Below are 144179 nucleotides of genomic sequence, written 5' to 3'. Positions count from 1 at the left end.
CTTGGCGTGCATCCGTGCATCGCTGCGGTCCGGTCCCAGGTCGACGGGCACGTGCACCTTCCGCCGACCACTGGCGACAACATCGATGTACTGTGGAGACCTCACGCCCCACGTGTTGAGCAATTCGGCGGTACGTCCACCCGGCCACCCGCATGCCCACTATACGCCCTCGCTCAAAGTCCGTCAACTGCACATACGGTTCACGTCCACGCTGTCGCGGCATGCTACCAGTGTTAAAGACTGCGATGGAGCTCCGTATTCCACGGCAAACTGGCTGACACTGACGGCGGCGGTGCACAAATGCTGCGCAGCAAGCGCCATTCGACGGCCAACACCGCGGTTGCTGGTGTGTCCACTGTGCCGTGCGTGCGATCATTGCTTGTACAGCCCTCTCGCAGTGTCCGGAGCAAGTATGGCGGGTCTGACACATCGGTGTCAATGTGTTCTTTTTTCCATTTCCAGGAGTGTATATACCAGTGTAGAACCGGACATGTGTCGCGATAATGCCGATTAGGTACAGCACGGAATTGAGTCGTTACTTTATGCATTACACGGCACAATGAGAGATGTGCAAGTGAGCGAGCTGCAGCGCCGAGGCAGCGATGAGTGGCTGAGATGTGGGTTTAATATCCCAGGACGCGGTGCGGCGCAGCGCCGCGTAATGGCGGGCTGACGCAAGAGGCGGGGATCCTCCGGTGCGGTGCGGTCGCCTTGACCCGCGGCTGGCTCTCCGGCTTTCTCTCGCGGCTGGGCCGTCGGACACGGCCCCCGGGCGTCCCCTTCCGGCAGCGCTGCAAGTACGGGCCTGTGTGCCCGCCTGCCTTTCGTGGCTGCCGACGTACCTGCCGCGACTCACAACCAGTCGCCGAGCTGCCATCTCTCTTCCACACCAGCCAGCGTAGCGCGCCGATCCGAAAGCACGTTCTGCAGTTTCTAGTACTACGGGACAGGCAAGCTGTGGGCCCTTGACTACACAAGTAAAGTTGTATGGCACGAATGGCTGGGAGACCCCTAAGGCAGGTTCAGCCGAGTAATTCAAATCCTACGCGCCCGTAGGCACCTTTCCTTCGAGAAATATGAGAGCTGTGTACGTAAGTGCATAGTTACATGTAGATGACTGTGATGGTTGTGTGAGCAGAGAAGTGTCATGTTCGTGTTGGAGAGGAGGCAGAGGTTGAAACCAGGTACCGCCACACAGCCTACTCCTTTCGAAGAGCACTAATGAGGCTAGCATTCCCACCCCACGAACGGAACACCATCAGCATTGTCGCATGCACTCACTTCACGAGATATTGCAGAGAGGTTCGGAACTGACTCCAGGACATTTGACGCAAGGAATATTGATCAGAGACTTAATGCCACCACCCCTACTGTCTCCTCCACCGTAAAGCAAAGGAGGACAATGTGAACAGTGCAGCAGTACTTGGACGGTCACCCATCCAAGTAATGGCCACGCTCGACGGTGCTTAATTTGGGTGGTCTGACAGGAATCACTGTATGCGAGTCGGCATGATCAAGTGGTTCAAATGGCTCTGACTCAACTGCTGAGGTCATCAGTCCCCTAGAACTCAGAACTACTTAAACCTAACTAACCGCCCGCATCTCGTAGTCGTGTGGTAGCGTTCTCGCTTCCCACGCCCGGGTTCCCGGGTTCGATTCCCGGCGGTGTCAGGGATTTTCTCTGCCTCGTGATGGCTGGGTGTTGTGTGCTGTCCTTATGTTAGTTATGTTTAAGTAGTTCTAAGTTCTAGGGGACTGATGACCATAGATGTTAAGTCCCATAGTGCTCAGAGCCATTTTGAACCTAACTAACCTAAGGACATCACACACATCCATGCCCGAGGCAGGATTCGAGCCTGCGACTGTAGCGGTCGCGTGGTTCCATTCTGTAGAGCTTAGAACCGCTCGGCCACCACGGCCAGCTTTCGATGAAAGGCAAAGGTCTTGTTTCTTCCCCATCTTTCTCCAGTACTAGCTCGTGATCCTGAGAGGTGGCAGAAGCCCCCTCTCATATTTCTATCTTACTCTGAGTAATTAGATTTTCCTCTCTAATTGCATGCGGTGAAAAGTCGCTATTCCTTAACATACGGTCTTCCCACGCAGCATCTCTCGTCACCTGGGTTGTCCGGTGACAGGTGGGCTCTGCTGATCTTGAAAGGGTTAAGCCGACGGGTGTGAGGGAGCCGAGTGAATGCTTTCCAGACGCCGACATTGTCAATAGCGGCGGAGACTGGCCCGCAGGGGCGTGAAGGAGCGGCTGGGCTAGAGATTCAGTTACTTCGCAGAAACTTAGCGAAAACACTTTCTGGAGGGCTACCAGCGAGGCGTGGGAATGACTTGTGTTCTCATGCAGTCTTGGCGGGCAAATTCCGGCGTTTTCTGCAAAATCGTAACTGTGATTAGCTTGCTCAGGGCACAGCTCCGTGACGTAGCAAAATCGGCGCAGAAATTGGCGCCAAGAATCTCCATTGGTGGAATGGTAGTTCTTCGGCAATAGAGTGGAATTTTCCGCCGGTTTTCGAGTTGCTGATTGGAACGTTTAACCACGACCACTGTCGTGGGGGCGGGAATGTTGTGTGTTCGGTTTGTACAGGTGCTCTTGTGGTAGTCGGCTCTCGCCTTTCGGTGGGAGTAGGTTACAAGACTGAGCTCTCGCTGCTCTGGATAGCCTGCCTTCCGTTGGCTGTCTAATACACTTTTATTTAACTGTAACTGTTTCACGACGTTGCTGAAGTTTCGACTTCAACGTAACTTTCCGAGTACAGTTGGCAATTGAGCGTTCTGCTTACAAGCGGCCTATGTTGTCTGTCTTGAGCAGTTTTGGCTAAAGTTGACTGTATCGGAGTTACTGTGTGACTTCGCTTGTTAAAATCAATCACTGCACTGTCAGTGATTATGTGGCGAGCCTTCTTCGTCTCCCTCAGAGGCGCATTTGTATTGTTAGGACGTCTTTAGCCTGGAACAACCAGACACGGATAATTTGTTTTGGGCTATACTCGCGACATTATCATCACCACGACAGGACGTCGAAGCAACCAGCCATCGTCTCCGGTACGCCAGATCGTGTTCTTGCAGTTAAGAAGACAGTTTGGTAATGTATGTGCGCAGCACTGGCAGACTAGGGAATTTGCACTGTGATAATCAGAGCTCAGCAGAGCGCGCCTGTTCGTCATTTTCTAACTTTTTTCTGTATCGGGTGTTCATTGTCTGAGTTCTCACTACCGTAGCAGGAATTAATGTTGGGTTGGCTGTGTGTTTCTCTAAGGATTTGAGTTGCAAGGTTTTGGCTCCACATACCACTTCGTCATAAATGTCACAATCTAGTTTAGGGACAACTTCACCTTCACAGCATTTATTTGAGTATCCAATTTGAGCCAATTTGATGTATTGTAAATGTTTCATGTATTTTGATTTTAGTCACAATAAATCATGTTGTTACTTTGGACAGAAATTTCATTCAGTTAATCGGTAGAGCAACCCTTTCATTTCTCACTACGTTAATGAAACTTTCCTTTATTTAACTTATTTATCAAATTAAATTATTGCAGGTGCTAAACTCTTTTCTACTCCACTTGCAGGGTCGATTACAGTCAGTTCGCGCTTCTTTTTAATCCATGTGCAACAGCAGAAGTCGGAGTCAGAATAGGGGGGGGGGGGGGGGCTTAGAGCATCATTTATATGTGAAGATTCTAGAAGAATTTAGTGTTAAATACACTGCTAGCCCTGGCACCTCGCAATCCGTCTCTAATGAAATCGCCATCGACGGGACGTTAAAACTTGATCTTCCTCCCTTTCTATTTTTGATGCATCTATCTACTATAGTCTACCAGTGAAAGCCTTGTCATCCAAGCATATAGAGGTTTTCAGAAGAAGACTACATGAAAACCAAGAAACATACAAAAAATGGCATGTATCAATGGATGAAGCGTCTATCCAAGTTCCGATTCGCGAACACGCCATTGTGAAGTTGCATAGGGCACAACCACGATCGTGCGTAGCGGACTTCACAAATCAACCGCTGCGTTTGGTCACACCCCATTGGGTCGCGCTTGCACATAGGCAACCCGATGAACAGATACAAAGCGATCTGCTATCGTTGTACCGGTACATCCCTGGGCGCCTTCCCAGCGATTTCAATTAACTCCACCCTCGTATTGACGTTAGGCGCGTCACAAACAGTACCCATCTTGACTGCTTATGATAATAGTTGAACTTTTAAGAGATGCTCCATTCATTGATGCGTGTCTGTTTTCTGTATGTGTAGTAGTTTTCACACAGTCGGCTAAAACCACGGAGGTACTTACGGATAACCCTGAATATTGAACGTACGTCCACTTCAGACTAATTCAGTAGTCAAACTTTGGTGTCCCTCTACAACTTTCACCCTTATCCCCCACATCCTTCCATTACAAAATAGATTATTTGTTGAAGCCTCAGGTTGTGTCCTATCAACCTATCTCTTCTTTTACATATGACTTAACTGCCTAAAAAACGCTAGAGGAAGACAGTGCTATCAACCTTACGGATGGGGTTTAGATCCGAAAAAAAATATCAGTGTAAGACATCAAGCTCATGTGTGAGGTGCAGGTATGACATGTAAAAGTAATTCTAAGCAAACGATGTCGGCGTCGAGCCCACAGCTTATGGGTTCAGTTGGCAAAGTGGTGACAGTTCTGACGACATTTTTCTCCAGGGGCTGAGGTTGGCAGCGACATGCAAGTAATCGATAAACGTGGAACGCTTGGAACATAAATTACAAAAATGTGATTTTACACTCGAGTGAAGCTACAGACCTAAATAACCACTCTTGATAGTTAACTTTAAACTCAGTTAACGTTACTAAAACGTGCTATTATGCACTACCCTCATTAAAAACGTAGTACGTCAATACACTAAGTTTATTTTATCACAATAGAAAGTTGGAATCCTTTCCTATCTAATATCGACTTTAACTACCAGAATGTCGATGGGAAGTTAAAACCTCATCTTCATTCTTTCTTTCCTATCAAATATAGCCCTGGCATAAGACAGTAACCAGGCATCGTCGATCAATTAGCTGGTGTTGTATAATCAAGCAATAGTTTTGAAACTGCTTCTCTCTGTTGTTAAACAAATACACTTAAAGAAATATATCACTCATACTTGGCGTGAAAAGAGAACATTGTGAGTGAAACAACAGAATCTTTTCCAACTAGACGGCTGATAAGCCAGTGCCAAAAAGTATTACTTTGTCACTGTGTTATCGTGATGCTCTTCAGTCCGAAGCACCTCTCCTTGCTAAAGCACGCTATGCAAGCCTTTTCACTCCAGCAGAACTGTTGCAATCTGCATCCGCTTTAATCTGCCTACTGTTGTCAATCCTTGGTCTCACTCTGCAGTCCTTTGTTCTCACTTACCTCCATTAACAAACTAGCGATTTTTTGATGCCTCAGAGCGTGTCCTGTCAATAAATTCCGTCTTAATAGCGTTTGAGCAATGGCAGACGGAACGTTAGACGCAGGAACATGCCTTCCACTTCAGTCTATAAAACAGTAGTCCTCCTGTGTAAATGACACTTCAGTTAGTAGGATACTGTATATTCTTATGTAAAACAATCACCATAGTAAATCTTGCAGTTGCGAAGCTCTTCCTGTGAAGGGTTGTCGTGGCACGTGGTTCTTATATCAGAGAAGGTTGCGAACCTGTCACCAACATGAAAAAAATTTTAGAGTGTCCAAAGGACCTAACGATTTTTGTTGACTTCAATTATAATATAAAAAATAACTTTTTATGTAGATACAGCTAACGAACATGGTGCGAAAACCGTCAAAATGCGCCTCAGTTAGTGACAGTAACAACTGTGTTAAATAATGCAATTTCTCAAGGAAACGCCTCTAGCAAGCAAGGAACTTATTATCACCTGAAAGCCACGACCAATGTTTCGCCCCCATATTTTATGTAACTGTTCGCAGAACTCTCGCCAGGGGGTGCCACTTACATTGCAGTACTGCAGGATGCTATAGCGAGATATTTACGAAATTCGTATGCCTCTACTACAGTCGTTAGAACTGCCAGCACCAGAAACAAAAAAGAATCTTTAATACACTACTGGCCATTAAAATTGCTACACCACGAAGATGACGTCCTACAGACGCGAAATTTAACCGACAGGAAGAAGATGCTCTGATACGCAAATGATCACCTTTTCAGAGCATTCACACAAGGTTGGCGCCGGTGGCGACACCTACAACGTGCTGACACGACGAAAGTTTCCATCCAATTTCTCATACACAAACAGCAGCTGACCGGCGTTGCCTGGTGAAACGTTGTTGTGATGCGTCGTGTAAGGAGGAGAAATGCGTACCATCACTTTTCAGACTTTGGTAAAGGTCGGATTGTAGCCTATCGCGATTGTGGTTTATCGTATCGCGACATTGCTGTTCGCGTTGGTCGATATCCAATGACTGTTAGCAGAATATGGAATTGGTGGTTTCAGGAACGTAATACGGAACGCCGTGCTGGATCCCAACGGCCTCATATCACTAGCAGTAGAGATGACAGGCATCTTATCCGCATGGCAGTAAAGTATCGTGCAGCCACGATTCGATCCCCGAGTCAACAGATAGGAACATTTGCAAGACAACAACCATCTGCACCAACAGTTCGACGACGTTTGCAGCAGCATGGACTATCAGCTCGGAGACCATGGCTGCGATGGTGTACTCAACGACGAACCTGGGTGCACGAATGGCAAAACGTCATTTTTTCGGATTAATCCAGGTTCTGTTTACAGCATCATGATGGTCGCATCCGTGTTTGGCGACATCGCGATGAACGCACATTGGAAGAGTGTATTCGTCATTGAAATACCATCACCCGGCGTGATGGTATGCGGTGCCATTGGTTACACGTCTCGGTCACCTCTTGTTCGCATTGACGGCACTTTGAACAGTGGGCGTTACATTTCAGATGTGTTATGACCCGTGGCTCTACCCTTCATTCGATCCCTGCGAAACCCTACATTTCAGCAGGATAGTGCACGACCGCATGTTGCAGGTCCTGTACGGGCCTTTCTGGATAAAGAAAATGTTCGACTGCTGCCCCGGCCAGCACATTCTCCAGATCTCTCACCAATTGAAAACGTCTGGTTAATGGTGGCCGAGCAACTGGCTCGTCACAATACGGCAGTCACAACTCTCGATGAACTGTGGTATCGTGTTGAAGCTGCGTGGGCAGCTGTCCCTGCACACGCCATCCAAGCTCTGTTTGACTCAATAACCAGACCTATCAAGGCCAGTGGTGGTTGTTCTGGGTACTGATTTCTCAGGATCTATGCACCCAAATTGCTTGAAAATGTAATCACATGTCAACTCTAGTATGATATATTTGTCCAATGAATACCCGTTTATCATCTGCATTTCTTCTTGGTGTAGCAATTTTAATGGCCAGTAGTGTATTATCAAAATATTAATATTCAACGTCGGTTAATGCCGTATCAAAGACTAACAGTGGGAGACGGAGACATGTATTGGAGAATGAGTGTTCAGCCACTCAGTTGATCCCCCTTGTTGTAAGCAGTTAAAGTCTTGTGGACGTTGGTACAGCTCTCTGAGGCTCAGCTCGTTGAGCGTCCTGGAAGACCATGAGAGATGTACTCTGTAGAAGCCACGCCCGGAAGCCACAGTTACAATGGGCTAAACAGCGTTTCAAGTTGCTGCCCTAAGACTAGCTACCACCTATTTGAAAATCATCATTTGATATCAACACTCCAATAAACTTTGATTGTTGTTGCTTAAAACCTTGTTGGTAATATTCTAAATGCTTCCTGTTGATAATTTCAACTCTGTTAAACGTTACTGATAAATATATATATTTTTTAATTTATCACCTCACAGCCTTTAAGTACGAAATGCGCCTGTGAGAGGATAATATTTTTTGGAAGCGGAAAATATCTGCCCTTTGTGAGAGAATGGCTGGGTCTTTCACATGTACTGCTGATTGGCTCACGTTGATGATGATATAAGAAAGACAGTTTGGACGTCAAGCACGAATGATGTCTCTTCAGGCTTTGCACTCTGCTCAAAGCCCTGTGGCCCATCGTCAAAGTAAATGCAGCATGGATTTCGTAACAACGTGCTGAAACAGTTTTACAATTTTTGAGACACGTGCGTCACACATTAAATGGTACCACGAAACTTCTCGTAGCCACCAGACCATTATTTGTCGTAAGGATCTCCGTGATTCATTTGTTTTGAAGCGTTATGCTTTTTTTCGTTCCACAAGGAGAACAACGGTCGTGAGAGACCCACTTGTTTCCAGTTAAACAGTCCATCACATAGCCAGTAATTTGGGGTACTATAGATACTAGAGAGTCTGAGATTAGACACTAGAGCCTTCGCAGAAATGAAAGACCCAAAATGAAAAATTAACCACTTCCAAATTTGGAAAGCATCATGCTTCAAGAACTATTTGAGAGCGTGGTTACAAAGGAGACTTCTTTCAAAGCAATCGTGTGTGCCATTTTTGAATATATGTCACACAGGCGGGACCCATACGGAATAGAACTGACTGGGATACTAACGTAACCGTAGAACTTATTTATGCAGTTCACCGCGAATTTCGTACCTCCACTAATGTGGGACTGAAGAATGAACCTCAGACTTTCAGATTAATAGTCAAGTATTTACTGAGTTTTATCTTCTTCTTTTCGGTTTTTACAGGATTTCCAACCTCCCCTTACAGCTAATACTCCCTCCCTCCCCCCTTTCTCTCTCTCTCTCTCTCTCTCTCTCTCTCTCTCTCTCTCTCTCTCTCTCTCACTCACTACCTTCTCACTTTTCAATATTCTGTTAAGGCTACACTTCCTCTTCTAAACATCAAACAAGACAACTTTTTAAAACTCAAACATATTGGATCTTGCAAAACAAAGAGGCCTCTTCCGATGCAAATAAAACTCCTCTTCTAGAGCAAGTGAGATTCCACTTCTCTAGCAGTAAAACTTCTCTTTTATAACAAAGACGACTTATCTCCTAAAAATAAGCAACACTCGTCTTCTGAAACCAACAGTCCTCCTCGTCTAACACAAATGCTCTTCCAACAATTTTTACAGACCAAGCTTCTCTTCTCCGTCTAGAGCAGATGAAGCTCCTCTTCTAGAACGCCACGACTTCTCCTTCGGGACAACGCTATCTCTCTTTTAAAATAAATTTCCTTCTAGGGAACAAACATACTGACAACCTCCACTTCTTAGGCGAACATTACTGCTTCCTCTAAAACAAACAAGTCACCACTTCTCAGAAAAACAAGGCTTCTCTTGGTGAAAGAGTCTGCTGGCTGTCTCAAAACGCTGTTCATATCGTCCGTTACGTCATTCATAATGATTGGAAACAAACTGTCCGCACTTCTCTTTGTGTCTGAGGCACATAAAAGGCTTTTCTACAACGCAATTCTAGAGGTGTCGGAAATATAAAGCATTTTCATAATGTCACAGTTTTCAGCCCACTGGCAACTTATGATGTTATACATATAGTACAGACTCTACGAAGACTACAAGAGCCTGCCAGCCACAAAGCTGCCGCATGTATCATAAATAATTATAGGGTTCGAATAAGCGTTTGCGTGGCAGCGAGGAGACTGTAAATAGATTCATAAAAATCGGGGTTTACTCACTTTCGATATCCACAGCCGAAGCAATAACCGACACGAGATGTGTTATGTGTGCCTATGTAACACTGTATGCTGTGGCACTTTCTTCCAGTAAGGAGTGAAAGCAAGATGCCCGTGCTACCACAAGAAGCTAACGATAGGACTATTATTACTAACTGAAAGCTATGCCGCGCATCTGAGCGACCTGAAGTGGGCGAGAGACTGTAAGATATTGCCGTAGATGTTTGAGCGTGGAAACAGTAAATGAAGGAGGAATTCTAGCACATTAACCATTCTGGCGTCAATTCTCTTCATATCCTTCGTCATTTAAAGACACTATTATTAACCATCACTAGAGAAAACGTAAAACATTTTTTTGCGTATTTTAGGGAGTGGATGAAATGATCTCAGTTATGTGTACTTCGATTACTCTCCTGTCAAACAATAGTTTTCCGTTTTCAAAAGAAATACGATTATATGCACTCTATTTTTCATCCTTCCAGACTACTTGTTACTGAATTTTTTGTGTTTTCTTTATAAGATTAGCTCGTTTCTCGTATGCATTTCAGAATGGACGCATGACTGTTGTTGCAGACGACGTTTTACATTTGTATCCATACTCTGAAAACCACTGTGAAATGCATGGCAGCGAGTACTTCCAACTACATTAGTTATTAAGACTTTTTCCCAGTCCATTCACGTTTGGATTGCGGGAAGAACGACTGTTTAAACGCCTCTACGCACGCTGTAATTAATCTAATTTTAATATCACGATCGCTACAGGTGCGATGTGTAGGGGATTGCAGTCCTAGGGTCATCTTTTTCAGCTAGTTATACAAAATTTCTAAGTAGTTTTCGTTGGATACTTTCCATCTATTTTCAAGTGTCTGGCAGTTCAGTTTTTTAAAAATCTTTGTGACTCTGTCCCACTGGTCAAAAAACCTGGAACATTCCTGCAGCTCTTCTCTGCATCTGTTCAATGTCCCCTCTTAGTTGTATATGGTATGGGTCCCACATACCTGAGCAATGTTCTAGGATGGGTCGCACAAGCCCCATTTGTAGACTGATGGCATTTCACCAGTATTACACCACTGAACTTACGATTGGTACTGTGTGATCGTTCCATTTTGTGTCCCTCCAAGTTGTCACAGCCAGGTATTAGTATCAGTAGCTCGCTGGAATTGCAAATTGTTTATATTGAGAAGTACACAATTTTACATTTCTAAACACTGAAAGCAGTTTAGCACTTTTGCATCACTTTAAAATCTTATCAAGATTCGAACAAATATTTGTGCATCCGCGAAATTCTCAGGTTACTTTTAATATTTACTGTAACGTTCTTAATATACAACATGAATAGCTAGCGTCCACTATAATTCCCCTTCCCTGTGGTGCACCTAAAGTTACTTCTACATACATCGATGGCTCTGCATCCATAACAACACGCTGCGTCCTTCCTAACAAGACATCCGCAATACAGTCACAAATTTCGCTTCGTACCTTGCCTAATCATAGCTTCGATAATACGCGTAGATGTTCTACCGAGTCAAATGGTTTTCGGGGACCGAGAAACACTACATCTGTCTATCTGTCTTCATCCATGGCTTCCAGGGTGTTATGTGAGAAAAGCGTGAGCTGGGTTTCACATGCCCGATGTTTTCGGGCACGCACGAGGTCATTCTGTTCGAGATAAGTCATCATGGTTTGAGCGCAGAATATTTTCTAAGAATTTAGAACAAATAGATATTACGGATATGAGACGGTAGTTTCGTGGATCACTTATGTTACCCTTCTGTTATGTAACTGTGACCTGTGTTTTCTTCCAGCCACGGGGCACGGTTTTCTATGCGAGGTATCCACAGCAGATTATGGGCAAAAGAGGTGCTAAGTCTATCCCGCACTCGGTTTAGAATCTAACCGGGATTCCATGAGGCCCTGAAGCTTTGTTCAGTTTTAACGACTTCAGCTCTTTCTCAAGCTACTGCCCCTAGCATCTGTATCACTCATCTTTACAATTGTGCGAGACTTAAATTAGGGCAATAATCCTCAAGTTGCTTTTGTAAAGCGACATTTGAAAACTGAATTCAGAATTTTGGTTTTTCCTTTGCTACCCTTACTTTCAATTCCTGACTCGTCCATCAGGTTCTGGACACTAAATTTAGTACTACTGGCAGCTTAACTTATGACTAGGATTTCTTTGGGTTTCGTAACATGTCCTTCAACAATATTGTGCTAAAGTGGGGTTGAAATGCTTAGAGCATTGCCTTCTTGACAACTAAACGCTTTGTTTTGCATCTACTTTACAGCCCATCGAGTGCAAATCAAAGGATTTGACGGTCTGGGAATAGAAAATTTGGCTAACTTTACCGTATCTGTATGTACGTTGAATATTCTAACTCTAACAATAAATACTGGACGAAGACTACATGGCTTCCATGGTTCTGGATTGTACTACATATGGCATTGCAGTAAAATCGGGGAGCAGGTCGTAGGTAATATAGGCTGAGTCGCGAAAGTAGGGAGACAGCTTGAGAAAGTCCGCGGAGTTTGCTAAGCACCTCACGCAGAAAGAGACCAGATTCAAAGCTTTCCCCACATCGTTACCTAGGCGTACAGTGCGATTTATGACCAGAAGTAGACTTTATTTCACACTCGAGAACCTCGCCTTTTTAAAATCTAAAATTGCATAAAAAATGTAGATTGTGGTCTTCTGCTCGTTTCTTTGCATAAAATTCGTTCGACAACGTAAAATGTCACAGGATGTTCGAAATTCTGAGAAAAATAGGAGTAAGCTGTAGGAAAAGACGGATAATATATAATACGTACAAGAACCAAGACTGACAATAACGAAGTGCTCGGATTAAAAAGGGTGTAAGACAGGGATGCAGTATTTCATCCCTACTGTCAATCTACGCACTGAACATGCATTGATGGAAACAAAGCAAAGGTTCAAGAGTGGGATCAAAATTCAGGGTGAAAGAATGTCAATGGTAAGATTCGCTGACAACATTGCTACCGTCAGTGCAGGTGAAGAAGAATTACGGTACCTGACGAGTGGAAGGAGCAGACTAATGAGCACAGAATATGATTCGAGAGTAAACCAGAAAAGACAAGAGTAACGAGAAGTAGTGGAAATGAGAACAGCGATAAACTTATCAAAACTGGAAACAACGATTATGAAGTTAAGGAATTCTGCTACCTAGGCAGCAAAGTAACTCATAACGGACAAAGCAAGGAGAACATGAAAAGGTGGCCAGCAAGGGCAAAATGGCATTCCTGGCTAAGAGAAGTCCACTGGTATCAAACATGGGCCTTAATTTGAGAAAGAAATTTCTGAGAATGTGCGTTTGGAATATTGTAAGGTAGTGAATCAACAACTATGGGAAAACCGAATCAGAAGAGAATCGAAGCGTTTGCGATGTGATGCTACAGAAGGATGTTGAAAACTGGGTGTACTGATAAGAAAATGAATGAGGTGGTTCTCCGCAGAATTGGTGAAGAATCAAAGATATGGAAAACACTGGCAAGAAGAATGGCTGGATGATAGAACATGTGTGAAGACAGCAGAGAATAAATTCCAAGGTACTAGAAGGAACTGTAGATTGTACAAACCGTAAGGGAAGACAGAGATTGGAATACGTACAACACCTTAAAAACTGTAGGGGAAGTCAGGGATTGGAATACATACAACAAATAGCTCTATGAGTTGGAGAACTTGGCACAGGAGAAGAATTCGTGGCAGTCAGCATCAGACTTTTCTCAAATAGTAGAAAATACATTCGTGTTATACAGTGAGTCCCTCATTAACACTAGAGGACATGTGGCGTGGATAAAAGTGTGTTACAGTTTGCTGTTACATTCGATATGAGTATTTCTTCATTAGACAGCTAAATCATAAATAAAATAGCTCTTTCGCTCATTCAAATCTTAAGCAAAATCGGTTTTTATCAGCTGTAAGATACGGGACGATCACGTTATGTTTTGTCTTGCGTTATTAATGTAGTTCTAGTCTGCTGTCCAATGCTGCCTTCCATACTGGTCTATTCTGGGAAGCTTCTTCAACTGTGCATATCTATTGCAAAATTTATCTTTTTAAGCATTCTGACTGTAGTCATGCGTTGGTGTTTGTCTACAATTGGTACCTCCCATTCTTCCTCCCATTACAGAACTGACGCGCCCGTGGTGCCTCAGGGTATGTCCTATCAACCTATTCGTTATTTTGGTCAAGTGGTGCGACAAATTTTCTTTCTACCCAATTAATTTAGTAACTCCTCATTGGTTACTGGGTCTACCCATCTAACCCTCAGTAATCTTTAGTAACTCCAAATGTCAAAACCTTCAATTCTCTTCGTGTGTAAAATGTTTCTCAAAAAGGTGTCACTTACATGCACGGCTACATTTCAGAAAAATACTTTCAGAAAAGAATTCCTTGTTCTTCTTCTTTATCCTGTTCGAGCAGGGTCGGATGTGGCATGTTAGTTTTAGGGGTTGCCAGATACCTTTCCTGGCGCCAGCACGTTACCCCCTGGGACGGAATATGTGCACCCCAACTGTCCGCGTGTAGTGTTATACATGTGAAAATGAGCGAAAATTTTCTGATATCTGTGAATCGTGCAACTGAGGCGGCACTTGAGTACCAGCCCGGTACTCACCTAGTGCGTTGTTGAAAACCGTCTAAAAACCAAATACATGTTGACCAGAACACAGATCCTCGTCTTCAATCAGACGGGCGGATTCGATCTGGGGCAGGAGCGCGTCACAGAAGCGACGCTTCAACACTCGCTGCTATCCGGGCAGGTGTCAAAAGAGACTTTGTAACATTTAAATTTATATTCGACGTTAGGAAATTTCCCCCTACCAAAAACGCTTTTCTTTCGTTGTGTACTTCGTCAGTTAATAAGCTTCCCACATAGTAAAACTAATCTACTGATTTTAGTCTCCCGTTTCAAAATATAGTTTCTTCAGCACCTTCCGATTTAATTCAACTACATTTGCCTTTGTTGATATTTTATTTCAAGGCGTTACCCATTACATCCATCCGATCTTCCAAGTCCTTTTCCATCTCTGATAGAATTACAGTGTCATCTGCAAACCTAAAAGTTTTCACTGTTCCCTTTGAACTTTAAATGCCTTTCCCAATTTCTCTTTGGTTTCCTTTAGAGCTTGATAAAGGTACAGATTCAACAACATTGTATGTTCTTAACGCAGTAAATCTGTGCATGCCATTGTTATATTGTTTCATTCTGTACAAACGTTTCGCTGTGTTTTTAAAACAAACACTTGTGCATAAATAATTATGATTTCGTGTTGGACTGTTGGAATACCGTAATTTAAAACTAAACCTATTTGGCAACATACGCTGATTTGGTTCAGTTTTATGCCGATCACTGATTCTCTGTCGCTTCTTCTTCTCTAAAGAAACAATGAATAGTTATACAAAACAGACACTACAATAAAATTAATAGTAAGACAAGGTTATCATATAGACGAATTTGCTTTGCAGTAGATAATCTGTGATATGGTTTCTTAGTGGCCACTGCTCCAAAAGTGAAACCTGCCCATGATTCCCTTTGAAGATGAAATAAAAACGTAGTCACATTTGATACAGCGATCTCTCTTACACATTAAAATATTAACACTCTTTAAGAACAAAAAAAGATTTCTTGGATATTTTTTGACGTTTTTCACTCCCTACCGATAAGACCTGATCGGGGTGTCTTTGACGTTTCTTCATTTTAACCAAATAAAGGAGTAGGCTGGCAGTTGGTCAGAAGGAGTCCCATTTGGGATTATTTGGGAGAGGAATTTTAGAGGTAAATTTTAGTTAACCGCATTCACCTGGTAACCATTCGGAACGTTACGAAATCTTGGTCGGAAGCGAGGACTGCAACCATTTTAATTTGTGTGTGTGTGTGTAGTGTGTGTGCGTGTGCGTGTGTGTGTGTGTGTGTGTGTGTGTGTGTGTGTGTGTGTAAATTACCATCATCTGGACTTCTGTCAGAACATTAATTTCATTAGAATGAATTCCTGCAAATAATTTTATTTTTCAAGAGTAAATTATTTCAGTGAAAAGCGCATTATTTATGCCTGTTCATCATTCGCTGCCAGTTGTTCACTGTCATATAATAATGGTAATATCGTGTGGCTCCAGGGCCTGGTTCAAGTCTTTCAAGTGAACGACAAGTCGGCGACTTGAGTATCGCTAACCTGCCGTAAAACGCTACCTGTAGAAGGCGACCTACAGCTTAACGTAGCATTTGAACCATGTGCCGCACATGGTGAAGAGGTCAAGGCTATGTGAAAGGCTTACTGAAACATTCCGTGGTCCGACCGGGATTCGATACGGCAACTTTCCGGTTTCCAGGAACGTGCTTTACTACTGATCCATCAGGTTCGACACTGTCGTCTGAAGGCAATCAGTAACACGTTATCGAAGTGCTTTTAGTGTGTCAGAGTTTTGTATCTGCAAACAGGAACTTTAATTAAATGCTTTTCATTAACTGCTTGGAATCGCGCTGATTTGCATAGCCACAGCGTAATTAAAATTGACACTCTTTTACTACTAACAGCAGTAACTGTCACGACGCACTGCACTGCACTCTACTGATTTCCGTTCAAAGTATATTTTCTTGACTAGTTTGATTGTAATATGAAGGTGCTCATTAGTATTTCAGTTTCAGCAGTTTCGGTTTCTATTTGGGACTGTTCAACACTCCATTTGAAAAGCGGCATTTGTTCCCCAACACGATTTATTTTCAGATAATAATTACTGTTACTGGTCAAATGTGCGGACATGTTCTATTGTTGGCAGTGACACAGAAGTGCAACTAGCTCAAGGTAGATTTTGTAATTATACCTATATATTTCTACCTTCGATTTGAAAGTTACGGGGTTACCTATCCTAGGTTAACAAGCATACACGTGGTGTATTCTACTTCGTTTGTAGAGTGTACTCGGGCTACTGTATTACGAGATTTAGCAGCAACAGTGCGATCCTCAACTCAAAATTGTGTTAGCATTCGCATGTTCCAGCTACATTACGGTATTTCATACTATCGCTATTCATGTCCGAGAATCGAGCAGTTCCCTTACAACTGTGTCGATATATTTATGTACAAAAGGCAATGTCCTGACTGACTCACCGACTGACTCCTCAACGCCCAGCCCAAACCGCTAAGGATAGAAACTTGAATATATGGAGAGGTCATGGATCTCATACTGTAGGTATCGTTTAAGAAGGGACTGTCCGAAATGCCACTCCTAAGGGATGAAATAGGCGATGAAAGTCTTTTTGAATGTATGTCGCTATTAAGGAAATTTTGAAGCTAGGACTATGGAAACTGGTATTTGGTTCCTCAGTCAGAAAAAAAAACGTGTTTCAGCATTTTTGGAAATAGTGGATGAAAATTTTTTTGACAATAAAAAATACTACAGGGCTAGTAAAGAATTTTTAAGGCTACATCTATAACAACTGGTATTTGAGTTCTCGGCCAGAAATAAAAAAATACTTGTTTTACTGTTTTTTGTAATTCAACCCCTAAGGCAGTGTAATAGGGGATGAACATTTTTTAAGAAAATTTTTCCTCACCTTTAGAAATTTTTAAACCTAAATTAATGAAAATTGGTATTTTGTTTCTCTGTTAGATATAAAGAAATAATTGTTAGGGGGTGGAAGTTGCTACGGAAATATCTCCACAAGAAAAGATATGATTAACAAAACTTCGGGATTTCAGCTACCAGAATCGCTTTTTGGTCAGAAGTACATTCGGAAAAGGCCATACCTGTAAGGACTTGATTATTCTGAAAAGCTTAGAGGGTGCTGCAATTTGCGAACATAAAAATTAGATTAAATAAAAACAAAAAAATCTCTGTAGGCCGTGTAGTCTACGCGACCTGAGAAGCGGGCGCTAAGCTTGTGGAGATATGAGACAATGATATCAAGTCTCGTATCAATGGCGTTACAATTACACCAAACTAAATGAAGAGTATGTACAACACTGTAGTACTCTGGAGGGAATCGAAACAGCATTGTAACCATGATATCTTCGGTGATAACTATTTCAGCTACTGGGAAGTTTGGACATAAAATAACCATCCGAACGGGTGTTTGTGGAATATGGGAAGTATGAGTTTTTTCTTTTTTTTTTTTTAGTGTGGCTATTTTAGAGGGAGGCGAAAAGCGAGACGACAACTTCTTTTAGAGCTGCAACTGTATCCACTTCGTTTTCCACGATTGTTAGCCTTCCATACAAATGAAACTCTTGGCCATTACATAAACGATAACTTCCGCTTGAGCAGGCTATACTGTTTTCCTATTACTTATTACAGTTGAGCACAAAAGCATCGAAGTGATTATTTAAGATCTCATTGTCCCTCCAGACGCAAAACAGTCCTTTTCTAAAAGCAATGCATACTAAGAAAATTTTGAAGTTGTTTGTGTTGCCTGTGCGTACTGTAATAATAATAAACATTTATTATACTACTGAACAGTCTTTGGTGAAATAGAGATACTCTGACTGGGTGGATATTTCTGAAACAGGAAACTCTTTCAGCACGAGCAAACTGTGTGTCATGGAACGTGACGAGAACTTCCAGCTGCGCTGCCCGAAAACGCAGTGGCATTTTCTTGGTGACCGCCGGCCGAAGTGGCCAAGCGGTTCTAGGCGCTACAGTCTGGAACCGCGCGACCGCTACGGTCGCAGGTTCGAATCCTGCCTCGGGCATGGATGTGTGTGATGTCCTTAGGTTAGTTAGGTTTAAGTAGTTCTAAGTTCTAGGGGACTGATGACCAAAGCAGTAAAGTGCCATAGTGTTCCGAACCATTGGAACCATTTCTTGATGACCGTGACAGACAGCGGAGCTATTACGGACGGATAGCGCTACAATCTGTGGCTAACGAAACCTCCATTATTCTCATACATGTTTCATGTAAGGGCTTCCATTATTCCTATTATTTGTGTTATCAGTCGAAATTTAAGCTACATTCTGAGAGCATTATGGTCGCATAGTTTCGATTAGTTCCTCTCGCGTACTAGGTACTAATCGGTAATTCGTCACCTGTTCTGACACACACATTCTTTGCTTGTATACTGTTACGTTCATTCTTATTTTTCAACGAATTTTTTAAACGTAAATGTTGTAAGAGTTGGCGAGGCTTGCACTTTGGGTGACACGTGGTCACGTATCGTGTGCTTTTAGTATTTCTCCATGTGTCTGCATATTTCATGATCGAAATTCTCGTTGTTTTGCTTGTTTTCCAGTCAATGTAGATTTAATCGAAATTATTGGCTCAAATGTCGCTAAGCACTATGGGACGTAACATCTGAGGTCATCAGTCCCCTTGACGGAGAACTACTTAAACCTAACCAACCTAAGAACATCACACACTTCCATGCCCGAGGTAGGATTCGAACCTGCGACCGTAGCAGCAGCAGCGCGGTTCCGGACTGAAGCGCCTAGAACCGCTCTGCTACAGCGGCCGGCTCGAAATTATTGTCACTGATTTTATATACCCTCTACCTGATATTCCCTGATATTCGCTATATTCCATTTCACTAGTCCAATCTTTCCCATGGCCACAATTCTGCGATTTAGTAACAGAATGAGCCACGTATCTAAAAGTATTCTCAAAGCAATGGGCTAAGTTTGTCCCTGTGTTGGTCTAAGAGATGCAGGACAGTTACACAGCCTGAACCCGTTTCGCAAATTGGTATTGACTGACTGATAGTGTGGATTTTAATTCGGGGATCGTGTCAGTAAATGTTAGTTACGGGCTGTGCTCACTAATAGAGCCACGTATATTTTCAAGAAGATAGATTGCTAATTAACAGCAAGAAATTAAGCATAAAATCACGAAAGTTTCTATACTATTTGACCATCCTCTCTGCATTAAAAATGTTCGTAATATCATTTAGAAAAACCGCTCACATCAAAAGTATGTTGATATTGTACCCATGATGATAATAATCTGTCTTCTTAATGGCTTATTAGTTTTGATTATCACAGTCTATGACTCTACGCGTATTAAGTTAACATAGCTGATTACTTGATTGTTTGAGTTTAAGGTACGAGGCAGTACTGTAGTCACTGAAGACTATTCACTGCTTAGCAGAGGGTACAAGCAAGAGCGCCAAGTTTCTGCTTTGCACTGTATTACTGGAGGGGCCATAATTAATTCTGTGGAGTCCATAACACGAAGACTCGAACATAATTAAAGTTTTGATTAGTTTTCTTCTGCCCGCCTACGCCTTCAGCGCAAGTTGACGTCAGCCTTCATTACTAAACTAAGGTCAAGAAACAGAGATACTCTGACTGGATGGATATTTATGAAACAGGATACCACCACCTGAAAAAAAGATGCAAGAAGATCATGATCTATGATGGTTAATTAAGATTTTTGATTCAGCGTAATTAACAGACGAATACAAAGCGACACCTACGGACACGACTAAACAAGCTTTCGCCATTCTGCACGAAGATTTGCTGCACAGCTTCAGATCAGGAGATTATAAAACAGCGTCTCAAGAACACCATCGGAGAAGTATTTGCCATCGACCGTACTGATAATAACTACACAAACTAAATTGTAATTGTACTTAAAGGTTCGGATATGGTGTCGTTATTCACAGTTCTGGTCAAGCAGAAATCGAAACGATCTTGTTTTATCATCAACATTCACCTTGGAGCATAAATATGTGGCGTCACACTCATGAAATGATATGTAGTCACTTCACCCTAAACGGAGCGTTAGTGGAATAATGGACATGCAGCTCTAAATCCACCTAACTAAATGCTGAAAACTTCCTTAGTTTTAAGTTGCGTACTGAGACATGAAAAAATCTGTTTTAAGTGATCCAACAGCAGCACACAATAGTTAACCGTGATGAATAATTGAGCTTTGCATCCGATACCTGCAGAATTTGATAGGTTTGATAGCTAATTTGATAGCTTAACTGCTGTTCCACATATTTCCTTGCGCCAGAGACGGTCAAGATTAGTCCGCGTGAAAAAGAAACGTGGAGGAAGGTGGGATGGAGGAATAATTAACAGGTAGAGAACATAACAGAGAGAGAGAGAAGGTGAATAGTAGTTTGGTGGCAAGGGACGAAGTAATAAGCACATAGGAAAAATAATAGTGAAAAGGGTGGAGATTGATAGTCAGAGGAGTAAGAAAAAATTGTAGAGAGTAAGTACTAGGCAAAACTGGAAGAGTGGTGGACTCAGTATTCAGAGAGGGGCCCACAGATCCAGATGGGAGAGCACATTAATCAAAGAGGGGAAGAATAAGCATAGAGGTGAAAACAATGCTCAGAGAGATGGAAGTAGTAGACGGAGGGGCAGGTCGAGGAAAACTAGGCAGTGAAAGAGAGGAGTATGTAGAGGGAGGTTAAGGGGGGGGGGGTTGTTTGTGCGAGAGAGAGAGAGAGAGAGAGAGAGAGAGAGAAGTAAGCGCTACACGTCACAGAAGATGATCGTTCACCCTGCAGAAGGGTTTATGCGGTGAGGGCTCATCTTTATTCGAGCGTGAATATGTCTGTTGGGAAGAGGGCTGACCGCCAAAGGAAGGACCCCTGGTTCGAATCACGTTCCGACAAGTTACCATCGGCTAGGAGATTACTAAACAGCGCATACTCCGCTCAAAAGTGGAAGATTAACTCTGTAAATCCGTACCTTTCACTGCTAGTATCCTAAGCGGTACTTCATTTGACAGAAAGTCACTGTTGGGGCCTACAGGCGTTTTCACACTGTATCTTTCGATTACTGTACTCAAACCTGTCCACTTATAACAATATATTTATTTTATTTTATTTATTTAACCTGATCAGATTAGGGCCATCAGGTCCTTTCTTACATCCAGTATGTTCCACACATGCAGCATTTCACACATCAGAGTTACATCATGACAATAGTTTAAATAAGAAAATGAGATTACTCTAGTGACAATATGAATAAAGAGTAATGACTAAGACCTAATAAAGCAAATGTTGGCAGTATTTTTACAACAGGTGCTATACATACAAATTATGATAAAAGCAATAATAATAACAGTAAAAGAAATCAAATAATACTGATAAACACGAGAAAAATTGGCAATAGTAATGAAGATTTGTGCAGATCTACATTAATATCTTGGTGTGTAAAGTAGATGTTTACTAGTATAGCGAGTTTTGGGGAAGGGAGATTTAAGGAGGGGGAAAGAGGGAATTAATGAGGTGAAGTGTATTCATGTACAGAGGAAGGCATTACTGTTGCTTAAGTAGATACGCCATTAACTGTTTTTTGAAACCGGACAGTTTTTAAGTTCTCTAACATAACGAGGGAGGTTATTCCAGAGTCTGGTTCCCACTACTGTAAAGGACTTGGAGAAGGTGACTGAGCGATGCAGTGGAACAGAGAGGATTTTATTATGATGGGAACGTGTGTTTCTGTCATGTTGTTCCGACATAAGCGTTAAGGACGAGGAGAGATATGAGGGACAGTGTACATTTATAAGGCAGTAGATGAGACAGAGTGTATGGAAATTTCTGCGTTTGTTTGCACGCAGCCAGGACAATTTTGCATATGCTGGTGAAATGTGATCAAAAAGTCGAACGTCACACATATTTCGGACGCAGGCATTCATGACCAGTTCCAGACGTCGCGAATTTTCCTGAGAGGGGCGTTGTAGGATAACATCGCTGTAGTCAATGATTGGGAGTATAAGCGTTTGTACTAATTTCTTTTTCAGATCGAAAGGAAAGAGTTTTTTATATTTTTGTAGGACATGAAGGGATGCTGATGCTTTTTTGCACAGTGCAGTTACGTGCTCTGTCCAGTTTAGATTTCATCCATTATTACTCCCAAACTCTTTGCTGAAGGAGAGAAGTTAATATTTGTTCCATTTAGGATAAGAGACGGTACGGATTACCGATGTTTTTGGGCTAATGAGCTTAGAGTGACCAACAAGTACTGCTTGGGTTTTAGATGGGTTTAGTTTTAGTCCTATGTCCTGTGCCCATTTTGATAGTGCATCTAGGTCAGTACTGAAATTTTCAATAGCTTTCTTAAGATTGCTTGGTTTCGCACTTAGATACAACTGAAGGTCATCAGCATACATATGATATTTGCAATTGGTCAGAACCGATGACACATCATTGACATACAGAGAGAAGAGTATAGGACCTAATACTGAGCTTTGGGGAACGCTTGACACTACCTGCCCCCATTGTGATTTTATATTCCCGGACAGGACGCGTTGCTGACTAGACGTCGTGTATGAGCACTTGGTGAGAAATTTAGACCGCTAAGTTCGGCTAGCAAGATGTCGAAGTCGACAGTATCAAATGCTTTGCTGAAATCTAAGATAGCCGCTTCTTGTCTGTCCATGACAAGTTTCAGGTCATCTGTCACCTTTATCAGTGCGGACGTGCTTCGATGTTTAAGGAAACCTGATTGGTATTCGTCAAGTAGGTTGTCAGTAGTTAGGTAGTTGGAGAGATGGTCATGGACTATATGTTCTAAGGCCTTTGATAGTGCATTAAGAAGACAGATGGGGCGGTAGTCAGAGGGTGCTGTGGTATAACACAAAGAGACTGTACTGATTTCGAACGATGCGCACCGTGGAGTGAACGTAGGTTTGTATGTAGCTAAATCTGTCCAGAAGGGATTTTTCGAAGTAGCGACGGCAACGAAGACAACTTTCCCCAAACACTTATCGGTGACACGGGATAAACAAGCCGCGTCCGCCAACAGAAACGCGAGGCGAATGCGGCTTCTCGCCTCCAGCCTGGAGATGCAAACCAGGCGCCAGGTCGCTTCCTGACGCTTTGTTTACGTTCGCCGGTGCCACAGGCACTCGTCCCGATATATTCTTCCTGCTGTCGCTGTCCTCCAGCTGGTATGTTGGTAGCAACCTGGCAGCAGTCTCTTTTGGCTTTGCGGTCTCGTCTTTCTGTGTATACTATACAGGGCATCAACTTCAAGTACTACCTATCTGCTGTTAATAAATAGGGTGTACAACTCAAGCGGACTCATAGACGCTCACCAACCGCTTCGAGCTATCGAAACAGGAAGTTTTCACGTAGTGGAATATTTGAGTTCCGACCCGAAATGTTCCACTGCAGTGAAATAGCTGCTAATGAATGATAAGCAGGAACTCTGTGGTTTTGGTTTATGATAACACGTAACGATGAAGCTTAATACTTCATTGACTGGTGCCTTGTTGTGGGAATGGCAAGTATTTTATCTCTAAACGATAAAGAAGTTTGCTGTCGGTTACGGTTAAATGCAGTAGATGGAAAAAAATTTCTTTCATGCTCAGTCAGCCACGACAGAGAGAATCGAGAATCATTAATACGTGCTGCAACTAGGATTGCAGTGCCTAGATTCCGAACAGGTGGACTGTTCGAAGAGGATCCGTTGTATGGTCTGCCTGATAGCCAGACTTAGATTTTTTTTTCCATTGAGGACATTTAAAATCCTTAGTCTACAACTCCCGGACCCAGTGTCGATGTTCTGAGGGAGTATATCCAAAATGTATTTGATAAAACACGGAACGCACATACGGCAAAATATGGAACGCAGACTCAAGGGATGCATGAAAGTAGCTGGTCACTTCGAAAAAAAAAAAAAAAAAAATGGTTCAAATGGCTCTGAGCACTATGGGACTCAACTGCTGTGGTTATTAGTCCCCTGGAACTTAGAACTACTTAAACCTAACTAACCTAAGGACAGCACACAACACCCAGCCATCACGAGGCAGAGAAAATCCCTGACCCCGCCGGGAATCGAACCCGGGAATCCGGGCGTGGGAAGCGAGAACGCTACCGCACGACCACGAGATGCGGGCGGCTGGTCACTTCGAGAATTTTTGTAAATAAAGATGTGTTTGGTAAATGTAACATATCTCTGTCGTGAATAATAAATCCTTTTGTACCTCCGTAACGAAGGATATTCGGGCCCACGTTCACATGGAGTTTTTGTAATGTTGTGATGCCAGGAATACATCCCATAAGTTCCTGACACATGTTTTATACAAATTGTATGTACCTTACAGATAAGATAGTCAGCAAGATATGTATGTGAGCTTTTGCTAGGTTTCGGAAGTGTTAATGGCGGAACTGAAGCCCTGAGAACTGTCACTAGACCTGTTGGGATATGTTAGTGAAGGCATTGCCAAGGAAAGGCAAGGCCTGTTTTAGTTGCGGTATTGTAAATAGCTTAAATCTTTCAGGATGTTTCAAAATGGAGCTCACTGCACTAGAAAGCGACTCATTCGTTCAAGTAAATACCATTAGAAACGGGTGTCATTTCATTTAGTGTCAATGTAGCTGAGTATGCCGAAAGTATATTCTTCACTGTTTTACTAATTTGACGTATCTAAGGAACTGAAATTGCTGGAAAAGGAACAAATTATTATTTAGCCTGCAAATGATTTTAGAAATTATCCTTAGAAATACGGACTAAGGTACTGGAATAATAGTATATGGAGAACGGGAGTCGTAAAACTGGCAGCGATAAGCACAAGCTGTTGGCTTCTGTACTGTTACCGCCGGTCCCTTGACTGAACGTAACGTGTGAGATGAAAATTTGAAACTAAATCCAGTTTTCGATAAAAGAACAAACAGCAACGTGTCACCATCGATAAAGAGACGTTGGCAGCAGCTGAGGCTAAACCACAACAATAGCACCAAAAAGAGAGTGTAAACACATGCATGGTTAATAATTTCTGTGGTGTCACCGCCAGACACCACACTTGCTAGGTGGTAGCCTTTAAATCGGCCGCGGTCCGCTAGTATACGTCGGACCCGCGTGTCGCCACTGTCAGTGACTGCAGACCGAGCGCCGCCACACGGCAGGTCTAGACAGACGTCCTAGCACTCGCCCCAGTTGTACAGCCGACGTTGCTAGCAATGGTTCACTGACAAATTACGCTCTCATTTGCCGAGACGATAGTTAGCATAGCCTTCAGCTACGTCATTTGCTACGACCTAGCAAGGCGCCATATTCAATTGCTATTCATCTTGTGATGCCTGTACCGTCAGACCGATGTACACCTATTATGGATTATAGTTAAGTATTCCAGAAGACCCGTACTTTGTTACTAGACTAAACTCCTATAACTGTTCCAGACCTCACGCCAGCCTGCGTGAGCTTAGACGCATGTCTTTCGGCTACCGGTCATAGTGGATTGGCTGCTGGCCAGTCCACTACAATTTCACTTTTCATTACATCGAGATAGTTCATTTTAAAGTTGTTACACATTTCTCACGTTATTCGGTAACTCTTGTGGAGAGAGAAAGTGATACAAGGCCCGGCTGTACTGTGTGTGTGCGCTTGGAAGAACAGCGGTGCGATTCCGGAAATAAACTGTGCTTGTTATAGCGCGCTCAGGACACGGATGCTCATCATTCTTAGACATTTCTGCATCGTAGAAGTGAAGAGAGACCGTCAAATGTGGTACTTACTTCTGTATTAACCATTTCATCTGAGCACAGGGTATCAGTCAGTAGCGTACCACCCAGCGCTGCGTTCGTTGTCGAGTACACATTTCTTTTCCACTTTTATAAAAGCCTTATTAATTTTTGCAGTTAAATGTTGCCCCAAAATTAAAGATGAAGTTAAAGACAACACTATAGGCATAGTGGAGTCTCTCGTCGAATGCTAAGCAGCTTTAGTTTAAATGGACGAAAATTATGCAGCGCTCTTGGTCATCGTATTTTGCACATTTACCTCATTTTTAAAAATGATCCTGCGGCTACTTTATCAAGCATATTATACTCTCCTTACCAAGAGCTTTCTAATGCCACCGAATCAGCACACAGACAGACGTAAGTGGGAAGAAATTGCTTCAGTTCCTCGGTAGATAAAAACTGAGCAAAATGATGGTGTGTTTAAAAAACTCGACCCTTATGTGGTTACCTTTAAACTCTTAAGGTAAAAGATTTGGATAGTTCCTTTGAAAAATTATGACCAGTTTCTCTACACATACTCTTCCACCCAGTGAGAAGACTTTGCTATCGGGCTTGGTTTGTTACTGGATTCAGGATTTTCTAGGAGACAGAACTCAACACGTCGTTCTTAGTGGAATGAAATCGGGAGATAGAAAAGTTGCTGCTATGATATCCCAAGAGTGTGTAATATGGCCGTTCCTATTCCGTACGAGTGTGTAAATGGTGTGGAGGGTAGCAATGAAAGCTTCCCGAGTGTCTTCGCGTGCGATGTCTGTAGAAAAGTTACAACGCCAGAAAACAGTGTCGAAATGCAATTCGAGTTGCAGACACTCGACGACTGGGGCTAGTACTGTCATTTGACCGGTAGCGTATATAAATTCAAGGGGTTGTGCATAAATAAGCGAAGAAATCCAATACAGCTCAATTACTCTATTGCCTATAAATCACTTGAGATAGAGAAACGTTCTCCTGTGTGGATATACGGTACTGCCTGCCTCTTACCAAGTAGCGAGTGGCTATAAAATACGTGTACACCACCACGAATGCAGCTGACGTGTGTACCGAGGAAGAGCCATATACTAACAGAATTGCACGTCACGATGTCCAGAATGACTCGTCCTGATGTTCCGGCTGACCAATGCTCAACTGTATCCCAGTCAGTACCGACTCTCAGCGATCGCCAAATGAGCTCACATACTGCAAGTAGTGGCTAATATTGAAGCGAGCCCGTGCTGTCGCGTTGCCACTTATACGTCATGTCCTTGCGATAATTAGCAATCGCTGGCTCACGGTTTTTCAGTGATAACTGGTCATAAGCTGTCCGGAACAAATGAGAAAGCGCGCACAACCCACACTCCCTTTATTACACGGAAGTCAAATGGTTCATATGGCTCTGAGCACTATGGGACTTAACATATGAGGTCATCAGTCCAATACAACTCAGAACTACTTAAACCTAATTAACCTAAGGACATCACACACACCGTAGCGGTCGCGCTGTTCCAGATCGAAGCGCCTAGAACCGCTCGGTCACACAGGCTGGCCCTGAAAGTCACTTAATGCCTAGCTGCTTCATAAATAGTAGGCCTACGTTACCATGTACTCATCGGTTAATATCAGATATTACAAATTGGGTTGTTTTGAAAATCAGCCTTATGCAAACACAATTAATTAAATGAAAACTGGACACATAGGTGTCAAAAATATGTCTGGGTATATATAAAAATAAAAAACTTAACTGTTTTTGCTTAAGGCTGAATTTAAGACAACCCAATTTTTAAATCGCAGCCACGGAAAAACATCAATAGGAACTTCAAACCTTAGTAAAATTACTATCAGAAAATGTTCAAATGTGCGTGAATTCCTAAGGGACCAAACTGCTGAGGTCATCGGTCCCTAACGTACACGCTACTTAAACTGACTTACGCTAAGAACAATACACACAGCCATGCCCGAGGGAGGACTCGAACCTCCGGCGGGAAGAGGCGCGCAATCCGTGACATAGCGCCTCAAACCGCACGGCCACTACGCGCGGCGTGAATATCAAATATTACACCTATTAATTCTCGCACCACTGTCAAAACGAGTGAGATATGTTTTAGTGTCAATGACACTGAGGAAGCGCTGAAATCTCAAAAACTGAACAAAACTTCTTGGAACCACTCTCAAACGCTATAAACAATTTGTGGATGTTGGCCTCTTTTTTAACTACAGTATATCGTAGATCCTTCGAACAAAAAAACGTTCCCAATAGTTGGAAGAGAGCACAAGTCGCAGCTGTCTACAAGAGGGGTAGCAGTAGTGTTGCACGATAGTATCGTCAGCTATTACCGACGCCTCCCTGCTACAAAGTCATGGAACACATTCTCAGCTCAAACTGAATTGTCAACCACAATCAACTCCGGTAACATCGGTCATGGGAATTCAAACTTGCGCATTTCTCACACGAAATCCTCAAAGCCGTGGAAAAGGCAGTCAGGTAGATTCCGTGTTTCTTAGCTTCCAGTATGTCATTTGACTCAGTACCATAACAGCGCTTTTTACTGAAAATAAGATCGTATGAGGTCTCAAGCAAAATTTCTGAGTTAAGTTTTGTTGGCAGGGAGGACACAGAAAGCAATCAGGGATGGGGAGGCGTCGACAAACGTCCAAGTACTTTCAGTTATAGTCGGAAGTGTGCTGGGACACTTGCTGTTCATGAAGTGGTTCAATGACATCCCAGTCAATATCGATTATGTAGTCTCAGACTTTTCACAGATAATGCAGTTATCTATATTGAAGTGTTGTGTTACAGCTAAGTATAGTAACAGGTAAAAAAGTAAAAAAATTATTAAAATCAAGACACGCCAAAGACAGGAAGCGAGCCAGTATGTCACAAGTTGGTCAGGACGTCGACACATTGCGACACTGCCTGCCGAGATGATATACGTATTCAACCGAAAGGAGACTGCGACAAAAAACCAAAGGAAGCGAGACAAGCATTTTCGTTAGCTCATAAGACGTGTTGCAAGGAGCCTTACTACCTCTTTCACAAGAGCACATAGCGGGGAACTGAAACATCAGTTAACAACCTGTTAAATGAATACAGCAAGATAAGGAGAACATAGTCGGGCATTACGAATTGAGCCTTATGTCGTAGCCTCATGCTGGCTCCCTTTAAATACTCCAGCTGTCGTCATGAGTTGATCATAGGCATGGATGGAATTCACAGGAACAGCACTCGATTCCATAGTTACGATACTACAGAGAATCGATGTCCTGCATGTCCAGCACGGGCTAAGAACTAGCCGAAGATGTACTTGATATGATGGCCTTAACGTGATGAACTTCATGCTCACCACCTACTTTCAACTGATGGAGGAACTGACTATCTTCAGACGACACCAAATTGCAGGGTGCTGGCAGCACTGTACTTCAACGCAGAAGGCAGCAACAGGGTTTGTTGGGGTCCATGTTCATCTTCAGCACTCGGGCGCCTTCAGGTGCTGAAGCCTACCAGACATAGGGAGGACATCAACCACCCGGCCGGTGTGGCCGAGCGGTTCTAGGCGCTCCAGTCTGGAACCACGCGACCGCTACGGTCGCCTCGGGCATGTATGTGTGTGATGTCCTTAGGTTAGTTAGGTTTAAGTACAGGGCTATTACAAATGATTGAAGCGATTTCATAAATTCACTGTAGCTCCATTCATTGACATATGATCACGACACACTACAGATACGTAGAAAAACTCGTAAAGTTTTGTTCGGCTGAAGCCGCACTTCAGGTTTCTGCCGTCAGAGCGCTCGAGAGCGCAGTGAGACAAAATGGCGACAGGATCCGAGAAAGCGTATGTCGTGCTTGAAATGCACTCACATCAGTCAGTCATAACAGTGGAACGACACTTCAGGACGAAGTTCAACAGAGATCCACCAACTGCTAACTCCATTCGGCGATGGTATGCGCAGTTCAAAGCTTCTGGATGCCTCTGTAAGGGGAAATCAACGGGTCGGCTTGCAGTGAGCGAAGAAACGGTTGAACGCGCGCGGGTAAGTTTCACGCGCAGCCCGCGGAAAATTGGCTCATGCCACAACTGGAGACCGACAGCGCCGACTTCATCTTTCAACAGGATGGTGTTCCACCGCACTTCCATCATGATGTTCGGCATTTCTTAAACAGGAGATTGGAAAACCGATGGATCGGTCGTGGTGGTGATCATGATCAGCAATTCATGTCATGGCCTCCACGCTCTCTCGACTTAACCCCATGTGATTTCTTTCTGTGGGGTTATGTGAAAGATTCAGTGTTTAAACCTCCTCTACCAAGAAACGTGTCAGAACTGCGAGCTCGCATCAACGATGCTTTCGAACTCATTGATGGGGACATGCTGCGCCGAGTGTGGGAGGAACTTGATTATCGGCCTGATGTCTGCCAAATCACTAAAGGGGCACATATCGAACATTTGTGAATGCCTAAAAAAACTTTATGAGATTTTGAATGTGTGTGCAAAGCATTTTGAAAATATCTCAAATAATAAAGTTATTGTAGAGCTGTGAAATCGCTTCAATCTTTTGTAATAGCCCTGTAGTTATAAGTTCTAGGGGACTGATGACCTCAGATGTTGAGTCCCATAGTGCTCAGAGCCATTTGAACCAATTTGAGGAGATCAACCGACCACTCGACTACCGACACCAGATGTATCGCTGATGGGTCATCAAGGGGGTCATGATATAATTCGGAGTGGGAGCGACGACATTCCAGCAACCAGCTGGAGACCACATCATGTTGGGAATAGGTCGCGCCTGTTCGCCGGCAATCCGCCACGGTGCCCGGACAGCTATCCTGACTTCACACAGTGATGTCTCCGCTCTTCCCTCTTTAACTGTCTAAAAATATCTACATGAATATTTCAAAGTGGTGAAAAAATTGGCAACGTGCTTCAAATGATCAAAAATGTAAAATTGTACACTTCACAAACCGAAAAAGTTTAGTACCCTATGTCTACAATATCAATCAGTGACAACTGGCATCGGTCAAGTTATACAAACACTGTCACAGTTTGTGGAGATATGTAACGGAACTATCACACATGCTCAGCCGTAGGTGAAACAATGGCAGACATCGTTTTATTGGTTGAATACTTGGAAAATTCTATTAGTCTACAAAGGAGATTGACTACGAAATACTCGTGCGACACATCCTAAAATACAGCTCATGTGTGTGGGAGCCGTTCCAGATAGTACCACCAAGGGATACTGAATGTATACGAAGAATGTCGGGCAACAGGATTAGTCATAGGTTTCTCTGACCCTTAGAACAGCGTCACGGAGATGCTGAAAAGACATGATATCCCGTGAAAGCCTGCTAACGAAGTTAGAAGAACCAGCTGCAAATGAAGATTCTAGGAATATACTGGGACCCACACCTTGTCCCTCCCGTATGTATAACAAAGACGAGATTAGACTGCTTGCAGGTAAACAATTATTCGTTTCGCGCTCCATACGTGAATGGAACGGGAAGAATCTGCAGAAACTTCTGCACTGGGAGGCACCCTCTGCCATCCGCTAAACAGTGGTTTGGAAGTACAGTTGAAGATGATGTACGCCCGACGTACGGCGGGAAATGAACAAGAGATATGATAGAGCCAAAGTGAATCTCTAAAAGACTGTGCTTTCCTTATCAGATAGGTTGTTTCTTTCAGAAATCGCTTTACTCAATTCGTTGCCCCGTGTCGCTGTAAACATACTCAGACACACCTTAAAGCTTGTAGTTCTCTGTTCTTTACGCTTTGCTAACCATCGCAAAATAAAAACATAGCTTAAATGAAAAACACAGACGATGGTTTCCGGGCCGGCCGCAGTGGCCGTGCGGTTCTAGGCGCTACAGTCTGGAGCCGAGCGACCGCTACGGTTGCAGGTTCGAATCCTGCCTCGGGCATGGATGTGTGTGATGTCCTGAGGTTAGTTAGGTTTAATTAGCTCTAAGTTCTAGGCGACTGATGACCTCAGAAGTTAAGTCGCATAGTGCTCAGAGCGATTTGAACCATTTGATGGCTTCCGGTAATAAGTTGCCATTCTCAGGAACGAGGCTAGCTCATTTCATTACGCTACAAGCTATCACTGTAAATAATTGTTTAAATACAATTTTTTGTTATTTGTGCAGTTTGGATTACGTCGCCAAACACAACTGTCTCCATCCAAAATAAACTTCACATGGACATAAAAGTGTACTCAGATGTAATACAAGTCGTGGGATATCGATATGCACATATACAGATGGCGGCAGTATCTCATACACGAAGTATAAAAGCGGAGCTGTCATCAGTATTCCGGTAAATGGAAATAAGCGTATGTCATAATTGGCCGGGCGGCCCCTATTCGGGGAAGTTCGGCCGCCATGTGCAAGTCTTATTTCATTCGAGGCCACACGGGGTGACTTGCGCGCCGGTGATGAGGATGGAATGGTGATAAGGACAACACAACACCCTGTCCCTGAGAGGAGAAAATCTCCAACCCAGCCGGCAATCGAACCCGGGCCCGCTTGCATGGGAGACGAGCACGTTACCACCCAGCTAACCAGGCGGACCGTACTCAGGTGAGTCACGTGAAGAGGGTGCGAACGTGATTATAGCCGCGTGACGGCATCATCATCATCATCATCATCATCATTTAAGACTGATTATGCATTTCATCGTTCAGTCTGGAGCATAGCCCCCCTTATAAAATTCCTCCATGATCCCCTATTCAGTGCTAACATTGGTGCCTCTTCTGATGTTAAACCTATTACTTCAAAATCATTCTTAACCGAATCCAGGTACCTTCTCCTTGGTCTGCCCCGACTCCTCCTACCCTCTACTGCTGAATCCATGAGTCTCTTGGGTAACCTTGCTTCTCTCATGCGTGTAACATGACCCCACCATCTAAGCCTGTTCGCCCTGACTGCTACACCTATAGAGTTCATTCCCAGTTTTTCTTTGATTTCCTCATTGTGGACACCCTCCTGCCATTGTTCCCATCTACTAGTACCTGCAATCATCCTAGCTACTTTCATATCCGTAACCTCAACCTTGTTGATAAAGTAACCTGAATCCACCCAGCTTTCGCTCCCATACAACAAAGTTGGTCGAAAGATTGAACGGTGCACAGATAACTTAGTCTTGGTACTGACTTCCTTCTTGCAGAAGAGAGTAGATCGTAGCTGAGCGCTCACTGCATTAGCTTTGCTACACCTCGCTTCCAGTTCTTCCACTATGTTGCCATCCTGTGAGAATATGCATCTTAAGTACTTGAAACCGTCCACCTGTTCTAACTTTGTTCCTCCTATTTGGCACTCAATCCGTTTATATTTCTTTCCCACTGACATTACTTTCGTTTTGGAGATGCTAATCTTCATACCATAGTCCTTACATTTCTGATCTAGCTCTAAAATATTACTTTGCAAACTTTCAATCGAATCTGCCATCACAACTAAGTCATCCGCATATGCAAGACTGCTTATTTTGTGTTCACATATCTTAATCTCACCCAGCCAGTCTATTGTTTTCAACATATGATCCATAAATAATATGAACAACAGTGGAGACAGGTTGCAGCCCTGTCTTACCCCTGAAACTACTCTGAACCATGAACTCAATTTACTGTCAACTCTGCTGCCTGACTATCCATGTAAAGACCTTTAATTGCTTGCAAAAGTTTGCCTCCTATTCCATAATCTTGTAGAACAGACAATAACTTCCTCCTAGGAACCCGGTCATATACCTTTTCTAGATCTATAAAGCATAGATACAATTCCCTGTTCCACTCATAACACTTCTCCATTATTTGTCGTAAGCTAAATATCTGGTCCTGACAACCTCTAAGAGGCCTAAACCCACACTGATTTTCATCCAATTGGTCCTCAACTAATACTCGCACTTTCCTTTCAACAATACCTGAGAAGATTTTACCCACAACGCTGATTAAAGAGATACCTCTGTAGTTGTTACAATCTTTTCTGTTTCCATGTTTAACAGAAAAGCATCATGGCAATGAACAGATTTTGAACCCGAAAATGTAGCTGTAGGTAGATGCAGGGGATGTTCCATTTCAGAAGTCGTTAGGGAGTTCAATACTGTAAGACCCTCAGTGTCGAGTGCGTGCCAAGAACACTAAATTTTAGGCATTCCCAGTCACCACGGTCAATGCAGTGGCCGTCAAGCTTCACGTAATGGCAGAGAGTAGCGGAGTTTGCGTGGAGTTGTCAAGGCTAACACAAAAAAAAAAAACTGCGTGAAATAACCGCGGAAATCAATGAGGGACGTACGACGAATGTTAGGACAGTGCGGCGAAATTTGGTGTTAATGGACAATAGCAGCAGACGACCGATGGCAGTGCCTTTGCTAACAGCACGACATCGCCTGCAGCGCTTTCCTGGCCTGGACTCGTGACAATATTGGTGGGACCCTAGACGACTGGAAAACTCTGGTCTGGTCTGGTCAAATGAGTCCCGATTTCAGTTGGTAAGAGCTCATGGTAGGGTTCGAGGGCGGCGCAGATCCCCAAGTTGTCAACAGGGCACTGTGCAAGCTGGTGGCTCCATAATGGTATGGACTGTGTTTACATGGAATGGACACGGTCCTCTGGTCCAACTGAACCGATCACTGACCGAAAATGTTTATGTTCGGCTACCTGAAGACCATTCGCAGCCATTCACAGACTTGGTGTTCTCAAACAACGATGTAGATCTTATGGATGACTATGCGCCATGTCACTAGGCCACAGTCGTTCGCGATTGGTTTGAAGAACATTCTGCGCAATCAGAGGAAATAATTTGGCCACCCAGGTGGCCCGAATAAATCCCATCGAACATTTATGAGGCACAATCGAGAGGTCAGTTCGTCAACAAAATCGTACACCCGCAACACTTTCTCAATTATGGACGTCTATAGAGGCAGCATGACGCAGTATATGTGGATGACATCGGAAGTTCACTGAGGCTTTTTGCGGATGATGCTGTAGTATATCGAGAGGTTGTAACAATGGAAAATTGTACTGAAATGCAGGAAGATCTGCATCGAATTGACGCATGGTGCAGGGAATGGCAATTGAATCTCAATGTAGACAAGTGTAATGTGCTGCGAATACATAGAAAGAAAGATCCTTTATCATTTAGCTACAATATAGCAGGTCAGCAGCTGGAAGCAGTTAATTCCATAAATTATCTGGGAGTACGCATTAGGAGCGATTTAAAATGGAATGATCATATAATGTTGATCGTCGGTAAAGCAGATGCCAGACTGAGATTCATTGCAAGAATCCTAAGGAAATGCAATCCGAAAACAAAGGAAGTAGGTTACAGTACACTTGTTCGCCCACTGCTTGAATATTGCTCACCAGTGTGGGATCCGTACCAGATAGAGTTGATAGAAGAGATAGAAAAGATACAACGGAGAGCAGCGCGCTTCGTTACAGGATCATTTAGTAATCGCGAAAGCGTTACGGAGATGACAGATAAACTCCAGTGGAAGACTCTGCAGGAGAGACGCTCAGTAGCTCGATACGGGCTTTTGTTGGAGTTTCGAGAACACACCTTCACCGAGGAGTCAAGCAGTATATTGCTCCCTTCTCCGTATATCTCGCGAAGAGACCATGAGGATAAAATCAGAGAGATTAGAGCCCACACAGAGGCGTACCGACAATCTTTCTTTTCACGAACAATACGAGACTGGAATAGAAGGGAGAACCGGTAGAAGTACTCAAAGTACCCTACGCCACACACCGTCAGGTGACTTGCGGAGTATGGATGTACATGTATATCTGTAGGGGCTCCCAACGACTTGTTTAGTCCATGCTACGTCAAGTTACTGCACTAAGTTGCAAAAGGAAGTCCGACACGATATTAGAAGGTAACCCATGACTTTGGTCACCTCAGTGTGCGTAGGTAAGTATTTCGTTAAGCTAACTTGTATTACACGAGAACATTTAATTACGTGCCATAAAAGGGAGTTATATAATGCAATATGTAATGGACATACATTGAAATAAATCTGACATCTCTGCTCGCTTAATGAGATACCGTAGCTCTTCAAAACACATATGAAGCCCAAGAATAGAAGCTTTTCCGGTAGTTTATTTTTATTATCTTTTTTCTTTCTCTCTTTATTATTCTGTAGATCATAAAAGTCCCCAAACAGCGCGCCGGAAGGAAAACAAACAAACAAAATTGTTGGGAGTTACAGTTTCAGAAGTAAGCGAGCGCAAACAAACTAGCTCACTACAGTTTACACAGCATGCTTACACAGCGAGACCAAATATTGAATCCTTGGGGGAACGCCGAGCCGAGATCGTGGCAAGGAAAAAGAAGTTATCAAAGGAGAACGAAATAATTTACTGAAAAATCCGCTTTCATCGGTGTGGGACCACGGCTGATATTTGAACAGTATACGTACTCGTATTACCAAGGCCAAAGGAGAAAGTTATTGAAGATACGTCCAGCGGCTTTTACGAACGATAGAAGGAGTAACCGGCGATGTAATGCTACATTTTGCAGTGTATGAATTCAACTCTTATTTAGTCAGATTCCAGATTAGTCGTTGAGTGCCGCTGGTGTGACATATATAGATCCATAGCAAAAAAATCTCTGACAATTTTGAATAAATCCGTTTGTCAAAGTCTTCTACAGTCTTTTTACTTTTTTATTCATCAAATTTTGACGCTGAATTCCGGCAGTAACATGCTTATAGTACGGAATTGTAATAACACCTGGGATTCGAAGACACAAGTACTTTTGTACAGCTCTTTACTCAATGTGCGTTCTTTCGCTCTCTGTTATACATATGCATGATGAACATTAACACTTTGCCGTCCGCATCCCTCGTACAAATTTATTCGCTTGGCGCCGGCAGCGCTAATTCTGATTACTTGGCTTGTCGCCGGCCGCTAGTCATCTTTCCGTTGACGACAAGCTTCAAACACATTGACTTTTGCGCGATTTAATTTTCCTGGAAATCCTCTGTTTTGCCGTATCGTACCACAAACTCGAATTTTCTTTTAAAGTAACCTCTCTGCAAGTTCTACACTGTTATAATAATTATCCATGCAGCGGTGACGCCACTTTCCATCAGAAGGTGTCAATCGTTCTACCACTGTTTTTGCTAAAGGTTGTCCACCGTCGGAATATATTTTAATGAGGAAATGTATCCCTTACTCGAATCACGCAGCATCCAAATGAGTATGCTGTATTTCGTAATTTTCGAAGGATTGTAAACTTTAAAATTTAACCGTCCACGCCACGGTATCATTCCTTCATCAGTTGAGATGTTTTGACTTGTATTAAACGTTTCTTTAAACTTTTTGGAAAAATAATCAATTACGAATTGCACTTTGACCAGCCGGTCGGTATTATCCGGCTTTTTGTTGCTGTCGGAAAAATTTAAAAATTATGATATCTGTCTGAATTGGTTGCGGGACATCATTTAGCGAAATACGGGTGTGTCTATCAACGGATTCGTTGACCAGTAATCATCGAGCCTTGCTTATTTTCTACATTTCCTATAAGGATAGCAAGACTAAACCATTTTCTAAGTTCAGCTCCCGTAACGTCGACAAATTTGGCATTGTTTTAATCCAGTTTCCTTCTATTGCAATTTTGAATGTCTTATTTGTTGGTTTCGTTGCTAATACAGGGTGTTACAAAAAGGTACGGTCAAACTTTCAGAAAACATTCCTCACACACAAAGAAAGAAAATATGTTATGCGGACATGTGTCCGGAAACGCTTACTTTCCATGTAAGAGCTCATTTTATTACCTCTCTTCAAATCACATTAATCATGGAATGGAAACACACAGCAACAGAACGTACCAGCGTGACTTCAAACACTTTGTTACAGGAAATGTTCAAAATGTCCTCCGTTAGCGAGGATACATGCATCCACCCTCCGTCGTATGGAATCCCAGATGCGCTGATGCAGCCCTGGGGAATGGCGTATTGTATCACAGCCGTACACAATACGGGCACGGAGAGTCTCTACGTTTGGTACCGGGGTTGCGTAGACAAGAGCTTTCAAATGCCCCCATAAATGAAAGTCAAGAGTGTTGAGGTCAGGAGAGCGTGGAGGCCATGGAATTGGTCCGCCTCTACCAACCCATCGGTCACCGAATCTGTTGTTGAGAAGCGTACGAACACTTCGACTGAAATGTGCAGGAGCTCCATCGTGCATGAACCACATGTTGTGTCGTACTTGTAAAGGCACATGTTCTAGCATACAGGTAGAGTATCCCGTATGAAATCATGATAACGTGCTCCATTGAGCATAGGTGGAAGAACATGGGGTCCAATCAAGACATTACCAACAATGCCTGCCCAAACGTTCACAGAAAATCTGTGTTGATGACATGATTGCACAATTGCGTGCGGATTCTCGTCAGCCCACACATGTTGATTGTGAAAATTTACAATTTGATCACGTTGGAATGAAGCGTCATCCGTAAAGAAAACATCTGCACTGAAATGAGGATTGACACATTGTTGGATGAACCATTCGCAGAAGTGTACCCGTGGAGGCCAATCAGCTGCTGATAGTGCTGCACACGCTGTACATGGTACTTCCGTAGCACTCTCCATACAGTGACGTGGTCAACGTTACCTTGTACAGCAGCGACTTCTCTGATGCTGACATTAGGGTTATCGTCACTGCACGAAGAATTGCCTCGTCCATTGCAGGTGCCCTCGTCGTTCTAGGTCTTCCCCACTCGCGAGTCATAGGCTGGAATGTTCCGTGCTCCCTAAGAAGTCGATCAATTGCTTCTAACGTCTTCCTGTCGGGACACCTTCGTTCTGGAAATCTGTCTCGATACAAACGTACCGCGCCACGGCTATTGCCCCGTGCTAATCCATACATCAAATGGGCATCTGCCAACTCCGCATTTGTAAACATTGCACTGACTGCAAAACCACGTTCGTGATGAAAACTAACCTGTTGATGCTACGTACTGATATGCTTGATGCTAGTACTGTAGAGCAATGAGTCCCATGTGAACACAAGCACAGAAGTTAACATTACCTTTCTTCAATTGGGCCAACTGGCGGTGAATCGAGGAAGTACAGTACATACTGACGAAACTAAAATGAGCTCTAACATGAAAATTAAGCGTTTCCGGACACATGTCCACATAACATCTTCTCTTTATTTGTGTGTGAGGAATGTTTCCTGAAAGTTTGGCCGTACCTTTTTGTAATACCCTGTATATTCAAATAGACCGTTCCCCATATAATTCTACGATATCCTCGACGCTCTGTGTATCTTCGGGAAATATGTTTGGACCCGGGGATCCCTCAAATTTATTATTGGCCCTCGTTGAATCGAAGTCTGACCACTTATTCGTCAGATTCAGGCAAATCAGTTGGCAACCGTAGTGTTCGCCATATTTCGCTTTCTTCGTACGATTCTGGTTCACTTTCATTTTTTTGATATCCATTGTCTTCTTCCCAATCGGCCAAGTCGTCCTGAACGTCAGACAAGACGTCCGCGCATTCATCGTAAATAATCCTGTTGTCTCTTTCGTCCGCCATGATGAAAGGGCACAAGTACTTACAAAAACAAAAAACTTGTTGACGTGTGTAACTTAGTGTTACCTAAACAAAACAACAACAGAATGCAAAAGGTACTAAAGTGCTGTCGCCGGCCACTGCGCGATAGTATGCTCACGACAATACTGTGGTGTCGCCGGCCGCTGAGCAATACTATGCAGACGACACCACAGTGGTGTCGTCGGCCGTTGACCGCTATTTCGCGTACGACACCACTGTGGTGCTGCCGGACGGCATAGTGTTAATAAACCCGACAAACTGTAGGGTCGGATTGCTGACCTGACATGGAGGGAAAACAGTTCTATCAACATCTATCAGGAAATGCATCGCTGCCACTGTACGAGGCGCTGACTAATGAAAATTTCTCTGATCACGTGTCGTGTGTTCCTTACGTCTTGCAGGCTGTTGAGTGACGCAGCGTACTGTAAGCGGCAGAATGGTCCGGTGTTCACGTCGGGAACAAGCCGATATGGCGTACAGCCAAGAAGATGGAAACGGTTAAGAGGCAGCACGACTATACCAAAATAATTACAGTAGAGTCCCGTTAATCCGAACTAATTGGTTCAAATGGCTCTGAGCACTATGGGACTTAACTTCTGAGGTCATCAGTCTCCTAGAACTTAGAACTACTTAAACCTAACCAACCTAAGGACATCACACACATCCATGCCCGAGGCAGGATTCGAACCTGCGACCGTTGCTGTCCCGCGGTTCCAGACTGAAGCGCCTAGAACCGCACGGCCACACCAGCCGGCAACTAAGTGGTACCGGACCTTATTCGGATTACCGATTTGTTCGGATCATCCGGAATTACGGTGGCGAGTTTCTAGACTGAAGTATACCAAGCAATTAAGTAGGTACACCATGGTACCAAATGGGAACAATGGCTCACTCTCACTCCCTGCCCTTGTTGTTATGTGTTGCTGAGACCTTTGTAGTGTCTGAGGTCAGTGCACTGCCAGTTGGCTCGCAAAGCGCCTGGTTATCTTAGTTATCGATCGCTGGCACGCATAACAGTTTTATTCATTCTCTTGTAGTGGTGCACGTATTTTCGTCATGAGTAAACGGAAACATACAACGTTAACTCTCAAACAAAAACGGAGCGCTTTGAAAAAATGGTTCAAATGGCTGTAAGCACTATGGGACTTAACATCTGAGGTCATCAGTCGCCTTGACTTAGAACTACTTAAACCTAACTAACCTAAGGACATCACACACATCAATGCCCAAGGCAGGCTTCGAAACTGCGACCATAGCAGCCGCGCGGTTCCTGACTAAAGCGCCTAGAACCGCTAGGCCACAGCGGCCGGCTGAATGCTTTGAAGTGGATAGACAATGGTGAGAATGTATCTAAACTGGCAACGGAAGTGGGTGTTGGTAAAGCAACCATTTGTGATTGGGAGAAGAACTGAGTGAAGCTTCAACAGTCCTGTGCAACGTGTTCGTGAAAAACACTCGAAATTCGGCAGACTTAGAAACAGACTCAGTACAATAAAGTGGATGAAGCTTTTTTCCTTTGGTTAACGCAGGAAAGAGAAAGACGAACTCCTTTGAGTGGAGCACTAGTTCAGGAGTAGGCTGTTTACCTGAACAAGTTAATGAATAATGAGAGTGCTTTAGTGCGAGTACGGTTTGGTTGGACAGATTAAAAAGTCATGGAATCCGTCAAATAACAAGTACTGGAGACAAGCTTTCTTCTGACCGTGATGCAGCGAAGGAATACTTGGATGAGTTTGAAAACATGATAAGAGAGGGAAAGTATTCTCCCAAACAAATTTATAACACTTACGAGACTAGCCTTAATTTTAGGGCTTTGCCAACAAAAAGCCTTACATCAAAAGCAGAAGACCATGCTCCTGGTTTTAAAATGTGCAAAGATCGTGTGACTTCATTAGCGTGCAGAAACGCTGCTGGTAATCACAAGCGGCCTTTAATGCTGATCGGCAAAACTGCTAGGCCCAGAGCTTTTAAAAACTGCAACATGAAGTCGCTGCCCGTATATTACCGCAACCAGAAAAAAGCATGGTTAGATGGTAAGCTGTTCAAAGAAAGGTTTGACGGCCAGTTTGTTCCCTCTGTTCGTCGGTTTTCTAAGGAAAATCACTTGTCTCCCCGTGCAATCCTTTTGACTGATAACACGCCATCTCACCCCAGCACTGAGGAATTGTGTGTGGAGAAATTGTGGCGAAGTTTTTGCCGCCGAATGTGACACCACTTCTACCGCCAAGGGACCAGGGCGTACTGAAGACACTGAAACTGATTTACAGAAAACAATTTTTAAGAATGCTGATCCAAGATGATAGCATTCCTTTAGTGGACAAAATAAAAAAGACCAATGCGATGGATGTTGTTTATTGGACCACCGAGGCACGGCAGAATATTTCAGAAAATACTCTGAGAAAATCGTGGAGAAAACTGTGGACATCTCTTGAATTTCAGGAAAAATTAGTTGAAAATGAAGAGGAAAATCTAGTACAAATGATACAGACAATCACTGGATGTGAAGAAGATAGTGAAGAAGACGTAGATGAGTGGATGGCAGCGAAAGGGGCATGTGTGGAGAGCCTTACTGACGCTGATTTAGTTGGTGCTGTGACTCAAGACCGGGAAGAAGTGGAATGCTGTGACAGAAGTGACAATGAGCCTGAAAGCTGGTGCCACACAGTGTCGCAGCAGAAGCCCTTGACTTCGTGCTACCTTATTTGGAGCAACAGCCCACTGCTACACCTGCTGATTTGATGTTTATGTGACGATTGCCCAATTATGCGTCATGTAACAGACTGTCTTTATTACGTCACAATCAACGAGTTTTTGTCATCTAAAAAGTAGGGATAAAATGTCCGCTCTGTTTTAGTAAGTTTGACAGCTTTTCTTTCATTGTTATGCATTGTTTAAACCTAATGTTTTGGCTCAAATGGCTCTGAGCACTATGCGACTTAACTTCTAAGGTCATCAGTCGCCTAGAACTTACAACTAACTAAACCTAACTAACCTAAAGACATCACACACATCCATGCCCGAGGCAGGATTCGAACCTGCGACCGTTGCGGTCGCTCGGCTCCAGACTGTAGCGCCCAGAACCGCACGGCCACTCCGGCCGGCACCTAATGTTTTCTTGCCATATTTTCTAATACATGTTTACTCTACTGTGTAAATTAAAATAGTGTGTATGTACAGCAGTTTACCGCACAGTTTTCCATACTTAGACTAACATTTTTCATGTCCGGATTAACCGAACGTTCAGATTACTGGGGTTCGAATTCGCGAAACTCTACTGTAGCCTCAGAGACACTAAACATATCACACAATATTTGAAGCCCTTTTTGGTTGTTTGTTTGATCGTGGGTCCTTTCAGACAGACGAACGTGCAAGAAGGCGGCGGACTGTGCGTACATCAGATTTGGAGGACAGGGCTCTACATGATATTGAGACGAACCCTGGTATAAGCTCCAGGCAAGTGTCCGCCAACATGGTGTGAGCCCTACCAATGGAGGTCACTTTGAACATCTGTTGTGACGTGGATGCTATGCAACTCTGTGCAGTATTCCGGCACGATTTGTTGTCGTTGCAGGCACACGTTGTATTTCCGGACACATACTCATACGATCTGTTTTTCTCCAATTCCAGTCAGGAATCCTCCCTATAGTTTGTCGGTTTTTTAATTTTCACCCTGTACAAATGAAAGGTGGTAAAATAAAATTAAGCTGCTACTCCGTTAATTTCATGAGACTGCTTTACGTCGTGCTTCATTTAACCGAGGTATCGTGATTTCGAAAATTCTTTCTGCACTGGGTTAGACCTTCTGTAGATGGCGCCATCGTTACCCACGGAACACTAGCTAAGCAGCACAAGACTAGGATATAAATCATCACGAAACGTCCCCTTTTGAACATTATACATGACTGTGTTTAAACTGACACACAATATTTTTAGCGCAACGCAATCTGACTTTCAAAAATCCCTACAAAAGAATGGCCCTGACTAACATTAACCTATACCTTTCACAAATCACTTACCTCACAAAAAGCTTCATTACTCGACCTACTGCAATACAGCGAGCGCCACTACTGCCACCTAAATAAAAGATTCAAACTACGGAAGGCACTAACTACTGATAGGGATAGTTAGCAAATGAAAGATTTTAATAGAGAACAAACAATGTATTTACCTTAATAGTCATAATATATATAGCAGTTCATGACATCCAGTCTTACAAATTTCAAAACTCCGCCATATCTCTCCCCACATCCACCACTGCTGGCGGCTCACCTCCAACTGCACGGCGCTACGCGCTGTTAACATCCAACTGCCCAACACTACAATGGCAGACAACAATGCAAACTAGCCACAGACTGCACACAGCACAGCCAGTGATTTACATACAGAGCGCTACGTGGCGTTACCTATATAAAAACCTAAACAGCCTACTTACAACACTAGCTAAGCAGCACAAGACTAGGATATAAATCATCACTGACTTGTCAAATTTGCTCCAGATGAAGTCATGGAATGTCTAAATGTGTGAGTGTGTGTAACTACTGATTAAAACCTATGGAAAACGTGGAGTAATTTCAAAATTTGGTTGTCGTATGATTTACTAGCTGAAAAAATGGCTAAAAAGCCTCAAACACTCTTAGAATTCAGCTTGGGAATTCCGGAAGTCCAGAAATGATTTTAAGAACAATTGTGTCACAAAATTTATTAAATTGGAAGATGTATTGTAAAAGTGAGAATTCCGTAGTACCGTCCATGTATGTAGCCTGTATGGTCGCGTTCGATTCGGGGTAGTCGGTTCGAAGCCTGGTGGTGGACGAATGTTCCACCGCCAGTATTTGGCCAGCAAGGGAAAGAGAAGTGGTGAGGAAAGGGGCCTCATCTCTAGCTTCAAAATGATGTCCTGGATTTAATGCCATACCTTTCGGGTGTGTCTCATTATGAGGGCATGTATCACTATCGATGGTAATCCGCCTGTAGGAACGGGACGTTAGTAATTCGGAAATATTACTAACATCTAAACTTGCAATAAGAGAAGAAAAATGACCATCAGTTTGAATGAACTGACTTCGCCTCAAAAACGGTTAAACATGCTTCTATGAAAATATTTGATTGGTTTCCCAGTGATATTAGAAAGCAATGATAAATATAGCAAAGCTAAATTTGAATGTAGGTTGAAAAATTTCCTCCTAGATAACTACTACTATTCCACAAAAGTTTGTTTATTTAGAAACTATTAGCATTATTCTAAAAAAAGTGTTACGTACGTATTTGTGTCACTAATCTAAATACTGTTTTCTGTTAGGTGAACACGTTTGTAAATGGTTTATATGCAGCCTCATTTAAATACCGAACTAAGTAAATTAATTGCTTTTTACGTCATTAATATTTTTCGTGCAAATAAACCTGTAACGCACGTAGCTAACTAACCCCTTGGCTTTAGTTGAGTATTCACACTCTTAAATTTAAATTCTAACCTTTTTTGTAACTGCTGTCCTCCCGTGCCGCGCCACAATTGATAAATAAGCCCGAATTGTAAGACGAGCGCAGACGATATCCTTGAACCCAAAGCGAAGCAAACCCACTCGAAACGATTAATGTGTACGTTTTTCAGCCGAAATAACCGTCCCAATGTTTCAGTTGGTGCCTGCATAAACACAAAAGTTGTTAGATAACAGACACGCCCCCCCCCCCCCCCCCCCAGTTGGCGTCTAATCACGATACGGAGTACCGTTACATTTTTATTTACGAGCTCAAGGAACCGCGGACAAATACTGCTGGAGATTTCAAACTTCTAGAGATTTCAATGACACGTCTATCCAATATTTCATCAAATGGGATGAGACCTGGAGCTGCCAGGTCAACCCGTTCTAGAATTAGTAACCATCACGGGTCAGTGCACATCTATCGCCGTCAAATTCCGATGCATATCCTAAGATGTGGGCCATCAAGGCTTCAATTGATTTCAAAAGACGCCTTCGTTGACACAGCAGCTGACGTGAGCTGTGGCGAATGCCGTTTACATATGAGTAAAGGTATTTCATTTCTGTTTTCGGTTTTCTGTTTTATTACTAGCAACAATTTACTGACATCGTAAACCCAAAATTTCAAACAAGAAGTATTGGTCATCTAGAAAATCAGTAGCGAAGTGAGGAAGTAGGCTACATAATCGTGCCAAATAATAACGCTTATCCCTACGAGAGATTTCCCTTAATGGCGTAGTAGCGAAATGAGGAAGTAGGCTACATAATCGTGCCAAATAATAACGCTTATCCCTACGAAAGATTTCCCTTAATTTCAATATTTGCGTAATACTGCAGTCATGACCGTAGCGAGAGAACTTGACATACACCATCGGTGAAATTGCTGTGTGAAAGTAGTATGTACCAGTAAAGAGGGTCTCGACGAATGAGGAATACAAAATTGGATTCAAAAGTCTCCTTCAAATGAGACAAATGACTCCAAAAGAAATCATTTTTGCTGTTAAATCCCTCTGTAGCACCAGTCAAGAGGGAAAGGTTATTCTTTCTACACGCCTGCATAGGTGGCAGTGATTTCTTGTAAATCTACGTAAATTTTGATTATGCAACACTGCTCAGCAGATTAGGGTATAAGTAAAAGATAATGTCGAACACAATCTCTGACCTCTGAAGTATTTAAAACACCCAAGCAATATATTAATACAGCGACAGGGCCTGTCTCCAGCAATTTGTATGAATTTAACTTTAATCCTATGCAGACATAGAAGCTAGAGCGTAAAACCGCACGGAAACCCGTCTTACCTCTGTTGATCGAATGAGAAGCTAGCAGAGCTGGGCTGTGCTTACCTGAAACAGAAGAGAAACACAGTAAGCTAGAGAGTATCGAAATAGCGAATGCAGAATTAGTTCAATACACATAAACTTAAACGTCAAAATTTTATGCTTTCAATGTTTTTTTATCACTGCACTTATTACAAAGGGTCAGAGACTAAGCCTCGACTTCGTACCACCAGGAGATAATGAACAACAAATTCTGTACAGCTCATCGGTCTAGTGAACGTTGTGTAACCTGTCATGCGCCCCACTTCAGCTGAGATCATTAGGTAACTATGCACTGATGAGCCAAAACGTTATGACCACTGCTCACAGCTGTATGGTGCCTGGTGACGCCGAGGACACCTAACGCGGTAAGGGAAGTAAACTGTTTGATGAAAAGTATCCGGACACCCCCGAAAACATACGTTTTCCATATGAAGTGCATTGTACTGCCACCTACTGCGAGGCACTCCATATCAGCGACGTCAATCGTCGATACACATCGTGAGAGAGCAGAATGGAGCGCTCAGCGGAACTCACGGACTTCGAACGTGGTCAGGTGTTTGGGTTTCACTTGTGTCATACGTCTGTACGTGAGATTTCCACACACCTTAAAATCCCTAGATCCACTGTTTCCGATGTGATAGTGAAGCGGAAACGTGAAGGGACACACACAGTGCTAAAGCGTACAGGCCGACCTCGTCTGTTGACTGACAGAGACCGCCGACAGTTGAAGAGGGTCGTAAGGTGTAATAGGCCGACATCTGTACAGACCACCACACAGGAATTCCAAATTGCACCAGGACCCACTGCAACTACCATGAAAGTGAGGCGGGAGGTGAGAAAACTTGGATTTCAAAGTTGAGCAGCTGCTCATAAGCAACACATCAGGCTGGTAAATACCAAACGACACCTCGCATGGTGTAAGAAGCGGAAACATAGGACGACTGAACAGTGGAAAAAATGTTGTGTGGAGTGATGAATCACGGTACACAATGTGGCAACCAGATGCCAGGATGTGGGTATGGTGACTGCCTGGTGATCATCATCTGCCAGCGTGTGTAGTGCCAACAGTAAAATTCGGAGTCGGTGGTGTTATGGTGTGGTCGTGTTTTTCATGGAGGGGCTTGCACCCCTTGTTATTTTGAATGGCACTATCGCAACACAGGGCTACATTGATGTTTTAAGCACCTTCTTGCTTGCCCCTGTTGAAGAGCAATTCGGCGATGGCGATTGCATCTTTCAAAACTATCGATCACTTGTTCATAATGCACGGCCTATGGCGGAGTGGTTACACGACAATAACATCCCTGTAATTGACTGGCCTGCACAGAGTCCGGAAACGCCAACTTCGTGCCAGGCCTCACCGACCGACATCGATACCTCTCCTCAGTGCAGCACTCAGTGAAGAATGGGCTGCCATTCCCCAAGAAACCTTGCAGCACCTGCTTGAACGTATGTCTGCGAGAGTGGAAGCTGTCATCAAGGCTAAGGGTGGGCCAACACCATATTGAATTCCAGCATTACCGATGGAGGGCGCCACGAGCTCTTAAGTCTTTTTCAGCCAGGTGTTCGGATACTTTTGGTCACATAGTGTATATGAACGGAGCAGAGACGAATGGGAATCATTCTGGCTGTGATAAGTGGCGCAAATGCGGAAATCCGCCGACTTAAGTGACTTTGACAAAAGCCATATTGTTATGGCTCAGTGCCTGGGAGAGAGCACCTCGGAAACGGCGAATCCGGTCGGCTGTTCGCGTGCTACTGTCGTGGGAGTCTGGAAAGTGATTGAAGAGTGCTGAAACCACAAGCAGGAGATAAGAAGTTTGACGTCCATACATCGGAGGCTTTCCCGCTCTCAAAACCAGGATAGGTGGCGATCTGTAACAGATCTGACAACAGAGTACGGTGTTGGCGCAAGCCCAAGTGTTTTGAAGCAAACCGGTCAGCGCACATTGCTGAACAAGGTGTTCCCCAACAGAGGACCCGTACATGTTCCCATGGTGACCCAACAACATCGCTAGTTATGATTACAGGAACATGGGATCATCGAGATTGGACCACGGGTCAATGGAATCGTGCCGCCTGGTCGGATGACGCCAGTTTATTGTCATTCCAAGTCGATAGTCGTGTCCAGATACGCTGTTATCTAGGCGAACGGCTATTCGGAACATGCAGTGCGCTACGAACACTGGCCGGTGGGAGACGTTTTATGTTATGGTGGGCATTCGCCTGTGCTTCTATAGGACCTGCGGCAGTAATCGAAGGTACTATGAAAGCTGTGGACTGCGTGAACGTTATTAGGGGACCACCTGTGACCCCTTATCCAGGCCGCCATGTGCTGTTGCTATTTTTCGGGGTGCACTCAGCCTCGTGATGCCAATTGAGGCGCTACTCGAACGAATAGTAGCGACTTCGGTCAAGAATACCATCATAACGACTGGGAGAGCGGTGTGCTGACCCCACGCCCCTCCCATTCGCATCCTCCGCTGTGGATGACACAGCGGTCGGATGGTCCCCGTAGGCCACTCGTAGCCTGAAGACGGAGTGGTATCGGACAGGAAACCACAAATCCCGTCTCCAGAGAAACGTAGTAAAGGACAATCCTTGTCCAAGGAGCGGGTACGAAACATAGTCATGCACATGGAAGATCATCCACAGCACAGAAAAAAAGAAGAAGAAAAAACATTATGAATAGATTTAGAGTAAGTCCGCAGCAATAAGACCGTGTAGTGCATAAGAAAAACTACCGATACTCAAGGAAGGGCAAGGCGCACTTGTAAAAAAACTGATGTTCACGCGTTTCAGTGATGCTCGATACAATTTACAGAATGTGTATGATAGCTACTATGCTATGCATACTGAATTCCGCGAGACAGAGATTACAATAGTTTCAAGGTAAGCACTGGATGGTTGCATAACTTCCAACAGTGCTACAGACTTAGAACGCGTAAGATAACAAGACGATGCATAGCAAACTGCGGAATCGGTCGAACAATTTATAGATGAGATAAACAATTTTATCCGATCGTTCAGTAAGGAATTTGTTTTCATCTGCGACCAATCGGCATTTGTAGAGGAAATGCGTCTGAAAGGAATCCTAGAAATTAGACTACCCAGAGTGCTGTAACAAGATCAGCTAACATCAGATATGCCGAATGTTGATCTGGATGGTAAATTGGCTGGAAAGTAACTTACTGTGCTACGAGAAGATGGAGATGCTCTGTCCCCTACGATTCTTTCTCGTGTACGAGATCTTGTAAGGGCAGTAAGGAATATTTACGTCACAGCAAGCAGGAGTTGGTTCAAAAATGGTTCAAATGGCTCTGAGAATTATGGGACTTAACATCGGAGGTCATCAGTCCCTTAGAACTTAGAACTACTTAAACCTAACTAACCTAAGGACATCAAACAGATCCATGCCCGAGGCAGGATTCGAACTAGCGACCGTAGCGGTCGCGCGGCTCCAGACTGAAGCGCCGAGAACCGCTCGGCCACTCTGGCCGGCGCAGGAGTTGGAAAACGGACGTAAGAGAACTACAGCTACGGTATGAATTTGACCAATAGCTGGTCATAATAACTTACTTTAACTCGTTTCACGGCCTGCGTATAAAAATTATATTCCTTTGGACCAAATTAACGCACCTAAAAACCACCTGGAACCACTGAGCAAATTGAGCCTGTGGACGTTTGTTTTTCTGTGCCTATAAAACACGGTATCGCACTATCTGCAACTAGGCCGTAAAGGATAGCCAGTTTCACGATAAGACTGTTAGAAATACGTTCCATCAGTTCTCATCACACCGTTACACCAATGTTATTCCATATGCATTCTTTAGGAGTGGATACCTAGCTGAACGTCCTTGGCGGTTTGTAGCTTGCGTGGAGTTTGCCTTCGATGTTTACGGTGCTAACCTTCGTGACCACTGTGGCGTGCCATTTTTCATTCGGTGTTCGTGGTGCAAGTAAATGTTTTGTTATGAACGTTTCTTACATGTCGACAGTGTCCATTTTGTGAAGTGTAATACGTACATCACATAGAAGGTTGATTTCTGTACCTCCCGGACAATCATTTTCCGTCGCCCTTCTGATGCACATGGTGAGTCATTATCAGATAACATTTTTCCTGTCATTATTGTTAACGAAACACTTTCAAATAAGCGTTGCTAAAGATTGAACTTACGACCTCGCACTCAAGGGGTGCACATAGCTTTTATGTATTCTCCTATTTCTCAAGTTTGCAGCAAGGATGCACATAGCTGCGCAGTTTGGCTACCATCAGTGACAGTGATAAACTCAAGCTGTGACTCCGCCAACCACAATACAGGTCCTGAGTGCCATGTAAGATGCATCTGCTCTGCGTAGGCTAATTAGATCTCTCATGAGGTTTACTTTCATGAATAGGCCTACTCCTACAGAAAATTTAGCGGCTCAAAAAGGATTTAATATTAGTTTCCGCCACTAATACAGTGATGTGATGGAGACAGGGGAATGTTAAAAAGTGGGGTGAAATGACTAATTACTCAGTTTAACTTCATATTTGTAGCTATCAGCCGGCCGCGGTGGTCTCGCGGTTAAGGCGCTCAGTCCGGAACCGCGCGACTGCTACGGTCGCAGGTTCGAATCCTGCCTCGGGCATGGATGTGTGTGATGTCCTTAGGTTAGTTAGGTTTAAGTAGTTCTGAGTTCTAGGGGACTGATGACCACAGATGTTAAGTCCCATAGTGCTCAGAGCCATCTGAACTATTTTTGTAGCTATCATCCTCATACGGGTGCAACTAACACTTCACAAGATGAGGCACTAAGAACTCGCACAGCAAACCCTCTGTCGCAATTTCAGTGTACGTACGTTTTGTAACTATCGTGGACATTTCTCTAAGTTACACAATTTTAAAGACTTTTTTATTCTTTGCTATATATGACTATGTTAGATAAATTGCGTTTCACAGTCGCTATTTATTCGTGTCTGATTCTCATCAATCCTACTCCAAAAATCAAAGACTTTTAATTTCGTACCCTGGCCGGTTTCCGACATCGAGATCGTGACGAATGCAGAATTGTTTGGATTCGCGTCCGCAACACATGTATCTCGGACCTCGTTGGCATCGGCTGACAAGACCCTCTAGCCGCGTAAGCTTCGAGGAAGTGTGACCGCGTCCCTCGTCCACTTGCGTTGATGCTTTCAAAACTTTACGATCGCCGACTTTTCCTTCGCACTCAGTTACTCGGTTGCCCTTGGTTTTTCTCTGCATTTCCTACTATGACTTTGTTTGTGCGCTGTTGACGATTCTTGACTTCTACATTTTGGATTATTCTCGGTTTGTCATCCCGGATGTGTGTATGATTTTTTTTTCGTCCACCACTGGGGCCTTTGGCCACTTATTTCATTTTCTTAGAAACCGTCTCGTCACACTCTAGAACGTGAGTGGTGCGTTGCCAAATTTGACATACCCAACTGTGGCGAGTTGATTGGGGCAAGCTGACGACCTCTACTGACGACTGCTTATTTCAATGCAGCTACAGTCGGCAATGCAGTTCATGGGTTCAAAGAATGTGAAATCGTACCGTATTATCGCCTTGTATGTAGTAAACACGTTTTTGCGATAAAGATCACATATCACATTTTTGTTAAGGCCGTAACTGAGAGTACCCCTGCTCAGGTTGCAGCATCTGAAGGCCAACCCACTTAAACTCCTAAATAATCTCCTGGTGAACACTAGGTTTTCCACAATTCAGAACCAAGACCATCAAAAATTGCAGTACAGTACGCTTAGACAGTCTGGGTAATCGGGAGTAATCTAGTAATACTTTATTGATTACCTAAATTTTCTTTCATGTTCGAAGCTCCGACTAAGGTATCAACGTGCCTGACAGAATCTGTAAGCGTTAGCATCACGCCACATTTCCTGTTGTTAGCTGAATAAACCAGCATTAGGCCGCCTCTGTGTTGAATCAACCAGCTACCCGACTCCTTAGTCCGCCAACAGGAGGAGCGAGAATAGGGTCGCGTGGTTGTTGCTGGCTGTGTCTTGGGAAGCAGAAGCCATTCGAGTCTCCCTCTTAAGACTCCAGCTTTCAGTCCGAGCTGCTCCCCTCAAACAACCACCAGCCAGACTTTACGCGAACCACTTTCTCTGCCACTTCCCACTCCCAGACTAATGATCGCCCCCTACGGTCATTTGAGAATATAGTCAAAATTACATTTCATTCTTATATCTAGAAACCGTCCCTTCTGACGCCCCCCCCCCCTCTCCCATCCTGGTCAAGCACTATTACTTTATTCTGTACACTGTTACCCCCTTTAATTCAGCATAATGCCGGAATATTTTGGATTTTAAATCATTGCCAGACTTCTGAACAATATTGAAGTATTGGTCGAACGAGGGATTTGTCAGTTACCTCATTTATGGGTGGCCTACATCTCTCGTGGATTCTTCCAACAAATCTGTCTGGCTTTACCTGCAGTTCGTTTCACGAGGACGTTCCCTTTAAATCGAATCGCTCGATGTGCAGGCTCCTAGCTATTTCATGGTTGTGACTACTTCTAGTTATTTTCGCCTATTTATGAACAATATATTACATTTGACTATGTTGATAGTCAGCTGGCAATCCCTGGACCAAGCGTCGATACTCAGCAGGTTTTCCTGCACGTCGCTACAATCTTCAGCGTTGCGACTTGTCTGTATACAACAGCTTCATCCAGCGAAAGCTTCATGAAACTTCCAACACTATCCACTAGGCTGTTTATAGATATTATGGGAAGTATTGGTCCTTCAATACTCCTTTGGGGTATGACCGAAGTTACCTTTACGTCTGATGACCTCTCTCCGCTGAGAATGGCATGCTGTGTTCAGTTCGCTAGAAACTTTTTAATACAGTCACACAGCTGGTCCAATACTCAAAATGGTTCAAATGGCTTTGAGCACTATGGGACTTAACATCTGAAGTCATCAGTCCCCTAGAACTTAGAACTCCTTAAACCTAACTAACCTAAGGACATCACACACATCCATGCCCGAGGCAGGATTCGAACCTGCGACCGTAGCAGTCGCGCGGTTCCGGACTGAAGCGCCTAGAACCGCTCGACCACACAGGCCAGCCGGTCCAATAATCCGCGTGCTAGCATTTCGTTCATTAGGTGGGAGTCAAGGAACACGGCATCAATCTGTGCGTCAATATATACTACTTTCTGGGTCTCGTGGAGGACCACAGCGAAATGGGTTTCACCTGATCGTTTTTTTCATAACGCTTGCTGATTCCTACAGAAGAGATTTTCGGTATCCAGGATTGTTAGAATACGCGAGCATAAAACATGATCCAAACTTCTCTAACGGCCCCACGCCAGAGATACGGAAGTACACATTTGTGGGTCTGTTCGACGACTCTTCATGAGAAAAGGAATGATCTACATTTTTTCCCAATCTTTAGGAGCGCTTCGCTCCTCCAACGATCTACGGTACACTTATATTCGAGCTACGCAGAATCGAACCGGTATCCCGTCAGGTCCAATGTTCTTTCCTGTGTTGAGCGATTTCAGTTGCTTTTCTATCCCATGGTCACTTCTCATGTGTCTAATTTTGACGTCCATGCGACGAATTAAAGTAGGAACTACAATGCGATCATCATCTGTGTCATCCACCGTTTCGATGCTATTATGACAATTGGCCTGGAAAAATTCGTTTACTGATTTAACGTCCACTTGCTTCGGTACCCCCTAGGAAAACTTTGGAGGATATTGCTGCAACCGAAATTTGTGTGAATCTCTACCTCCAGCTCAAACAAAATCGTATCAAGTTTTGGTACGTTTCGGCAGAGACGATCGCTCACGAAGGACAACTACACATACGAACGTAGAGGAGAAAAAAAAAAAGACACACGCCCACAGTGCTGCCACCCCACGCTCCATACAGCGGCCTTTAATAGGTGTAGGGGAGGGAGTGCCTGGTCCCCGGGAAACCGGATCTCGCGACCCACAGCGCAGCGGCAAATATTTAGCGGGACGCGACGCGCCTGGCAAACAGCGGCGCAGCGTCGCAGCCGGTGCACGGGTCGCTGAACTGATGGACGCACTCTCCAGCCCTCGCTTCCTCATACTCCGGCGTGACCACCATACGGCCTGTACCGTAATGCAGATAACAGTGCCTATTAACTGTATGCGGTGAAGTAATAAGGTCGCATTTTTGTTAACCCTTGTACCTCTGAACTCGTTACAAGCTGCTGGATATTGCACTCACGACTAGTCTAACAACAACAACATCAGAAAATTGAGTCCGTCTTGATGAAAAACACCTTGTTATTTGTTTACTTATTTATTTTTCACAAACTACGATCATGCTCATAAATTAAGGATAATTGCAGAATATGGTGCCACACAACGTGGCACTACACAAAACTGGCGCTAATAGCATAGGCACATAGGGAACGCACACAACACAGATCTGTAAGTCCACGGTATTGGTGATCAGTTGAGAAAACCATCCCGAATCACATGTGCTACAAAACGCCACTGTTTCCTTCGCATGTACCCCGACATCAATATGGGATATGATCACCATGCACGTATGCACGTACACAGGCCACACAGTGGGTTGGCATACTCTCGATCAGGTGGTCGAGCAGCTGTAGGGGTATAGCCTCCAATTCTTGCACCAGTGCCTGTCGGATCTCCTGAAGTGTGCTAGGGGTTTGAAGACGTGCAGCGATACGTCGACCGAGAGCATCCAAGACGTGCTCGTTGGGATTTAGGTCTGAAGAACAGGCAGGCCACTCCATTCGCCTGATATTTTCTGTTTCAAGGTACTCCTCCACGATGGCAGCTCGATGGGGCCGTGCATTATCATCCATCGGGGGAAGATGGGACCCACTGCACCCCTGAAAAAGCGGACATACTGGTGCAAAATGAGGTCCCGTTACACATGACCTGTTACAGTCCCTCTGTCAAAGACATGCAGGGGTGTACGTGCACCAATCATAATCCCACCCCACACCATCAAACCACGACCTCCATACAGGTCCCTTTCAAGGACATTAAGGGGTTAGTATCTGGTTCTTGGTTCACACAAGATGAAAACAAGACGAGAATCACTGTTCAGACTATATCTGCATTCGTCCGTGAACATAACCTGGGACCACTGTTCCAATGACCATGAACTGTATTCTTGACACCAGGTTTTACGGGCTGTCCTGTGACCAGGGGTCAGTGGAATGCACCTTGCAGGTCTCCGGGCGGATAAACCATGTCTGTTCAGTCGTCTGTAGACTGTGTGTCTGGGGACAACTGTTCCAGTGGCTGCTGTAAGGTCCCGAGCAAGGCTACCTGCTGTACTCCGTGGCCGTCTGCGGGCACTGATGATGAGATATCGGTCTTCTTGTGGTGTTGTACACGGTTGACGTCCCGTACTGTAGCGACTGGACATGTTTCCTGTCAGCTGGAATCGTTACCATAATCTTGAGTTCACACTTTGTGGCACACGGAGGGACCGCGCTACGACCTGCTGTGTTTGACGAGCCTCCAGTCGCCCTAGTATTCTACCCCTCATAACGTCATCAGTATGTGTTCTATGAGCCATTTTCAACACACAGTCACCATTAGCATGTCTGAAAACGTCTGCACACTTACTGGCTGCACCGTACACTGACCAGCACCAACACACCTCTGCGTATGTGGACTGCTGCCAGCGCCACCGTGCGACAACCCCAGGTCAAATGCACCGCATGGTCATACCCCGAAGTGATTTAAACCAAAAAACCGCCCACCAGAGCATTGTTTCACCATGTATCAGCATTATCCTTAATTTATGAACATGAGTGTAGTTTCGGCGACAAATATCTCCGTCATCAGTGAGGTTTTTTTATCGATAACATGCATAAAATAGCATAGTTACACAAACACAGTAACACATTGTTACATTTTTACTGTTCGTTTTCTGAAATATAGTTTTCTATGGATACTTTCATATTACCTTATTTATTGTATGTTATGACATGTTTTCAAGAATCTCACTGTTTAAGGCGTATTTTCTGTGCTTTCTTCTGTTCCCGTTTTTTCTTGGCGTACATCATAAATCTGCAACTGTGTGAGCGGCTGTTAGTAAACAAATACTAAAAGGTGAACTTAGTATGTCAGAAATACACACTTGGGGTTGTGGTAGTGTTGTGGAATCCAGTTTTGGTTAGAACTTCAGGCGAATCCCATCACTGGCTGGAGACGACGAAGTGGGAGTCGAGAGGACATTTCTGGCCCACTGAAAAAAGTTGTGGTTAACCACAGCAGACTGAAGTTTTTAACAATTATTATTTCCGCCGCTGACCACGTCGGAGAAGCGCCGCTCTGCGACACCTGCAATATCTGTCTACCGCCGTGCCGCAACCCAGTCTTCACAGACGATAACTTCACATCAGCAATCTCAGGTTTCAGCATCTAAACAGATAATATGGTGAGACCGAACCAGCAGCAATTATGGTGTAGAGAATTTTATATGACGAACAGTGCTCAATAAGCCCCACTTATTCCAGTTTAGAATCCAGACTGAGACTTGCATTTACTAATGACCTGATTTCAACTACAGTTCGTTCTATGCATTTTCATAGATTCATCTCTGATTGCGCATTACGTTCAGTTAATTGCTTGCTACTATTGCACAGTCAATCACAGGTTCCCACTTAATTTTACAGTTAGGTAGCGTTTCTGAGTGATTTACTTTGAAGCCAGATTGCACTGCGAGAATCTTTAGCCTTTCAATATTAGACTGAGTATCAAGAGCCATTAAATCTAACTTAAGGTCAGGCTGTGTATTAGTTGCCATGATCCTTATTCCAAGCTCATACGAGTACTTTGAAGGTAACAACTTATGCGATTATGTTCTTAAATGCTATCAATGTATAAATTACATTACGTATCAGTTCACATACACTTCAAGAAGAATATAATAATTCCAATCCCAAAGAAAGCAGGTGTTGACAGATGTGAAAAGGCAAACCTACGTTTCTAGCATTTGTAGACTTTGAGAAAGGTTTTGACAATGTTGACTGGAATGCTCTCTTTCAAATTCTAAAGGTGGCAGGGGTAAAACACAGGGAGCGTAAGGCTATTTACAATTTGTTCAGAAAGCAGATGGCAGTTATAAGAGTCGAGGGGTATGAAAGGGAAGCAGAGGTTGGGAAGGCAATGAGACAGGGCTGTAGCCTCTCCCCGATGTTATTCAATCTGCATATTGAGCAAGCAGTAAAGGAAACAAAAGAAAAATTCGGAGTAGGTATTAAAATCCATGGAGAAGAAATAATAACTTTGAGGTTTGCCGATGACATTGTAATTCTGTCAGAGACAGCAAAGGATTTGGAAGAGCAGTTGAAGGGAATCGACAGTGTCTTGAAAGGAGGGTATAAGATGAACATCAACAAAAGCAAAACGAGGATAATGGAATGTAGTCAAAATAAGTCGGGTGATGCTGAGGGAATTAGATTAGGAAATGAGACGCTTAAAGTAGTAAAGGAGTTTTGCTATTTGGGGAGCAAAATGACTGATGATGGTCGAAGTAGAGAGGATATAAAATGTAGACTGGCAATGGCAAGGAAAGCGTTTCTGAAGAAGAGAAATTTGTTAACATCGAGTATAGATTTAAGTGTCAGGAAGTCGTTTCTGAAAGTATTTGTATGAAGTGTAGCCATGTATGGAAGTGAAACATGGACGATAAATAGTTTAGACAAGAAGAGAATAGAAGCTTTCGAAATGTGGTGCTACAGAAGAATGCTGAAGACTATATGGGTAGATTACATGACTAATGATGAAGTATTGAATAGAAATGGGGAGGAGTATGTGGCACAACTTGACAAAAATAAGGGACCGGTTAGTAGGACATGTTCTGAGGCATCAAGGGATCACCAATTTAGTACTGGAGGGCAGCATGGAGGGTAAAAATCGTAGAGGGAGACCAAGAGATGAATACACTAAGCAGATTCAGAAGGATGTAGGCTGCAGTAGGTACTGGGACATGAAGAAGCTTGCAAAGGATAGAGTAGCATGGAGAGCTGCATCAAACCAGTCTCTGGACTGAAGACCACAACAACAACATCAATTTAAAACCATTATCCGCGTAATTTACGAACAAACACGTCTACAAATAACAAGCAGATGATATGCCACTATGTTTTACGACAACTGAGAACCTTCCACGCCTGTTACTAAAGGCATTAAAGTGGTGGAGTAGGTTGCCAATTTATAGTGGACCGCAAAATCTAACGACTTTGTCTAGACAAGTAGTGTGTCGGGTGTTTAGGATGCGACGACCCAGGCTTCTCGACTGCAAGTCTGTCTCAGACTTTGCGTTCCGGAGCTGAAACCAAGCAGAGGGTAAGATTGAACGAGTCCTTGCCGGCGATCTACCACTTTCGCCGGCGGCGGCCACGGTAATTCTTTCCACGCAATTACGCGCCCGGCACGCGGCGACTGACAGCCGCCGCAAGAAGTACCCGCCTGCCTGCCGCCACATTGACACTGTTACGGCATGACTAACGGCGGCAAAGCACAGCACTGCGTCCCACTAATTCCCGGCAGCCGCTGCATTACGAGCGAGCATTCGAAATGCCTTTGCAGAGAGTATTTAATGCGCCGGCCTAATGTGCGGTTGTCCGTGACCGCGTGCTTGCGCAGCGCAAAACTGTCCCTATTTGGCTTGCCGCAGACACAAACAAAAACACTTAGCCACTCACTGGTATATTTTATCTGGTCTGTAACGCCGTTCAAGGAGCGGTATCCACAACACCGAGAGAAAGTAGCAAATTCCTTAGTAAAGCGAGAGCGACTAAAGAAAAATTTCTTGCAGATGAATAGCAGTCAGCCATAAACGTGGATAAACACAGGGCATCGGCCACTAACAGGATGAAATATTTAGCGAAAAATCATCTAGCCCAGTGACATGAGTTACACCTTTACCAGCAATGCTACAGTGCAAAATGAGTTCTAGTGTGCACGTAAAACCAGTTAGAGTAAGGTCGAATGAAAGATTAATTACACTGGCCCCTCAAGTAGTTACTTCTTGCTAGACATTTATTGGAGTGGTGTATTTACAACCTGCCAGCCAAATAAGAATTGTATACGCGTGGATGATTACCGAGCAAGAATGGTGCACTGGGCAGCGGTAGTGTGGTCTTTTGCTGTTTCCGCGCCCGTGTACGCAAATGCTTGGTTGGTCCCCAATCTCCGCCTCAGAAAATATGATTCTCCAACAACTGAAATATGATCACACACAGAAGAACGTTTGCACAATTCACAGACAGGTGGTGCACATGACTTCAATCTCTTAGCTACATGGCGAGTGTGGCACCAAGAAGGCAATCCGGTAAGAGAGTTAAAAACATCAAAGTTTAATACAGCAGATTCGCACTAGAAGCCATTAACGCGAAGAACACGTTGGTAAATTTACACTTGTAATGTTCTACAAATATCATTACCAAATCATATTAGTTATCACCGAGGCGGCTACCCATACTGCCATGGGTGGCAGTTGTATTACATACATATGCACTGCCGAAAGTATTTCACTGTTACCCTAGCCAGTATGTTATTTACAAACCATTGTTTTCTTCTAAATCTAGCGCTACGGTAACATAAACAACTGAAAACTCAATTCCAAATGTTGGTAACTTCACCAAGTCTTCCTGATGGATGAATGTTCAAATGTGTGTGTGAATTCCTAAGGGACCAAACTGTTTACGTCATCGGTCCCTAAACTTACACACTACTTAAACTAACTTTAACTTATGCTAAGAACAACACACGCACCCATGCCCGAGGGAGGACTCGAACCTCTGGTGGGAGGGGCCGCGCAGTCCGTGACATGACGCCTTAAACCACGCGGCCACTCCGCGCGGCCGTGATACAAGAGGTGGGAAGCGTTTCAGCCATACAGCTAAAGATGTTGAAAGACGATTTAGTCACAACAATATTTGTATGGAGGTAGTAAGGGCAATTAAAGAGCATGAGTCACAATGAAGACGACGACTTCTGGTGGTGTGCTACTGAGTACATCCGTGGTATATTCCTTGTTAACACCATTGTGGTCCAGATAAGAGGTTATGTCAGATTTAACCAAGAGCATATTTCGAAAATATCGTGTCAGAGGGAGTGTTTTTCCCATGATACCTGTCGTAAAATCGTTGTAGGAGATGGGTTGTAACTCTGAATGAAGCATTTCCGTGCCCATGACAGGGAATTCGGGTAGGGAACTTCATTGTCAAAGTAATTAGTTGAGTGGCGTCTTTAGGCGACTATAATATTGTTTTCCACCCAAATGGCTCAAATGGCTCTGAGCACTATGAGACTTAACATCTGAGGTCATCAGTCCCCCAGAACTTAGAACTACTTAAACCTAACTAACCTAAGGACGTCATACACATCCATGCCCGAGGCAGGATTCGAACTTGCGACCGTAGCGGTCGCGCGGTTCCAGACTGAAGCGCCCAGAACCTAACGGCCACACCGACCGGCGAAAATTGAATTGTATTTTTCGTCATTGTTATATAAGACCTACATGTTGTTACGATAACGTATTAATCGTAATGGGAGCTGGAATGCAATCGTACGTGAGGATAGGAAACAGAGTGAGTTTGATTTCGTGAAATGAAATGAAATAAATAGAATTCACTGATGATCGTTTCCTTTGACTGTGCATTTTCAAATGCGGGAGAAATCAAAAATCTGCCTGAGAGAATACAACACGAATTTTGCCTTGTTTTATAATATTTCTAAAAAAATGTAGAAACTGATTAAATCCTAAACTTTACTAGTAATCTCTTTAACTAACAAAGTGGTCCCTCAGCAGTTTGGTCCCGTAAGACCTTACCACAAATTTTCCAATTTACAACAATTAAAATTATTTTATACTCTTCATTGAGTAAGACATTCCTTTAAATAAGAATTACTTGGATCAAGGATGTGAACAATGCTCTTAGATGAAATATTCCTTTAATCAAGTGTTTTTAAACTATTTGATATATTATTAATTGTACGAAATTCATGTTACAACACTCATTAACAATGATAAAGGGTAGCGTTGATATCACTCTCTTAGTCTCGCAAATGACAGACAAATAAATGATAAACATGAAAGATACCTTACAGCGAAAATTACACAATCTTTAATTAATAATCTAAAGTTTCCTGATATGGATGTCTCGTTCAACAACGCTTTCAGAACTAAGCGCGACGGCAATGTAACTAAATAAAAAAAATATTAAGTTCATTCCTCTTCACACGTTTCTCTAATCTCATTACATCTCATTTAATTCTGAATCACTAATCGGACCTTTCTCCTGTGATTCACAATATTCAAACACAAATCATTTTACTTAAGCACAGATGCACTTACCTTTACTTCTACACTGCCCCAAGTACTCTGCTCGGCATCTCTCTCACTACTTGCCTAACGATAGAACTACCTCGCTCCTTGCTGCCGAGCACCGATGACAGAAACAAGCACATCTTCAAGCGACACAGCTACTGTGACCAAAGACTTCGCGCAAATAATAAGCAACTAAATACTGACGCTTAGCGTCTCAGAGAGCCACAGTATGTACCGAATTGCAAATAACAGCCTCCCAATAGACCTGTTTCATTGCTGATAGCCGCGCGGGGTAACCGCGCAGCCGTAGGCGCCTTACCATTGTTCGTGCGGCTCCCCTCTTCGGAGGTTCGAGACCTTCCTCGGGCATGGGTATGTGTGTTGTCCTTAGTTTAAGTTATATTAAGTAGTGTGTAGGGTTAGGGACCGATTACCTCAGCAGTTTGGTCCCGTAAGACCTTACCACAAATTTCCAAAATTTTTGTGCTGATAGCGACTTTTCATGAATTCCCTTTACAAGGAAGACTTACTGAATATATCAGGGGAACAAATAAGATACGAGAATATGTTTTGTTAAAACAAATGTTTAGTAATGAAGTTAAAACGATAAGAACTACTCAGATGTGTAGACGTAGATAGCGACCATACCCTAGTCCTTACGAAATTCCAGTTGGTATTGAAAACTATGAAGAAAAGGCAGCTGAAACATTGGAAGCTAGAAACGTTGAAAGACTTACAAATTAAGACCGCATCTGTAATCTTGTAACAAAAGTAACTGTATCTCAAAAGAGACACTGAGGTAGAAATCCGACGGAATGGGTTTAAGTGGAGAAGGGAGGGAAGGAGAGATGCTGCAAGTCAATGCTTCGTTGACCTCAATTTTTGCATCTGCTAAATAAAGCAGGCTCGTGAGTGCTATCATACCTCGCCCAATATATAGACAAAGCGAAAAGTGGGGTTCGGGGAGTGGGTGGTGGGGGGGGGGGGGGGGTGAGGAAGGTATCGTTAAAAGGAGATTTAAATCACACTGGCGTATTCAGACTATTCAGCATTATGGAAAAAAAATACTGCAAAAGTGAATAGCTGAAGGAGGACATCGATACTCGTGTTCTGAAACGTGTTTCTCAGGGTAAGAATGCAGTAACGCCTGCTGCAGGCACAGAAAGGAAACACGGAGCAGTAGCTGGGAAGCGGAACCGGACTGGGAGGACATAGATTTGTTTACAAGCCTGCCCGACACGGCGGCCTTGGGGCTGGAGACTGGATATGCCAGCCGCCGGGCCAGAAGCCCCCGCTCGGATGAGGGCGGCTCACCTTGGCGCCAGAAAACCACAGGGCGGTTCTCACGCATGCGCCCGGAAGCGGCTGTTTAATGGTTACACTGCAACAAACATACACCTGCATTCCTCAAGGCTTCGTCCACACAGCTACAAATTGTCTTCATAGATTTTTTACTCATTTCAACGTTACACCCTTAGGTAACAATGTGGACTCCGTAACAGCATGATTAGTCCAGAGTCAGTGAGGCTATTGGTAGTGTAATATGACGTGGATACACGTCTCTCGGTCCAAAACAGTTTTGGTTAGCTACACAATTTCGTAGACAGTCTGTAAGCTCCCCTTTTCCGTTTTTGATTCCTAACGGTCGCAGTAGATAAACAAATTTAATCCAATTACTACATAAGTATCTTGTTGTCAAATGGTTCAAATGGCTCTGAGCACTATGGGACTTAACTGCTGTGGTCATCATTCCCCTAGAACTTAGAACTACTTAAACCTAACTAACCTAAGGACGTCACACACACCCATGCCCGAGGCAGGATTCGAACCTGCAACCGTAGCGGTCGTGCGGTTCCAGACTGTAGCGCCTAGAACCGCTCGGCCACTCCAGCCCTGTTGTCAGGTTAGACAATAGCAAAAGTTATGGTACAACGATCATTTATAACGATAGACATGTTTATTAATAAATTTCTTACATATCGTCTTGCAAAACGTAATAAAATATGCTTTCACGCATTATTCAAATATTTTGAAAATTGCACACCAAATTATGACAGCTACTTCAACTACTAATATTTTGGACTATTTCAGTTCAACATTACCGAATACGTGAGGAACTCACAGGCGCGCATACGTCTTATCGACGCGCAGCGCGAACAATGCTGCGAAATATTACATGCCGGCCGCTGTGGACAAGCGATTCTAGGCGCTTCAGTCTGGAACCGAGCTGCTGCTACGGTCGCAGGTTCGAACCCTGCCTCGGGCATGGATGTATATGATGTCCTTAGGTTAGTTAGGTTTAATTAGTTCTAAGTCTAGGGGACTGATGACCTCAGATGTTAAGTCTCATAGTGCTTAGAGCCATTTGAACCATTTAAAATATTACATAATAAATATAGTTTAAATGAATCTAAGAATAAAATCAATTAAAGATAATGAATAATAACAAACGTTGACGGTCTAATTAAAAGATAATGAGGGACATACAACTTAAAAGTCTTAGACAAGCGCATTTTATTTGTGCATCAATAATTACCAACTTCTAAAGGTTATGAATTGTCATTACGACCACTCTTCTCTACTGTATGCTGATACCATTTCTTGGTAATGCTGGCGTTTTATTATCTCTAATAAATCCATTTTATTTCTTGGACTCCTCGTGCTTCGGTTTCTCAGTGTTCGAATATAACAACACCGGACAGTGTAATAGTTACCCTCTTAAAAGCGCACACTGGTCGCTGTGGAGTACAATACTGGGGAAAAAAGGGGGAGGGGGGGGGCGATCACCCTCCGCTGCTGTAAGTGAAGTGCTGACAGCTGGTGTTTGCGCGCCAGTGACGTAAGGACATGACACAATGACACAAATGAGCTACCATCCCGTTGACCACAATGTGAGTTAAGTTACACAATATGTTGATGTATAAGCGTGGACTGTCGATTGTATCTCCAAGGAATGGTTTACCACTCTCAGCCATTTAACGCAGCATAAGAAGAATGGTCGTTAACGATCCTAACCGACGAGGACCAGAGGCGCGTTTATAACGACTTGTCAGCGACACTCGACAGTGCCGCTCTCAGTGAATGTAGATCCTTCTCAACCAGTTTCCAGGCCAACGTTGCGAACTGATCATGCCGTAGACATGTGGAGTGAGATATCTCGCAAGGGGTCGTTGTTCACAACGGCATTCGGGAGGACGACGGTTCAAACCCGCGTCCAGCCATCCTGATTCAGGTTTTCCATGATTTCTCTAAATAACTTGAGGCAAATGCCACAATGGTTCCTTTGAAAGGGCACGGCCGTCTTGCTTCCCCATCCTTCTCCAATCCGATAGGAGCGATGACCTCGCTGTTTGGTCCCTCCCCCAAGTCAATCAACGAACCAGTCACAACGGCATAGAAGTCTACACATCTTCAGTCAGCCAAACAACACATAAGAGGGACAGCTGCCGTCAAAGAGACGTGTAGTGCGATCCCACGAGTCGCGGTGCTGACTATGCAAGGCGACCAGAGCTCCAATGGCCGGACAAAGCATTTAACCCGCAATGTGAGGGGAGGTTAGTTCAGACACGAGATGGCTCTGGCTCTGAGCACTATGGGACTTGAATTCTGAGTCAGTCCCCTAGAACTCAGAATTACTTAAACCTAAGTAACCCACGGAAATCACACACATCCATGCCCGAGGCAGGATTCGAACGTGCGACCGTAGCGGTAGCGCGGTTCCAGACTGTAGCGCCTAGAACCGCTCGGCCACTCCGGCCGGCGGCACGAGATGGTTATGCCACGTTTTAGGGGTAGTTTACGTATAATTCTGGTTGCTGTAAGCATGATCGTCTGGGCTACTTGGAACCTTGAGTGAAATGTAGCAGTCAACATCGCTTCAATTAGGCAGTTCTTCAAGATCTGATCACCAGTGAGTGGCTTCAGCTGGATATGGAATACCAGAATAAACAAGTGTACACTATTCCTCGCAAACTGAGGCCATTATCGAAGTTAGAGGCGGTGTTACACGGTGTTAGAGCGATGTCTCTTGGATTTGATTAATTTTTGCTTGCTGTGCTTTTTCGTTAACAACTTGTTGTGTTTAAAAATGCCCAAAAAACCTACGCTTCTGTGGCCACTGTCTATTTTATTGAAACTGCTATGATGATGATGATGATGATGATGATGATGGACACAACAACGAGGCAGGTGAAAATCCCTGACCCCACTGGGAGTCGAATCCGGGACCTCGTGCTCGGGAAGCGAGAACGCTATTGCGAGACCACGAGCCGTGGACTACGTGTGCTCAAATGATTTCCTGCTGCTAATGGCGGAAAAAACGACATCACAATCTTTTGTACAGTCACAGTGGATTGTGAGCCACCGACGAGCTGCACCGTCTACGGACAGTCTCCCGTACATCTCTTCCCTGTGCTCGCCGACCTACCAGTGGTTTTTCAGGGTCGTTTTATTATACCGGTAGTAACAGACTGTACTGAAATACTCATCTTCCGTAAAAACAATTGATGTCATGATGTAATCCGTTGCTACGCAACTAAAACGTCAGTTCTTTTAATATTCTAGTATTTTGTTTGATGACGCGACAGTAAAGACTGCAATGAAAATGTCCATAAAGCTTCGCTTTCCTTTTCGAACAGTTAGTATAACGTTTCCTCAGTCATTCATTCCTTTCAAAACGTCTTCCTTTGAGTTTCTTTCTATTGAGCTGGTCCTTCTTAGACTTTTCCAAAATCACATTTACGTCCCTCCTAAGCGTTTTCTGTATGTTGATAACAGTGCTCAACTTTCACAGCAATACTGGAACACACTCCAGATGAAAGAGTTGACAAACTGATTTTTGTTTCTTACATTACACTACTTGTTTACTAAGAGTTGTCTTCTTTAACTGATAGCTCGATTTGCTGTTGCAATACTTACTTCAATTTTCATGCAGCGTATGTGGTCTTCTGTTGATAAAAGTTAAAGTACATTTTTCAACCTTTTCTATTTTATTTTCTTCGATTTAATGTCAGCTCTTCTTTCCATTTTTCATTTGCTTCCTGTCATATATTTTATAGTTAATAATTACTTCGAAATTCTTCAGAATTGCAGCTAATTAATAGATTATTTTTAAAATGTTTTGTACTATTAGCTATTAGAAAAATGTCATTCTTACGTCGTCTACGGTAACTGGGAATTCCATTCACCTTAACAATAAATATCTTTTCTTTGAATATCTTCATAGCTTTCTTGAATAAAGGAATTAAAAAAGTGATAAAGAGCAACTTTGTCGTACCACTTTTCTAATTTTACCTTTAAACTACGTCCCATTCATCTCTATCTTCACCCTTTCGTTTTTCAATATGTTTCATAATGTTGTTCTGAATTTAACATCTAAATGTGTACCTTACAACATCTTGAGGAGTTTCTTCCAGGTATCTCTAGCGAACGCCTCTTTTCTAAATGAATAAGGACTATTAACAGTGTATATCTGTAAGCAGAACCTTATCTTTAGCGCTTCATTAGTCCATTAAAGCAACTGGAAGGGAGTAGTAAACTGAAACGGAGAAATATGAAGAAAAAAAACATCGCAAACATAGAGGGTGATTCGTTATTGTACACAACAAAGTTGTAGTGTGGAATCTACACTAAAAAGATGTGTCTCACTGCAACATATTGCTGGCAGTCATTTTGTTTCTGTCATCTGCTTACAGATATGACATCGAAACTACGGTTCAGTCGTTCCAGCGGGAGGATTCTGAATCGTCAAGATCGAAAACAGCTACCCAAGTAGAGTCAAATGTGAAGCACACTGTGTACTACTTTGACAGCACAGTGCACCGTGAGTTCCTGCCGCAAGGTCGAACTGTCGATTGAAGAGAATTAATCTTCAACGTCGTTTGCGTGAAACAGTCCGAAAAAGCAAACTGATTTGTGGCCATAATACTTTAACGATGGCCTGTTTCTGTATCAGCCATCTGTGACAATGATGAAATCAAACTGAAATCTTCCCGTATCTCCCGGCCTTTCCCAAGTATACTCCCTCCCTCTTGCGATTCTTGAACAGAGCATTCGCTATTACCAGTCGAAATTTATTGCAGAAGTCAGTGTATGAAGGGATAACAATGATGTAGACAAATAAATGAAATTATTTCCCACAAACAAAAACTGCTGTTGTATTTTGAACTCATCTCGTAGACTGGTCACAGAGATCAAACTACAACTATACGCTTTCTCCATTTTAAGTTGATACGAAACGCTTCTAACGACATTCGTTTTTGTCGGAGCTGTAGTGGTAACAGCAGGCACCACAGAGTGAGTGGTCCTTGCCAGACTTATTACTACCCGCCTGAAGATCTGTATGACCGACACCAGGTCCACCAACACAGGAACGCCCGCCGGACAAATGTGTTCGTAAGAAGTCCTGAATCGTGCTGCATCTGCTTAAAGAACATGAGAGTGAACTCCAGTTGCTGTATTGACTCCCTAATTCGCCAAACATCTGTTCCGTCTGGACGTTATGGACTACCACATTAGAGCTCACCGCAATTTCCCTTGGAATTTGCGACTTTAGTGATTACATTTATTTCCATCTTCGAACAGCCACACTCCCAGAAAGTCTATTACGAAAAGTCACAGGTCTATGCGGAACCAAGACTGACCGTCACACTATTGTGTTTGCCGTCGTAACGTTTTGATTCATGAGTGCCATGGATTATCGCGCAATAAGCGAGGTCGCTATTGGATGTCTGTACCGTGTCGCTCCATTCGAAGGTGGCCAGTGAAGGAACTTTCGTTGGTCAGATTTGGCCCGCAAGGGGAGGTGGGGCAGCAAAATTCGTGAGCACCCGACTTTTCGTCCATGTCCTGATTAAATTGTAAGCGACTCTGTGACGTCTCAAAACACTGTCGATGGTCATGTATTCTTCGTCGGGTCGGGACGATAACGCAGCTGTGTTCTTGGTGCTATTTAATGGAACAGGCTGTTTGTTGACACCGGTGAATAGTACACTGATATTGCATAACGTCAAAGGGATTCCAATTCAGAAAAATATATTCTTTGAAAGCCATACGTCCGAAAATATTATAATCATTTGAGTCACGCAATTAATTTAAGAACTACAATGAAGCACCAAGCAAATTGGTACAGGCATGCGTATTCAAATAGGCGAGCAGAATATGGCGTTTCGGTCGACAACGCCTATATAAGACAACAAGTGTATAGCGCAGTTGTTAGATCGGTTACTGCTGCTACAATGGCATGTTACCGAGATTTAAGTGAGGTAGTCGGCTCGCGAGCGATGGGGCACAGCATCTCCGAGGTAGCGATGAAGTGGGGATTTTCCCGTACGACCATTTCACGTGTGTACCGTGAATGTCACGAACCCCGCAAAACATCAAATCTCAGACATCGCTGCGGCCGGAAAAAGATCCTACAAGAACGGGATCAAAGACGACTGAGGAGAATCGTTCAACGTGACAGAAATGCAAATTACTGCAGATTTCAATGCTGGTCCATCAGCAAGTGTCCGGGTGCAAACTATTCAGCGAATCATCACGATTTGGACTCACTGGTGCACCCTTCATGACTGCACGACACTGAGCTTTACGCCTCGCCTGGGCCCGTCAACACCGGCATTGGACTGTTGCTGACTGGAAACATGTTGCCTGGTCGGACGAGTCTCGTTTCAAATTGTGTCGAGCGGGTCGACGTACACAGGTATGGACACACCCTTTGAATCCATGGATCCTGCATGTCAGCAGGAGACTATTCAAGCTGGTTGAAGTGCTGTAATGATGTAGGCCGTGTGCAGTTGGAGTGATATGAGACTCCTGATACATCTAGGTACGACGCTAACAGGTGAAATGTAAGTCAGCATCCAGCCAGATCACCTGCATCCATTCACCTCCACTGTGCATTGCGACAGACTTTGGCAATTCCATCAGGATAGTGCGACACCCCATACGTCCAGAATTGCTACACTGGCTCCAAGAACACCCTTCTGAGTTTAAAAACTTCCGCTGGTCACCATACTCCCCAGTTATGAAGATTATTGAGCTTATCTGGGATGCTTTGCAATGTGCTGTTCAGAAGAGATCTCTCCCTTCTTGTGCTCTCACGGATGGACAGCCCCGCAGGATTCACAGTGTCAACTGCGTTTAGTATTAATTCAGACATTAGTCGAGTTTATGCAACGTCGTGTTGCGGCACTTCTGCATGCTCGCGGGGGCCTTGCGCGATATTAGGCGGGTGTAACAGTTTCTTTGCCTCTTCAGTGTGCAATACCAACAAACTCTCATAAAACTTCCTGGCAGATTAAAACTGTGTGCCCGACCGAGACTCGAACTCGCGACCTTTGCCTTTCGCGGGCAAGTGCTCTACCATCTGAGCTACCGAAGCACGACTCACGCCCGGCCCTCACAGCACACAGTTTTAATCTGCCAGGAAGTTTCATATCAGCGCACACTCCGCTGCAGAGTGAAAATCTCATTCTGGAAACTCTCATAACTTTAAAACGTCATAATTTACTCAACATAATGTGGCAGTGTGCACTCACATGTGTCAGTAGTTCACTAGCACTACGACTGTGAACACTGGTCAGGAAACTAAGGGTCTACGAGTGTGTAAATGCGGAGAAGATATTTCTTTCAGTAATTTCTACGTTCGGGAAGTTAGCGTTTCTGTTTATGATCTCTCTTAGTTAAGGGTATTCCACCTGCAGTCTTTCCTTACTTAACCTCCTGTGGTTTTTAGATTCCACGACTGGACTCACCAAAAGTATTGGGCTTGTTGACAATAGGTGCTTTCAGGCTGTGAGTGTTCACTTTTACCTGGCTTTAATGTGACCACTGATGTCGCAGGCTCATCCACGTTGGCAGGCTCTCGGTCCTCACATTAGGAAATGTTCACTTTCTAAGTTCTGGAATTTCTTGGCAGTTTCGAGGCTCTAAGTTTGCACGCTAATGTACTGTCGAGTTAGCTGTGAAATTTGGAAACTCATACACTACAAGCAGCTTCTACTAATTTTTCTGAGAACCGGGGCGGGAAGATGGTATGAACACTATGAGAGCCCCACCCCTTTTTCGATCAGCGTCGCGACATATCACAGCCAGGATACTTTAAACGCCCCGGAATGATCTTCAGCGGACCGTGTGTCGATTTGAGATTTCCTGGCGGTGTAAAACTGTGTGCCTTACGGGGATCCGAACCTGGAATCTTTGCCTTTCACGGTGTTCTGCCGACTGAGATAGCCAAGCACGACTCACAGTCCACCTTCATAATCTTAGTTCCGCCAGTAGCTAGTGTCCTACCTTCATAACTACGCAGAAGTTTTCCTGCATACCTTGCGGCTCTAGCAGTTCTGGAAGAAAGAATATTGCGCAGACTCTGCTTAGCCACAGCCTGCCTGGAATTTTCATATCAACGCACTCTCCGCTCGCTGCAGAATGAGAATTCACTCTGGAAACAATCCCCCAGGTTGTGCTACCCATGTTCCGCAATATCTTTCCTTCTGGAAGTGCTAGGCTCTCCAGGAATCAAGGAGAACTTCCGTGCAGTCTTCTAGGCGGAATGAAACTATGGTAGCGTTATTGGCACTATGCGTCCCCAGTTTTTCTTTTTTTTTTAATATATGACAGATCTGCGTAATTAAATGGAAAATTTCAGATCTCAGCTGTATGTGCACATCGCCTTAAATGCAACGGACACTCATGAAAACTTGTGCCAGAACGGGACTCGAACCCGGCCGCTCCGCTCCTCTAGAACGGTGGCCTAAACCGCATTGGCTACCAGAGCACGCCTCCCGTCCATCGCAATGTTCCACATGGCGCACACTACAGCTGTAGTGGACGCCGCCCATTACCCTCTATTTGCTCGGAGATATTCAGCTGAGTCCCACAAGTGTACGGACGAATGAATAAACCGTTCAGAAGATGCCACTTCGCCGTCAAGGCGCATATATGTACATATTTATAAAGGATGACTTTTTCCACCGTGTACAAACTATAGGGACTGATTTATGTGAAGATACGGAACAAAAAAAGTCTAATGTGCGGAAATGCATGGTTTCCATGCTACAGACCATTTATTCAGTCTTTCTTTGAACATAGGCTGCGGTCTGATACGCGCAGTACCATTAAGTCACAGGTGCAGTATGCATGATTTCCTCCTAGAGGGTGGTACTGTTCCTCATACCTCATGCCTTAGCGCCCTCCCATGCCATAGAAATTGGTAATGCTGTGTCCGATTCACTTCTCTTGCTGACTCACCTCGTAGTGGACGTGATACGAGAGCTTGCCGATATGGAGTTTACTTACGGAAAGGCAAACGCCATGGGCGGTGGGCAGGAAGACTGTATCAGGAGACCCATCTCCGCCGACAACAATAAACACGGCCTTCAAAATTTTGCAACAGTGTTTCGCCGTTTGTCTGATACAGGGTCGTTTCAGGAAACAGGAAATCATGAAGGACGTACCCGAAATGTTCGGATACCAGACTTGGAGGAAAACGTGATTAACGCTGTGGAAGGCGACCGTCGTGTCAGTAGCAGACAGTTGGTCCTCCAGTACAGGGTAAGCCAGACGACAGTGTGGAACATTCTCCATGACAATTGTTACTACCCTTATCGCTTACAGCGTGTGCAGGGCTTACTAGCGACAGACTTACCACATCGGGAGCAGTACTGTTAGTGATTTATTCACTAGGCAACTACTATTCATGGATTTATGTCGTCCATTCTATTCACATATGAGGCCACCTATACGCTGAGTGGTATCTTCTGCTTTCATAATAATCATCTGTGGGACAGCGAATCATCAGCATTGGTGCAGCCGGAATGTGTGGTCCTGGAATAATTGGCGACCGTATATGGGACCAGTCTTCCTTCCAGGTCGCCTAACAGGACGTTCGGAGTTTGTTGCGGGTGACTTTGTCTCCCCTAGTGGAAGAAGGTCCGCAGCTTGTGGTCTTGCGGTAGCGTTCTGGCTTCCCGCGCATGGGGTCCCAGGTTCGATTCCCGGCGGGGTCAGGGATTTTTCCTGCCTCGAGATGAATGGGTGTTGTTGTGTCGTCTTCTTTATCATCATCCATCCCCATTATGCATTCGGGAGGTCGATGGTTCAATCCCACGTCCGGCCATTCTGATTTAGGTTTTCCGTGATTTCCCTAAATCGCTCCAGGCAAATGCCGGGATGGTTCCTTTCAAAGGGCCGACTTCCTTCCCCGTCCTTCCCTAATCCGATGAGACCGATGACCTAACTGTCTGGTCTCCTTCCCCAAACAACCAAACTAAACCATCCCCATTACGGTCGGAGGAAGGCAACGGCAAACTACCTCTGCTAGGACCTGCGCTCCTCGGAGTATGGGACCTCGTCGTCGTCAGTGGAAGAAGAGCCACTGATGATTCAAAGGGTTACAAGGCTGCTATATAATGGTGTTTCAGCCCACTTCACCGTTAACTTCTGGACGTCTCTGAGTAGTGTCTTCCCTGCGCAATGGCTCGGACGAGGTCGCCTAGTTGCATGGCCTGTTCGTTATCAGGATTTCAACCCGTGAGACTTCTGGTTATGGGGCCATCTCAAAAGTATCGTGTGTAGAGCGCATTCCAGATGTGGAGACACTGGAGCATCGTATTCATGCTGTCTTTGACATTGTTCGGAGGCAGCCTGGGTGATGTGAACGTGTGAGACAGAACATGCTACGGTGCGTACACGCATACGCTGAGGCACGTCGAAACCATTCTGAACACATACTGTAACTGTGTCTGCGTGATGCAGCGCGAATTAGGCCGCAGTCTCTGTAACAATTTGTGACTGAATAACGGTCTCTGACATGGAAACCATGCATTTCCGGACGTAAGTTCATTAGACATTTTTTGTTCCTTATCATGCCATGGGGATGCCATTTCATCTATTTTATTTAACCTTGTCCTATAGAAGATCGATAGAGAATTTTCTAAAAGCAGTCCTCAAGGGATCCAGCTGGAGCACACAAGACTTGCCTATGCAGATGATGTAGCACTAATAAGTAGTTCCAAAAGAGAATTAATCAGAACGATGGAAAATTACTATAAAATTGCTGAGAAAACAGGATTACATGTTAATGAAGAAAAGACAGAATACCTGCCCATAAGTAAGAAAGCCAGAAAAGATGCACCTCTGAATGTAGATGGATTCAATTTCAAGACTGCTGACCACTTCAAGTACCTAGGAAGTATTTTTAGTAATAACAACAGAACAGATATAGAAATACATGCCCGTTTATCAACAGCAAACAAGACACTTTTTAGTTTCCTCAAAATTCTAAGAAAAAATCACTTAGCAGTAACTTCAAAATCCGCTTATATCAATCGACCATTATACCTGTGATGTTATATGGATGTGAAATATTAATATTTAAAAAGAAAGATGAAGAAAAACTGTTAACATTCTGTAAGTAGGCTGTTTAGGTTTCTATGTTGGTAACGCTCTGTATGAATATCACTGGCTGTGCTGTGTGCAGTCTGTGGCTGGTTTGCATTGTTGGAATTTGCTATTATAGTGTTGTGCAGTTGGATGGATGTTAACAGCGCGTAGCGTTGCGCAGTTGGAGGTGAGCCGCCAGCAGTGGTGGATGTGGGGAGAAAGATGGCAGAATTTTAAGAGCGGACGATCTGGACGTATGTCCGCCAGAAAGAGTATATATATATATATATATATATATAATGACTTTTGAACACTACTAAGGTAAATACATTGTTTGTTCTCTATCAAAATCTTTCATTTGCTAAGTACGCCTATCAATAGTTAGTGCCTTCAGTAGTTAGAATCTTTTATTTAGCTGGCAGTATTGGCGCTCGCTGTATTGCAGTAGTTCGAGTAACGAAGATTTTTGTGAGGTAAGTGATTCATGAAATTTATAGGTTATTGTTAGTCATGGCCATTTTTTTGTAGAGATCGTTGAAAGATTGTGTTGCGCTAAAAATATTGTGTGTCAGCTTAGTGTTGATCAAAATAGGTAAAGAGCGAAATGTCTGAGTACGTTCAGTTCTGGTCAGCTGTTTGAAAATCAAATAATGTAAGAGATTTATCAGCTCAGTCATTCATAAATTTTTCTAAGGGGACGTTTCAATTCGAAAGAAAAGTACTAAGGAAAATTTTTGGACCTGTATACGACGAAAATAACATGGAATGGAGAGTAAGAAGAAATGAAGAACTAAGAGGGCTGTACATACGCCGTAACATCGTCGAAGTGCTCAAGAGGAAAAGGTTGAATTGGGCAGGCCATATAGCAAGAATGACAGAGAATAGACTACCTAGAATGGCATTGAGCAGAACAATAGATGGAACGAGAAGAAGAGGGAGACCCAGAATCAGATGGCGGGATAACATTCAGGAGGACACAACTAGGATGAACAGCAACAGCAACTGGACAATCAGCGCATTGGACAGGCTGAAGTGGAAGAGACTCATAGAGCAGGCGTATGGTCGATAAGGCCCTTGCCACATGCAAAGTAGAAAGCAAGTAAATCATCTCATTGATGAATCCCTAGAGTTTGTACACGGTGGGAAAAATTATCCTGTGTATCTCTGGTGTCTGTTCTTTCGGACACATATACATAAAAAAGTCTGCTTAGGTTTCAGTGCAGATCCGGCAGTGAACGTCACCAGGACAGGGTTACGTATTCACGGCGGCGTCTCTCGCGCTTGTAAACCCGCGTCCGTTGAGTGTCGCTGTGTGCAGCGGAAGCGCCGAGACCCAGCTGCGGGCGGCGGCGTGCATACAGGAGCTCGCGTGCACTCGCAGCCTTGCGCCCTGATGACCCACATATCGGCGTGCAGCTGCTCTGCGCCGTCTTATCGCCAGGCCGCCTGCCTGTCCCTGTCTGCGGGCTTCTTAAGGCCGCCGGGGCAAGCCGTGTAGCGAGGCCTGACCTTCAGCTGCCGGCATACGTTCCCCCGCGAGCGCGCATTTCAGTCGTCTTATTAAGAGGCAGAAAATGGGAGAGGGGTAATAGCAAAAGCAGTGAGGTACGCGAGAATCTTTAGGCGAAACTACTATCTCCAGATTTTCTGGTTAGCAGCGAAGTTGATTTTATTTATTTTAGACGATATTCCAACAAGTTACCTGTTTTCGTCAGGTGTCCAGAATAAAGATCAGAAAAGTGTTCCATATAATCACTGTAAATTCGCCTACGGGTCTCCTACATCTACATCTACATTTATACTCTCCAAGCCAACCAACGGTGTGTGGTGGAGGGCACTTTACGTGCCACTGGCATTACCTCCCTTTCCTGTTCCAGTCGCGTATGGTTCGCGGGAAGAATGACTGTCGGAAAGCCTCCGTGCGCGCTCGAATCTCTTTAATTTTACATTCGTGATCACCTGGGGAGGTATAAGTAAGGGGAAGCAATATATTCGATACCTCATCCAGAAACGCACCCTCTCGAAACCTGGACAGCAAGCTACACCGCGATACTGAGCGCCTCTCTTGCAGAGTCTGCCACTTGAGTTTGCTAAACTACTCCGTAACGCTATCACGCTTACCAAATAACCCTGTGAAGAAACGCGCCGCTCTTCTTTGGATCTTCTCTATCTCTTCCGTCAACCCGATCTGGTACGGATCCCACACTGATGGGCAATACTCAAGTATAGGTCGAACGAGTGTTTTGTAAGCCACCTCCTTTGTTGATGGCCTAGATTTTCTAAGGACTCTCCCAATGAATCTCAACTTGGTACCCGCCTTACCAACAATTAATTTTATGTGATCATTCCACTTCAAATTGTTCCGCACGCATACTTCCAGATATTTTACGGAAGTAACTGCTACCAGTGTTTGTTCCGCTATCATATAATCATACAATAAAGGATCCTTCTTTCTATGTATTCGCAATACATTACATTTGTCTATGTTGAGGGTCAGTTGCTACTCCCTTCCACCAAGTACCTATCCGCTGCAGATCTTCCTGCATTTCGTTGCAATTTTGTAATGCTGCAACTTCTCTGTATACTACAGCATCATCCGTGAAAAGCCGCATGGAACTTCCGACACCATCTACTAGGTCATTTATATATATTGTGAAAAGCAATGGTCCCATAACACTCCCTGTGGCACTCCAGAGGTTACTTTGTCTGTAGACGTCTCTCCATTGAGAACAACATGCTGTGTTCTGTTTGCTAAAAACTCTTCAATCCAGCCACACAGCTGGTCTGATATTCCGTAGGCTCTTACTTCGTTTATCAGGCGACAGTGCGGAACTGTATCGAACGCCTTCGGGAAGTCAAGGAAAATGTCATCTACCTAGGAGCCTGTATCTAATAATTTCTGGGTCTCATGAACAAATAAAACGAGTTGGATCTCACACGATCACTGTTTCCGGAATCCATGTTGATTCCTACATAGTAGCTTCTGGGTTTCCAGAAATGACATGATATGCGACCAAAAAACATATTCTAAAATTCTACAACAGATCGATGTCAGAGATATAGGCCTACAGTTTTGCGCATCTGCTCGACGACCCTTCTCGAAGACTGGGACTGCCTGTGCTCTTTTCCAATCATTTGGAACCTTCCGTTCCTCTAGAGACTTGCGGTACACGGCTGTTAGAAGGGGGCAAGTTCCTTCGCGTATTCTGTGTAGAATCGAATTGGTATCCCGTCAGGTCCAGTGGACTTTCCTCTGCTGAGTGATTTCAGTTGCTTTTCTATTCCTTGGACACTTATTTCGATGTCAGCCATTTACGTTCGTGCAAGGATTTAAAGAAGAAACTTCCTTTTGTGACGACATCTCTGAACTCGCGCTCTCCGTACGCTTGTAGAATCGACTCACCAGTGTCCGCCGCTGCCCATTTCACGAAAAACCTGCCACTTGAGTCTGTTGTCCGGTACAAGTCGACCACACCAGCGTAGGAAGGAAAGCGGGTCCACGAGTTCGCCGGTACAACCGAAGATTCGCGGCGTTGCCACTACATCTGAAACCACTGTGCTTCACGATTACTATATACGGATGCAATGACTATTGTGTTAGCACTGAACAGTGTTCTGTTAATTTATATGTATGTTTATGTTAACTTACAGGTGTATTACATACGCATGAATAGTTGCTCATGTATGCATATATGTCCGTTGAGTTCTAATGTAAGCAACGTTTAACATTAGACTTGCGCTCCCTCTGTTTCTCAGCACTGATATAGAGCGCAGATCTGTGTTACCCGCTGTATGGACTCCGACTTAACTTTCAGCTACACAGACGGACTGTCGAACAGATCTGTGACGTCAGCAACTTTTCACAAGCTTGAGATTGACTTCAGCGCATGTCAAATTTTTGGATCTTACTTCAATGAATTTTGGAATGGGATTTTCTGTAGCGGTTTTGGTATAGTATTAGTCAAGAAAGGGCAACGGCCTTGCCGCAGCGGATACACCGGTTCCCGTGAGATCACCGAAGTTAAGAGCTGTCGGGCGTTGTCGGCACTTGGATGGGTGACCATCCAGGCTGCCCTGCGCTGTTGCCGTTTTTCGGGGTGCACTCAGCCTCGTGATGCCAATTGAGGAGCTACTCGACCGGATAGTAGCGGCTTCGGTCAAGAATACCATCATAACGACCACACGCCCCTCCTATCCGCATCCACCGCTGAGGATGACACGGCGGCCGGATGGTCCCGATGGGTCGCTTGTGTCCTGAAGACAGAGTGCTAAAAAACTTAGTCAAGAAAGGATCATCCGTCGGCACCAACATGTCCTTATCTTACGTACGCTAGAATCATACCTATTTCCCCTCACGACAGGCTACCCGCAACACATTTATACCAGTGAATGTTTCCCGGAGTCGACACTGGTGTCCCGTTGCATATCGTCCCCCGAGGAGTTTCTTATGTCGAAACGTTACGCTTCCTTATGATACGCAAGCAAACTGAGCAGCAGATCCCGTGCTTTATAGCGTCCCTCCCCGTTGCATAAATTCTAGTATTGGTAGTCTCCGTTACTCTGTCGTCCCACAATTCGGTGGTCTGTGTGTGTGTGTGTGTGTGTGTGTGTGTGTGTGTGTGTGTGTGTGTGTGTGTGAAGTGGGGCAGCGCGAGGAGGAGAGAAAGGTGGAGCCTGTTTTGTAGAGTCACATACTATCATTGACTGTTGACTGTAGTGGGAGACACTGACGTTTATCTCTCACGTAACGACAGCATAGATCTAGTTATTTCGGGTATTTCCGATAACACACCCGAACGAAATATGAGTCAAATGTGTGGCTAGTGGGTATACACCGCCAACTGCGTGTGTTTTAATACAGAGTTTCTCCAGTTCATGGAGAATAGAGAAGGGCAAACCCTGCGCTAATTTCCTCTGAAACAGCAGCGTGGTGCGAGACAACTATTGCCGGCCGCGGTGGTCTCGCGGTTCTAGGCGCGCAGTCCGGAACCTCGCGACTGCTACGGTCGCAGGTTCGAATCCTGCCTCGGGCACGGATGTGTGTGATGTGCTTAGGTTAGTTAGGTTTAAGTAGTTCTAAGTTCTAGGGGACTGATGACCACAGCTGTTAAGTCCCATAGTGCTCAGAGCCATTTTCGAGACAACTATTCTAATTCCATCACTAGAAGATGGGTCGCTATCAACAGTCACAGATATTATCACTTAAAAAAAAAACAAATAAATAAATGACTAAGGGAATGAAGGAAGATAAGTGTTTAACGTCGCATCGACAACGATGGCATTAGAGACGGAGGACAAGCTCGGAATCTTTCAAGGATGGGCAAGGAGATTTGCGGTGCCCTTGTGGGGGAACTATCCCAGCTTTTACCTTGAGCGATTTTGGGAGATCACCGAAAACATAAATGTGGATGGTCGAAAGCGTATACGAACCTTCGTCCTCTAGTGTGATAACCGCTGCGCCACTTCGCTCAGTTTGACATTTTAAGAAGCACTGGTTTTTTAATCGCATGATAGACATCGAAAGCGTTATAGGAAGAGAACGACAGCTCCAGGTCTTTACGTTGTAATTAGCCAAGGCGAACTAGCGGCGTCACTAGAGTTTCCAGAGCAGTGTACCGTATGGAATCCCTCAGCCCATTGCAGCTCGTGACGTCACTGAGCTTCTACATAGTTGCGGGGTCCGGCCACAAGCCCTTCAGCAAGGAGTGGCCGAAAACGGTGACAGAGCACGCAGTAAATGCAGCAAATTAGCCACGGGCGACTAGTTGCGCCATTAGTCGGCCGATGGCAGTGCACGCGCATTCAGTACGTAACCCTGGCATGTGTTCTCAGCATCATGATTCAACAGCTTTTCTTCTGCAATGTAACACACGTTATACCTGTGGCAGTGCGTTATGACAGCGGTCATTGCTTCAATAAATATGTAAAAAGCAAATAATATGCTGTGTTTTAACATGTTATCGTGTACTTTTTTTGTTTATAAGTACATATGTACCGTACATTTCTAGTAGTTGTTACTAGTCATTAATAAATACTTTTTCAAAATTACAAACCTTTTCAGAAGATACATAATGAAAAGCAACATAACGACTGTGGAATGAATTATTCATTTTGGTAACCATTTTTTCTTCTAGAGAAAAACACATTGTTTAGTTCTGTATCGATTCTTCTGATCTCTTTTTTTTTAATATAGTCAAGTAACTCGTAAATGACATTTTTGACAGTCAAGGATAACTTTAAAATTTAATTTTGTCTGCACTTAAATCGTTGAACGGTGCGTAATATACACCTCACGTCAGGCTAGCAACATACACGTAATACTTTCGCATTTTCTTAACCTAAGGTTTTTATTTTTCAGTAGAAGTTCAAGGAGAAAAATTCCCCTCACAAGCTGATACTTTCTCAGTTGACTGTTCCCGGATAAGGAGTGACCTGTTGTTCAAACTGTGTCATGTTCGTGAAGCCTACGGAACTACGGGTGCCACTAGTGACGTCACAAGTAGCGCCGCTACTCGTCCGCGGTTAGTAGCAGCCTTAGACGAAACTGTCTCGTGAAAGAGGTGACTTCATGTGTGATAGGAGCCCTGCGTTAACTGACAGCGCAGCGCATGGGTTGCATTTGTTCTCTCTCTCTCTCTCTCTCTCTCTCTCTCTCTCTCTCTCTCTCTCTCTCTCTCATGTTGTCCTCCCAATCGCGTACTTGAAAGCGAAATCAGAGGTCATTTAATTAATTACTCATAATGTCCAGGACAAAACTAAAACAAACACTTGTTAGACTGGTCTCAATGAGTGCAATGTTTCCAAAATATTGCTTGATACCATATCAGTAAGTACACTTGTTCTCTACAAAAACCGAAAGCAGGTTCAAGGAATGTTTTTTAAGGCCAACAACTTCAGACCATGCGTTACAGACAGAGAAACCTTGAAATGCAGCGAGAAAAGATAAGGCCACTTTTGACAGTTGACTTTCCGAAGCATAACAGAATTGGAAACTTCATGCTGGCAATGACACAATTAAGATGGTATGCAGCCGTCCCGCCCACCCCCTGATATAAAAGGGTTTACCTTACGTAAACGCGATTAGAGGTGTAAGGTCTTGGTACGTGCAATGAACACAGAATGACACAGCATGACATACCACAACCAACTCACACACAAAATTAGTAACATATTCAAAAAACGTAAAATTAATATATCCTTCAAGACAAATAGCGCCATACAGGGGAAGCTAAAATCTGTGAAAGAAGAAAAAAGTAAATACAACAGTTCAGGAATATATGAATTAACGTGTAATAGCTACAACTCTAATTATTATGTATATTGAGACGACTGAAAGAAATTTGATCAGATGCAAGGTACATGTAAGGGCACTGAAGTGTGAATATACCCTCTCCACGTAAGCAGAACAGCTAATGAAAGAAAATTACCACCACACTGGAACAAAAATAGACCTTGCAATGTTATGTCATAATAGCAGAAGAAAGGAAATTCTCATTCTGTAAGAAGAATATTTCATACAGAAGGCCATAAAAAAAATTGGAAATATTCTGAATGACCAAACGCGCACTAACAGGAGACCATAGTTGGCTCTAATTTACAATTTACCATAAAACAACACACACATTATATTTTATTATTTTAAATACAGTGCGTGGTTCATGGTGTGGGTTCCTGTAGTCACGTCCTAGTTCATGAATCACGAGCAACGTATGAGTGGCCAAGTAAGTGGTCCCGACAGCCGGGATACCAGTTACTTTGGAATAAGGCTGGGCATCTCGGACATATTCTGAGTCGTGGTCACCTTTGGGCTCATACGGCAAAGACTACCAAATCCACCGGTTAGTCCCTCAGGCGTTAGGGGTAAAAACCAATGGGACTCGGGGCAAGTAAGGCTAGCAACCTGCTTCCCTGGTACTTTAAATTTGATGCTGGCAACAATCAGAGCAAAATACCTCGGACCTTTGGAGGTGACGGAGTCCCACCTCTAACTGACAAACCAGGGACTCCTAAGATACGACTTGGCAAACAAATGGTAATGAGATGGGGAGCTATTAATATCAATGGGTGCTACTCTGGGAAGAAGGTAGAGCTGGCAGAGGCTGCAAGTAAGATGGTGCTGGACGTTTTAGCTGTTAGTGACATTCGGGTAAGGAGTGAGAAGGAAGAAGAAGTGGGAGAATACAAGGCCTACCTGTCAGGAGTCAAAGCAGGAATAGCACAATGGGGTGTAGGGCTTTACATCAGGAAAGAAATGGAACCCAGTGTAGTTATGTAAACGAACGACTGATGTGGATAGATTTGACAGTGTCTAGCAAGAAAATTAGGATTGTGTCAGTATATTCGCATTGTGAAGGGACAGATCAAGATAAGATGGATAGTTTTTATGAGGCACTCAGTGATGCAGTTGTTAGAGTGAAGGACAAGGACAGTGTTCTGCTCATGGGTGATTTTAACGCCATGACTGGAAATCTAACAGAAGGGTATGAAAAGGTTATGGATAAATTTTGAGAGGATATGGAGGCCAACAGGAACGGGAAACAACTCTTGGATTTCTGTGCCATTATGGGCTTAGTAATCACAAACTCCTTTTTTAAACATAAGAACATTCACCGGTATACTTGGGAAAGCAGAGGAACCAGATCTGTCATTGACTATATAATAACAGATCAGGAATTCAGGAAGGCTGTGAGGGACACTCGTGTATTCAGGGGATTCTTTGATGACACTGATCATTATTTAATCTGCAGTGAAATTGGGATTGTGAGGCCGAAAGTGCAGGAGGTCAGGTCCATATGTAGGAGGATAAGAGTGGAGAAACTTCAGGATAAGGAAATCAGGCACAAGTACATAACAGCGATCTCAGAAAGGTACCAGTTAGTTGAATGTAGTCAATTACAGTCATTGGAAAAGGAATGGACAAGGTACAGGGACACAGTACTAGAAGTGGCTGAAGAATGTCTTGGAACAGTAGTGTGTAAAAGTAGGATGAAGCAAACAGCTTGGTGGAATGACACAGTCAAGGCAGTCTGTAAAAGGAAAAAGAAGGCGTATCAAAAATGGCTACATACTAGAACTCAGGTAGACAGAGAAAGTTATGTTGAAGAAAGAAACAAAGCCAAACAGATAATTGCAGCATCCAAGGAGAAATCTTGGGAAGACTTTGGAAACAGGTTGGAAACATTGGGTCAAGCTGCTAGAAAACCATTCTGGAGTGTAATTAGCAGTCTTCGAAAGGGAGGTAAGAAGGAAATGACAAGTATCTTGGACAGGTCAGGAAAACTGCTGGTGAATCCTGTGGATGCCTTGGGCAGATGGAGGGAATATTTTGAAGAGTTGCTCAATGTAGGTGAAAATACGGTCAGTAATGTTTCAGATTTAGAGGTAGAATGGGATAGGAATGATGATGGAAATAGGATCACATTTGAGGAAGTGGAGAAAATGGTCAATAGATTGCAGTGCAATAAAGCAGCTGGGGTGGATGAAATTAAGTCGGAACTCATCAAATACAGTGGAATGTCAGGTCCTAAATGGCTACACAGGATAATTGAAATGGCCTGGGAGTCGGGGCAGGTTCCATCAGACTGGACAAAAGCAGTAATCACACCAATCTTCAAACATGGAAACAGAAAAGACTGTAACAACTACAGAGGTATCTCTTTAATCAGCGTTGTGGGTAAAATCTTCTCAGGTATCGTTGAAAGGAAAGTGCAAGTATTAGTTGAGGACCAATTGGATGAAAATCAATGTGGGTTTAGGCTTCTTAGAGGTTGTCAGGACCAGATCTTTAGCTTACGGCAAATAATGGAGAAGTGTTATGAGTGGAACAGGGAATTGTATCTATGCTTTATAGATCTAGAAAAGGCATATGACCGGGTTCCTAGTAGGAAGTTATTGTCTGTTCTACAAGATTATGGGAAAGGAGGCAAACTTTTGCAAGCAATTAAAGGTCTTTACATGGATAGTCAGGCAGCAGTTAGAGTTGACGGTAAATTGATTTCATGGTTCAGAGTAGTTTCAGGGGTAAGACAAGGCTGCAACCTGTCTCCACTGTTGTTCATATTATTTATGGATCATATGTTGAAAACAATAGACGGGCTGGGTGAGATTAAGATATGTGAACATAAAATAAGCAGTCTTGCATATGCGGATGACTTAGTTGTGATGGCAGGTTCGATTGAAAGTTTGCAGAGTAATATTTCAGAGCTAGATCAGAAATATAAGGACTATGGTATGAAGATAAGCATCTCCAAAACGAAAGTAATGTCAGTGGGAAAGAAATATAAACGGATTGAGTGCCAAATAGGAGGAACAAAGTTAGAACAGGTGGACGGTTTCAAGTACTTAGGATGCATATTCTCACAGGACATAGTGAAAGAACTGGAAGCGAGGTGTAGCAAAGCTAATGCAGTGAGTGCTCAGCTACGATCTACTCTCTTCTGCAAGAAGGAAGTCAGTACCAAGACTAAGTTATCTGTGCACCGTTCAATCTTTCGACCAACTTTGTTGTATGGGAGCGAAAGCTGGGTGGATTCAAGTTACCTTATCAACAAGGTTGAGGTTACGGATATGAAAGTAGCTAGGATGATTGCAGGTACTAGTAGATGGGAACAATGGCAGGAGGGTGTGCACAATGAGGAAATCAAAGAAAAACTGGGAATGAACTCTATAGATGTAGCAGTCAGGGCGAACAGGCTTAGATGGTGGTGTCATGTTACACGCATGGGAGAAGCAATGTTGCCCAAGAGACTCATGGGTTCAGCAGTAGAGGGTAGGAGGAGTCGGGGCAGACCAAGGAGAAGGTACCTGGATTCGGTTAAGAATGATTTTGAAGTAATAGGTTTAACATCAGAAGAGGCACCAATGTTAGCACTGAATAGGGGATCATGGAGGAATTGTATAAGGGGGGCTATGCTCCAGACTGAAGGCTGAAAGGTATAATCAGTCTTAAATGATGATGATGATATATACAGTGCACCGTCCCACTCCATTCTCCCCTTCTGCAGCTCCCATGATCCCTCAGTCGGCTCTAAAGCATCTGCAGTGTGCTATGGTATATATTTTATTGGAAGAGAACTATATTATGCGCTTTCAGCACTTACAGAGCATCAAATGGATGCTTAAAAAAGGCCAAAGTGAATGTAAGTAAAAAAACACAATCACATAGTTGCACATATATAAAGCTAGACTTAAATAAGCAACCAAAGAATCACAACAAATCTCATATCAAAAAATATAATTTTTTTTGTTTTATAGACCAGTAAAGCCGCCTAGCATTTATACGCGAAACATGTTTGTTACAAACGAATAAAATCAGTTTCAAAATACGGAATTTCTATTATCTATATGGTAAACTATAATTACAGCCTAAACTGGTAAATTTGGCGTACATTAAGTGAACAGAACATTTAACTAAGGTTAGAAACTGCATTTACTATATCAGAAATGTACGACTAACTACTAAATGCTTGCACTCACGAAAAATAAGATCGATAATTGCATGAATACAGCTTAGAGGTTAAATAAAAGCAACACTACTTCCAAGAGGGCAAGTTGCATGCAATAAACGTATTAAATTGTATGTTGAGTTGGCATACATCCATCAATATGCGGTCATCAAGACTGAATTTCAACAACAGTTGCCATTAAAATTCTAGCACCGAAAAATACTTACTATTTTCCCTCTATCGTTGTCTCTCTAATGCTCCATCTACAGAAACTCCCATTAATTTACAACAGACACAAAAATGTTATTCGTATGCATAAAGTTTTTTCAGGTCCTTGAAATGCCCTGAGTAAAGGAAGTACCGCCAACTTACTGGCGGCCGCCGTTTTGGACCCAAGCAGCTACAGCATCGTTAAGGCCAGAACTGTTAAATTCTCATTTATGAGAATGTGAACGGGACCACGTGTGCAAGAGATACCCTACTGCGTAAAGTAAACAATGAATTACCGTTTCTATTTTATGGTGTCTACCAGAAATATAGAGTGAATAAAATGACAACTTTAGAAAGTACGTCAATGAAATCATGGCATTTTATTTTCGCCACTACACGGGTAAAACTTCTTTGCACTTACATCTAGTACCCGTATTACTAAGCGTTACTAGCGTTATATACGATGACCACTCAGTTTGTCTGAAAAAGATATTTGTGAACTGCAGGCCATATTTAAATACAAACGCTCTTTCTAGGTTAACGTCTTTAACGCTTCTGTTTGTTCTGCAGAGCATTACCCTTTCTATTTACATGAAAATTAGCAAAAAATACAGCAAATGAATTATATGCCTAGTGCCTCTTCTGAAAACAGTCTCACCACATTTCTCTTGCCTACGCTTTTATTGCTACATTTTGCACCGGCGTCCCTCCCTGCCTGGCGATTGTACTTCCTCAAAGGAATATACACTCTTCTGTCAAAAACATACGTAGCGTTGTCACAAGAGGGAATAGTATGAAAGAACTTCTTGGCTGCTTTACACACGTTTTCCTCCAGTACTTTAAGCGATAACCTCGATTCCAAAATTTGTTTTTCATTGACACGGAACACTTTTGTTGCCACTTGTATAACGTTTAAAACTGCTTCCGATACATATTCTGAGCTGTCGTCGGTCGTGTAAATTGATTTTGATTTATCTACGAACTTTTTCTCATTCAAACTGTTGACTTTCTGAACGTTGTACACAGTACACACCACATAACATGTATTTCTGTTCAACTAGTTTTACACTTCTTCCAGCTAGATAACTGACAACTTACAGCCACGGCTGCATCGATGTTGCTTTGTGAATCGTCGCAAGGACGCCTGTGTACTGGGTAGTCGAAAAGGAATCAAGAGTTTTCTTTCTGCTAACTTTAAGGCGATTGAGATGAAAATACTGTGACACAGCAGTAAGCCACAAAATTGTCTTAAAATTGATGGAGTCTGGAACCGGGATTATTTATTCGAACCATGCCGAAAAGTTTTCCCAGAACATCTTGTGGTAGGCTGCATAATACAACATATTGGAAACCTTTTTTAGTTCTAAGTTAATTCTGATTGTTAATTGCTGTGATTGTTGTCAGAACTACTACTGTTTTGCAGGTGTTTTTTTTTCAAATTTTGAAACAGTGTAGGAACAGTCGTGGGGAATTGCAAAGCATCATCGCGTTTGCCTTCAACAGCTTTACACTCGCCAGTTTATATATTCCTCCAGCTGAATAATTTAAATCACCAGGAAGTTATGTCTATAAAATACGTAGCTGACACAGCAGACCCTTAAGGTAACGGTATCTGTTGTTTTACTACATACGTATTTGCTGCTGAAACACTGAGCTTTAAACGTGCATAGTAATGCCCTGGTCATATTACATTTTCTCATAGATTCCAACGAATATTCTTTTCTTCTCTTTGCTGAAAGCATACTGCTATACCACAGGCCCATTGAAGACAATCGGAAGTGGAAAATTACTGTCGCCAACGACTTGTTTGTGAAGAATAACGGTCGGAAATTGTTATACGGTTTCTCAGATTCTTCAGTATAAGGGCTACATTAGGCGCGAAATTCAGTTATCTAACACCATTCTCGTGATTCTCCTCAAACTGATCAGATGTGAAATGAAACTAATAAATGAAAATAGATATAAAAACGTAATATGACACGGAATTTAATGCTCCCACATAATTTTATTTCGAATAAGGTAAGTTTAAGATGACAGTTTAAACGAACAGTGCAGGAAGGAAAAAGAAAAAAAAAGGTACACAGATTGAGTGTCGATCTTGTTAACATTGCATTAATCCACCACGCTGCCAATTACGCTACCGGTGGTAACGGAATACAAGAACTAAATACGGAATACATGCATTCATTGCCAACTAATATACAATGAGAGAAATGTTTGTTTATTTCACATAGTCTATCAGACTCATAGGGTAATTTATCACTCCCTTCAGTCCGATGCAACCGTGGATTGCATCTTTGCGCAATCCTTTCGTACTGCGGAATTCGAAGAAATCAGCTGCCAGCCTCTGCCCTCGAATAGCACTTTACAGTACAACACTGCTGCAGTCCTCACAAGACGGAATTTGAGACGTGTTGTTAGCCTCGTGATTTAATAAAAATTGAATCTGTATGTTCCACCACACAACTCTATACTGGGTGTTTGGGGAAGAAAGTAATAGTGATAGTATATAAGTAATTCTGAACAAAAAATGTTACATGAACATAGATCCGCAAATGCTTCGTTGGGGAGTTATGGGTACTGAAAGGAACTATAATTCTGCAAAATTTATGTGCACAAAATGAACGTACACGCAGTACAAGTGGACTGCAACGTGATTTTCTTGAAAACAATGTTACAGAGAAGTACAGTTATGTTACAAAATGGTTCAAATGGCTCTGAGCACTATGGGACTTAACAGCTATGGTCATCAGTTCCCTAGAACTTAGAACTACTTAAACCTAACTAACCTAAGGATATCACACAACACCCAGTCATCACGAGGCAGAGAAAATCACTGACACCGCCAGTTATGTTACACATTTTTACATAATGTTTATTTGCTTTGAATTTAGTACATAATGCATTACAACATGCATGTTACATGTATTCAGTTGAATAAGACGTACCAGGTCTTTTACAAACGGCTTTATCACTTATCGTACAGATGTTGTACAGTTCACAGAACAGGTTAGAATATCCCACCATGGACGTCAATGCACTTTGCGCTCTAGCGATAACATGTGTTGCTTGTTCAGTTGCCTGTGGTTGGTTCCTAATCAATTCAGCAGCGTCAACGATGCGTCGAAGCCGTTCATCTCGTGTATTTATCTTCACTTTGGACACCTCTTGATGTCATCCAACCCGATGAACAGAAATCTAAAGGTGTAAGGTCAGGTGATCTTGGAGGCCAGTCAATAACACCGCCACGTCCAGTCCAGCGATTAGGGTAGGTGCGGTTGAGATGGTCCCTCACACGTAAGGTAGAATGTCGAGGGGCACCGTCATGTTGAAAATACATTCCAGTTCACTTGGCTAAAGGAAAATCTTCCAATAGTTCCACAAATCAATTTTCCATAAAATGCAGGTACCTTTGTCCCGTCAATCGCTGATTGATAATAAATGGAACTATCAAAAGGTTACCGATCATACCGCACCAAACGTTTATGGCAAAACGAACTTGAAAATTGCTATCCACTGAAGTATGTGTATTTTCCAGTGACCATCGATGATTATTTGGTGTGTTGTTTATTCCATGTCGTGAAAACTGGGCTTCGTCAGTGACTAGTATGTATGGAAGCAAATGATTATTCTCAATTACCCAGTGACGGAATTGAAGTCGTTGGGCATTGTGGCCAACGTGGAGATTTTGGACACGCTGCATGTGAAATAGATAGAGGTTTCCCGCATGTAATGTTTCCCATACATGTGTCTGTGGGACATTCATACGCAGCGACATTCTTCGTATGCTCGTACTCGGACTTCCCTCAACACTTGCGATAATTTCTTCCTGTTCTTGCAAAGATTGTTGATGTGCACTCACGGACGAAATAAGTCTACCTGGAAGAGAGCATGTTGCACGCAAAGTGATAAACACTTTTGTAAACACCCTGCGATCAGGTAATAGTCGAGTCGGAAATCGCCTGTGGCATTCTTCTCTTGCAGCGGTAGCACTACCGTCGCAGAACCATACACCAGATCTGCGTATTCCTCATTACTGTAAACGTGTGGCATTGTTAGCAGCGCTTGTACAAACACAGTTAACACCTTACACTACACAGCTATCCGAGCTGTCGCCGGTACACAACACAATGCGGCTTACACGGCACAACTACGTAAACAACGTATGATTGTACGTACGTCACATGTCCGTAACACGTGGTAGGTTGCATAGCGTGAAAATAGTCTGTACCCGTGCATTGTTTGCAAGAAAATCACGTTACGGTACAGTTGTATTGCGTATACGTTAACGTTGTGCACATCAGTTTTGCAGAATTAAAGTTCCTTTCAGTACCCGTACACTGGAACGAAGCATTTGCAGACCTATGTTCATATAACATATTTTGTTCAGAATTACTTATACAATCACTGTTTAAAATATTGACCTTTCCTCCCAAAACACCTTAATTGCTAATTAGTTCAATTATCCCACTTACTCCCATGTATTACTTGGGGCCAAACGGCTGCCTTGTACCACTTGGCGTTCAGCTACCAAAGGCAGCGCTCAGTTGTCGGCAATCCACACACAACAGGTTTCCGCTACTCCCTTCATTGAGGGCTTTAGGTCCTCGTTAATCCTAGTGGTTTCTGTTAGCATCCAAGGGAACTAACAGTACCATGTCGGGATAGCATTAAATCCGAGCTATGGCTCGTAAATATCGGACTGTGGCACAGGTAAAAGATGCTCCACCGGTTAGTGATGTTTCACTCCTTTCTTAAATTCTTTACTTAATTTTTATTCATCTGTAATCAGGCAACGTAGAATATGTTATAAATTCTCGTTCCAAGAGAGACATTTTCATGCGCGAGTCTGTTATTTATTTTGTTCGCTGCACAGTTTCGGTAATAACTCGTTTTAACGACCCCGTAATCTACGTTTGAGACTATACGTACATTGTATAATTACATTTCTTTCACCACATATCATCTGGACGTAGGAGCTTTTTTTATTCTGCATTATATTATTTGATATACCAAAAATGTGATGACAGAAGTACAAAATTGTACACAAACAGTACACTTACTTTCAATAAGTATAGCAAAATTGGTTTGAGTATGCAAACGTTTTTATTACAATCTTTATAAGTAGGAACTTCACGAAACTGAAGCCGTTTATAATTTAGCGTCCACTTGCACACACATGGAATTTTTCCCTTTCTTGACTACTGACTACATTTCTTCTTGGAGTTATGGGAACTGACCACAGATTGATAATTTGTAGCCCATTCATGTAGGCTTTTAAAGGATATTTTATAAACCGTGGACGCGGTAAGAAGAGTATGTAAATAAGGATAAAGTTTGTGGTCTCTGACAGTTAAATACTTCAAGCAAATATGAGATGATAACTTCGTACTCATCCTAACGCAGAGAATGATTGGCTATTGCCTATAAATATGTTACCGAGTTACACTGAATGGCTAGCTTTTTATGGATTTCATTGTCGATGAAGGACGACTGAGTTATGAGACGGAGATGTTATAAAGACGAGCAATAGCAATAAAAAGGCGCGTAGAACACACAGCGAAGCATAGCACGGGAAACAAGACAGCTTCTGGCGTCGAGCGGGTGTAAATAGATATCTTGGATGTTGCAACGGCAACTTTAGAAGCTTTATTGACACGATGATTACACTACTTGCTTGTAGATATTTATTTTCTTCGCGTTTTGCAATTTCAATACAAAAGCATTTTTATACATTTCAGGGTATGTTCCTTATTTTTTTTCATTTTTTGCCATTTCGATACAAAGACATTTTTATACATTACGGTAAATGTCTCCTAAACGTAATAGAGTCTACAGGCAATTGCCCGCTGTTAGCGGCTTTTGCAACTACTTTTACTCTGTGTTAACACTGTAATTCTATTTCCGTTATTATTTGAAGCTGTGGTCAGCCATATTTCAATAATAAAATTGTTGTAAGGTACACAGGAGACTGTATAGTATCAAATGAATGAATGTATTGTAAAATTCCTGTTAACGTCTGGTACGAGAGAGATGCGCTTTGGAAAAGTTGGCCATCTGATGTATGTTAGAGATACCTAATTGTTGACTGAGCACTGGCGAGAAGAAAGAAATGTACGTCAGAAGACACTGTTGAGGGCAGCTGAGCCGAATATCAAGACTGCAACATAATAGTGTGTTCCAGTAACTGCTTACATCGGAGAAATCAATCGCCTAAAAAAAGATTGGAGGTGCTGCCTAAACAATAAAAGGACAAATGGTTTAGCTCTCAGTATGCCAGTTATTTCTCAGTGTCCTCCAAACTGTGGTATTACGAAATGGATATGTGCAGAATCACATCCAAGTACTTTTATATCGAACAATACGAACATTAAACTGAATCAAGCTCATGTTGGGGATTGTGAGCGCTTAGTATAGTGCAGAGAATATACCAATAGTAATATTGCTTCAGCAATTGAAGTCTTTAATTTCGTGGCTAAAATGAACCTATTTCTTTGTCTGCCTGTTGTGATATAATTTGAGAGTGCACACTGCAATGGAAGGCTACGCTATGAACAACCAGATAACGATTTGTATTTACCAAACACAATGTTCTATAAACAAAGGTGGTTACAAGTGGTTATAGTGTCTTCCGTATGAAGTTTGCTGATACGAATCTAGTTGCCATGTCTGTGTTCATGTAGTAACAGTGTAAAAATAACTTTGGAAAAGAATTTATTTTAAATGGCTAAGTAACCAGTTATTAATTGCGACTGCAGAAGCTTACGTTCTTTAATGGATTTCAACTGGTGTTCCTAGCACTGAACAAATGCACTCACTTTTTATCATGTAAGTGATTGTCAGTTTAGCTTGAACCAAATGGCCACCACAGTTGTTTCACAGCATCACAATACTTTTGAAAAATTCTTATTGTTGTGTACTGAGGCTTTACTTTACGTTTTGCTTCTTACGTGCATGCGTAACGGCAGTGAAGTGTGAGGACAGCAGACTAACTGTGGTTCTATAGCGCTACTGCAGTTCCTGTGTTCTATCGGCTGATGAATGCACTACGGTCCGCCCCTAGTAGCTGAGTGGTCAGCGCGACGGAATGTCATACCTAACGGCCCGGCTTCGGTTCCCGGCTGGGTCAGAGATTTTCTCCGGTCAGGGACTGGGTGTTGTGTTGTCCTTATCATCATCATTTCATCCCCATTGACGCGCAAGTCGCCCAAGTGGCGTCAATTCGAAAGACACGCACCAGGCGAACGGTCTACCTGACGGGAGGCCCTAACCACACCGCATTTCCATTTCCAATGCACTACACTACTCTTCTCCTCTAATCACTTTTAATAAAGTAACAAAATCGACATTCAGGAAAGATAATCTTAGTGATATTCAATTTATACTACTGCTACTTTCCGTAGCGTTCTTACTTTAAAAAAATAAAAAGATTAATAACTACACTGCTGGCCACCCAAAAAACCATAGCGCCATCTGGTTTCCCCCTTCAAACTAGACAAGTTTCGCTCTTTGTAGTTTTTTCGTTTGATGCTTATTTCGTGAGATATTTGGCTCGGTCACCCTGTATAGAAAAAGTAGCTGTTAACCCTTTTCTACCTCCATAGGAAGTTTTATGTACGCATGGATACTCTCATGTGTCTTAGAAAGTAATGAAGCTGTTCCTCGCCATAGCTACGCACGACGAAGTATTGGAATGTGGGTACCCTAGTTGATTATCATGTAGTGGGTTCTTGTTCGATGTAGTCGACGTGAGCGGAGAGAGACATAACTGACAGGAGAAACAGATATTAGAGCAGATATAGGTATTGGGGTCAGGGAACCACGATAAGGAGAGTGTGGAAATGAAACTAGAGGAATACGGGGAACACCTGCCCAGAGATTGTGTACACTAGGTGGACCATGGTTTCTACAGGTACAATTTCGGAATGTCTGTGATCTGTAGCAATGTTTAAGGAACTTGTGGAGTACCAGTACATATTCAGAAAGTATCGTTGTTGTGAAACACAATTATCTCTTTATTCACACGAAATAATGAGTGCAATCGACAGACCATCTCAAGTTGATTTTATATTTCTAAATTCTTTAAAGGCTCCTCACAAGAGACTTGTAACTGAATTTAATTTGTTGTAATTGAGTCGTGATTTCCTGCCAGAAAGGTCTCCGTTCGTAGTAATTCACGGAAAGTCATCTAGTAAAATACAAATGATACCTGGGATTCCCCAGGGAAGTGTTGTGGACCCTGTGATGTTCCTATTCTATATAAAACATTTATAGGACAATCTAAGCAGCCCTCTTGAATTGTTTGCAGATGATCGTGTCATTTACCATCTAGTAAAGTCGTCAGAAGATCAAAACGGACTGTGGAATGATTCAGGAGGGACTGGGAATTACTGTACTATTCACCATAGTCCCCGGACGTAAGTCCTTGTGGCTTTAATTTGATTCCGAAGATGAAGGAAGCACTTCGTGGCATTCGCTTCAGAACAGTCCCAGAGATTCGACAGGCAGTAGACCGCTCCATTCGCACCATCAACAGAACGGACTCTGCTAACGGTATACTACGCGTTCCACATCGCTGGCAACGGGTTCTACACAACGCTGGTGACTATTATGAAGCACAGTAACAGGTACAAACATGTATCTCTTTTGTATCGGTCGTGAACAAATAGTTGCCACTCTAAGTTCCAGCCCTCGTATAATGAATTAATAATTGATTTCTGTTACTGACTCCTCGACTCAGAATTTGCAGTTGCTGAACAATTCAAAGAAAACTTGGGTCTCATTTCAAATAGTTACCCCCTTCATACAGTTAATAGTTGATGGTGACCTGAACCTACCCTCGATATGTTAGCGAAAATGCATGTTCAAAGTCGGTGGTATGCATAAAATGTTGTCCGAAATCGTTCTGAATGCGTTCTCAGAAAATTATTTTCAATAATTAATTCAGGAGCCTACTGGAAGTGTAAATAGTTGTGAAAACGTACCTGACCCCTTTGCAATAAATAATCCTGAGCAAATAGGGAGCATCATGATGGATACAGGTGTTATTGATCACAAGGTTCTTGCGGCGAAAATGAATCCCGTAACATCCAAATCCACCAAAAATAAACACAAAATATATCTCCTTAAAACAGCACACAAAAATTCGCTTGAGTCTTTCCTAAAAGACAGTCTCCACACCTTCCAGTTTGAATATGTAAGCGTAGACAAGACGTGATTTACATTCAATGAAAGAGTATCGACATTTATTGAGATATATCTACCAAATTAGTTAATAAGAGATGGTACTGCTCCTCCATGGCACACAAAAAAGGTCAGAACACTGTTGCAGAAGCAACGGAAAAAGTATGTCAAATTTATAAGTTCGCAAAGCCATCAAGACTAGCTAAGCTTTACAGATTCTTGAAACGTAGCGCGAACTTCAATGCGCGATGCTTTTAATACTTTCCACAACGAAACTCTGTCTCGAAATTTGGCAGAAAACCCAAAGAGATTTGGTGGTACACAAAGTACACCAGTGGAAAGACGCGATCAATACATTCACTGCTCGATAACAATGCTCATGTCACTGAAGACAGCGCCACTAAAGTAGAGTTACTAAATGCGGTTTTCCGAAATTCCTTCTCCGAAGAGGACGACGTAAACATCCCAAAAATCGAATCAAGAACACTTGCCAACACGAGTAACTTTCAAACAGATATCCTCGGTGCAGCAAGGCAGCTTAAATAGCGTGGTAAAGGCAAAGCTTCTAGTCAGGTAGCTCTCAGTGGACGCTGATACATAAGCTCCATATTTAGAAATTATATACAACCGATCGCTCGTCGAAGAAACTGTACCTAAAGACTGGAAAGTTGCACAAAACACGCCACTACCCAAGAAAGGAAATAGGAGTAATCCGATGAATTACGGATCCGTATCGCTAACGTAGGTTTGCAGTAGGATTTTAGAACATATACTGTGTTCGAACATTAAGAGTTATCTCGAAGAAAACGACTTGTTGACAAACAGCCAACACAGATTCAGTATATATCGATCTTTTGAAACACAACTAGCTCTTTATTCTCACGAAGGAATGAGTACTATTGACAGAGGATGTCAAATTGATTCCATATTTTTAGACTTTCAGAAGTCTTTTGACATCGAACCACACAAACGACTTCTAATCAAAATTGCGTGCCTATGGACTGTTGTCTCAGTTGTGCGACTGAATTCTTGATCCCCTATCAGGAAAGTCACAGTTCGTAATAGATGACAAAGTTGTCAAATGAAACCGAAGTGATTTTTGGCGTCCCCCAAGTTAGTGTTATAGGTCCTCTATTCAGCCGTCTTTGGTTGTTTGCACATGATGTTGTAGTTTATCGTCATCAAAAGATCAAAACCAATTGCGAAACAGTTTAGATGAGATAGCTGTATGGTGTGAAAATTGGCAATTGACCCTAAATAATTAGAAGTGTGAGGTCGTCCACATGAGTGCTAAAAGAAATCTGTTAAACTTCGGTTACACAATAGATCACACAAAGCTGGAGGCTGTAAATTCAACTACATACCAAGGAAATACATTTACGAATCGTTTTAGTTGGAACGATCGCATAGTTAATGTTGAGGGTAAAGGAAACCAAAGACTATGATTTGTTGGCTGATCACATAGAAAATGCCTACACTTCTTTTCTACGTCCTCTTTTGGAGCATTGTTGCACCTTGTGTGTGCTCCACATCAGACAGGATCGACGAAGGACATCGAAAATGTTCAAAGAAGGGCAGCTCGTTACGTATTTATCGCGAAATAGGGGAGAGACCACTACGGGTATAATACGCGAATTATGGTGACAATCATCAAAAGAAAGACGCAGGATCTTCACAAGAAATTTCAATCATCAACTTTCTGCTCAGTGTGTGAAAATATTTTATTGGTGCCCACCTACATAGCGAGGAATGATCATCATAACAAAGGAAGAGAAATCAGAGCTCGCACAATAAGATTTAAGTGTTCATTTCTCTCGCGCTGTTCGAGGGTGGAATGAAGAGAGGTTGGTCTGTAACATTTTGGGTCGTCAGCTTGCTTCACAGTGGCGACTACACGAGACTTCCTCCGTAAATTTGGGATCCGACAGTTATTGACAATTATTTAAGAAGCACAGCAGCCGGTTGTGAGTTTATGGACCAAAATGTTTTGTTTACTGGACTCTAATATCGTGTAAGCCAGCAGCTTTACCAACTTTAGCACCTGATATTGCCCTCCTCCGTCCTTCTTGATTAAATGGTTGAGAAAGATCGCTCAATTCCTCTTTCGGAGATCAACATATTTTAGTTAAAGATTTCTGAAAGCGGTAGTCTGGTTTACCATTCCTAAGCAGAGTATTACCTATCTGATAGGTAGAAACGTTGGCATATATGGATCTATAGTTCGTATCATTAACCTCCTCAGCACACTCCAGGTTTTATGACTATTTCTAGATATCTGAGCACGCACGGAAATGTTTAAGTGTTCGTTTTTCCCAAATGGTACTCGAGAATGAGACGGTCGAGGACTAATCTGAATGTGGTCCTGTGAACCCTCTGTCGAAGATGTAAATATGAATTCCAGATTGTTCATCTAGATGTAGATGTACAGGGTGATTGCAATTAAAATTAAACTTTCAAAACGCTGTAGAATTAACACAACTGGTCAGAATGACGTCAAATTGCAACGGAATACTATCGGAGAAGGGGGGAAAAAGTATGGCAGAAGAAAAAAATAGTGTGAAAATTGATCAATAGATGGCGCTGTATGTGGCAGAATACGTAAATGAAAGCACCGGTCATGCGCACGACCCACTGAAGTTGGTATAAACACGCCGGGTACACGGCTTTTTCCTCCTTTCGCGTCTGCGACGATCGCCATGACTGTCTCGATACAGAATCGCGCTCTGCTTGTAAAGCTGTATTACAAGAATGATGACTGTGCACATGTCGCTCTGTAGAAGTTCCGGACACTGAAGTGTTTGAAAAAAGGCACTGGTCCGATGACCGCCGTGGGTCTGGAGAAAGTGATTCGGTAATTCGAAAAGACAGGTTCTTTAGGTATGCAACCTGGTAGAGGGAGGAAACAAACTGATTGGACGTTAGTAGAAGCAGTGGCCACAGCAACGCAGGAGAAGGAGAGTGGTGGAGTGCAACCGTGTAGTGCACGGGGAATTGTCCGAACATTGGACATAGCCGTGAGCACGGTGCGTAAAATCCTAAGGAACATCCTTCTTTGTTATCCATTCTGAATTACCCATATGCAGAAGTTGCTTCCTGTTGACCATCCAGCAACAGAGACCTTTGCTTTACAATTTCTTGCTCGCATGGAAGTGGACAATGACTGGCCGTGGTAGATGTTGTGGACAGACGAAGCTCACTTCCATCTGACGCAATATGTCAATACACAGAACTGTCCAAAATGGGCAACGGAAAATCCACACGCAAATCAACCAGTACCACTTCAACCTGAAAAGGTCGCTGTGTGGTGCGGGTTTACGGCATCATTTATCATAGGAGCATATTTTTTCGAAGAGTAAGCGCTATGCGTGTCTTCTGCGCAACCACGTCATTACAGCTCTCCAACATCGTGGATGTGTGGATGGGATCATTTTTATGCAAGATGGCGCACCTCCGCACATAGCAAATCCAGTTAAGCGGCTGCTGAAGTGTCATTTCGGAAGTACTAGAATTATCAGCCGTCATTTCCCTATAGCCTGGCCGTCCCGATCACCTTATCTTAACCTGTGTGACTTCTGGCTGTGAGACTATCTCAAAGATGTGTTCAGTGTTCCGACTGCAAATTTAGCTGCATTGAAGGCACGCATTGCGCAACACATTCGGGACTCGACCCCGGAAACACTTCGATGAGTTGTAGAACATGCTGTTTCTCGATTTCAACTTGTTGCAGAAAACGGTGGACAGCATATTGAACATGTTTTGCTCCAGTCACATGGAAATTAGTAATCCGATTTGGTATTGATTAATGTGCTTTATGCGGTTTTTGGCCTCAGCACAATTAAAAACCGATGTGATTGATGCTTTTTATGCAGTTTTCGGCTTCAGGACAACTAAAAATCGATGTAAGTGATGCTTCTTACGCGACTTTTGGCCTCAGGACAATTAAAAACCCGATTTTTTCCCACCCGATGTGATGTGACCTTGCCGTGGTGGATGGGCTTACGTAAATAACAGTATCACACCGGTACACCCATGGTCACTGAGCTGCACGGTTTGTTTAACGTCAAACGTACATCTTAGGCACTGCTGTATGATTCATTTGTCATTTGTAGTCGACCACTATTAAATTACAGCGCCATCTATTGCTACATTTTGTTCTATTTATTTTTCTTCCGCCATACGTTTTCCCCCTTCTCCGATAAAATTCCGTCGCAATCTGATATCATTATGGCCAGTGGTGCTATTTCTTAGCTGTGTGAAAGCTGAAGTATAACGACCCTGTAGATGTAGTGAAGGAAGTTGATTACGTCTTAAAGGAACGATGCTCGAAAACTTTTTAACGAACTCGTTACTCCACTAGTATTTCCAACTTTTGCAGATTCTTAGAGTTATCGCCGTCCGTAAAGTATCCGGACAAGGCTGGCACCTGAAAGTGAAGTCGAGGTTTCTTTAGAAACAGCACTCGACGGGCCGCTGAGGAGAGAGTGCGCGTGGGTTGCGAGGTTGATGACTGGCAGGCATTCGGCGGCAGATACGGGGACCCAGCCGTGAACCCTGCCTGCCGCGGTTTGCGCAAGCCGGCCAGACGAGGCGAGAAGGCGGGCAGAAATAGATCGGTTATCGGCGCTCCCGCTGCCGCCGCTGCCTCTGCCTCTCGAACCGCGTGGCGCCCGCTACCCAGAGGAGCTGCTCTCAACAGCGTAAAACTCCTCGTCCGGGTCCGGCTGTTCTGCTTTGTTGGAAGCGCAGTCTACTGGCGAACAAGGGTGGTAGCGTGAATGTCCGAAGATCCTGTATGCTAAAGCTACGTCAACTCATATACTTCATGGACTCTTTTTAGTTCCCATGGATATTGTGACACTGTATGTACTGCTTAAACATTTTTAAAAACTAGAATACATTTTTAAAACAACACTATCACTTTTGAATATGTGTTGCAAGTAAATTGGGAGACATGGCGGTCACGTTCTGCGCTTATAAGGAAACTTTCGCCCTCACCACAAAATATTTATTTTATTTCTTCCTTCCGTATTTCTGCATTTCGCCAGTGTTGAAGGAGTTCCTTTGACAGTGGTGAAATGTCGAAACACGTAAGGAAGGAATAAGGACGAGGGTTTCATTATAAATGTCAGTTTTACTGGCAGGACATCTCCGAAATGACGAAACTGAGTAAGTGACATTGGTTGGGAAATGTTACTTGATGTAATGGTCCATAGTCATCTGCAAGGAAAATAGAATAAAAAATCTCAGCCTGTATCATCTATCCATCGGCGACATGTAAAGTTGTCCCATTGGTTTGCGACGACAAAGCAGGATGAGACTCTCGCGTTCTTCATTTCAAATAGCTTTCGCTCTTTTGAAGATACTTGTGTTCTCTTTTCACCTAGACTAAAAGTTATGATGAGCTCACGAAACAAATGTCACTAAGTTTCAGTGATTTTATGAATCACAGAAATAAATTAGAATGGTATGTTTTTTAGCGCAGAACAGCGATCTGAATATGGACATTTTCGTCTTATTGTTGCAGCCATTTGAATAACTGCTGGGAGTTTACGACCCCTCCCCCAGCAAATAAGTTGTGTGTACTGTTGCAAGCGGTCAAATATCCGCCAGTCTGTTGGATGATGATGTTTGGTTTGTGCGATGCTCAACTGCGCAGTTATCAGCGCTCATAAAGTCCCAATTTTTTACACAGTCCAATTTTTTTACACAGTTCAATTCTTTTTACACAGTCCAATTCTTTTTACACAGTCCAATTCTTTTTACACAGTCCAATTCTTTTTACACAGTCCAATTCTTTTTACACAGTCCAATTCTTTTTACACAGTCCAATTCTTTTCACACAGTCCAATTTTTTTCACACAGTCCAATTTTTTTACACAGTCCGATTTTTTTTTACACAGTCCAATTTTTTTACACAGTCCAATTTTTTTTACACAGTCCAATTTTTTACACAATCCAATCCAATCTAGCCACTGTCATGAACGATGATAATAATGATGATGATGAATGAACAGATGAGGACAACACAAACAACCGGCCGGGAATCAAAACAGAGACCCCGTGATCCAGAGGCAGCAACGCTAGCCACTAGACCAGCAGCTGTGGACAGTCTGTTGGACCCCCACGTAACTTCTACAGGCTGCTGTGTTCCTGTAGACTACATCAAGTTTTCGTGCCACAAAAATGACAACGTTCGACGAAAGAAACGAGGCTGCCCAGACTGTCCACTGACTGTCCAGAGGAGAAAGAATGACCGAAATTAAACTCGAGCCTTTAACTGTCCCTCTCTAGGAAGACAACTTGGACGTAGGGAAGTCTACTCGTGGTCTACATGGGACCACTGGGATCAGCAGTAAGCTGGCGACCACTAGTTCGCACTCTACAATAATAAGCTTTCAACGAGATATCGCAATACATTGATCAGTTGGTTTAAAATCTCGTAATGCAACCTTAATTTATTTTGCTGTATTTGACGTGGTGGATACCTGAGTTGGATTTGCGCCTGTGTAATCCGTTTTGTAGGGGAAGAAGATTACCGAAGGGCTACATTTTTAATGTTATTTACAAATAAAGTTCAAAGACAAATTGTAACTGTTTGGTGGATCTTCTCTCCCTACAAAATGGATTATGCAGCTGCTGAAGCAGTCCAGGCATTCAGCACGTGGAAATGCATCAAGACAGATTTATCCTACACTGATAATGGGAATATATGTTTCCGAAGCCGGCCCACAAATAAAATTCACAGAGAAAGCTGTAGCTATTCGGTGGATCTTATTCCACTAGAAAATTCGAAGAGCAAACACACAGAGCCCTGCCCACAAAATAATTTTAAAAAAGCGCGTATCTCATGACACCAATATGGTAATCTCTTAAATACATGAAATTAAAGATACACTTGCTAGAAATGGAGTGGATAATCTACTTCGTGTTAACTACAAAATCATTTCCACCGTCTTGGCGATCTAAAAATGCATGGAGAAAAGGCCGATGCTTGAAAAACTATGAAATCTTACAATACAAGGGCAAGAACTGTCAGTTTTTGAAATATTATTCGAAAAGAGTACAACATAAGATACAACGGAATCTGAAGATTTTCGCCGCAAAAGGATGTGACACTTTAGTGTTTCATTAAGTGTATAGATCTCTGCTGCAAACATATCTGAAAATGTGTGGTTCTTTACACACCTACTAAAACACGAATGCTCAGTCAAGTGCGGGTCACCAACGTCAGGGAAAATCCCGAGCCCACACGCCGGAACTTAGTGCCGTATACCGTAGAACATGGTGCAGAACGCCGCCTTCAAATGATCACACAGGAAACCAAACAAGAGAGACACACATCAATAGCAAATGGCGGTTGGAAGACCTTATCGATCCATCATCGTCTTCCCTCTACTTTCAGAAGTGATGTTTATAGTATTATAAATATATCCTTCATGGATTAAAGAGGGCTACACCAGATTTTCTCCACATTTTATTTTAAAACTGTCCGATGTGCACCTCTGAATAGTTCAATCAACTCTCACACTTATAACTGCGATTTTTTTCTGCAAACTAAACGGCAAAATTTTTAGTTGTGACTAGCTGTTTTAATTTGCATGAAATCGACAAGATTTGGTGGACTGTTTCACTAGCTTTGGCTCAATGAAGACGAATTCTTCGGATGAATATTATGTGCCAGAGAGAAGCGTTTATTTTTTACATTTACTTTCCGGTTAGTAACTGATCTTCGTAGTGTTTAAAATAAAAGCTTTGGTGCTGGTATTTTTATCTTAGTAAAAAAAATGGATGTCTGTGACAAGATATTAGTAATGACAAAAAGATAGATCCGTTGATTCGGCACTACGAAGTTAATTTTCTTCAGCTAATTCAATGTAGTACTTGCTGAACTGCACATATTTGTTAGGTCCTTTTTAGCCTTGATGTGTTGCACACCGATAGGTTTACGATGCATGCCCGTTGTCTAATGCCAAGGATCATCACGTAGAACCAGCACCCGCATCATCTTTCTTCATCTGTCCACCCTTGCCATTATCTAGTTGAAAACCACCTAAAGGTCTTTCATGAAGTTGAAGCGCCTCCCCTCCTCTCCAACCCCCCCCCCCCCTCTTACTAGTGGCACCAGTCAAAGCTGTGGGTCCTCCATCTAGATTTGCCCCAAAGCGTCTCCCACTTCCTCCTATTCGGCTCAAATTAGTCTAGTGCTTGACCTACACTGATGTGCCAAAACATTATCATGAGCAGCTTAACAGTATATACGTCAACCTATGGAATGCAACACAGCAGCTGTTCTTTGTGTTTTACGAAGGTATATCGCACCAGACATCTATGCAAACGTCACGCAATTCCTGTAAACCACAGCCCGATGGTTTAAGGCCTCGGCACCGGTTAATGTTTGAAGTGTGTTCCACCGGGCTAAGATTAGTTACATTTCACGGGCGACACATCAGCTTCAATTGACCATCGTGCTCTTCAAGCCTGTGTAACACGGCTCTGGAATTGTGGCACTTCCTCTATCGAGGAATACAGCAGGCTTGATGGGATGCAAATCGTCCGTAACAATGTTCATGTGGTCCACAGCTAACGTGGTGCCTGTGATTACTACCACAGGTCCCATGGAAGATCAGCGAATGTCGTCTATAAGATAACATTGCCCCCACTTGTCTGTGCCCCAAAGCGCGGTACAGCCGTCGCCTGGTTGACGGCGTTTCTGGAAGTGACCATCGATCTCCAGTGACAAGAAGTATGTCTCATCTGGCCAGGATACTCGTTTCCACTGATCCACGATTCAGTCTCGGAATCAACATGAGGATACACAGGGATCGTCAGCGTAAGAGCCCCATGGTCAATTATTGTGCGCTGAACAAAGTGCTCCGAAACACTTATGTATCCAGCAGCATTGATTCCGTCAAATCATCACAGATCGCAGCTTATTCTGCTTTTCCAGAACGGGATATTCTCCTGGGATGACGGGTGGATATCCAGCACCATGTCACCTTCGCAATTTCACCGTCTTTCAACCACTTTCCATAGACTCTGACGACAGTAGCACGCGAATACTCGACCAGCTTCACCGTTTCCTAGCTAGCAAGTGAATACCCGCCAAATACTTGCCCAACTTCGCCGTTTCTGAAGTTCTCGCTGTCACGCGCTGAACCAGTACAAATTGCCTTCTGTCACTACATTTCCCCATTTGCAGTCCGTATCGTCGCTAGAGTAATTTCCAGTCCGTCTCTGCTCCACTTGTGTACTTCTGTACCGCGTCTACTGTCCGCAGCTCGTGGTCGTGTGGTAGCGTTCTCGCTTCCCGCGCCCGGGTTCCCGGGTTCGATTCCCGGCGGAGTCAGGGATTTTCTCTGCCTCGCAATGACTGGGTGTTGTATGATGTCCTTAGGTTAGTTAGGTTTAAGTAGTTCTAAGTTCTAGGGGACTGATGACCATAGATGTTAAGTCCCATAGCGCTCAGAGCCATTTGAACCATTTTTTTGTACCGCGTCACCTGCCTGCGACGCCAACAGGCGGCATTCGGTCTAGTGGTAGACAGTGGTCGTAATGTTTTGGCTCAGCAGTGTAATAGGTAACAGCGCTATAGGCTTTTTGTGCCTACTATATTTTGATGTATGGGAGGATCGGAAATGATGTTGATTCTTTTGATCTCTTCGACTGACGCACGCCTCTTACAACTAGGGGAGGTTCGATAATTTCAAGTTATATTATACTGCCTTGAAATAGACGGTCTACCCAGCACTGGAGTGGAGAGTGGTAAGGTCGTGACAACAACATTAAGCAGATGTAAGGATAGTATGGGATTAGAAATAAGAGATGGAGTTTACCTACATCATTTATTATTTGCTGATGATCAAGTAGTCATAGCACAAGATGGGGAGGATGCTAACTATATGTGCAATCAACTAGCAGTAGCATACAAAACTTGGGGTTTGAAGATTAATTACCAAAAAACAGATACTTTACTAATGATTCAGATGAGCTCTACATTGAAGGAAATAAAATCAAAAAGGTAAACACTTTCTGTTATTTGGGATCCATTTTAGAAATCGAGGGAAAATCAGAGTCAGAAATCAATAAAAGAATTAGTAGCGGACGGAGGGTCATTGGGATGCTTAACTCAGTCTTATGGAGCAGGAATGTAATGAGCAGAACTAAAAAATTAATATACAAATCCATATTAGAGAGTGTAGTTCTGTATGGAACGGAGACCTGGACAATTAACATGAAGCACATTAAAAAATTACAAGCTCTAGAGTTGGACTTTTGGAGAAGATCGGCAAGAATCTCCAGGAAAGAAAAGATAAGGAACACCGAAGTAATGAGGAGAATGGAAATAAAAGAAAGAATATATGACGTAATGGATAGGAAGAAATTACAGTGGTACGGGCATGTACGACGAATGGAGGAAGCCAGAATACCAAAACTGATACTGGAGTGGGAACCGGACGGGAGAAGAAGAAGAGGACGACCTGTGACCACCTGGCTCCAAAATGTACAGCACACAATGAGGAGAATGGGCGCAGAGGAAGAGGACACGCAAGATCGAAACACCTGGAGAAATATTTTGAGAGTATAGTTTAAGAACGTTTATTGTTTGTATTGTATTTTCCAAGTAAATTATTATGTTGGAGATAAGCCTCTGTAATGAGGAAAAGCTCAAAAAATAAAAAATAAAAGGATTCCCCTTCATCCGCTCAACTTAGGTCACTAACGTATTGGGTGCGAACCAAATACCACTTTTTGGTGTGACTCGCTCTGGCGGCATCCCCGGACTTCCCCGGGGGATGCACAGAGCTCCGTGCAGAAAGTAGAGCGGGCAGGGAGACACGTGAGAGATGGCACACGAATGGATTCTCGCATTGCAGGTTGCGTCACTGCCCCTTGTGCGGAAAATGAACCGGAGAACGGGCTTCCATTTATCGTAGCCTCGTTGGGCGAACGCCAACGGGGTCGCAGGACTGCCGCCGCCGCCGCCGCCGCTGCTGCCGTCATGTGTTATCGCTGGGAATCTGACGCCGCCGTCAAGGGCAAGCAGGCCTTGCTATGACACCTCGATGCGGTGGTTTCACCTCTGATATACGACGTTGACAGCCAGCGCTCTTGTTGTCGAGGACAATGTTCCGCTCTCTGATTTGACCTCATGCCGAAATTATTGGGTACATTATTTTAAGACTGTCACCCACGGTTATGTTAATCAGGTTTCAATTTCGAAGGTGTGTCCATTACTCTTTCAATACAAATTTTTAACCGAGAATCAAGTTTTTATAGAAGCACTTTAAACCTCCAGGCACAGAATAGTTACCCAATATTTACTTGTTGTGATTGTCTCTTTCTCTATTTTTATTAGTGGTCAGCCAATAACATGTAATAGGGAACAACTTTTAGCCCTGTTTTCAATTAATTCTCGTTTTACGTATTATATTATGTCATGACTATACTATAGATTTGTTTAATCTTGGCCGGCCGCGGTGGTCTAGCGGTTCTAGGCGCTCAGTCCGGAGCCGCGCGACTGCTACAGTCGCAGGTTCGAATCCTGCCTCGGGCGTGGATGTGTGTGATGTCCTTAGGTTAGTTAGGTTTAAGTAGTTCTAAGTTCTAGGGGACTGATGACCATAGATGTTAAGTCCCACAGTGCTCAGAGCCATTTGAACCATTTGTTTAATCTTGAAGAAAGGCCTTCGAAAGTGCACACAGACGTGCGCACTCTCTTCCGCAGATATTATTATTCGTTTTAATACACTGCTCTGCACGTCTTGAAGACAAGCTAGATAAATTAATGTAACATAGTAACTATTCGCTGGTGATGAATTAAAGTGCGGCAGCATATTGCCAGAGTCTCCCAGTGGTTCGAGTCACATAGCGTGAGGCCAGCGTGACCAAGGAGCGAAATGGGGATGGTCCCGCAACACAAGGCAAGTGGAGGAACAGGAGAGAGAGAGAGAGAGAGAGAGAGAGAGAGAGAGAGAGAGAGAGTGTGTGTGTGTCGTGAAGCGAGCAGTTACGGTGCAAGGAGTTTACTACGTATTAGTCATAGGATTGTTTCACGCACATAGGAAGCAAAATGTTCAAATGAGTGTGAATTACTAAGGGACCAAACTGCTGAGGTCATCGGTCCCTCGACTTTCCCACTACTTAAACGAACTTAAACTGACTTATGCTAAGAACAACACACACACCCATGCCCGAGGGAGGACTCGAACCCCGGCAGGAGGTTTCCACGAACAATACGAGACTGGAATAGAAGAGAGAACCGATAGAGGTACTCAAGGTACCCTCCGCCACACACCGTCAGGTGGCTTGCGGAGTATGGAGGTAGATGTATAAGTAGATTCCATTTGGATCCCGCCTTGTTTATCGGGCATATTATGGACAACTTCCGTTCTTCTGGTATCCACTTCACCGTATCTGCTTCAATAAATGTTTCTCTTATGTGAACAGTTTGCTCCTGATTTTATGAGTCATTAATCTTTTCACCTTTTATCTCTTTTCTCAGCTCAGAATCTTGGATCACAGCAGTTTCATCCAGCTGTGATGATGCATCACAAAGGGTAACACATTCATTCGATACTGACGCTAGTTCTGTTTCAAAAACTAAAGGGACTTGGAGAAGAGATCCACGTGGCTTAAGGAGCAGTTACGCCTGAACAATATTTTTTAAGAAATTTCATCACACTTTAACTCATAGCTTGGGTGAATACAATCATCTCACTTAAGCTGCTTCTCTTCGATGCACTGGATTCCCATTTCCTCCGTATATCTCTGTCTACTTAGTGTCCACCAGACATGACGATCTAAAAAATATTTAAGTAGGTTGGTATGTACAGTAGTTTAAGTACTCAGAGTTGCAGTATAGAGGGAATAGGATGCGCGATCATCGTATATGGAAGAATTTTTTTTTCTGGCATGTTTGCTGGCAGAATAAAAAATATTGAAGTATAGTAATTATTTACAGAATACTTATTAAAATTCAGCAAAATAAATAGCGTTTTACAGACAAATAAATATGCCAAGAAATGCATTTAGATACTGACTTACCCTACAGATATGAAATAAATTGCAGAACTACGATAAATGTATCAAAATATAAGTTATAACTGTAAACAAATACCAAATTTTTCACTGTGTAATGAAAAAATACGTAGCCAGAAGTTTTGTACTTGTGAGTGTCTGGCATTCTGAATTTTGTGCGCAACTGCCGTCTAGTGCGCATGCGCGAATTGGCGACAGGTATATCCCGCGTGTATCGCGTAACACTAGTAGGTCTACCTGAACCAGTCTGTAGTTCCATACATGTACGTTTGGGGCGCTGCTACATAGGTGAAAACGCTAGGTGCATCGCGTATTAGGGGATTAACTTTCGCAACGTTGCCATACGACCCTAGATAAATACTACTACACTCGTCCGGAAGTGAATACGGATAACTAAAGAGCTAAAATTTTAAGAATTTTAACAACATTTTTGCAAGGCTCCCACAGGCGCGAGGCCGACTTCACCGACGCCTAGTGCCGTTCTGCCAACAGATGAGTCACGGTACCGCCACCAGTTCATATGCAGCGATTCAAATTTTGTTCCAAAGAATAGCGATGTTTATGTGACTATGGCGACTCTGGAATAGATTGAGGCTATTTGGAGAGTGGAGTTTAGGAAACGGTTCGCTCTGTGGCTCCACAGTAGCGTCATAGAGCACCGTTTGACAGAAAACTCAAATTATGTTCATGGGCTACTGTTACAATAGTGATAGAACTACCTAAACATGTTGGAAAATACTTGAAAGAGTTTTAAATACACTCCTGGAAATTGAAATAAGAACACCGTGAATTCATTGTCCCAGGAAGGGGAAACTTTATTGACACATTCCTGGGGTCAGATACATCACATGATCACACTGACAGAACCACAGGCACATAGACACAGGCAACAGAGCATGCACAATGTCGGCACTAGTACAGTGTATATCCACCTTTCGCAGCAATGCAGGCTGCTATTCTCCCATGGAGACGATCGTAGAGATGCTGGATGTAGTCCTGTGGAACGGCTTGCCATGCCATTTCCACCTGGCGCCTCAGTTGGACCAGCGTTCGTGCTGGACGTGCAGACCGCGTGAGACGACGCTACATCCAGTCCCAAACATGCTCAATGGGGAACAGATCCGGAGATCTTGCTGGCCACGGTAGTTGACTTACACCTTCTAGAGCACGTTGGGTGGCACGGGATACATGCGGACGTGCATTGTCCTGTTGGAACAGCAAGTTCCCTTGCCGGTCTAGGAATGGTAGAACGATGGGTTCGATGACGGTTTGGATGTACCGTGCACTATTCAGTGTCCCCTCGACGATCACCAGTGGTGTACGGCCAGTGTAGGAGATCGCTCCCCACACCATGATGCCGGGTGTTGGCCCTGTGTGCCTCGGTCGTATGCAGTCCTGATTGTGGCGTTCACCTGCATGGCGCCAAACACGCATACGACCATCATTGGCACCAAGGCAGAAGCGACTCTCATCGCTGAAGACGACACGTCTCCATTCGTCCCTCCATTCACACCTGTCGCGACACCACTGGAGGCGGGCTGCACGATGTTGGGGCGTGAGCGGAAGACGGCCTAACGGTGTGCGGGACCGTAGCCCAGCTTCATGGAGACGGTTGCGAATGGTCCTCGCCGATACCCCAGGAGCAACAGTGTCCCTAATTTGCTGGGAAGTGGCGGTGCGGTCCCCTACGGCACTGCTAGGATCCTACCGTCTTGGCGTGCATCCGTGCGTCGCTGCGGTCCGGTCCCAGGTCGACGGGCACGTGCACCTTCCGCCGACCACTGGCGACAACATCGATGTACTGTGGAGACCTCACGCCCCACGTGTTGAGCAATTAGGCGGTACGTCCACCCGGCCTCCCGCATGCCCACTATACGCCCTCGCTCAAAGTCCGTCAACTGCACATACGGTTCACGTCCACGCTGTCGCGGCATGCTACCAGTGTTAAAGACTGCGATGGAGCTCAGTATGCCACGGCAAACTGGCTGACACTGACGGCGGCGGTGCACAAATGCTGCGCAGCTAGCGCCATTCGACGGCCAACACCGCGGTTCCTGGTGTGTCCGCTGTGCCGTGCGTGTGATCATTGCTTGTACAGCCCTCTCGCAGTGTCCGGAGCAAGTATGGTGGGTCTGACACACCGGTGTCAATGTGTTCTTTTTTCCATTTCCAGGAGTGTATATTTAAATATAAGGCAGCTGTAGAAAAAGATTTAGAATACGCGTACCTGAAATTTTTTACAACAGGACTGAATTTATAGAGTGGTTTACTAATTACGTACGAAACATACGCCCAAATTTTGCTGAATTTAGAATTTATAAAACAATCAGTTTTTTCCATAATTACGAATATTTTCTACAGATTTTATTTTGCTTTTCCATTTGTCCTCATCAGCGCAGGATCGGTGTGGTTATTAGCGGATTTGGCATGGTTAATTTTAAGATGTGGTCGATTGGCTTTCCTGTCGCCACCCCGTACCCTCTGGATGGAATACATGAACCCAAAACCGTCTGCGTGTGGTGTTATGTAAGTTGAAGAAGGTGGAAATTTCTCTAAATGTTTGCGAATCTTCTAACTGAGGTGTGGCTTGGGTACCAACCCGGTATTCACATACTGAGATGTAGGAATCCAGGCTCGCCAGCACTACGGCCCTAATCGTTAATACGTCGGGCGGATTCGATCCGGGAGCGTCGCTCTCCTCTCGGGAAAGCAGCACCTCCGGACGCGCGGTTCTTTATGCGGTTCATCCTTTACACAGATCGTGAACTATATATTCAGTTAACAGAATTCCATGCGAAAACACTAGTGAGTTTCAAATAACTTCCGGGAATTCGGCCAGGTAACACTTTCAGCGACCGCCGATATTCCCTCGTTAACTCGTATTGAGATTTTTGTTTAAACTCTGTTTGGAATCCGACTCTCTCCCTTGTCAAAAAAGAAAGCGACAGAGTCAGTGCTACCTCACCTGTGAGTTCGTAGTCTCACTATCGATAGCTCTGACTTTGGTCATCTTTGGTGGCACCAGTGTTTAGTGCGGTGGCTGAAAGTGTTACCTGGCTGAATTCCCGGAAGTTATTTGAAAGTTGTATACGCCAGGAGAAACTCAGGTCACACTAGTGAGTTTGTTTTCAAATGCTTAAAAACCATGTGTCAATGATCAATAGGCGAATTCCTTTTCACATAGTGGTGTTTGCCGAGGGATTCTTCATCAGATCTTTGTCTGGCGACATGACTCGTACATTTTATTTGCTCTTGCATTCTTTTCAAGGGACTGCATCTTTTTCGTTTGCGTCACGACCGGAATCCACATTGCGGCGATATTTAATACGACATCTCGCTATTGCAGAAAACAGCTGACTGATAAACATTAACTATCTAGATCTTTACCAGAATGTGTGCGGAGCGGAAACATACTGACCTGTTGAAAATGTCAGTTACTCTTGTTTTATTTCCGAAACTTATTGCCTCAACCTGATATCATCCTCTGCTAACAATTTTTTTATTTCTTAAAACTAAATAGATATCGTATAACATTTGTATTCAAATCATGCTAGATACATTGTGAAACTTAGCTTTCCTGCCCAGAACGGGAAAGCTTATGTTGGATTATGGAGTCCAACTTTTCACCAGTCCTCTCCTGCCCTTTTTTTAAGCCATTTGTTTTTCAGGTAGAGTAATTCAGTTCTAGAGCTCTTTCTAATTTGTGCAAATCTTGTTATCTCTTTTTAACTTCATGTCAACGCCTCGAACTTTTAACACCACTTCTCACGATGTCTAGTCCACTGATCTTTGTGTTTCCTACGGAGTCATTGATTAGTTACAGTTTCAATTCTGGGACATATCATACATTATTATGTCCCTGCGCAAATCTTGATAATATCTAATTACACGCTTACTAACTTACCGTCCGCTGCTTCGCTAGCGCACACTGTGTGGCCCGCACACAATTTTTTGTTTATTTTTCTTTAATCGAATTTTTATGTTGTTCGCAAACTGCAACACCTTCTGAACTTTTCACTCTAATTAAGGCCATAGAAGCATATTTTCGGAATTTGCTTCTGACCAAAAAGAGTTTCTAGTAGCTGGAATCCGAGATTTTCGTTCATCATGCCTTTTGTGTTCTTGTGGAGGTATTTCCACAGAAACTTTCATCCCTTAACACATATTTTTTTATATCTAACCGGAAAGTGAAATGCCAGTTCCCACAGATTTAGCTTTAAATATTTTTGATATAAATAAATATTTTATTAAAAATTTTTAACCCAAATTTCGCCCTCTTAGGGGTTGGACTTCCAAAAACAGTGAAAAACGTATTATTTTTTTGTAAACGAGAAGTAAAATACCAGTTTTTCTAGCTTTAAACATTAATTTTTAGTTTTTTCAATAAGGAATTATTTTCACACAAACTTTCATCCACTATTTTACCCCCTTAGTGGCTGAATATCCAAAAATTCTGAAACATGTGTTTTTTTTATTTCTGACCGAGAAACCAAATATTTGTTTTCGAAGTTCTAGTTTCAAAATTGCCTCTATGATGACACATTTTCAAAAAGCCTTTCATCCCCTATTTCACTCCCTTAGGGGTGGAATTTCGGAAAATAGATTCTTAAACGACTCTCTGTAATGATATTCTTTTGAAAATACGACAGTAGATGATTCCTCTGTTATAAGTTGTAATTTACTTTTTGACGTACAGTGTGACTTGTCTACGTGTTGGCCAGTAACCAGTACAGCCGTTAATTTGTGACCTTGCTTCTTAATGTTTCATTGTTACAGCCGCGCGTGCACTTTGAATGATTATTCGTATGCTGCAGGAATCTTTTGGGAGTAAAATAAAAGTTTTTAAAAAGTTTATCTACTTCATAGCGCCGACATTAGTCAGTGTTTGGTATGCGATTTCTCGGTATGCCGGAAACTTTTCAACAAAAACAAATTGAGTAGAATATTCTCTGTCTTCTTATTCTTCAACAATATGGAACCAGGGATTAAGAAATATTTTTACGTAACTGTCTTAAAAATTGCGTTTAGGAAAATGCTTGATCTCATAGCAGATACTGGACACAAAAATGTCACATCCTTTGACGAGACTACAAACGCGACAGTTTTTATCATCAAGTGATGTCGCCGTGGGAGACTGTGTTAAGAGATTAGGGGTATTTGTTTTCCACGTTGTGGAAGACAAATGACATTTACGGTGATATACGACTGCAGATATGTAGGCAGCAACGTGCAGGAGTTTGCTGTGACAGAAAGTTTCTCTTGGCACACATTCATAATTTATTCCGCGCGTTTTGAAACACAGCTATTGTAAACAAGAACATTTATCACGGCGCTTTATTGTGTAAATGTCATACAAACCTCGAAAAATTTTTCTTTCGTACAGCTAGCGGCAACTTGTCGCGCTGACATTAACCTTCCTCCTCGACAAACTGGTCTCTTAATGGGACACTTATATGTCTCTGGTGACAGAATAAATTTCGCATACAATGAGTGGAACTGAATTTTGCGGCTATTTAAACGCGACATTGCTGCTAGTTGATATTTAACGGCGACACAAATAATCTTAATTGTATTGGAAACTCATGAACAGAACATGTATTAACCCTCTTTCACAATATTTGATTCCGAGTGGGGACAGAAGAATGTGACAGTACGTCGCAATCATTACAAAGTTGTCTTTACTTCCAGCACACTATTTCCAGATAGCTGGTGTGTGTGTATGTGTGAGTGTGTGTGTGTGTGTGTGTGTGTGTGTGTGTGTGTGTGTGTGCGAGCGTGGGACAAATACATGTCAACAATAACAAAATGCGATGGCCTTCTCAGTCGGAGATGTGGTGGTAACAAATATGGAGACTGCGCTTTAAAGATTCAGTGACTACTTTATCTGTTATTATCAAAATGAATTAAAAGTTCATAAATTTCTTAATGATACGAAGTAGAAAGAGTCATTTAAATAGTCGATGACACACATTATGGATTCCTGACTACTTGATCATCCTAAGCTACCAAATCCTAGAATACGTGTATAAAACGCAGTTTTTATGTTTTTCCAATCTCCGTGACCTTTCCTCTCGCCCATCTACATAGAGCTGTTCCATCATTGTACCGACCCACTGGGAGTAGGAAGTTCACCGGGAGTGTGATATTACATCATCTGTTCACGTACTGCTAACCGGAATGATAGTCATCAGAAATGTATATAAGTTTAAAAAGTTCGTCCACTTATAAAAAATCATCTGGACACTGGACATTGTATACTGTATCCTTTGGTTTCCTGTCCCCCTCGCCACTGAGGAGCTGACGAAGTGGCATTACTTACGCCGGAGTTTTAGTAGTAGTAGTAGTAGTAGTAGTAGTAGTAGTAGTTGTTGTTGTTGTTGTTGTTGTTATTGTTGCGTCGTCGTCGTCAGTTCGAAGTCTGGTTTGAGAACGCTCCCCATGCTACTCTAGCTGCAGGATGTCTTTTCATATCTGCCTAGTTAATAGACATACACACTACATGTATTTAGCTGTGCTTGTTGTATTAAAGACTAGGTTTGCTTCAATAGTTTTTACATGCACACTTCCCTCAGTTATCAAGTAACTTTGGCCTGAAAATCTCTCGGCCATGCAGCTGGTTGATTGGTAGCTGTAGACCGAACAGTTCATTGATGCTGTAGGGTATGTCCCATCAACCAACCCCTCCTTTTGTCACATTGTGCCATAAATTTTATTTCTTTCTTATTCGGTTCAGTACCTGTCCACAGTTGTCAGCTCCACGCATCTGATCACCTGCATTCTTTTGCATCGCTAAATTTTAATAGCTCCTATTCTCTTTTTTAGTGGAATCTTAACCTTTAGTTCAACGACATATAATTATTGCTAAATCACGTTTGAAATAAGGCGTTTCGAGAAGCACCTTCACATTGCTAAATTACACATACAGGACCATTCACGTTACTAAAGATTAACAAACCTCAGACTAAGAAGTTTCGAGCTTACGTAATTGAAAATGATATTCTTTTTCTGTCTGTATTAGCCTTAATACATCTTCTATTATTCATATGCTTCTTCCGCAACGTGCACGACGAAGACAGTTCCATAGCTTTACAGTATATCTCTAATGCTGGTTGTCTTAATACGAATAAAAAATGTCGAAGGAAGGAATTAGTTTAACTTTTAAATATATTTTGCGTGTTAAGTTAGTCAGCATCTCAGTAATATTTTCGCACAGATAGAGTCGTATGGTTGCAAACCCAACAGCACATCTCTGAGTTTCTTCTACCTTTTTCCTTTTAACCAGACGTTGCCAATACTCGAATTGTACTCTACTCAAGATTAGGTCGCAAAAGGTTCTTCTACGCGGCCTGCTTCATGGCTGTTGAACAGTGTCTATGAATTATTCTACAGAGTCGTCCATGAAGGCTCTCTACAACTGATTTTTGTGTCTTTCTCGCTTCGCAACGTTACGCCTGTATGTCGAATCGATGTGACCTACTCCAGTAGAACAATACTGATGCTGACACTCAGGAAGGTTCTGGTTCTCGTCTACTCATGCACCGAACCGTTACCTATTAGTATGGTACTTTCAGCTATCCCTGAAACAAAACTACGACCTTATACTGGAACACATCAAATTTTATTTTAGTTCGGGGTTAGCAGTTGGACAAAGACAAGTGTTAAGTAGCAAAATTACTGACAAGTGTTTCTTTACGTCTGACAACCAACGACAGCACAGATTAACACTGACGTTATCTTTATTAATACTGAATTGCTAATACGGCCACCAAACGGCAGTTGCGGGTTGCCTATCTAAGTTTCAAACGGCAAAAAATTTGATTTCCAGTACTTCATACGATTATTGGGTCAATTTAAAATGCTGTTATGATCCACTCATTAACAGATGTAATCTTACGTTAAAGGTTTAATATAATAAAACGAGTATTACAGTTAGAAACTGTGTTTATAGATTCAGGCACTGGTGTGCAAATTCTCCAGACTGTGTTCATCCAGTGCCTGAGAATGAGAACACTTAGGGACTATGAACAGAATTACAAATAATTTTAAACCTTTGCCATTCTTTTTCTCACTGATAGCCCCACAAGATAATGGAAAAGACTGGTTATCGCTTACTACATTTTCGCTGTTCATAGAGTAAAATTTCAGCATAAGGCATGACGTTTTAGTTTATTGCTTCTTTACTACTACGTGTATACACAACACACTTGGGGACAGTATCCACATATACCACGGAATTTACCTGAAAAATTACATCGTTGTACACGAGAGCGTTCAGGAGATACGTCGTCATCAACAATAAAATGCGAGAAAAACGAGATTTTCTTAAAATGCAGCTATTTTGTACATGAAAGTTCGATTGATTACAAAAAGGGGGTGGGAGTTACTGGTTTATGCTAAAAGTCATGTTTGTTTGATATGTTTGTTTTTCTTGTGTGAGCTTCTATCCGAGGACGACTTAGCGAGCTGGAGAAACCCGACCACCACTACCGTCATGATTGTGTAAGACACCGACAGCATGACACTGGATGCGGCAATAAATGGTTCAAATGGCTCTAAGCACTATGGGACTTAACATCTGAGATCATCCCCTAGACTTAGAACTACCTAAACCTAACTAACCAAAGGACATGACACACATCCATTCCCGAGGCAGGATTCGAACTTGCGACCGTCGTAACAGCGAGGTTCCGTACTGAAGCGCCTAGAACCGCTCGGCAAGAGCAGCCAGCGATGCCGAAATATCTCATGTATTGCGATCCACGTGACCCCCGGAAGATCCACACTCTCTTTAAACTGTTATTTGAGAATTACTAGTGTGTAGTTTTGAAAAAGTTCGGTTGGTGTCCAGTTGGGCTTCTGCCATCCCGTCCTGGCGTTCAGGTATTAAGCAATGTGGTGTTGTCACCGGTCTAATGTGATCGAAACATTTATAGGCACCGAAATATAAAAATGGTTCGTTTATGAAAGGAAGACTGGAAGAATGTTGTGTGTTACGACAACATCGTGTGAAAGTGAGAGAGAGAGTGTGTAAGGGAGGAAAGGGGAAAACTTCAGCTGTGATTTAATGAGACTCATACGGTTCGAATTTTTATAGCTTTGAGGATTAGCTGGAAGAGAGCTCCAGCAAAGAATGTTTTTAATTGAATCTACCGAAATTAATACCATTAGAAAGTGAGAGTCCTTTGATTGGATGAAATTAAAAGGCTCAATTAACGTTGAAACACAGCGCCACATCTTATCTTCCAAGTAAGAAAATGAATTAAATTAATAATCTTTCATTAAAAAGAGCTGTGGGACGGACAGAGTTGGAATAACTACATTACAGCCTCAATAAAAACTGCGAGTTCTTCTTTAGGAAATTTCTACAAGAAAAATTCTCGTATTAAAAGATACACTATGCAAAAATAGTTGATGCATAAAGACGATTAATCAAAATTACGAAGAGGATACTTATGCACGGCCGAATGCCGAAACCCCCTGGAAAATAACACAATCAACAAATCTATTTCTCTAAAAAGTCAAACAAGCAGATATTTAAGTTCGACCCTGTTGTAATGAATGTAAAACTAGTGACAGTTCTTTTTCTGTACATGTTAATAGATAATACCGTGGACACGTAAGCAATATCAACATCTGATTTAAGGTAATGATCTGATAACAGGGACATAGCGCCGTGGTGTAATGTTCTATACGTATTAGACACGAGCTAGATATGACTCTTCAGCCTGATCTTGATCTACTTTAAGCAAATGGCCACTACCCACAAGATTCCCACCATTGACCAGTCAAGTTACTTGTGTGTGTGTTTTGTAGGAGAGGTACGGAAGAATTGAAGAGTGGTAAAGTTCACGACAATATCGATCTATTAAGGTCAGTGGCGACATCGCTATCTTTTTTCTTTATTTTAATGAAGGTTAAGGTGACAGATTGATCTACATTATCTCTGGACATGTCCTCGGCTTGGAATATCTTTGACTGAAGTATAATTGTTTTCAGTGGTGAGTCCCGTTTCGAATTAATCCCTGACAACCAACGAATGTGTGTCTGGAGGGTGCCCTGAACCGCACTACAATACCAACCTGACTGTTGACCGCCATATGGCGCGACAACCAGGAGTGGTGGTTCAGGTGACATTTCTTTTCATGGCAGTACCTCTTTGGCTGTCACCCACAGCATCCTTACAGCACAGTGGTATGTCGACGATACTATCCGCCCCGTTCTATTGCCCTTTATGGCAAGACATCCTGGGCTTACATAATGCCCACCCGCACATACAGAGTTTCTACTTCCCGTCTTCATGCTTGACAAACCCTATTTTGGCCAGTAAGGTCCCCAGCCCAGATCTCTTCCCAAGTGAGAACGCTGGCGGGGGCGGGGGGGGGGCAGGGGGAGGGGGGCCGGGGGGGGGGGGCAGGGCCTTCCAACCAGCTTGGAATTTTAACGATCTAACACGCCAGTTGGACAGAGTTTGGCACAATATCCGTCAGGAAGGCAACCAACAACTCTGTCAATCAATGACAAGCCGATTAAGTGCTTGCGTAAGGGCCGTAAGTGGACCAACGCTTTATTGACTTGCTGAGATTGTGAAGCTCTTTCTGTTCAATAGATTATCCAATTTTCTGAAACTGTAATCATTTCTTTGTACATGTGCGTCTCACCTACTGATGTCCGAGCCATTTGGATAATCCTTCGTTATTTCTTAGTGTGTATGTTCTCCCAGTTTCCGTTCCGTCCACGAATACTCTGTCAGAAGAATGGTTGTTGGTTAAGCTCCGCATATGCTCTAGGTCTAAGTTAGGATAGAAGACATGTACAGACCAATAAATGATTACAACTTTAGAAAAATTGGATAATTTAGTGAATAGGAAGAACTTCGCCTGTTGACGCTGGTACGTGGGAGAGAGTGCGATGTATTGCCGATCTCCTCTTGGAACGCGTACTCTCGGAACGTCAATAGTAAATCTCCTCATCATGCCCACCTCATCCCCTGTAGCGCAACCACTGGTGTTCTTTCAGAATATTCCAAACGTCCTCACGCCTCGTAAACGCTCCCGTGACGAAACCGCTCTTCGGTGGATCTTGTCGCTCTCAGCAACCGGGCAAGCGTCCCAGACTAATGAGCAATAGTCAAGAACCGATCGAGAAAGTATGTTGTAAGCCAGTTCTTTCGTAGATAAATTGTGTTTTTAAGTGGCTCTCAACCTGGCATCTGCTTTTCCCAGAATGTGTGCATGTGGTCAGTCTACCTTAAGTCGATTCTGGTGGTTACTCCTTGGTATTGTATGGTAGCTGCTCTTTCCAATGCTTTGTCGTCAACAGTGCAATTAGGTATGTTGAAACCTCGACAGATGAGGAGATAATGGACGAAATTATTAGTGAATATAAAGTTACAAATGTATGGAGACTTTCGAAGCGACTTATACAGAATGGAGTAGAAATGATCTGAAAACATCAAATTTTATTTGCTAATGTTTGACGCATCATCTTTACCCGTATTTGAATATACTCTTGGAATGTTGTATGCTGTACAATCGTACGTAACTCTTGTAATTTAATGTTTCGAAAGTCTACGCTACGATCACAGTGGTAAACAATGCAATGGCCGGACAAGTTGTGAAAGATGCGGTGGACAAGCAACATCATACACATGCCCACCTTCGACCATTGTAATTATTTACTTTCAAGACAATGATTTCAGCACAGGCAGAAACAAGTACAAGAAGTAACCATCTGCAACAACATATCTTACAGCGAATCAACGAACATTTTAAATTCGTATAACTACTACAGTGGAGCATGCCATTTATTAGAACAGAATAATCATAATATTCGGAACGAATGACGTGGAAGAACTACTTCCACTGTAGAGAACCAGGAAGTGAATGTAAGCCAACAGTCACGACCGAGGAAAAACTACTGCACTCAGCGGCACAACAGGATAATAAACATGGAAATTCCGCAGCGGGTCAACAGCAGCATCTGCAGTGCATGTCGCTCACCTTACATACCTTCCAAGTGAGTATCTCTCTCTGGTATGAAGTTACATAGACTTAACAACGGACAGATTCCAGCATGAAACAAATTTTACATCTTAATATACGGAAACGAGTAAACAAGACGAAATGGCTCTGAGCACTATGAGACTCAACATCTGAGGTCATCAGTCCCCTAGAACTTAGAACTACTTAAACCTAACTAACCTAAGGACATCACACACATCCATGCCCGAGGCAGGATTCGAACCTGCGACCGTAGCGGACGCGCGGTTCCAGACGGTAGCGCCTAGAAACCGCTCGGCCACTCCGGCCGGCAAACAAGAGGAAAAGGTAACGCAGGGTATACAGAGGTAGTATACGATAATAATATTACTGGTAACACAATAACAGATGATTAATAGCTTTTGATACACATTTGTGATATTGCCAGTTCAATCTGTGCTAATGACTAAATATCTAAATTAGCAATAACTAATCTTCTGTATGTTCTGTACGAACTGTTTCAAAAGGTACGGATAGGGCACTGAATGTTTGTGGAGACCTGTAAGTACCATCTAGACAGAACAAGAGAACAGTATCCAAGAACTGCCCGCGGTCTAACGCACTTGCGGTAGCGTTCTCGCTTCCCACGCCCGGGTTCCCGGGTTCGCTTCCCGGCGGGGTCAGGGATTTTCTCTGCCTCGTGATGGCTGGGTGTTGTGTGCTGTCCTTAGGTTAGTTAGGTTTAAGTAGTTCTAAGTTCTAGGGGACTGATGACCATAGCTGTTAAGTCCCATAGTGCTCAGAGCCATTTGAACCATCTAACGCACTGCTTCCCGAGCGGGAAAACGTGCCGGTCCCCGGCTCGTATCGGCCCAGAGGATTAGTGTCGAGGTCTGGCGTGCCGACCAACCTGTGGATGGTTCTTAAGGCGATTTTCCATCTGCCTCGGCGAATGCGGGCTGGTTCCCCTTATTCCGCCTGAGTTACACTATGTCGGCGATTGCTACGCAAATATTGTCTCCACGTACGCGTACACTATAATTACTCTACTACGCAAATATTGTGGTTACACTCGTCTGCAATGAGACGTTCCCAGGGGGTCACTGGGGGCCGAACCGCACAATAGCCCTGGGTTCGGAGTGTAGCGGTGGTGGGGTGAGTGGACTGCTGTAGCCTGTTGTGGGGTTGTGTAACACTGAGGTCTAAGGGGGGAGGACGAAACCTCTCCGTCGTTTCTAGGTCCCTAGTTCAATACATACATACATACATACATACATACATACATCGAAGAACTAGAATTGGGTATTACAGCCATATGGATAGATACAGCCATATGGATAGATACACCAGTACCCAAATACACACGAGTTTGTTGCGTGACATCGTGGAATATTCCTGCTTCAGCCCTTACAGTTTCGTGAAGTTCCGATTGGTGACGGCGGTATAATCGTATGTAGACTTCAAAATGGCGTCTTTAACGGAGGTGTGTTATAAACAGACAGCTGTCATTGAATTTCTTCTGGCGGAAAAAGACATTCATAGGCACCGCAGATATTCATAGGCGCTTGTAGAATATCCGCCGAGTCTGGCAGCGAACAACAACTGCAGCAAGGGCGCGACAACGTGTCCGATGTCCTGCGTGCTGGCCGACCACACACAGGTGTGACTCCTGCAGCGTTCGAGGTAATCGACGGAGCACAATCAAACACCTCGCTGCTCAAGTGGGCGCCTCTATTGACATTACTGACACACTCGTCCAGCAGTTGGAATACTGAAAGGTTTGCGCCTCGTCGCATAAAAGGGAACCGTGAAGGGCAACCCAGAACAATCTATGCGGAACTGTTTCCGCGTTACGGGGCTCATCGTGACAATTCTATGTCGAACATGTCATAGGCTATGGAACATACACTCCTGGAAATGGAAAAAAGAACACATTGACACCGGTGTGTCAGACCCACCATACTTGCTCCGGACACTGCGAGAGGGCTGTACAAGCAATGATCACACGCACGGCACAGCGGACACACCAGGAACCGCGGTGTTGGCCGTCGAATGGCGCTAGCTGCGCAGCATTTGTGCACCGCCGCCGTCAGTGTCAGCCAGTTTGCCGTGGCATACGGAGCTCCATCGCAGTCTTTAACACTGGTAGCATGCCGCGACAGCGTGGACGTGAACCGTATGTGCAGTTGACGGACTTTGAGCGAGGGCGTATAGTGGGCATGCGGGAGGCCGGGTGGACGTACCGCCGAATTGCTCAACACGTGGGGCGTGAGGTCTCCACAGTACATCGATGTTGTCGCCAGTGGTCGGCGGAAGGTGCACGTGCCCGTCGACCTGGGACCGGACCGCAGCGACGCACGGATGCACGCCAAGACCGTAGGATCCTACGCAGTGCCGTAGGGGACCGCACCGCCACTTCCCAGCAAATTAGGGACACTGTTGCTCCTGGGGTATCGGCGAGCACCATTCGCAACCGTCTCCATGAAGCTGGGCTACGGTCCCGCACACCGTTAGGCCGTCTTCCGCTCACGCCCCAACATCGTGCAGCCCGCCTCCAGTGGTGTCGCGACAGGCGTGAATGGAGGGACGAATGGAGGCGTGTCGTCTTCAGCGATGAGAGTCGCTTCTGCCTTGGTGCCAATGATGGTCGTATGCGTGTTTGGCGCCGTGCAGGTGAGCGCCACAATCAGGACTGCATACGACCGAGGCACACAGGGCCAACACCCGGCATCATGGTGTGGGGAGTGATCTCCTACACTGGCCGTACACCACTGGTGATCGTCGAGGGGACACTGAATAGTGCACGGCACATCCAAACCGTCATCGAACCAATCGTTCTACCATTCCTAGACCGGCAAGGGAACTTGCTGTTCCAACAGGACAATGCACGTCCGCATGTATCCCGTGCCACCCAACGTGCTCTAGAAGGTGTAAGTCAACTACCCTGGCCAGCAAGATCTCGGGATCTGTCCCCCATTGAGCATGTTTGGGACTGGATGAAGCGTCGTCTCACGCGGTCTGCACGTCCAGCACGAACGCTGGTCCAACTGAGGCGCCAGGTGGAAATGGCATGGCAAGCCGTTCCACAGGACTACATCCAGCATCTCTACGATCGTCTCCATGGGAGAATAGCAGCCTGCATTGCTGCGAAAGGTGGATCTACACTGTACTAGTGCCGACATTGTGCATGCTCTGTTGCCTGTGTCTATGTGCCTGTGGTTCTGTCAGTGTGATCATGTGATGTATCTGACCACAGGAATGTGTCAATAAAGTTTCCCCTTCCTGGGACAATGAATTCACGGTGTTCTTATTTCAATTTCCAGGAGTGTAGATTCATTAATTGGAACCTGAAACAAAACGGCAAGCCATGGAGCGGCATCGCAGCACATCTCCTCTGAAGTTCAAAACTGTACCCTCTGCCGGCAATGTCATGGTGACTGTCTTCTGGGACTACGAATGGGTTATTCTGTTTGATGTCCTCCCTCATGGTACAACGATCAACTCTGAAGTGTATTGCGCTACCCTCAGGAAATTGAGGAGAGGATTTCAACGTGTTCGTCATATAAATGCAGAAGAACTTCTCCTCCGTGACAACAAAAGACCTCGCACAAGTCTGCGCACTCGGGAGGAGCTCATCAAAAATCACTTGCCTTTTCTTCGTCATCCACCCTACAGCCAGGATTCCGAACTTTCCGACTTCCATCTCTCTGGCCCTATTAAGAATGCACTCCTAGAGAAGCGGTACGAAGATGATCAGTAGGTTACTGACCAAGCGAAACTTTTGCTCCGACATCGACCAGTAAAGGGTGCCACGTGGACATCGAGTAAGGTGTACCGGTCGCGGTGGCCGAGCGGTTCTAGGCGCTTCAGTCCGGAACCGCGCGACTGGTACTGTCGCAGTTTCGAATCCTGCCTTGGACATGGATGTGTGTGATGTCCTTAGGTTAGTTAGATTTAAGTACACTACTAGCCATTACAATTGATACACCAAGAGGAAATGTAGATGATAAACGTTTATTCATTGGACAAATATATTATAAAAGAACTGACATATGATTACATTTTCACGCAATTTGGGTGCATAGATCCTGAGAAATCAGTACCCAGAACAACCACCTCTGGCCGTAATAAGGGCCTTGATACGCCTGGGCATTGAGTCAAATAGAGCTTCGATGGCGTGTACATGTACAGCTGCCCATGCACCTTCAACACGATACCTCAGTTCATCAAGAGTAGTGACTGGCTTATTGTGACCCGAGCCAGTTCCTCGGCCACCACTGACCAGACGTTTTCAGTTGGTGGGAGATCTGGAGAATGTGCTGGCGAGGGCAGCAGTCGAACATTTTCTGTATCCAGAAAGGCCCGTACAGGACCTGCAACACGCGGTGGTGCATTATCCCGCGGAAATGTAGGGTTTCGTAGGGATCGAATGAAGGGTAGCGCCACGGGTCGTAACTCATCTGAAATATAACGTCCACTGTACAAAGTACCGTCAATGCAAACAAGAGGTGATCGAGACGTGTAACCAATGGCACCCCATACCATCACGCGGGGTGATACGCCAGTATGGCGATGACGAATACACGCTTCCAATGTGCGTTCACCGCGATGTCGCCAAACACGGATGGAACCATCATGATGCTGTAAACAGAACCTCGATTCATCCGAAAAAATGACGTTTTGCCAGTCGTGCACCCAGGTGTCGTTGAGTACACCATCGCAGGCGCTCCTGTCTGTGATACAGCGTCAAGGGTAACCGCAGCCGTGGTCTCCGAGCTGATAGTCCATGCTGCTGCTAACGTCGTCGAACTGTTCGTGCAGATGGTTGTTGTCTTGCAAACGTCACCATCTGTTGAGTCAGGGATCGAGACGTGGCTGCACGATCAGTTACAGCCATGCGGATAACATGCCTGTCATCTCCACTGCTAGTGATACGAGGCCGTCGGGATCCAGCACGGCGTTCCGTATTACCCTTCTGAACCCACCAATTCTATATTCTGCAAACAGTCATTGAATCGCGACCAACGCGAGCAGCAATGTCGCGATACGACAAACCGCAATCGCGATAGGCTAAAATCCGACCTTTATCAAAGTCTGAAACGTGATGGTACGCATTTCTCCTCCTTGAACGAGGCATCACAACAACGTTTCACCAGGCAACGCCGGTCAACTGCTGTTTGTGTATGAGAAATCGGCTGGAAACTTCCCTCATGTCAGCACGTTGTAGGTGTCGCCACCAGCACCAACCTTGTGTGAATGCTCTGAAAAGCTAATCATTTGCATATCTCAGCATGTTCTTCCTGTCGGTTAAATTTCGCGTCATGAGTAGTATTGGAATTCTGAATAAAACCAACCTGATTTCAGGAATAAATGTGGTTCTTTAATTACTGACTGCCCCTCGTACGTAAATGAGGTAAATAGTGACGTACATTTAAAGGCAGAGTGTTCCATATCCTGCTGAGAAACACGTGGGAGTGCAGTCACTTAACTGTGCTTTGTTCTGCCCCTGGCACACTAATTACGAAGTTGCATTAGATTAGCAATTCAGGTAGCTATATCGCGACGTTGGCATTGTTGAACTCTTGCAGTATTTCCATACGTCGCTATGTCGTTGGACGCTAACAAGGTTCGGAGACTGCGAGGGAGCTGATGACAATGAGTCCGAAAATTACTTACAAAGACGTTTATGTAATACGTGTCCCGAGTTGTAGGAATAGATTGTTTGGATCATCTTCCTCTCCGCAAAGACATAGAGGGATGACGCTTAAGGTGAGCCGGTAGAAGTGTTTGTTGAACTTCCAATTACTAAACTTCAGCAGTGCAACAGTTGTCGTGAAGCCCCTCGATGTTTGCGTCTTATTTTATCACGGAACTCTTGGTTGGAATCGTGGGATGAATAAGTGCGCAGTGGTTGCATTAATGTTAGATGTCCTTGACCATTCCCCTTGTAAGTCCGATGACTACTCCTTTTTGAGTTCGGGTATCATATCTATGAGATGAGTTTATCATATTTTTATAGTTCCACGTGGAGATGGTTGCTTTGTTAGGACACACATTTGTTCGTTCCCATGTATCCCAGAGTGGCCTTTCATCCGTATCATCACGATGTTGCGATAGTTACTATGTGACCGATACACAACTCCAGTAATTCCTGCAATTATGGGATTGGTACAGCTATTATGATGCTTTCTAATCAGTTGTATAGCCCACGTAGTGTCCGAGATGACTATTGTCTGCTGTGGTCGTCTGAGCAAATAGCAGGGTTTTCAATACGGCGATCAGCTCGGCTGTCATAACATTGGAGCGAGGATCCAGCTTGTGTAGGCCTTGTCGTTTGCTTCGGGGTATCCAATAGACACTACAAACACCGTCACATAACTAGGACTCGTCTGTGTACACCACGCACGCGTCGCGTTAGTGTGACAGGAATTCCTTTGCGTTGCGTTAGCTGGATCCAGCAGTCAATATATTCAAACAGTATACACCTTCACCTCTAGGGTAAACGTCGCTAAAAGCAAAGGAAGGTAAAAATATATATGAGCAAGAAAACAGGAAAAGTTAGTTATATCCAATTTTAATAAACATTTTTGGAACAACGATTAAATTTTTTTAACGTTTTTTGACATCACAGCAGCTGAGAAGAGTGCTCCACCTACCATCTTCGAAGGATGCCATGGGTCTGATGATGGTCATGTGATATGACCGAAACCGGTCACCTATGTTCTTGTAACATACGTGGTGTGATTAAGATTGAATTTTAAAAACAACAAATTTTAATTTTATCCATTGTTTGCAGTATTTCTTCCATGACGGTATTACTTTCATAATAATAAAGAATAACCGCCTTCATCCACAAATAGTGATTTTATTACAGCACCTGAAGATGAGTCACCAAGGCTCGAAATAAATCGCGCATTTTAATAAAATCGGAATTTGTGGCTGAAGGTGATTGTTGTTTATTACTATAAAACAGGAAAAGTATCAACCCTTACAAAACTAGATGATGCTTTTAAATTTTACAATGGAATGCACGGTCAGCAGTATCCAACGAAGTTAGCTACAATAATTACATCGAAATGAAGTAAATGTTGCTACACTCTAAGAAACAAGATTTAAGCCTACATTATGAGTAGTGTTTCCTACGTAAGATGTTAGAAGGGAGCCGGCCGTTGTAGCTGAGCGGTTCTGGGCGCTTCAGTCTGGAACCGTGCGACCGCTACGGTCGCAGGTTCGAATCCTGCCTCGGGCATGGATGTGTGTGATGTTCTTAGGTTAGTTAGGTTTAAGTATTTCTAAGTTCTATGGGACTGATGACCTCAGATGTTAAGTCCCATAGTGCTCAGAGCCATTTGATTCATTTGTTAGAAGGGAAGACAGGGTGGGTGGCAGGGGCGAGAGGCGATTCTTATCCACGGGGATATTTGTTACGGAATGTTGCCTATACTGGTACCACCAGCAGAACAGCGTCATGTTGTTGTAGTTACAGTTCATTGGCATAAGAACAGAAATATTTTTACGCAGACGCAGCCGTCATAACTGCTATATGAAGACCCAGATGCAGTTAATGTTTTTTGAGGCTGTGAAGTTACAGGCTGGTATGGGAGACAACTGGAAATGATAATTGAGAACTATGGGATAGTGGGGTTTAACGACGGAAAACCTGCAATAATATCTTCTTCGTGTAGAAGACAGACAGAGGTGGACTTAATCGTATGTTCTCCAGAATTGGTTACTTTAGCTCAATGGACAGTTGGGAGTGACTCATAGGGATCAGATCATTCCCAATTGAAACTGAACTAGAAATAACAGGTAATTCAGACAATGAAGTAGGCATCAGTCGGTAATTGAGAACAAAATAAGTGCAATGAGAACAATGCAAAAATCGACTCGGCGCCTAATTTCGGTACTAAGTATAGCCTCATCGTAGAAGGGCGGGGGGGTCATGTAGCGTTTATAGAACTAATAAACAAAGCATCTGGCTACACAATACCCATGAACAAAACATCAAATAAAAAATTCAACCACTTTGTAGGATCCAGAACGTTTAAGGAATACTACGGCAAGAGAAATAGCCCTTCCTCAGCATCTTTGGTACGTTTCCATGTTACAGACGAAGTATCACATCATTTCATGAAATAAACATTTTAAATTTACAATATACTGGAATATTATCAAAATGGTTTTCGAAAACATCTATGCGCATTAGATAATTTGAAAATGCCTTTACGATATACAATGATAATTTTAGCAAAGACAGTAAGTTATACTCTCGTTTGTGGATACTAAAGGCGCATATGATAGTGTCACTTATTATGATCAATAATGAGAGACACTGGACCACCCTAAAACTTCGTTTCTGGAAAAAAAGCAATCTTTTCGTTGTAAGGCTTGTCCTTTTACGCCTAAAAATAAAACTGTAGGCCAAGGTGAGCCACAGTTGTCATCCTACACTCCTGGAAATTGAAATAAGAACACCGTGAATTCATTGTCCCAGGAAGGGGAAACTTTATTGACACATTCCTGGGGTCACATACAACACATGATCACACTGCAAAACCACAGGCACATAGACACAGGCAACAGAGCATGCACAATGTCGGCACTAGTACAGTGTATATCCACCTTTCGCAGCAATGCAGGCTGCTATTCTCCCATGGAGACGATCGTAGAGATGCTGGATGTAGTCCTGTGGAACGGCTTGCCATGCCATTTCCACATGGCGCCTCAGTTGGACCAGCGTTCGTGCTGGACGTGCAGACAGCGTGAGACGACGCTTCATCCAGTCCCAAACATGCTCAATGGGGGACAGATCCGGAGATCTTGCTGGCCAGGGTAGTTGACTTACACCTTCTAGAGCACGTTGGGTGGCACGGGATACATGCGGACGTGCATTGTCCTGTTGGAACAGCAAGTTCCCATGCCGGTCTAGGAATGCTAGAACGATGGGTTCGATGACGGTTTGGATGTACCGTGCACTATTCAGTGTCCCCTCGACGATCACCAGTGGTGTACGGCCAGTGTAGGAGATCGCTCCCCACACCATGATGCCGGGTGTTGGCCCTGTGTGCCTCGGTCGTATGCAGTCCTGATTGTGGCGCTCACCTGCACGGCGCCAAACACGCATACGACCATCATTGGCACCAAGGCAGAAGCGACTCTCAGCACTGAAGACGACACGTCTCCATTCGTCCCTCCATTCACGCCTGTCGCGACACCACTGGAGGCGGGCTGCACGATGTTGGGGCGTGAGCGGAAGACGGCCTAACGGTGTGCGGGACCGTAGCCCAGCTTCATGGAGACGGTTGCGAATGGTCCTCGCCGATACCCCAGGAGCAACAGTGTCCCTAATTTGCTGGGAAGTGGCGGTGCGGTCCCCTACGGCACTGCGTAGGATCCTACGGTCTTGGCGTGCATCCGTGCGTCGCTGCGGTCCGGTCCCAGGTCGACGGGCACGTGCACCTTCCGCCGACCACTGGCGACAACATCGATGTACTGTGGAGACCTCACGCCCCACGTGTTGAGCAATTCGGCGGTACGTCCACCTGGCCTCCCGCATGCCCACTATACGCCCTCGCTCAAAGTCCGTCAACTGCACATACGGTTCACGTCCACACTGTCGCGGCATGCTACCAGTGTTAAAGACTGCGATGGAGCTCCGTATGCCACGGCAAACTGGCTGACACTGACGGCGGCGGTGCACAAATGCTGCGCAGCTAGCGCCATTCGACGGCCAACACCGCGGTTCCTGGTGTGTCCGCTGTGCCGTGCGTGTGATCATTGCTTGTACAGCCCTCTCGCAGTGTCCGGAGCAAGTATGGTGGGTCTGACACACCGGTGTCAATGTGTTCTTTTTTCCATTTCCAGGAGTGTATAATCATCAGTATTAAGTCCACTAATGTTCGATGTTTACAGGGCGGACAGGGGGAACCAAGCTGTCAACAGCTATTCAGGTGCTTCCAAATGCTCATGATGTATGTATATCTACTGCTGTTACCACCTTTGAAGAAACGAGGAGATTTCAACAACGTCCCAATTACAAACCTCGTTGGCATTTAAAGGCTTCCAGCTTTCAATTTTCCGGATGACTGTTGTTATATTTGGTAGGCGAAATATTCTACAGGGACTAAAATACATGAGAACAAATTATTAGCTTTGGCAGTGAAGAATCAAACTAAATTTATGGGAATCATAATGGGGTCACGTGTCTCATGGATGCGACATACTGCATATTTTGTAGACAAGATGCAGCCTCGTATCAAAGTGATGTTCTCGGTTTCTAGAGCAGGGTGGGGTGCGGATCGTATTTCGTATGGCAGCATGTTGTGCCAGGGAGGTAACACGAAATTATTTTCGAAACTAGAAAAATTCCAGTTGAGCTCCGTGAAGACTAGCCTCGGAACAGTGCGTTCCATGCTAAAAATTGCTTTGTTAGTGAAAGCTGTGGAAATACACAACGTCTTGAAATGGAAATTGATGACAGACATATTCCACCTGAACAGATTTTCCACTTACTTAGCACCTCCTAATACTGAAATCCGAAAGAGGGACTTTTGAAGAATTGAGTGGACAGATAAACACCACGCAACAAAGAAAAATTATGTATATGCTTCACACATTTAAAAGAAATTTTATCCAATCCCCAAAGAATGGGAATATGTCCTAATTAGGATTATCAGTACAACGAAATAAATTCAGCAGCCGACGCTTTCTACTTTCCAACAAAATGATTCGCTGGAGCACAGCAGTTGTAAAAATCTACACTGCTCACGATTTCCCTCAGCATTTCGAGATTATAGTGACGGTTCCAAAACCACAGATAACAGCAGAGTGGGTTGCACTTTCCTGTATCCAAGCATCGGATACAAGGAATTGATTTCGCTTCTGAATGTGACTTATACTTTTTCTGGGAAAGCTTCAGCTGTAATTCCAGCCGTACATTATGTGCAGAACTTCATTACAGTAAAATTTTAATTTTAACGTATTGTAAAATCTTGCTCGAAGATAAGCATACATTATTCCTTCTCAATGAAACTGATCCACCGGTAACGGAGGTAAAATTTACGTGGACTAGGAAACTCGCCAATATTAAAAATAATGAATTAATCTATAACAGAGCGAAGACAGCCGCTCAGAACAGTATGTTCTTACATGTGTTATTACCATCATCAGACCTGAAGACTACGATATCAGGAAGATCAAAGCGCTAGTGGAAAGACAAATATCAATAACTGACACGCAGTAAAAGAAAATACTATGGACAAATCCAGTCAAACATTCCCCTGAATCCTTGTTCCTACCCAATTAAGGCAAACAGAAAGTTTATGAGTTCCATAATTCGTGCGAGATATAATCACGGATCATTCCCCGGTCATTTTCACCGAATACGTGTTCGATATAATCCTTTCTGTGAATGTGACGGACATATCTATCATATTTTTTCAAATATAAACTGTCCCCAAACCAGCAAACTTATTTCACACAATAGTTAATCATATCTCACCAACCAGTATAGCAGCTCTTCTTCGTCAAAATAATATATAAATTTTACAAAGAATTAAAAAATTTCTAAATGAACCTTACTCAGCAATATTATAGAAAGGTTTCTAAAACATAGAGATGGCTGTATGGAAATAAAACCTGCCTGTAGCCCATAGCAGTGTTTGACAATAGCATCACGGAGCCTTCGTCGTTATACGCTATACCATAGTATACATTGTAACCTCCCTTTGCGCCCTCCCGAAATCGCTTTTACAACTTTCGATCTTGCGTCGTCAACAACGGAAAGACGTCAGGGAAAGGCTTGCTTCCCTAGGAAAGCGCATTGCCAGTAATTTCCGCACTCTGCTCCCGTACACAGACCTTGAGCCATAATATGAAAACAGCTTCTAGTGTTACACATAACTTCGATAGCAATCACAGTCGTGCGATAACTGTATGAGACAACAGCATTCGAGGCCACAATGTTTTATTACGACCTCCCTGCTTGCTCTTGCGCTCGCTCGCTCTCTCTCTCTCTCTCTCTCTCTCTCTCTTTCTCTCTCTCTCTCTCTCTCTGACAAACGCACGCGCACACACACACACGCACACGCACACACGCACACACACACACACACACACACAAACACACACACCAGCGCGCAGAGAGAGAGAGGGAGAGAGAGAGAGAGAGAGAGAGAGATTACGTCTTAAAGGCTTAACACGATAGCAAACGTTAAATAACAGATCGATTAATTTTCAACATTTTTTTCGGAACCGTAAACGGTTAATGTATTTATTTATTCATGGTGCTCACCACCATGCGTCCGAATCTCTTAAGTTAGTACTTACACCAACAAAAGAGCTACTGGTATAAAATAAGCATCTAGGCTACTCCACTACTGCGATTCTCAGAGTGAGAGTCTTAGAAAATGTGCCCTACACAGTAATGAAAATCGCATAGGGATTTCATTCAGCGAGTAAGATGCACTCATATATATACACACAATGAGGCGGTATTTTTACGCAGACTTACTAGATGTTTCTCCGAGGCTGCTGTGTTGGAAGAGTTTAAAAAAAAAAAAGAATGGTTCAAATGGCTCTGAGCACTATGGGACTTAACATCTATGGTCATCAGTCCCCTAGAACTTAGAACTACTTAAACCTAACTAACCTAAGGACATTACACACATCCGTGCACGAGGCAGGATTCGAACGTCGACCGTAGCGGTCGCGCTATTCCAGACTGTAGCACCTAGAACCGCTCGGCCACCCAGGCCGGCTCATTGCCTCACATATACTGCTTTACGATAGGGCGCATTCTAAAGTTGAAACAAGCAATCATCGCCTCCGAACTGTTTCTCTACTGCACACAATGCTGTGAAATGTGTTCACATCCGTCCGAAGCCCGCAGCTCGTGGTCTAGTGGCTAGCGTTGCTACCTCTGAATCACGGGGTCCCGGGTTGGATTCACGGCCGGGTTTGAGATTTTCTCTGCCCGGAGACTAGGTATTTGTGTCGTCGTCATCATTCCATCATCATTCATGAAAGTAGCTAGACTGGACTGTGTACAAACTTTGAATGTGTACGGGTGCTGATTTTGGTTTTGGTTTTGGTTTTAGGGCGCAAAACTGCTATGGTCATTAGCGCCCAGTCCGGGACTTAAGAAACAGTAAAAAACCGAAAATGGAAACCAGCAGCAATGGGAACGAAAGTCATAAAATTGAAGAAACTAAAAACAGAAGGAAGGCTTAAAAATCCTCTACAGAAGGGGTTGGTTGTCCCCAAAAAAAGCTTCAAATGACTGACGTCATTTCACTGGCACTAATAAACTCGAGAACGCGATCGGCTGAGCGCGTATCATCTGCTAAAATCGACCATATATCAGGCGACAACTGTAGACGGGAGCGTAACGGATTAAAATAGGGGCACTCAATTAAAAGGTGTCTTACCGTCCACAGCTGAGAGCAGTGGGGACAGAGTGGGGGAGGATCGCCGCTTAAAAGATGTCGATGGCTAAAAAGACAATGCCCTATCCGGAGTCTAGCTAAAATTACCTCCTCCCGACGAAGCGTTCGGGAGGAACAGGTCCAATCACAAGGAAGAGCTTTCACGTCCCGCAATTTATTATGGGGAAGTGTGCGTGCCATAAAAGAACAACACGACGACATAAAACGCTCCGTAGATCGGCGAAGGGAATTGATTGAATAGCTGGCCGAAGAAGAGAGACTGCAGCCTTGGCTGCAATATCGGCCGCCTCATTGCCGCAGATACCAACCTGTCCCGGGAGCCAGAGGAACGCCACCGAGACGCCCCCCAGGTGGAGCAAGCGCAGACAATCCTGAATCCGGTGGACCAGAGGGTGCACAGGGTAAAGAGCTTGGAGACTGAGGAGAGAGCTGAGTGAATCTGAGCAGATAACGTACTGTATCCGCTGATGGCGGCGGATGTAGTGGACCGCATGGAGAACAGCGTAAAGCTCCGCAGCATAAACCGAACACTGGTCGGGAAGCCGAAAGTGATTTGGGGTGTCGCCAACAATATAGGCGCTCCCTACACCTAACGATGTTTTCGAGCCATCGGTGTAAATAAATGTGGCTTCCTTCATTTGTGCACATAGAGCAGCAGATGCCCGACGATAAACAAGTCAAGGGGTACCATCCTTGGGAAATCGACAAAGGTCACGGAGCAGGCAGATCCAGGGACGGAGCCAAGGCGGTGCTGTACGCCAAGTTGTCAAGAAGGTTTTAGGAAAGCGGAAGGAAAGAGAACGGAGCAGTTGACGGAAGGGGACTCCCGGTGGTAGTAGGGAGGAGGGGCGGCCTGCGTACCCTACATCAAAGGAGGCTTCAAAAAAAATGTCATGGGCTGGATTAGCAGGCATGGAAGACAGATGGCTAGCATAACGACTCAGAAGGACTGCTCGCCGATTGGACAGCGGAGGTTCAGCAGTCGCAGCATAAAGGCTTTCCACAGGGCTGGTGTAAAAAGCTCCAGACACTAAACGTAATCCACGGTGGTGGATAGAGTCGAGACGTCGAAGAATAGACGGCCGAACAAAGGAGTAGACTATGCTTCCATAATCCAATTTCGAGCGCACTAAGGCGCGATAGAGGCGGAGAAGGACCACTCGGTCTGCTCCCCAGGAGGTACCATTCAGGACACGGAGGGTGTTGAGGGATCGCAGACAGCGAGCCGAAAGATAGGAAATGTGGGAGGACCAGCACAGTTTTCTGTCAAACATAAGACCCAAGAATTTAGCGATGTCCGAAAACGGAAGGTGGAGAGGTCCTAGATGTAAGGAGGGTGGAAGAAACTCCTTACGTCGCCAAAAATTAACACAAACGGTCTTACTGGGAGAAAAACGGAAGCCGGTTTCGACGCTCCAAGAGTGGAGGCGATCGAGACATCCTTGAAGACGTCGTTCAAGAAGGCTGGTCCGTTGAGAGCTGTAGTAGATCGCAAAATCGTCCACAAAGAGGGAGCCCGAGACATTAGGAAGGAGACAATCCATAATTGGATTTATGGCAATGGCAAACAGTACAACACTCAGCACGGAGCCCTGGGGTGCCCCGTTTTCGTGGGAGAAAGTACGGGAGAGAGTAGTGTTCACCCGCACCCTAAATATGCGCTCTGCCATAAATTCCCGAAGAAAAAGGGGCAGCCGACCTCGAAAGCCCCAAGAGAATAGTGTGCGGAGGATGCCTGTCCTCCAACAGGTATCGTATGCTCTTTCCAGATCAAAAAATATTGCTACTGTTTGGCGTTTCCGGAGAAAATTGTTCATGATGTAAGTGGAGAGAGCAACAAGATGGTCAACTGCAGAACGATGCTTTCGGAATCCGCATTGGGCAGGTGTCAAAAGACTGCGGGATTCCAGCCACCAAGCTAAACGGTAATTCACCATACGCTCCAAAACCTTACAGACACTACTCGTGAGAGAAATGGGGCGATAGCTAGAGGGGAGATGTTTGTCCTTTCCAGGTTTCGGAACAGGAACGACGATAGCTTCCCACCATCGTCTGGGAAGAGCACTGTCGGTCCAAATTCGATTATAAAGGCGAAGGAGGTAACGCAGACTGTGTGTTGATAAACGCGGCAACATTTGGACGTGGATACCATCCGGTCCTGGGGCGGAGGAGCGAGAAGAAGAGAGTGCATGTTGGAGTTCCCGCATGGAGAAAACAGTATTGTAGCTTTCGCGATTTTGAGAGGAGAAAGCAAGATGTTGCACTTCCGCTGCACGTTTCTTCGGGAGAAACGCTGGCGGGTAATTTGAAGAGCTCGAAATCTCAGCAAAGTGCTGACCCAATGAGTTAGAAATTGCGACGGGGTCCACTAATGTATCATGCGCGACAGTGAGCCCAGAGACCAGGGAGAAACTAGGCGCGCCTGAGAACCGTCGAAGCCGACTACAAACTTCCGAGGAGGGAGTGAAGGTGTTAAATGAGCTAATAAAGAATTTCCAGCTTGCCTTCTTGCTATCGCGGATTACACGACGGCATCGCGCACGGAACTGCTTATAGCGGATACAGTTGGCCAAAGTAGGATGGTGGCGAAAAACGCGAAGAGCACGTCGCCGCACACGTATTGCGTCACGGCATGCCTCGTTCCACCAACTGGGGGGCGCCGGGGCAATTCGGAGGTGCGTGGTATTGAACGTTCCGCAGCTGTAAGAATAACGTCTGTAATATGAGTGACCTCATCGTCGACGCTAGGAAAGTGACGGTCATCGAATGTCGCTAGAGACGAAAAAAGTGTCCAATCGGCTTGGGCAAACTTCCAGCGTCGCGGGCGCATATATGGCAGTTGAGGCTGCAGTCTAAGGACACATGGAAAGTGGTCACTCGAGTGTGTATCATCAAGGGCGAGCCATTCGAATCGCCGAGCTAGCGGAACAGTACCGACCGCAAGTTCCAAATGAGATAAATTTGTCGTGGAGGCAGACAAAAATGTAGGGACCCCAGTGTTGAGGCAAACTAGATCCGCTTGGTGGAACACGTCTAGCAATAGTGAGCCACGTGGACAAGGATGTGGAGATCCCCAAAGCGGGTGGTGGGCATTGAAGTCCCCAACCAGCAAATAGGGGGGTGGAAGCTGACCAAGAAGATGAAGGATATCAGCTCGTGCCATTGGTGTGGACGATGGAATGTATACAGTACAAAGAGAGAACGTGTATCCAGAAAGGGAAAGACGGACGGTGACAGCTTGGAAGGAAGTGTTTAAGTGGATTGGGTGATAATGGAGAGTATAATGGAGAAGAATCATGAGTCCTCCATTGGCTGGAGTGCCTTCAACACAGGGGAGATCATATCGGATGGACTGAAAATGAGGGAGAACAAAGCGGTCATGGGGACGCAGCTTTGTTTACTGAAGACAGAAGATGACCGGCGAGTAGGATCGTAAGAGGATAGACAATTCATCCCGATTGGCTCAAATGCCGCGGATATTCCAGTGGACAATAGACATAGGGGGAACAGAAAATGGAGGAATGTGACCAAGGGTGCCGTCAACTCCACGACTGCTCAGAGCTTGCGACCGACAGCATGGAATGGCATTCAGCCAAAGGCAGAAGATCCTGATCCATAGGTTATTCAGGAGCAGCTCCTGCCACCAGCGATCGGCCGGTTGATCGGCCGCCAGCATTGCGCCTCGGCGACACAGAAGACGGCTGAGTGCGATTTCCGCCAGGTGGTGCTCTAGATGGGACACGCCTTGGCGGGGAAGGAGATGAACTAGGTTTCTTTGTAGCCTTCTTGGAAATATGATGTTTAGATGAAGGAGGAACCGATGGTTGGGAAGTTGGGGTACATAAAAAATTTTCACGAGTATGCTCTTTTTTCGAAGTCTTGGTGTCTGACTTTTGGGCTCGAGATTTAGCAGAACCCGATGAAGGGTGAGCCATAGAGTGGGCAGGCGAAAGTGGTGAGGTTGAACGGGCGATCTTTGCGCTGGCCGATCTGACGACTGTGGCACTAAAGGTGAGGTCGCAAGTCTGCGTGGCCGCCTCCGTTGTTGGCTGAGGAGAAGCAAGGACAGTGCTGTATTTTCCTGTCTGAGGCACGGTGGGTTGTCGACTGGCGAATAATTTTCGAGCAGCAAAGGTCGACACCTTTTCCTTCACTCTGATTTCCTGGATGAGCTTTTCGTCCTTAAAAACGGGGCAATCTCGAGAGGAAGCAGCGTGGTCACCCATACAGTTGATGCAGCGAGGGGTTGGAGGTGGACAAGCATCCTCATGGGCATCCTTGCCACACGTAACACATTTGGCCGGATTGGAACAGGACTGGCTGGTGTGATTGAACCGCTGACACCGATAGCAACGCGTAGGGTTTGGGACGTAAGGGCGAACAGAAATTATCTCATAGCCTGCTTTGATTTTCGATGGGAGTTGAACTTTGTCAAATGTCAAGAAGACAGTGCGGGTTGGAATGATGTTCGTGTCAACCCTTTTCATGAACAGCCGTTACGCCCTGGTCAGACAGGTAGTGCTGAATTTCTTCATCAGACAATCCATCGAAGGAGCGTGTATATACGACTCCACGCGAGGAATTTAAAGTGCGGTGCGCTTCAACCCGGACAGGGAAGGTGTGGAGCAGTAAAGTACGCAGCAATTGTTGTGCCTGGAGGGCACTGACTGTTTCTAACAACAAGGTGCCATTCCGTAATCTGGAACAAGACTTTACAGGACCTGCAATTGCGTCGACACCTTTCTGAATAATGAAAGGGTTGACCGTGGAGAAGTCGTGACCTTCGTCAGACCGAGAAACAACAAGGAACTGTGGCAACGATGGAAGAACTGTCTGTGGCTGAGACTCAGTGAACTTACGCTTGTGAGCAGACATAGTGGAAGGTGAGGAAACCATTGCGGAAGAATCCCCCATGATTACCGGCGTCTCCGATGGCGCGCTCCTGCCTTGTGGGGGCCCTCTCTGAGGGCACTCCCGTCTTAAGTGATTGTTCACACCTCAGGTCACACCTCCCGACAAACGGACGGAGGGAGCAATCGGCACTTTCGGAAGGTATCAGCTGGGGTAATCACCCCTCCCTGGGCCTGGCCGTTACCAGGGGGTACGTACGTGTCCTACCTGTCTACCCGGGGCGGGGAATTACGCGTTACCCCGTCACCGGCTACGCACAAAAATGTGTGGGTCGTCCTTCAGACACGCACAGGGAGGAAGAAAGAGAAAGGGAAAGGGAAAGGAAAGAAGAGAGGTCTCAAACGCCGCAGCGGAGAAAAGGGGAAAGAGAAGAGGTAAGGAAAAGAGAAGGACAAAGGAAGGAAGGAGACATACAAGCAAAGAAGGCGAAGAATGCGTTACATTTACGAGCGTCCGTCTCCGGACGTAGGCACAAACCATACTCCCAGATGGGGAGAAAGGGAAGGAAAGAGCCAGAGGTGAGGGGAGGAGGGACGAAGATGGGGGATGGGGAAAGATGCGGAAAGGGAAGGTATGCAGCCCGGAAAGGAAGGAAGGCCACATTAGCTCGGGGTCCCGTGCTCGCTACACACGTATCCACAAAAGATTTGTGGACCCCCTGGGGGGACAGGTGCTGATGAACGCCATACAAACCAAACGTCATCACCACCACCACCACACCACCACCACCACCACCACCACCACGACATCTGTCCGAATTTGTTTGTTTATTTTTGTGAAATGCAATAAAGGGACAACAACTCAACCATGAAAAACACCCCTCTACCATAATACTACCTCCACCCTACTTCCCTGTTGGTGCTACTCATAATCGCCAAATCCAACCATTGGACTGCCACAGAGAATGAGAGTCATCACTCCAAATCACTCGTTTCCAGTCTTCCAGAGTCCAGTGGCGCCGTTCTCCGCACTACCTCAAGAGTCACTTAGCAATGAGTACAGGAGTAAGTGACATGAGTAGGTGCCCCCTACGCACAGTCATTCAGTCATTGTGCTACCTGGATTGCCGGTAGCACTTCCGGTTCAGAAGTGCTTTCATGCGATTTTTTACAATCAACCTGTCCGTCCATGCATGAGATATGTCTGGTCGTCGTTTAGCTGTGACTGCCCCTTCGCGTTTCCACTTCGCAATCACGTCACCAACAGACGACTTGCGCAGCTTTTTGAAGGACTGAAATGTCCCTGATGGATCTGCTAGTCAGGGGACATGAAGTGACTAGTCCACGTCAGAAGTCACTGAGCTTTCCTGACTGAACTATTCTGCTAGTACTGCTTCTCTACTGACAACACAATACTTCCCGCCGCCTCTAATTCTGACGCGTGCGCCTCTCACATCTGGTGGCCTATTCCGCGTTGGATAGGGGTGTCCGGATACTTTCGATTTGATAGTGTACATCTTTCCGTGATAGAGGACTTATTTAGCTACTACTTGAGGAGTACTAGTGGCTGGAAAAGCTTCGCGAATAAACAAAATATGTAAATTTTAACACACTGGAATTGTTTCCTGAACATATGTACTCGATTAGGAAACAGTTCACGCCCTAATATTTACATGAATAAATTATTTCTAACGTTTATTTGTTTGTCTGTTCTAAAACTGCATTACTTCTACTCTTGTCGCAGGTGTGAGTTCGCACTTTCACGTGAAAACGTGTCGATATTTTGTGAGACAAGCGAACACTAATACATGACCAGTTGAAATAAACGCACATTTAAAGCTGACAAACGATTAAGCGTTAATAGCAATTTATCAATTCAAAAATTACGTCATGAGCTGTTTTATAATCTGTAAGTATGGTATATAAAAACAAAACGGTATTATTCCAGATTAAATGCACTAAACACACCTTACTGTACAAGGAAAATCATGTCTGGAAATTTAATAAATATAAAATGAAGCAATAAAATGGCCTTCGAGTTTCAAAAATTGAACGAGGATACGCTAAAATAAAAACTCACACAACGATTTCTACAGATTTTCAACACACCAGCATGCGACTACCACTAATAAAAACATCATTCCACACTTAATATAACACAAGTTTTGAAGTAATACCAATAACTAAGACACAAAGAAATTACAGACTTGGCTACGAGTGGGCACTGATTTAAATCAATGGGGAAAGTTGAAAATTTGTGCCGGACCGGGATTCGAACCCGTGTCCCCTGCTTGTACGGAAGGCACATGAAGACAGTGTGTTGAGTACGGCTTGCTTCTGGACTGGGTGATAGTGCGAAGTGGCATCTAAATTCCTGTTTGTGTTAGTCGGCTTTCTGTACACTCTGTAACCTATAGTGTTATCAGATCTTCTGTATACCAACACATCTAGGAACGGGAGACCGACCTCACTCACAATCTCCAAGGTAAATTTGATTCTGGGTTGAATTCCATTTATGAAATTGTGGAACGCATGAAGTTCTTCGTCGCTGTGTGGCTATATAACGAATGTATCGTCCACATTGCGGAGCCAGCAAGAAGCCTTCACCACCCGGCCCAAAAGCCAGCCGTACTAAACACTCTGTTTTCACGTGCCTTTCGTATAAGCGATGACGACAATTTGGTTCAAATGGATCAAATGGCTCTGAGCACTAAGGGACCTAACTTCTCAGGTCATCAGTCCCCTAGAACTTAGAACTACTTAAACCTAACTAACCTAAGGACATCACACACATCCATGCCCGAGTCAAGATTCGAATCTGCGACCGTAGCGGTCGCGCGGTCCCAGACTGTAGCGCCTAGAACCGCTCGGTCACTCCGGCCGGCCGACAATTTGGATTCGGAGTTGAATTTTTTTTAAAGAAGACATTAAAGGCAAATGTGTATGATAGTTATCCAATCGACAGGGCTTTTAGGCGGAATATTTATAACGCTAATAAGAATGACGAGGGACTGCCTCTTCACTCCGTTAGGTTACCGTTCGTTTCTGGGGTCACTGACCGCATAAGCAGCATTCTGAAAAAAAAATGGTATTCATACATTTTTCTTTAGTCAAAACAAAATAAAAGATTTTTTCCGACGGACAACGGATGCACCTAAATGCCTCCACAATGCAGGCGTCTGTCAAGTGACATGGGGCTGCGGAAAAGTGTATGTAGGCGAAACGGGAAGAACTGTTACGCAACACATTAAGGAACACCAACGGCATATGCGGCTAAAACAAAGTGCAAAATCGACATTAGCGGAACATCATGAGAAGTGTGGCTCTGACATCGATGTTAAGAACGTACGTGTACTGGCTAAGGAAACAAACATTTATAGAAAGAAAGTCCGAGAAGCGGTTTAAATTTCCAAGAATGCATCTAATTTCAATAGAGAGGACGGCTATAGACTTCCGGTATCGTGGCTCCCCGCCATCAAGGAAGTAAATACGTGGCCGCGATGTGTGAGCGGCATAAACAACGCGCTGCAAGTCACCTTGGCGGACAATAACATTTGAGAAAACATTCCCCCTCTCTTGCTCTGTCCGTTTCGAATCTAGCCAATGACGACGCCCAATCAATAGCAATAGTAGGAATTTCAACCAATAGCCCTTCTCCAGTTTAAGTGTGTAATAGTGCCTTTCTATCGAATGACGATGGGCCGCCAATGGGGTCCACAGGAGATTAGCCAACAACGCCCCCTTCTTTTGCACCAGAGCGAGAATATTAGCCTATGACCATGGCCCACCAATGGTAGCCATATGAATTTTAATCAATACTATCAATTCCCCAGCGCGAACGCGAGAAAACTCCCCTTTACAAGAGGGCGCAACACTCGTCTCTGACAATATTCTAGCAGTAGTGGACACCAGAAGATTCTGAGGAAGATCTCAGCAGAGGGGTGGAAACATCGGTAATTTTAGTAGAAATATGACGCGGCCTAATAACCCAGAAGTTTTTAACTCCACTAGCAAAATGCTGTTATGTTCTGCAAGATTGTACCAGTAAGTTTATATGATAGAAGAGCGAACGATGGTTCTTGAAGAAAATTCGAGGTTTTAACGTAAATATTCATTGCAAAATAGCAAGCTAACCGAGCTGTTAAAAAGAATTACAAATGCATAAAATAGTTTTAAGAATGTCTCGGATTATCTTAAAGTTTTAACTAACGGATATGGAAAACGGAATGAGTACGAATAATCTTAAGTTTGAGTTATACAGTAAACGGAGATACAGGGAGTAAGCGCAGATATTTTTATTGATGACTGAGGACAGTGTACTGAACAAGTATTACATCATTAGTTCCGTCATTTGCAGATTAATAATGATAGCTGTTAGATGTAGTATGTTTATAGGTTTGTTAGGACCTCCAAGTACATGTAGCAATAGCAAGCCATTTGTGCTAATTTTGCCCTGCGCTGTAGAAGAGATATTGATGTATGAGGCACCGACGCAAAACGGTTGATCTACACTGACAGGCGTAATCTACTTAGTGGCGCAGTTACGAACTGTGCAGAAAACATCAGGTAATAAATTATGCGATGTGTTTGTGGGAAGACTGTTCGAGTCAGAGAAAAGCAACCAACACACTGTTATTTGTACACATAAAGAAACCACACGTATAAAAATATCTGCCCTTACATACATTACACCCTGCAGAAGTCTTGAGAGTTATTAATCAGGTACCCAAAGAAGAGAAAAAAGCAGTTAAAACGAGGAAAATATTTTTGCATGGAACGCTGAATATTCATGCAAGAAAGAGAAAACATCGCATCAAGTAGTAACAACAATCGTGACCATGGAAGTGAACTGTGGAAAAATTTTTCCATACGGCCACTGCAAAGGCGTTGCATCACTTACAAGAGACTGCATCCTTGGGAGCTATTACTGTCGTATAACAGAGTTAGGATATTTTTTCACGAACATAGTAAGTAATGAATCAGTGGGTCAGGAGAAGACAACGTAATCTCCACCCTGTGACACAGCTGGATACTTGCTGCCGGCGAGACAGTAACGGCTTCTAACTTGTTGTGGCGTGGCGTATGGTGATAACACTATCTCTAAGCAGCGCCACACTGACCGTGTAAACACGACTGCGGCAGGAGAGATACCAGACATACAGAAGCCAATTACTCGGCGCTGTCAGGTTCTACATCTCTTTCCGTTCCTTCTCACTTTAGTAAATGCGCTCCGAATGCTTAAAACTGTGGAAACAAGGAAGAAAGCGTCGTGAAGTATTAAACATTTGTAAGTAGGAAGTAATATTTATGTAACACTACGAGTCGCGAACAAATTAATGTTTATTTACTACCAGTTCTAATATTTGTGATTGTCTTCAGGGAAGGAGCGAATTGTTATTGCAGCCTGTATATCGTCGTTAAGGCCGTTGCGTAAAATTATAAGCAGCAATCAGGCGACACTGTCATCAAACGGATAACAGTACTTTTATACATTCGAATGATGTTTGTGTATTGTTTATTTCCGCATTCTTTGTTATTACGTGAAGTACATATGAATGTGCAGAGCACACGCTAAGTAACAGCAATGAATGAGAAAATTTACAGTACATTGACATTATTCGAAAGTGTAAATATACTTTAGCATTTTGACAAAAGTGGCGCATGATAGCTGCTAATAACTTAATTGTTTTGTTGACAACACAGACCTAATGACACTACATTGGCTACCGTAACTATGATTATTTTCAAATGGTTCAAATGGTTCTAAGCACTGTGGGACTTGACATCTGAGGTCATCAGTCATCTAGACGTAGAACTACTTAAACCTAACTAACCTAAGGACATCACACACATCCATGCCCGAGGCAGGATTCGAACCTGCGACCGCAGGAGCAGCGTGGATCCGGACTGAAGAGCCTAGAAC

The sequence above is a fragment of the Schistocerca cancellata genome, chromosome 1 (genome assembly GCF_023864275.1).
Source record: "Schistocerca cancellata isolate TAMUIC-IGC-003103 chromosome 1, iqSchCanc2.1, whole genome shotgun sequence".
Classification (NCBI taxonomy): domain Eukaryota; kingdom Metazoa; phylum Arthropoda; class Insecta; order Orthoptera; family Acrididae; genus Schistocerca; species Schistocerca cancellata.
The sequence above is the reverse complement of the archived record's forward strand: the minus strand, read 5'-3'. Positions refer to the sequence as shown.